This window comes from Mobula hypostoma, chromosome 11, assembly GCF_963921235.1.
Source record: "Mobula hypostoma chromosome 11, sMobHyp1.1, whole genome shotgun sequence".
Lineage (NCBI taxonomy): Eukaryota > Metazoa > Chordata > Chondrichthyes > Myliobatiformes > Myliobatidae > Mobula > Mobula hypostoma.
In genome coordinates, this window is record NC_086107.1 from 94,461,299 (window position 1) to 94,581,676 (window position 120,378).

A 120,378-nucleotide genomic window follows, 5' to 3' on the forward strand; every position below is an offset into this window, starting at 1 on the left:
GATGTTGGTCAGGCCGCACTGGAGTGAGTAGTTTTGGACCACCTTATCTAACACAATTTCTCCGTGGATTGTCACCTTGTCGTGGTGGAGAAGCTTGTGTGGTCCTGTGATCCCGAGAGCAATGTTGTCTGGAGCGATACTCCTGGTAGGGTCACCCATGGCGGTAAGGTTGAGGGTGAGGTCCCTGACAAAGAACAATCCAACCAAGACCTCAACGGTGGAACAGGTGGACAAAGTTACTTCGAACTCAGCGGCTGTGAAGGCGGATGAAGGCTGCAACAAATCCATCAGCTCCAATCGTCGTGGTTTCCATGCCATTAGAATCAGTTGGTTGATTTGTGAAGTATCGTGTGCTTCTTGGAGTGCAACATCAAGTACACGTTAAACAAATACACGCACAGGCGTCTTCACTCTGTGGGCCACTTCTCCAGAATGAAGACCATCATCCTCGACCTCGAGGGATAGCCACGATGACGATCTAATACAAAATGCTGGAGGAGTTCAGCAGATCAAGCAGCATCCCTGGAGGAGAACAAACCCATTCCCAAACTGGAACATAATGTCTGGGGCTGATGTACCAGGAGAACAGCGAACGATGTTGCCGGGACTTGAGGACCTGAGTTGTAGGGAAGGGTTGAAGAAGTTCAGACTTCATTCCCTGGAGTGTAGGAGAATGAGGGGAGATTTGATCGAGGTATGCAAAATCATGAGGGGTATAGATAGAGTAAATGCAAGCAGGCTTTTTCCACTGAGGTTGGGTGAGACTAGAACTGGAGGTCAGGGGTTAGGGGTAAAGGGTGAAATCTGGGAACACGAGGGGGAACTTCTTCACTCAGAGGGTGGTGAGAGTGTGGAACTTAGGGTGAGTGGTGGATGCAGGTTTGATTTCAACATTTAAGACAAATCTGGATAGGTGCCTGCATGGGAGGGGTATGGAGGCCTTTGGTGTGGGTTGATGGGACTAGGCAGAATAACTAGTACAGATTAGGTGGGCTGAAGGGCTAGTTTCTTTACTATAGTTCTTTCTGATTCTATGACTCTATGATCGCTGGGATCTTTGGCAAAACAGATCTTTGACAAAACGGATTTGACAATACCGATACAAGACCCGAGACTCTACACCCAGCTTCAAGCAGCACTAATTGACTCCATTGCACTTTTTTGAAAGAGGATCATTTGAGTTTTCTGGGCAATATTTCTGCTGCAAGCATTATTAAAATAAAATGGTAATTTAGGTATTACACTGCGACTGCTTTCCTTTCGATAATGGTAGTCCAACATCAAAATCAAAGTAAATTTATTAACAAAGTACATATATGTCACCCTGAGATTCATTTTCTTGCAGGCATTTACAGGAAAATAATGAAATAGAATAGAGTTTGTGAAAACTACGTAAACGATGACCATAAGACACAGGAGCAGAATTGGGTCACTGAGTCCATTGAGTTTGCTCTGCCATTCCAACTTGTTTGGTTTATTATCCCTTTGAACCCATGAACACTACATCACTACGTGTTTTTTATTTCTGTTTTTGCACTACTGTACTTATTTTAAGCTATCTTGGTAGCTTTATATCACAAGATGCTAGAAGTAAAGTAGAAATAAAAAGAAGAATTGCCATTGCCAAAACCAACTTCCAAAAAATGAAACCCATTTTTACCAACAGACACATCTCTATGACGATAAGGCTTAGGCTACTCAAATGTTACATCCGGTCAATCTCGCTGTGTGCTTCCGAAACATGGACTATAACACCAGAACTCCAAAGAAACTTAGAAGCAACAGAAATGTGGTTTCTTAGAAGAATGCCGAAATTATCAAATAGAGATAGGGTAACTAATGAGACAGTACTCCAACCTGCCCACGCAGAAAGATCTTTGATGAGAACATTAAATGGGAGAAAACTTAAATTCCTGGGCCATGTCATCAGAAAGGGAGAAATAGAATGCCTTTCATTACGAGGCCGTATGCCTGGGAAACGCGGAAGAGGAAGGCAAAGAAGAAAATATATGGACACTGTGAAAGAACTAACAGATCTAAGTGTGCGAGATATCATTGACGTTGCGAGGGATCGTTCGATGTGGACAGCCATGATCGCCCAAGCGTGTAACACGCAAGGCACATGAAGATTTTAATTTAACTATTTTATATATATATATATACTTTACTTGGGGTTTTTTTCTATATTTATCATGTATTACATTGTACTGCTGCCGTAAAGTTAACAAATTTCATGACATATGCCAGTGATATTAAACCTTATTCTGATTCTATGTATATAAGTTAACCTTCTGTATGTATATTGTGTATTTTTAGATTATTGTGCTTTTTATCTTATTGTATGTTTTTTTTTGGTGCTGCATGGGACCCAGCATAACAATGATCGCATTCTCCTTTACACTCTTGTTCTGGAAATGACATTAAACAATTTAAGATCTTGATCTTGAATCTTGGATCGTGTGGAGAGATTAAATACATATTCTGTTTGGGTGCTGTATTTAGGAGTAAAACATAGGAACCGTTGCTCAGGAAAACAGACGTATATGTGACTCATAAGGAAGACTGAGGCAGACGGGGGCATTTTCCCCTTAGCGAGTCCATCAGGAACCTGGACACACTCCACAGACCCAGGGGCAGGGCCAAAGTAACTGCCACTGACAAGATTGGCAACGGCTGAGCAGTTTATTGGCTGCAAGTCACCACTTTCACAACTGTACCCAGAACTGCGGTGAATAAATCTGGGAATGGGAATTATAGGCTCCAATTTCAGGAAAGTCCCTGACTCCCTAGGCCAACTGTCGGAAAGTTCTGACTTCTGGTAAATGGACTGCCCCAGACATCGCTGCTGGAATGGAGAGCTGTGAGGCAGCTCCCCCTGGTGGCAAAGTCCTGCCACTGCTGCCACAGAGAGTGAGAGCAATCAATACTCCAGTCAGCATCTATGGAGAGGCTGTCTCAGGCCTCGACCTTCCATGAGGGGTCCATCCTCTTTACAACTTTGCTCTCTGACTAAGCGTTTGATGTCTCTGGGCCTGTACAGGGGGATGAATGGGAGTGTTCTCATTGAAACCTACTGGATACCGAATGTGATTCTGCAGCCGCTGGAAATCTGGAGCAACGCACACAAAACGCTGGAGGAACTCAATGACTCAGGCAGCATCCATGGAGGGAAAACAACAGGACTGGATAGCGTGGACGTGGAGAGGATGTTTCCTATAGTGGACTAGAGGGCACAGCCTCAGAATGAAGGGATGCAACAGGGATGAGGAGGAATTTCTTTAGCCAGAGGGTGGTGAACTGGCAGGGAGGACTGTGGAGACCAAATCATCGGGTGTGTACTGAGGGCAGACATTGTAAGGTTCCTGATTGGGAAGGGGGTTAAAATTTATGGGAAGAATACAGGTTTTTTTTAAATCATCAACACCAGATGCTGGAAATCCAAAGCAACATGCACAAGATGCTGGCGAAATTCAATAGGAAAGGCAGCATCCAATGAAATAAACAAACAGTCAATGTTTCGGCCAGAGACCCTTCTTCAGGTCTGGAGGGGAAGGGGGAAGATGACAGAATACAAGGGTGGGGGAGAGGAGGGAGGAGAGCTGGAAGGTGACAGGTGAAGCCAGGTGGGTAGGAAAGGTAAAGGACAAGGGGGGAAGGAATCTGACAGGAGAGGAGAGTGGACCACAGGAGAGAAGGGAGGAGGAGGGGACCCAGGGGGAGGTGGTACGCAGGTGAGAAGAGGCAAGAGGCCAGAGGCCAGAGTGAGGAATAGAAGAAGAGGGAAGGGGGGGAGGGAATTTTTTTTACTGGAGGGAGAAATCATTATTCCTGCCACCAGGTTGGAAGCTACCCAATCGGAATATGAGGTGTTGCTCCTCCACCCTGAGGATGGCCTCAACATGGCACAAGAGGAGGCCGTGGTCCAACCTTTCGGAACAGGAATGGGGAATGGGAATTAAAACGTTTGGCCACCGGGACATTCCGCTTTTGGCGGATGGAGCGGAGGTGCTCGACGAAGCGGTCCCCCAATTTAGGTTGGGTCTCGGCGATGTAGAGGAGGCCGCGTTGGGAGCACTGGACATAGTAGACAGCCCCAGCGGATCCAGCAAAAGGTCAGCCATGATAGAATGGCAGGAAAGACTTGATGAGCCAACTGGCCTAATCCTGGTCCTGGATTTTGTGTTCTGGGCTTTTGCTCACTTCAGCCTGAGTTTATCGTGACAGGTACAAGTGCAGTGAAGCCACAGGTAACAACAAGAAACACGCAGGCAACACACCGAACATAAATCACACGAGACTGTGCAAAGCAAGACACTGATGCCAAACACACAATCAGAAACATGCCTACGATAGATCGATACTTTATTGATCCCAAAGGAAAGAGATTGTCCACAGTGCTCTGTAGTAAGGATTATGTTTCCACAGGTTGGTCCAAGATGACCGTGGGAAACATGTTCTTTAAGTGTGTAAGCAGAAGTGAGTGTGGGTCAGTCAATCTCTCCAGTCTGTGTCACTGCTGATTGAGAATCACAGCTAACGCTTTGTCCTGCACTGAACCTAAACCAGTGATTCGCCAAGTATTAATGAAACCTCTCCTTGTTGCTCGAACCCAGTTTTCCCCACCTTCTTCCGCCGCACTCAATCGGCCTCTACACTTCCTCTGTAACTCTGACGCTATGTTCTGCAGACGGACCAGAGGCTGGACGCTGGAGGCACAACCTGCTGCAGGAGCTCAGCGGGTCAGGCAGTGTCTGTGGAGGGAGATGAGCAGTCAACGTTTCGGGTCGAGACCCTTCACTGAGTCATAGAGCACGACAGCACAGAAACAGGCCCTTCGGCCCATCTAGTCCATGCTGAAATGTTACACTGCCTCATCCCAGCGACCACAGCCCTCCGTACCCTTCCCATCCACGTGCTTATCCAGACTTCTCTTAAATGTCAAAATCAAACCTGCATCCACCATTTCTGCTGGCAGATCGTTCCACACCCGCACAACTGAGTGAAGAAGTTGCCCCTCGTGTTCCCTTTAAATATTTCACCTTTCACCCTTAACCTGTGACCTCTAGTTCTAGTTCCACCCAACCTCAGTGGGAAAAGCCTGTTGTTTTTCACCCTTCGCCTTTCACCTACATTCTGCATTCTGTTTTTATTTTCCCTCATACCATCTCAACATACTGACGCGACCAAGTGATCAGTCAGCTTGGCGTGCAAAACAGCGGTTTTCACCACAGCTTGGTACGCGTAACAGTACGTGGGCAGCACGGTCACGTAGCAGTCAGCGTAACATTAACGCACGTCGGCGTCCGGGGTTCGATTCCCGCCACCGTCTGCGAGCAGTTTGTGTGCTCGCCCCCGTGGCCACGTGGGTTTCCTCCGGGTGCTCTGGTTTCCTCCCACAGTCCAAAGACATGCAGGTTAGGGTTGGCGAGTTATAGACACGTTACGTTGGCGTCAGAAGCTTGGCGACACTTGCAGGCTGCCCCCAGCGCATTCTTGGGCTCGTTCTCACTAACAACATATTTCTCTGTAGGTTTAGATGTACGTGTACGGGGTCTTTCTTTTGTTACATTTAAAATGGCAATTTTGTTATGTTAATCTGGGGAATGCGGCTTTGTTGTGTTTTAACGCTGCAGAGAGTTTGCGCTAACAGTTTGTTTTATTTTAAAATGAGATAACAGGGTTCTATTAGCCAATGCGTGGTTATGTATCATTTTGTTTTCGGATGCCATGCTGTATGATATGACTGTGGACTGAGTTTTGGCGGGGAGTCGGAGGAGAGACGAGGAGGACGGCGGACGTGCGGAGAGGCTCCGGTCGATCACTTCGGGTGGACCCGAGCTGTGAGTCGACGGAATTCGGGTGGTCGTCTGACGTCGAATTGAGCTCCAACGGTAGCACGCGAAGAACTTGGACTTTGATAAGTGTTGGCGCCTTTTTTTTTCCATTACTTTCCTCTCTGTATCAAATGCATATTAATGTCATAGAATTAGTAATATCTATAAAGTGTATTTGTTAAAATTTACTGGGTGTGCTGGCTGATGATTGATGTTTGTGATTGATTCGGGCGGCGACTGACCCTGAGGGGAGTGTTGAAGCGGGTGCTGGGCGGGATTTCCCCTAGACATACACGAGCCAATATAATGGATCGTTACATACGCGTGACAAATAAGACCATCTTTAGAAACAGAAAACCTACAGCACAATACAGGCCCTTCGGCCCACAAAGCTGTGCCGAACATGTCCTTACCTGAGAAATTACCTAGAGTTGCCCATAACCCTCTTTTCAAATCTTTTTATTGTTATTATTATCCAAAATTAACATGAGTACATCGAAGTAAGCAACACTTACAATGTCTCAAGAAAAAGAATATTATTTAAAGATTGAAAAATTTTGGTGATAGTTAAAAAACCCTACTAAGCAAGAAAAAGTAGGGGGAAAAAAACCCATTAGGTGTTCAACCCCAGAGCCATGCATCATACAACATAACCCCCTATTTTTCTGAGCTCCATGTACCTGTCCAAGAGTCTCTTAAAAGACCCTGTCGTATCCACCTCCACCACCATTGCCGGCAGCCCATTCCACGCGCTCACCACTCTCAGCGTAAAAAACTTACCCCTGACATCTCCTCTGTACCTGCTTCCATGCACCTTAAAACTGTGCCCTCTCGTGCTAGCCAGTTCAGCCCTGGGAAAAAGCCTCTGACTATCCACATGATCAATGCCTCCCATAATAAATGGAATTTGCCAATTATCAATTCTTTTGTAGACTGTGAAGAGAGGAGAGACTGGACATCCATAATATGTAAGAAGTTCTGGTGTGAATTTACTGGAGATTGACGGCCCGGGCCGAGGGAAGAGAGGTTCCCCTTGGCAGAGCTGCTGACGACAAAGACCCTGGAAACCTATCAGCAAACTGGTGCTGCAGTACGAGGACCCACTGCTTCCCACCTCCAGGTTGTCCTGACCTCGGGCGCTCTCTGTGTGGAGTTTGCACGCTCCCCCGTGACCGTGTGGGCTTCCCCAGGTCCTTCGATCTCCTTCCACATCCCAAAAACATGCAGATCCAGAGGGTATTTGTCCACCATGAAACTCCCCTGTGCGGTGATGTGTGTTAGAATCTGAGGGGCCATCATGGTTAGGGTGAAAGGGGGCCGATGCAGAATTCAGAATCAGAATCAGGTTTATTATCACCAGCATGTGACGTGAAATTTGTTCACTTAGCAGCGGCAGCTCAATGCGATACATAATATAGAAGAAGAAAAAAAAGTAATAATAAGTAAATAAATCAATTACAGTATACATGTAATGAATAGATTAAAAATCATGCAAAAACAGAAATAATATATATTTTAAAAGTGAGGTAGTGTTCACGGGTTCAATGTCCATTTAGGAATGGGATGGCAGAGGGGAAGAAGCTGTTCCCGAATCGCTGAGTGTGTGCCTTCATGCTTCTGACGGTAACAGTGAGAAAAGGGTATGCCCTGGGTGCTGGGGATCCTGAATAATGGACGCTGCCTTTCTGAGACACCGTTCATTGAAGATGTCCTGGCTTCCGCAGATGGCTGTGGAAGTCAGGACGTTGTGTGTGTTCATGGCTGAGATTGACAAGTTACAAGGAGAATGGGGCTGAGAGGGAATAGAAATCAGCCATGATCCACGGCAGAGCAGACATGATGGGCCGAATGGCCTAATTCTGCCCTTATGTCTTATGGTCTTAAGTGCAGCTTTGAGCCCCTTCTCTATGAAAGGATGTGCTGGCATTGGAGAGCTGGTTTGCGAGAACAATCTCGGGGATGAAAGGGTTAATGTATGAATAGTGCTTGATGGCTTTGGGCCTGTACTCACTGAGGTTTGGAAGGTTGAGTGGAGGGGTGGGGTGGGGGTGTAATCTACTGAAACCAGGTGGTGAGGATGTTTCCAATAGTGGGAGATAGTCTTGGACCAGACAGCACAGCCTCAGATGAGAAGGATGTTTCTTCAGAGGTGAGGAGGAATTTCCGTGGCCAGAGGATGGTGAATCTGTGGAATTTGTTGCTACAGACGGTTGTGAAGGTCAAGTTATTGCCTCTATTCAAAGCAGAGGTTGATAAGGTTCTTGATGAAAGGTTTTGGGGAGAAGGAGGTGCTGGAGCATCAGGACTAGGACTGTCAGACTGGGTAACAGCTTCTTCCCTCAGGCTGTGAGACTAATGAATGCCCTGCCACCACCGAGTTCTCGTTACTAGGACAACCAGCTGTTGACTGTTTACCTGTGCTGCACACTGCACATGCATTTTGAATTACATTTTTTTCCCAGCTGACTTGTGACAATATTTTGCTCCGTTTTGTTTGGCTGTATTCACGTGTGGTTGAACTTGCGCCCATGTGCGCTACACGTTGCGTGGGTGCACCGTGGTCCGGTGGGGGGAGGGGGGGGCGGAACGTTGTTTCGTTTGGTTGTATGCATGTGCAGTCAAATGGCCTTAAACTTGAACTTCAGTGGGGTTGAGAGGGAAAGCAAATGAGACATGGTCGAATGCCAGAGCAAACTCGATGGGCTGAGTGACCTAATTCGGCTTCTCTCTCTGATGGTCAGTGCATGCGTGGGTCAACGGGCCTCTTTCCATCCCTGAGAGCTGTGACCTGCAGGTGGGGTCAGGCTGGGCCGCACTTTACTGCCTGGCACTGACTTGCTGGGCTGAACAGCCTCTTCCTGCACTGTAAAATTTCTGCTATGCAGCGGGAGGTTATTTCCAAAGCCACAGGCCTGATATTTCACCGTCTTGGATTTTCCATTATTGCACAGACCCAAACCGTAGGACCGAGCATTTTAGCTCTGAAAATGGTCCCGGGGCCCTGCCAAAAGAGGTGATAATCGCCCGGGCTTGTCCACACTCTCTGACTTCCCAGAACAGGTAAACAAACAAAAAAACGACAGCCTGTATACTTAACCCAACCAGGTTGCATCATAATAATAATAATGGAACGAATCAGAGGACGCGAGTTAGAATCTATGAAACATGGCAGATCAAGATTACAGCAACACACATAAAAGTTGCTGGTGAACGCAGCAGGCCAGGCAGCATCTCTAGGAAGAGGTGCAGTCGACGTTTCAGGCCGAGACCCTTCATCAGAGGTGGGGGAGGAGGGGAGAGAGAAGCAGAAGGTGATGGGTTAAACCGGGAGGGGGGTGAAGGGTGAAGTAAAGAGCTGAGAAGTTGATTGGTGAAAGAGATACAGGGCTGGAGAAGGGGGGAGTCTGATAGAAGAGGTCAGAAGGCCACGGAAGGATGAAAAGGGGAGGAGCACCAGAGGGAGGCGATGGGCAGGTAAGGAGTAGGGTGAGGGAGGAAAAGGGGATGAAGAATGGTGGGGGGGGGCATTACCGGATGTTTGAGAAATCGATGTTCATGCCATCAGGTTGGAAGCTACCCAGATGATGTTCCTCCAACCTGAGTGTGGCCCTATCCCAACATTGGAGGAGGCCATGGATGGACATATCGGAATGGGAATGGGAAGTGGAATTAAAATGGGCGGCCACAGGGAGATCCCACTTGTTCTGGCGGATGGAGTGTAGACGCTCGGGGAGGCGGTCTCTCAATCTACAGCAGGTCTCACTGAGGTACAGGAGGCCACACTGGATACAGTAAATGACCCCAACGGACTCACAGGTGAAGTGTGGCCTCACCTGGAAGGAATATTTGGGGCCCTGAATGGTAGTGAGGGAGGAGGTGTAGGGGCAGGTGTAGCACTTGTTCCACATACAAGGATGAGTGCCGGGAGGGAGATCAGTGGGGAGGGACAAATGGACAAGGGAGTCGCGGAGGGAGTGATCCCTGCGGAAAGCAGGAAGTTGGGGGGGGGGAGAGAAAGGTGTGTTTGGTGGTGGGATCCCATTGGAGGTGGCAGAAGTTACGAAGAGTTACGTGCTGCACACACAGGCTGGTGGGGTGGTAGGTAAGGGGAAGAGGAACCCTATCCCTGGTAGGGTGGCAGGAGGATGGGGTGAGGGCAGACGTGCGTGAAATAGAAATACAGAAAATCTACAGCACATTACAGGCCTTTCGGCCCACAATGTTGTGCCAACCATGTAACCTACTCAAATTTTTTGTACTGTATGACTCTATGAGTACCTGCCCTTCAGAAATACTTTCACAGAATTACATAGCACACAAGGCCCAGAGGCCATCCAGCCCATCCACTGCATGCTGTACTGTCCTGGAGGTTCCTCTCAGGTTCCTCATTGACCATCTTTGGTTCCTACTCCCTCACTTGCTTGTCCAGCCTCATCTTAAACACGCACTTTCAATTTTATTTGTCACATGTGCGTCAAGGCGCTAAGTGAAAGGTGTCATTTGTGTCAACGCCGATCTTCAGTATCGCCCTCCCCCCGCCCCCGGACCAGCCTTTGATGGAACCCCAAACTCCAGGTTCAAACTCTGGGCTCGCAGACTCACCAGCCCTCGTGTCTTCCAGGACCCACCCACCTGGGACAGTCCCACATCCAAGTATGTCCTCCGTCACCCGTCCACGTCACTGGCCTCCGAGCACAGAGCAGATGGCTAAGTTGCGGATGTCCTTTATTCCACGTCTACGTTGCTGGTCTTCGAGCCCAGATGGAGTCCTGGACTTTCTGTTGCCCTTCGTCACCCATCTGCGTCGTTGGCCTTCAAGCTTGAAGCATAGATGCTCCCATTTTACTCTCTCTAGACTCTACTGCAAAGAGAGTCTCACCTTTCTCCCCACCACTTGGGCAACACAAGTCCCCCTGAGCTCTTGGGCGACCTCCTTATGGGGGCAGCCTCCTGGTTACAGCCGTTCCCCGGATGTGGAAACATCCTCCCTTGCACAGGATCGCAAGAGGCTGCAGAGGCTCAGTCTGCTCAACCTTCCCCACCATCAAGGACGCCTTCAATAGGCAGTGCCTCAGGAAGGCGGCATCCATCTTGAATGGACATGTCCTCCTCTATCATCAGAGAGGAGGTACAGAATCCTGAAGATCCACACGCAGAGTATTCAAAGTTCAAAGTGAATTTATCAACCAAGTATGTATCCTTTATACAACCTTCTGATCCATCTCCTTAACGGCAGCCATGATACAAAGTACCCCAATAGAACCCATTAGAAACAAAATACCGTCGAAAGCCCAATGTGCAGAAAGAGAGAGAGAGAGAGAAAAACAATTGTGCAAACACTCCGGCGAGCGAACAGCATTCAGAACTGAAGCTCACAACACCAGGCATCACTGCAGCTGATTCCAAAGACCTCAATCCAACACGGAGTCAAGCAAACCCTGTGGGATAGTGAACCGAACCAGCCTGTCCCCTGCCTCTGAGATGACACCCTGACCTTCTAAACCTGGCCCGGCGCTTAAATCATCCAAACCTCAGTTCGTTCCTCACTCTCGGCTCGGAGTGTCATCTTCCAATTCCTGGACCGTCCATGAACCCATGAATGCCACTCGTTATTCCTTTGGTTTTTGCATTATTTATTTTCGTAACGTATACTAACTTTATGCCTGCTCCATAAAACAAGAAGTTTCAGGTCTAAGTCAGTGAAAATAAACCCAATTCTAGTTCACCGGCACCATTGATTTCCGTCATTTGGTGATGACACGACCAGAGGTCAAAGAAGAAAGTCAGCAAGGCTGGAGGGTCGAGTCTGCGAGTCCTCACAGACAACCACACACGCAAAAAGCTGGAGCAAATCAGCAGGCCTGGCACCAAAGGGGTAAACAGTTGGCGTTTCGGGCCGAGACCCTTCATCAGGACTGGAAAGAGAGGTGGGACGTTAGGGAAAGAGAGGTGGGACATTAGGGAAAGAAGATGGGGGGAGGGGAGGAAGAAGCACAAGATGGTAGGTGATAGGTGAAACCGGGAGAGAGGGGAGGGAGTGAAGTAAAGTGCTGGGAAGTTGATTTGTGTGTGCGTGTGTGTGTGTGTGTGTGCGGTGCTTTGGATTTCCAGCATCTGCAGACTTTCTGGTGTTTGTGGTCCTTACAGACAGCACCGGGGCTGAATTCTGAACTCCGATGCCCCGAGACTAACCACTACGCAACCCAGTGTGGACATGGTGGGCATGCTACGTTGGCATCAGAAAGCGTGGTGGCAATTGTGGGCAGCCCCCAGCACGCCCTTGGTTGTTAATGTAAATGATCCACTTCACTGTGTGTTTCAACGGACACGTGATGACTAAGTTATTTTAGATCTTTTCCCCTCAGGAAAAGATTAAAAACCTATTACGAAACTATTGAAAATGAAAAATGCAATTAAACATTAAAAAAATCACTTAGCAACTCTTCAATATAATTAAAACCATTTCAACCAACACAACTGATTGGAATATGAAGCAACAAACCTGATTACTTCCTCACAGTAGGGAAATTCCCTTCCTAATGATTCAACTCAGCTGAACGTGGGAATGAGTGTAAAAATTCTGGGGATTCCTGCTGCTGCCTGCTTCTGGATGCTGTGCAGCGACCCAGGAGCAGGACCCAGGACACCCAGCACGTCATCTGCAGAGCTTGGCTGGCAAGCACACGCCATCTGTTCCCCTACAGAGATCCCTCTGCTCTGCCCAAGGACAATTTCCACCCAGATTGCATCAGTCCTGTGGGTGGATCAGAGAAACCGGAGCAGGAACTGGGAGGCCTGGGAGAGTGGCAGATTGTGCAAACACTCCACAGTGCAAACTGTGATATCATGGTTCAATTCTGGCTGGAGTTTGGAGTAAGGAGTTGGTACGTTCTCCCTGTGTGCATTTCCTCCCACATTCCAAAAACATACAGTACTGTGCAGAAGTCTTTGGCACAGGTACAAAAAATCCTATAAAGCAAACATACTTCCAAAAGTAATGAAATTGAAAGCTTCTAAATAACAAAAAAATTCTATAAAGAGCAATAAACAGTAAAAAAAACTGAAGCAAATCTACATTTGATGTGTGATCACCCTTTGCCTTTCGATCTGCATCAGTTTTAAAGAACAGACAAGTTTAAAAAGTGTTTAATTTGGAGTAAGGGGAATTATGAGGCTGTGAGGCAGGAACTTGGAAGCTTAAATTGGGAACAGATGTTCTCAGGGAAAGGTACGGAAGAAATGTGGCAAACATTCAGGTAATATTTGTGTGGAGTTCTGCATAGGTATGTTCCAATGACACAGGGAAGTTATGGTAGGCTACAGGAACCGTGGTGTACAAAGGCTGTAGTAAATCTAGTCAAGAAGAAAAGAAAAGCTTACGAAAGGTTCAGAGAGCTAGGTAATGTTACAGATCTAGAAGATTATAAGGCTAGCAGGAAGGAGCTTAAGAAGGAAATTAGGAGAGCCAGAAGGGGCCATGAGAAGGACTTGGCAGGCAGGATTAAGGAAAACCCCAAGGCATTCTACAAGTATGTGAAGAGCAAGAGAATAAGACATTAAAAAATAGGACCTATCAAGTGTGACAGTGGGGAAGTGTGTATGGAACCGGAGGAAATAGCAGAGGTACTTAATGAATACTTTACTTCAGTATTCACTACGGAAAAGGATCTTGGTGATTGTAGTGCTGACTTGCAGCAGACCAAAAAGCTTGAGCATGTAGATGTTAAGAAAGAGGATGTGCTGGAGCTTTTGGAAAGCATCAAGTTGGATAAGTCACCGGGACCATACGAGATGTACCCCAGGCTGCTGTGGGAAGCAGGAAGGAGATTGCTGAGCCTCTGGTGATGATCTTTGCATCATCAATGGGGACGGGAGAGGTTCCGGAGGATTGGAGGGTTGCAGATGTTGTTCCATTATTCAAGAAAGGGAGTAGAGATAGTCCAGTAAATTATAGACCCGTGAGTCTTACTTCAGTTGTTGGTAAGTTGATGGAGGAGATCCTGAGAGGCAGGATTTATAACATTTGGGGAGGTATAATATGATTAGGAATAGTCAGCATGGCTTTGTCAAGGGCAGGTTGTGCCTTACGAGCCTGATTGAATTTTTTGAGGATGTGACTAAACACATTGATGAAGGAAGAGCAGTAGATGTAGTGTATATGGATTTCAGCAAGGCATTTGATAAGGTACCCCATGCAAGGCTTATTGAGAAAGTAAGGAGGCATGGGATCCAAGGGGACATTGCTTTGTGGATCGAGAACTGGCTTGCCCACAGAAAGCAAAGAGTGGTTGTTGATGGGTCATATTCTGCATGGAGGTCAGTGACCAGTGGTCTGCCTCAGAGATCTGTTCTGGGACCCCTACTCTTTGTTATTTTTATAAGTGACCTGGATGAGGAAGTGGAGGGATGGGTTAATAAATTTGCTGATGACACAAGGGTTGGGGGTGTTGTGGATAGTGTGGAGGGCTGTCAGAGGTTACAGCGGGACATTGATAGGGTGCAAAACTGGGCTGAGAAGTGGCAGATGGAGTTCAACCCAGATAAGTGTGAGGTGGTTCACTTTGGTAGGTCAAATATGTTGACAGATTACAGCATTAATGGTAAAACTTTTGGCAGTGTGGAGGATCAGAGGGATCTTGGGGTCCGAGTCCAGAGGACACTCAAAGCAGCTTTGCAGGTTGACTGTGTGGTTAAGAAGGCATACGGTGTATTGGCCTTCATCAATCATGGAATTGAATTTAGGAGCTGAGAGGTAATGTTGCAGCTATATAGGACGCTGGTCAGATCCCACTTGGAGTACTGTGCTCAGTTCTGGTCACCTCACTACAGGAACGACATGGAAACCATAGAAAGGGTGCAGAGGAAACTTACAAGGATGTTGCTTGGATTGGGGAGCATGCCTTGTGAAAACAGGTTGAGCGAACTCAGCCTTTTCTCCTTGGAGCGATGGAGGATGACAGGTGACCTAATAGAGGTGTATAAGATGATGAGAGGCATTGATCGTGTGAATAGTCAGAGGATTTTTCCCAGGGCTGAAATGGTTGTCACAAGAGGACACAGGTTTGCGGTGCTGGGGAATAGGTATAGAGGAGATGTCAGGGGTAAGTTTTTTTTTTTACGCAGAGAGTGGTGAGTGCATGGAATGGGCTACCGGTAATGGTAGTGGAGGCGGATATGATAGGGTCTTTTAAGAGACTTTTGGATAGGTCCATGGAGCTTAGAAAAATAGAGGGCTATGGGTAACCCTAGTAATTTCTAAGGTAAGGACATGTTCGGCACAACTTTGTGGGCCGAAAGGCCTGTATTGTGCTGTAGGTTTTCTATAAACTCTGTAGTTCTCTTAGGTACATTGTCACGCAGTTTTATAAGAAAATCAGCTAGTAGGTTGTTCCAGGTATCTTGGAGAAATTTCGCAGTTCTTCTGCAGACTTTGGCTGTCTCGCTTGCCTCTGTCTCTCCAGCCTCGAAGATGTTGAGATCAGGGCCTGGTGGAAGCCATGCCACCTGAAACCAGATCTTAAAAAGTGGCCTGAGAGTTTTGCACTGTCCTGTACGGGTTAGGGTTAGCAAGTTGCGGGGACGCTGTGTTGGCGCTGGAAGCATGGTGACACTTGCGGGCTGCCCCCAGCACATCCTCCGATTGTGGTGGTCATTTAACTCAATTGACCAATTTCACCGTATGTGAGAAATAAAGTTTATCTTTTTCTTGAACTGGAGTGTGGAGTTGCAAGATAAATTGTCAGGGTGTGCACACATCTTTGGCCAGGCTTTCACCTCATCTCACAGAACACAACCACCTGACAAGACACCTTACTCTGCGTTCTGCTATTGTTTTACGTCAAGTATGGAAGAAATTGTAAGTTCTGGGGCAATCACTGCGGACACTATCCTCCCAGTAAACTGCCTTCTCCCTCTGGAGAGCACTACAAGGCTATTAAAACAAAAAATTCATTTTACTCCCACATGCAGTTAATCTGATCACCCATTCCAGTTAACACCCCACTCTTCCCCCCATCTATTACCTCAGTCACTGAAACCACTCTTTATAAAGGCCTTTACATTGTAAATACTTGCTGGTACTTATGTGTGTTTACGCACATTTTATTCGATATCTGGACTTTAACTTAAATTTTTATACAATTCCTTGCTGAATGTTGTTGTTTTCTGTTGTACGCCCTGTCAACACACCACAGCAAATTCCTAAAGCATGTCAATCAGAGGAAAGCCCCTGCCCACCACTGAGCACTCCTACAGGGAGCACTGCCACAGGAAAGCAGCATCCATCATCAGGGACCCCCACCACCCAGGCCATGCCCTCTCCTCGCTGCAGCCATCGTCCCACAATACCAGGAACCAGTTACCCCCTGCAACCATCAGGCTCCTAAATCAGCGTGGGTAACTTCACTCACCTCAACTCCGAACCTACAGACCCGCTTTCGAGGACCCTACAGCTCACCTTCTCAGTGTTAGTTATATTTTTATTTATTTTTTAATTTGCTCTGTTGGTCTCCTTTTGCACACTGGATGCTTGTCAACCTTCGTGTGGAGTTTTCTCGTCAGTGCTACGGTATTTGTTCTACTGTGAAGGCTTGCAAGAAAATTAACCTCAGGGTAGCATATGGTGATATACAGGAATGTGCTTTGACAATAAATTTACTTTGACATTGAAATGCACAGTACTGTAGTAATTTTATGTATTGCGCTGTACTGCTGCCGCAAAAAAAAATTCATGATATGTGAGTGATGATAAACCTGATTCTGATGTGGGTCTCTATTGTGGACTGAGAGTGGGAAGGGGGCAGGGAGAGGGGAATCATGGTTGGGAAGAGGGGAAGGGAGCGGGAAGCACCAGGGAGGGTAATGATCAAAAAAAACGATTGTTTGCGATCAAATGACCTTACTCGGTGTCTCAGGACCGGGTGTGTCTACCCCTGTCCCGCCACCCTGGCACTCCTCCTCTGCCACCTGTCCTACACCCCTCCTGCGGTGCTCCACCCTCGCCATTCCCAACGTCTTTTGCTCCCGCCTAATTTACAACCTCACTTTACGCTCCACATTGACAGCTACAGTACTGTGCAATCGTTTTAGGCACCCTGGGTATATAGGTGCACCTAAGACTTTTGCACAGTACTGTACGTGAATAAACGTGATGGTTGATCCTGATGCCGTACCTGTGACACTGCTGCAGGGTGAGGGGTTCACCGCACATAATGGGTACGCGTACCTGTGACACTGCTGCAGGGTGAGGGGTTCACCGCACATAATGGGTACGCGTACCTGTGACACTGCTGCAGGGTAGGGGGTTCACTGCACATAATGGGTACGTGTACCTGTGACACTGCTGCAGGGTGAGGGGTTCACCGCACATAATGGGCACGCGTACCTGTGACACTGCTGCAGGGTGAGGGGTTCACCGCACATAATGGGCACGCGTACCTGTGACACTGCTGCAGGGTGAGGGGTTCACCGCACATAATGGGCACGCGTACCTGTGACACTGCTGCAGGGTAGGGGGTTCACTGCACATAATGGGTATGCGTACCTGTGACACTGCTGCAGGGTGGGGGGTTCACCGCACATAATGGGTACGCGTACCTGTGACACTGCTGCAGGGTGAGGGGTTCACCGCACATAATGGGTATGCGTACCTGTGACACTGCTGCAGGGTGAGGGGTTCACCGCACATAATGGGCACGCGTACCTGTGACACTGCTGCAGGGTGAGGGGTTCACCGCACATAATGGGTATGCGTACCTGTGACACTGCTGCAGGGTAGGGGGTTCACTGCACATAATGGGTACGTGTACCTGTGCAGAGATAATAAGCTCAACTTTATCCCAGTTTGGGGGGGGGGGGTGAGGTAGAGATACATTTGGTGGTAGGGTCCAATTGAAGCGGGTGGAAGTCGTGGAGGATAATCTGCTGAAAGCGGAGCCTCATGCAGTGGTAGGTGAAGACAAGAGGAACTCTATCCCTGATAGGGCAGTGGGAAGATGGAGAGTGTGCAGATGTTCAGAAAATGGAGGAGATGCAGCATCAATGGTGGAGGAAGGGAACCCTCATTCCTTGAAGGAGGAGAACATCTCTGATGCCCCGGAAGGGAAAGTCATATCCTGGGAGCATGCGGTGGAGACAAAGGAACTGAGGAAATGAATAGCATTTTTACAGGAGACAAGGAGGAAAGAGATATGGTCAAGAGTTGGTAGGTTCATAAAAGATATTGGTAGACAGCTTGTCTCCAGAGATGGAGACAGAGAGATCAAGAAAGGGAAGAGAGGGGTCAGAAATGGACCAGGTTAATTACAGGAAATTATTGGCAAAGTTGATGAAATTGACAAGCTCTGTATGGGGGCATGAAGCAGCACCAATGCAGTCTCCATTCAGGGTCCAAACAGTCCTTCCAGATAAGGCAGCACGTTACCTGTGAATCTGTTGGGTTATCCACTGTATCCAGTGATCCCAATGTGGCCTCCTCTACATCGGTGAGACCCAACGTAGATTGGAGGACCACTTTGTTTTTTTTAATAATTTTTTAATTGAATTTTCAAACTTGGTAACATGGAATAATAATATCTACCCTCCCCCCTCCCCTTAACCCTTCCCCCGATACATACCCCTACCTAAAAAGAAAGAAAAAGAATAAAAGGAAAAAAAAAGAAAGACTGCCTGGATATTGGAAGGTCTCCACATGCTCCATGGGATTCCAAATAAATTTAATATATTTATTTGTTTCTTTCCCCAAAGGACCAACATCTTTATCATCGGAGGGGACCACTTTGTCGAGCACCTTTGCTCCATCTGCAAAAAGCAGGATTTCCTGGAGCTCAGCCATTTTAATTCCAATCCCCATTCCTATTCTGACATGTCAGTATATGACCTCCTCTACTGCCATAACGAGGCCAGACTCAGGTTGGAGGAGCAACACCTCATATTCCATCTTGGTATCCAGCCTGATGGCACGGACAACGATTTCTCCAACTTCCAGTAATTTCATCCCCTTCCCCCTTCCTTATTCAAATCCTCACTCTTATCTCTTCTCCTCACCTGCCTATCACCTCCCCGTCGTGCTCCTCCTCTACAGTCCACTCTCCTCTCCTCTCAGATTCCTTCTTCTTCAGCCTATCACCTGGTTTCACCCATCACCTTCCAGCTTGTACCCCTTCCCCTTCTTCTTATTCTGGCTTCTTTCCCATTCCTTTCCAGTCCTGAAGAAGGGTCTCGGCCAGAAACATCGACTGTTTATTTATTTCCATAGACGCTGCCTGGCCTGCTGAGTTCCTCTAGCATTTTGCCTGTTACCGCACAACCTATGGACTCATTTTCAAAGACTCCACAACTCATGTTCTCAGTATTATTTATTTTGCATTGGCAAGTTTGTCTTCTTTTGCACATTGATTATCAGTCTCTGTGTGTAGTTTTTCATTGATTCTATTAAATTTCTTGATTTTATTGTAATGGGAATGAATCTCAAGGTAGTATATGGTGACATACTGTATGCAGCCTTCGATAATAATTGTACGTTCACTTTGAACAATATAGGGGGCGGTGGTGTAGTGGCATCAGCACCAGACTTCGAGGCGAGTGGTCCTGGGTTCGAATCCAGCTGGCTCCTTGCACGCTTTCCATCTGTGCTGGGCTGAGTCCCGAGCTAGCAACTCAGTCTCACAAAAAACAGACCAAATGCATAAAGAAATGGCAAGTTTTCTGCCCAGTGGTGCCACAAGACACGGAGAGGAACTAACTAACATGAAATAATATAGGGTGAATAAAATTGATCCGTGACCCTGCTGTGTTTCGTATTGCACCCGTGCACACACAGACTAGTGCAGATGACAATAATCTCCACTTTGGCTTTGACCCAGGCTCGCCCCTGGGTCAGCAAGGCAGCACAGCAAACTCCACCGACCCATTATCTCTTCATAGTACAGGTTAAACACTCAAGACGTTGCTTGGGGTTGGAGACGTTACACACTGGCTGTGGTCAGCAAGAGGCTATGTCTTAGGGGAGTAGGTTGAGCGAGCTAGGGCTTTGCTCTTTGGAGCGAAGGAGGATGAAAGGCAACGTGATGGAGGTGTACAAGATGATATGAGGCATAGATCTGAGTGGATAGCCAGAGAGCTTTCCCCGGGGTGGAAATGTCTAACATGAAGGGCATGATTTTAAGGTGATCAGAGGAAAGTATAGGGTGGGGGGATGACAAAGGTAAGTTCTTTACACTGGGAGTGGTTGGTGTGTGGAACACCCTGCCGGGGTGATGGTCGAAGGATATTTAAGAAGCTCTTAGATAGGTATGTGGATGGTAAAATAATGAAGGGCTATGTAGGAGGGAAGGGTTAGCTTGATTGTAAAAGGTCGGCACAATATCGTGGCTGAAGGGTCTACACGGTGCTGTAATGTTCAAAGTTCTATGTTCCTGCCATGCCGTAACACGGAATCTGCTGGAAGCTGGAAAATCTTCCACTAACTTGAAAACTTTTACCAACTCTCGGAGCCAGGTGACAGTCCAGATGGTAACATCGCACTCCAGGCTGCGCGAGAAGAAGAATTACAGTCGAAGCTACGATCAAGAACCTCCAAAGTAACAAGTAAACTTGTGATAATTTTATTTAATTCTAAAGTGCTTTCCCAAACTGGAAGTTGTAAAGGAAAACGATTAGCCTCCAACTAAAGGTTCAGTCTAGGGACAACAATGCAAAAGTACAGTATTGAATGGGGCCTGGGAGCAGGTTTACCAGCCTGCCCTCTCAGGCATATCTATTCCCAATCCCCACTCCCCCTCCCTAACCCCAACGAGAGTTACAATACAAACAGCATCTGAATTGGACCCCCTAATCACTGTTGTGTGACTCTGAAAGCAACTCAACTTCTGGGTCCTTGTGGAAGTGGATGTGGATAAGGAATTGGCGGGGGGGGGTGGTCTGAGCCGATGATAGAAGTTCTGGTGGTCTGGAACCCGATCGCCAGCCCGAGGGGAATTGTCCAAGAAGCTGGGTCTGCTATCATGGCCCCAGCTGGTCCAGGGTCTGTGCTCACTATCGCCACCTGGTGGCTGTGGCAGGAATGTGCGTACACTGAGCGAAGGCCATGTTTCAACCTCCAGGACACTGTTGGTCAGGGCAGATTGGCCGTGATATCAGACAGCTCCCAGGGCCCCCACCCCCACCATGTGACCTCCTGTCCACAAGAAAACCTCCCCGTCTTTAGACGGGGGTGGGGGAGGTGAACTGGGGCAACATCGCAGGTAAGAAAGGTAAAGATCAGCAGATTAGTTTTGTCACTCGTACGTTGAAACACCGTGAAATGCGTTAACAAACACAGTCCGAGTTTGTGCTGGGAGCAGCCCACGATTGTCACTGCACTTTTGGCGCCAACGTAGCATGCCCACGACTCACCAACCCTAATCCACGTGGGAGGAAACTGGAGCACCTGGAGGAAACCCGTGCGGGCACGGGGAGAACATACAAACTCCTTGCAGACAGCAATGGGAATCAAACCCCGATTCCTGGCGCTGTAAAGTGTTGCCTATGCAAAGAGGAAGCACAGCCCTGTGTTCCTTGGGCGATTTTACCACCAGAGATTGGTGGATTAGATCATGGCTGGTCTGAAACCAGTTAACGGGAGACCCCCCCCAAAACCAGTCAAGAAGCAATGGGTGGCGGGTGTGAAAGAACAGTTTCTTGCTGTTCATACACGCAAGGTGATCGCTTAATCATACTTGAAACCAGTGGTGAAAAGGTTGACAAAGAATATTTTTGAAAATATAGATCTAATTTTAAAAAAATGTTAAAGTGTTTTCAGCAGCAAGGCGGCACCCGACATCGAGCTGACGGGGGATATTGCAGCAGTGAGCAGCCTGTACCCCTGCCCCCACTGCACGAAGACGGCGGGGGGAGTGGTGAGGAGACGAAGGTTGCATTCCCACACTCGAAGCAGATTAACATCTGGGGAAAATGTGGCGACTCGGTGCAGTCTGCTTGCAGTCGGGCATCCAAACTAGATCTGGTTTATTGGCCAAGTGCACACAGTTCTAAGTATTATGGATATCTAAGCAACAAAAACCTAACAACATCTACATCCACAGGCCCCTGATTAAGTTGATTCCTTGAGAGAAAATGACTTTTATGCCCCAGTAACACAACAAGCAGTGAATATCCGGATTATTATCAGACTCCTGGGAGTCACAGCACTGATCAACAATTCATTGCTTCAGCTATCAATACCAACAGGGTGTAGTGCTTACGTCTGTTATAAAACTAAATAGGTTTCTTCTCTGTAATACATAGGCTGATGTACATCTATTCCCTTCATAGAGCACAGACCAAACTTGCAGGAGAAAATACTTATGCATGCAAACCTCTCTCACACACACAAATGCACATTCTCTCTCTCACACAGACACACACACACATGCACAGTCTCTCTCTCTCACACACACTCACACAGTCTCTCTCACACGCACACAGTCTCTCTCTCTCACACACACACACACACACACACACACACACACGGTCTCGGTCTCTCTCTCTCTCACCCACACACACACACACACACAGTCTCTCTCTCACACACATGCACTGTCTCTCTCTCTCTCGCTCACTCACATGCATGGTCTCTTGGTCTTTCACACACACATACAGTTTCTCTCACACACACACACACACACACACACACACGGTCTCTCTCTCACACACAGTCTGTCTCCCTCTCATTCACACGCATGGTCTTTCACACACACACACACACACACACACACATATACATACAGTCTCTCTCTCTCTCACACACACATACATACAGTCTCTCTCTCTCACACACACACACACATACAGTCTCTCTCTCACACACACAGGGTCTCTAAGTCTGTCTCTCTCTCTTTTTCACACACACACACACACACACACACACACACACACACACAGTCTCTCACTCACACGCATGGTCTCTCGGTCTTTCACACACACACAGTCTCTCTCTCTCGCACACGCAGTCTCTAAGTCTGTGTCTCTCTCTCACACACACACGGTCTCTCTCTCTCTCTCTCTCTCTCACACACACACACACACACAGAGCAACAACCAATCTCCAATTCCAGATTGAATTTGATCTAAGTCGAAAATTAGCTCATTAAAAAAAACATTGAACTTCACATATATATTATTGGGCAAAACATATCTCCCAAATAATCAGTTAAAATTTTTCTGGGGCGGGACTTGACAAACAATGTACGTTAAACAACGGTAGTTGAGAGGGATAATGAAACCCCTCTCTGGGGAGGATTGGAACTCAGTTCAGTAAGTGCAGTGATGGACACCTCCACATCATCCAGCCATCGTGTCCTGTGTTCACTCAAAGTTCAATAACTCTCAAAAACACAATCCTCCCTTCCCCCATGTTGGTCAGACCTTCTTGTAATTTTTTCCTTTTCGATTTTAGTTTTTTTTAAAAAAAAAGCCAGGCTATTTTTTTTATATAGATATCTTTCTCAGTTCCATTTCTAGTTTTGGAAAGAAACGCCCGCTTCCCTCCTCTCCACCCAGCTCACAGCATTGTCCTCTTTCACTCGTGAACATCCCAGATCTCGGAAAGCAGGGGTGGCAACTTCTTGTCCTGTAGCCTGAGGGCAAAGACTTGCTCGGAGTGGACGCTGCTGAGCGTCCGGAGGCTGACCAGCTTCATCAGCATGCGAGGGAACATCAGGTGGTCCTGCAACGTGAGAAGGGGACAAAGACCAGGTCGAGATTACTGATGGGCAAGAAGTTCAAGGTAGATTGAAAAGAGGCGTTTCATTTAGACCACGAGTACAGTCGCAGAGTGGTTTAAGTTACTGGCCATAAAAGATGCCTTTAAACTGGAAAGAGAACAGAGGAAGTGTACAAGTGTACAACCTTTGATGCCCCTACTAATCAAGAACCTATTAGCCTTTGCTTGAATTGTACCCAACAGCTTGATACCCCCACCCACCCTAGACATTCCTTCTTCTTCTCCACCCCCATCAGGAGTTGAAAGCGCGTACCACCAGGGTCAAGGACAGCCGATATAAGACTACTGAATGATCCTATGTTAAACGGGAGGCCCATGAGCCAGTCCTCGTTGGGGATCAGAGGCAGAGAGGGTCAGCAACTTTAAATTCCTTGGTGCTATCAGTTCAGAGGATCTGCTCTGGGTCCAGCACGCAAGTGCCATTACCAAGAACGCACGGCACCGCTTCTACTTCCTCAGAAGTTGGCGAAGCTTCAGCACGACACCTAAAACTTCGACAAACTTCTATAGATGTGTGGTGGAGGTTACATTGACTGCATCACAGCCTGGTATGGAAATGCCAATGCCCTTCAACGGCACATCCTACAAAAAGCAGTGGATACGGCCCAGTCCATCACGGGTAAAGCCCATCACAACATTGAGCACATCTACATGGAGTCCTGTTGCAGGAAAGCAGCATCCTCACCAGGGACCCCAATCACCCAGGCTATGCTCTCTTTTCACTGCTGCCATCAGGAAGGTGGTACAGAAGCCTCAGGACTCACACCACCAGGTTCAGGAACAGTTATTACCCTTCAAACATCAGGCTCTTGAACCAGTTTGGATAACTTCACTCAATTTCACTTGCCCCATCACTGAAATGTTCCCACAACCTATGAACTCTCTCTCAAGGACTCTTCATATGTTCTTGATATTTATTGCGTATTTATTTATTCATATTATTATTTATTTTTCTTTTATATTTGCACAGTTTGTTGTCTTTTGCACGTTGGTTGTTTGTCCGCTCTGTCAAGAACCGTGGTTCTTGGATTTACTGTGCATGAAGAAAATGAATCTCTGGCTGGTGTATCGTGACGTGTATGACCTTTGATAATAAATTTACTTTGAACTATAGCATGATAAGAAGGATTCTCGACCTCAGAACCTCATTATGCTCTTGCACCTTGTCGTCTGCCTGCATTGTACTTTGTGTTACACTTTAGAATATAGAATCATAGAAACCTATAGCAGGTTACAGGCCCTTTGGCCCACAATATTGTGCTGACCATGTAACCTACTCTAGAAACTGCCTAGAGTTTCCCTACTGCACAGCCCTGTATTTTTCTAAGCTCCACGTACCTACGTAAGAGTCTCTTAAAAGACCCTATTGTATCCGTCTCCACCACCGTCGCTGGCAGTGCATTCCACACACCCACCACTCTCTGTGTGAAACACTTACCCGTGGCAGCCCCCTTGTACCCGCTTCCAAGCACCTTAAAGCCATGCCCCCCTGTGTTAGCCATTTCAGCCCTGGGTGAAGCCCGTGGCTGTCCACACAATCAGCAGTTATTCTGCATTGTTATTGCTTTTCCCTTCTACCATCTCAATGGACTGAAGTAATGAAGTGATCTGCACAGGTGGCGGACAAAACAAGGCTTTTCATTGTACCTCAGCACTGTGGCAATAACAAGCCATCCTCATGGGTCAAGGGGCCTGCACCGTTCTGTGTCTACGTTCAAATTCGCCTAGATACCAACAGACAGGTAACAGTGGCCTGATCACGTCCCCACAGAGCCTGGGGTCAGCCAAGTGCTCACGTTACAGCACTGGAAGCGTGACACTGTTCCAAGGCCAGGAGCGACAACCCCTTGACCTTTGGCACGGGCAGAGCTCACCTTTGGTCGCCTGATCCGCAAGTACGAATGAAGCGCTTCGACATACGGCTGCTGGAGTCTCTCCACCAACTCGTGGTCTTGAACGTTGGGCCGATCTGCAGAGACGGGAACCCCACATTCACTTGGAGAGCAATGAAGCTGCGCTCTGTCCCCGACTTCCTCTCTTATCTCCCAAGTTTGTGCATCTCACTAAAGGGCAGCACGGTGGTGTAGCAGTTAGAGGCCCGGGTTCAATTCCCGCCACTGCCTGTAAGGAGTCGGCACGCACTCCCGTGACTGTGTGGATTTCCTCCGGATGCTCCGGATTCCGCACACGTTCCAAAGATGCTCGGATTCATAGGTTAATTGGTCACATGGGTGTAACTGGGTGGTGTGGACTCGTCGGGCTGGAAGGGCCTGAAACCGTGCTGTATCTCCAAATAATAAATGTGGCGCGTGGCCAAGTGGTTAGAGCGTCGGTCTGGTGATCTGAAAGTCGCTAGTTCGAGCCTCAGCTGAGGCAGCGTGTTGTGTCCTTGAGCAAAGCATTTAACCACACATTGCTCTTCCAAGGCACAAATCCATGATCTCACGAGACTAACGGATGCCTATTACTATTAAATGTTTTTTTAAAAACTGTCTAAACATCTAATGTTCAGCTCCCCAAGGTTATCCTATAAAGTCTGACACCTGCTTCTGGCATGAATTGTAACTCAGAGCTCCAGAGCATCAGGACAGAAGGACATCCCTTTAGAACAGAGGTGAGGAGGGCGGTGAATCTGTGGAATTCACTACCACAGGCAAGCATGGAGGACAAGTTATTGGGTATATTTAAAGCAGAGGTTGATAGGTTCTTGATTAGTAAAGACGTTAAGGGTTACCGGGAGAAGGCTGGAGAATGGGGTTGAGAGGAATGATAAATCAGCCATGATGGAATGGTAGAGCAGACGTGATGGGCTGAATGGCCTAATTCTGCTCCTTTATCTTCTGGTCTTCTGAACACCCCTATCAAGTTTCCTCTGCTCCAAGGCACACTGCAGCTTCTGCTGTGAAGGTGTTTCACTTTGCTGGAGATTGGGATGAGGAATTTAGGATTATGAGCAAATACTAGGAGAAAGAGATATACTGGGATCTTTTCATCCCAGGATTTGGGATTTCCTGATCCCAATCCCAAAACCTTCATCCCCACCTCCGGCAAGGTAAAACATGCTCACAGCAGGACCAGACGCAGGGGTGAGTTATATTGTCTATGCCCACAGCTCCCTGAACAGCACGGACTTGATGGGCCGAAGGGCCGGTTTCTGTGCGGTAGTGCTCTATGACTCCCTAACTCAAGTAGAGAGGGTCATAAATGCGGCACAGAGCAAGCTTGCCTGCATTGGTCAGGGTACGAGAGTCAGGAAATCACACTGAAGCTGTATAAAACGAGTCAGGCCACTCTTGATGCAGTTCTGGGCACCCCATTCCAGAAAGGATGTGGGGGGCTATGGAGAGGGTGTAGAAGAGGTTTGCCAGCATACTGCCTGGGTTAGTGGGACGTGCGATAAGGAGGGGGTTGGACAAACCCGGGCTGTTTTCTGGTCAATGGTCACACGGACGTCATTGGGAGGTCTGGACTTGTTAGGTCTGTGTTATTGTAACCACAGAGGCTGAGAGGTAGACAGGGTATGCAGTCAGAGTCTTTTACCCAGGATGGAGACGTGAAATAACAGCTTCAAGATGAGAAGAAGTAGTTTTGTTTTCACACAGAATGGTAGGTGCCTGGAACATCCTTCCAGGGGTGGGGGGGAGCACTCACACATTCGGGGAGGCACAGAAACGAGCAGGGCTGGCACCGTAGCGCAGTCGCCAGCGCGACGCTTTACAGTACCAACAACCCGGGTTCAGTTCCTGTCGCTGCCTGTCAGGAGTTTGTACGTTGTCCCCGTGACCGTCCCGGTTTCCTCCCACAGTCCAAAGACGTACCAGTTGGTAGGTTAATAGGTCATTGTAAATTGTCCCGTAATTAGGCTAGGGTTAAATCGGGGGCTGGGGGCTGCTGGGTGGCAGATGAAAAGGCCTATTCTGCACTGTATCTCAATTAATAAAAAGATATAGACCACGTGCCAGCAGATAGGATTAGTTCAATTTGGCATTGTGGTCAAGTACAGGCTCCCTGGGCTGAAGGGTATACTGCTCTCTCAGCCCTCTAAACTCCACTTGCCCTGCATCTGTAACAAGGACGAGTTACTTTCTCCCCCCAAAAGAAAGCAAGTGACCTGCAGAGAAGATGTTGATGGCAATGAGCAGTGCGTACTCGGCATCGTCCAGCTGCAGCTTCCTCATGCCCTTCGAGAACTCGAAGATCGGGTTAATGAACCCAAACTGCAGCCCTGAGTGAGAGAGGATCAGAAAGACATCAGACAAGGTCAGCACACCAACCAGGACGCGCAGCACCTCCCCCCAGGGCTCTGGTTCACCGGACGGTGGAGCAGTCAGAAAGCAAGAGCTTCCACCTTGGCCACACTCAATGCAGCCTGCAGCTGCTTCTGTTCAAAGGCCCACTCCTGTAGTGCGCAAGTGGACAGTACTTTCCAGAGTTACGTCCATGCCCGGGTGTCCCTGAACAAGGAGCACACTACGTCCACAAATACAAGAGGGAATTTCCAGGACCAGTGGGCGCCACAGGAGCTCGAGTGTATTGTGCAAAGTGATAACTATAAACAGCGTGTTTAACAAAGTCCGGTACATTGTATAATGATGCACATTATAATCATTTCAATAAACTTCTGTATAAAAGTCATCTAAGGATATTGGAGCTTTAAAGAGGGCGCAGAGATTTACCAGGATGCTGCCTGGATTAGAGAGCAAGTCTAAAGCAAATGACTGACAAACCTCAGCTCATTCAGAACGCTGTTGCTAGACTTTTAACTAGAACCAGGATGAGGGAGCATATCACTCCTGCCCTAACTCTGCTTTGGCTTTCTGTACCTTTCAGAATTGATTTTAAAGATCTTACTTGTTTTTAAACCTCTTAATGGTTTAATCTTACCTAATCTAATGGTCTGGGACCAGAGTACATCACAGAATCACTTTTGTTTTACAATCGTCCTGGGGCGCTCGGGGACCTCTTAAATGTAAACAATCTCCCACAAAAGATAACTGGCAGCTCAGCGTTTTTGAACTACACTCCTAAGCTGTGGAAAACTGAAAGGGATGCAGACACAGTTGACACTTTTAAACGCCAGCTCAAAACCCATTTATTTAACCTTGCTTTTAACTAACATCTTTTCGGTCTTTTAAAGTTTATTTTAATTTTTATCTTTTTATTTTCATGTTTGCACTTTATCCCATTGCAAAGCACTTTGAACTACATTGTCTGTATAAGAAGTGCTCGATAAACCAAGCAATTATTATTATTATTAACATTCTAAAGAGGAAATGTTCAACGTGTTCGTACTTTTCTCTTGGGGTGACGAAGGATGAGAGGTGCACAAGATGGTAAAAGGCAGAGGTAGGGTGGACAGCCTCAGACTTTTCCCTCTGGGCAGAAATGGCTAATACAAGGGGGTATCATTTTAAGGTGATTGGAGGAAAGTGTAGCAGAAGATGTCAGAAGCATTTTTTTTACACACAAGAGAGCGGTGGGTGTGTGGACAAGCTGCCGGGGCAGATACATTACAGACATTTAAGAGACTCTTAGATAGGCATATAGATGATAGAAAAATGGAGTGTAAGGAAGGGTTAGATTAATCTTGGGGTAGGTTAAAAGGTCAGCACAAAATTGTGGGCCGAAGGGTCTGTACTGTGCTGTAATGTTCCATTACTGTATCTCTATTTATGAAGTCCGGTATATTGTATAATAATGCAACCCTGCAATATTGTAATCATTTCAATAAACTTTTGCATAAAAGGAAAATGCTGGGCAGCCCCTTACAAACAAAAAAGATATTTTAAACAGATGCTGGAAATGTAAAATTAGAGAATGCTGGAAATCTTCAGCAGGTCTGGCGGCATCAGCGGGAAGAAAAGCAGAGTCAGCGTTACAGGTCAGAGACCCTTCATCCGAGCTGACAGGGAGACAAAAGAAGTTCATCAGATAGCAGGGGGGGCGGGGGAGGTGTAGGGGACATCTCTGATGTCCGTGGGGACAAAAGTTGCAGGTGAAAGATTGGATCTCTGACATTGATGCAGTCCTGCTGGGTCACAGAGTGTGTGTGTATGTGTGTGAACACTGAGGCTGTCTACGAGAAGGGTCAAAACTGTCTCTATTTCCTGAGGAGACTGAGGTCCTTTAACATCTGCCGGACGATGCTGAGGATGTTCTACGAGTCTGTGGTGGCCAGTGCTATCATGTTTGCTGTTGTGTGCTGGGACAGCAGGCTGAGGGTAGCAGACACCAACAGAATCAACAAACTCATTCGTAAGGCCAGTGATGTTGTGGGGATGGAACTGGACTCTCTTACGGTGGTGTCTGAAAAGAGGATGCTGTCTAAGTTGCATGCCATCTTGGTCAATGTCTCCCATTATGTCTACTACATAATGTACTGGGTGGGCACAGGAGTACATTCAGCCAGAGACTCATTCCACCGGGATGCAACACAGAGCGTCATAGGAAGTCATTCCTGCCTGTGGCCATCAAACTTCACAACTCCTCCCTTGGAGGGTCAGACACCCTGAGCCAATAGGCTGGTCCTGGACTTATTTCCTGGCATAATTTACATATTACTATTTAATTATTTATGGTGCAACTGTAATGAAAACCAATTTCCCCCGGGATCAATAAAGTATGACTATGACTATGAACGTGTGTGTGTGAGACAGAATGTGTGAATGTGTGTGAGGGTGTGTGTGTGTGTGTGAGACAGAGAATGTGTGTGTGTGTGAAAGTGTGTGAGAATGTGTGTGTGTGTGAGAATGTGTGAATGCGTGTGAGAATGTGTAAATGTGTGTGTGTGAGAATGTGTGAATGTGTGTGTGAGAGAATGTGCGTGTGTGTGAATGTGTGTGTGTGTGTGTGTATCTGTGTGTGTGCGCGTGCATGTGTGTGCGTGTGTGTGTGTGTGTGTGAGAATGTGCGTGTATGTGAATGTGTGTGTGTGTGTCTGTGTGTGTGTGTGCATGTGTCTGTCCATCTGGATTTTTTGGATACAGCAATCAAGTTAACATAGAACATTACAGGCTCTTTTGCTCAGGATGTTATGTCAACCTTTAATTCCACTCCGCTCAATCTAACCTTTCCCTCCCACATAGTTTTCCATTTGTTCTTCCATCCATATGTCCATTAATTGTACACCCCCTTCTCTCTTCTTTAATCCTGGCTCCCCTCTTCCCTCTTCTCCTCACCTGCTATCACTTCCATCTGCTGTCCCTCCTTCCCTCTGTTTTCCTGTCAGATTTCTTCTTCTCCAGCTCTTTACCTTTTCCACCTATCACCTCCCAGCTTCTCCCCACCCCCTCCCCCACCCACCTACCTTGCCCCTCACCTGGCTTCACCTATCACCTTCCAGCTTGTACTCCTTTCACTCCTTCTGGAGTCATAGAGTCAGAGTACAGCACAGAAACAGGCCCTTTGGCCCATCTAGTCCATTCTTATTCTGGCTTCTCCCTTTCCTTTGCTGTCTTGGTGAAGGGTCTTGGCCCAAACAGTTGACTCTTCATTCCTTTCCATGGATGCTGCCTGACCTGCTGAGCTCCTCCAGCAATCTGAGTGTGTTGCTTGAGATTTTCAGAATCTCTTGTGCCTATTAGTTTCCCCTAATTGTCTCTTAAATGTCCCAAATGTATCTACCTCCACCACCATCCCTGACAGCACGTTCAATGCCTCTCTCACTCTCTGTGTAAAAAACCTGCTTCTGACATCCCCTATCCTAGACTTTCCTCCAATCACCTTAAAATTAAAACCCCTGATATTTTTTACTATTTCCACCCGGGAAAAAGTCGCTGGCTGTCCCCTTGACCTATGCCTCTTATCATCCTGCACATCTCTGTCAAGTCACCTCTCATCTTCCTGCACTCCAAAGAGAAAAGCCCTGGTTTACTCACCCTCTCCTCATAAGACATGCTCTCTAGTCCTGGTAAATACAGCATCCTGGTAAATCTCCTCTGCACTCCCTCTAAAGTTTCCACATCCTCCCTATAATGAGGTGAACACAATACTCCAAATTTATTCTAACCCAGGTTTTATACAGCTCACAGATCTCAACCTGGTCCCCCAACTAACGAAGGTCAACACACCGTACGCCTTCTGAACCACCCTATCAACTTTGAGGGATCTATGGACATAGACTTCAAGATCCTTCTGTTCCTCCACACTGCCATTAACTTCCTACTCTGCCTTCAAGTCCGACTTTCCAAAGTGAATCACTTCACACTTTTTCAGACTAAACTCCATCTGCCATTCAGTTAATAATGAAAAACAGATGTTTTAAATCATGCTCATCTTTGCAGTCAAAAGATTCAGCATAATTTGTACGGCTTCCTGAAAAGCCCCAAATAAGTTTCAACGGGAGATCCCAAAGCTGATGGGTTTATCCTGAGAAGTGTCCAGTTTTGTGGACAGCAGCACCCTCTAGTGTCGAGAGAAAGCAAGCTGCCGGAGGAACGCAGTAAGTCAAGCAGGTGGGGGGACAATTTGACCCGAATTCCTTCCCACCACCCCTCTCTGCACCACAGATGCTGCCTGACCCGCTGATTCTCTTTCAGCAGATTGTTTGTTGCTGCAGATTCCAGAGTCTGCAACATCTTGCGTCTCCCATCCAGCGTGATGTGTGTTAGACCAGAACTAAAGATAATGATGGTTGGTGTGGACCTGGTGACTGATGGAAGTCCTTCTGCACTGCATGACTCAGTGATACTGGGACATGTTTGAATCCATCACTTCTCAGCAGGGGAATTGAAAATCATTTGATTAATATAATATCATCATTATGTTCCGTGTTGTATGACGTGGGTGATCAGTCTTTGACTATGATTGTTCTTAGCAATTTTTTTCTACCGAGTTGGTTTGCCATTGCCTTCTTCTGGGCACTGTCTTTATAAGACGGGTGACCCCAGCCATTATCAGTACCCTTCAGAGATTGTCTGCCTGGTGTCAGTGGTCGGATACCCAAGATTTGTGATATGCGCCAGTTGTTCATACAACCATCGACCACCTGCTCCCGTGGTTTCATGTGACCCTGATCGGATGGGGAGATAAGCAGATGCTACATCTTGCCCAAGGGTGACCTGCAGGCTAGTGGAGAGAAGGAACTCCCTACACCTCCTTTGGTAGAGATGTATCTCCACCCTAGCACCTTATGTAATCTATAATATAAAAACTAATGTAACATGCTGGGCAAGGTTTCACTGCTAATGTAATGGTTTTTCTGTAGAAGCAGTGTTTGGGTTATGGTTCGAGATACCGGGTGCTTTGGAATGTGAGCTGGGTCCTTTGTTCAGTGAGGGATGAAGACAGAAGACACTGGAGGGAACTGGTCATAGGATACGACCCAGTGGGAAGATGGTGATTCGACGGAGCTGGGTGGCAAGATCGACTGAGGATCGGTGAATTGAGCTGCAACTGGTGCACATTTGGCAGTTTAATATTAATGGGCCCTTTTTGTTTCTTTCTTTCTTTTCTTTATTAACCCTTTAGTTAGGTAGGAGAGCCATCTCAATCTCACGGGTTTGGCGGGACGGGAGAGTGCCTTCCCTAGATTTACGAAGCCAAGGAAACCAGCGGGATTTCACTAATAACAGTACATGTGACCATAAAATAACCAGACTGCAGTAACCCATCAGAAAACCTGATAATGTCTTTCAGGGAAGGAAGAACCTACCAGTACTGGACTGTGTGTGTGGTTCCAAACCTATGGTAATATTAATGACTCACAGTAAAACCAATCACTTTTGAAAGTCAGGGTCTGTAGAAAGTAGAGCCCCTAATTGTAAGAGTTAAAACACAATGCAAATCATAAACATAAGGCGTGATCCAGGATCTCCGGAGGGAAAGGCCCCGAATCCTCGGCTTTGCTTGTTGTTCGGCAGCCGGGGCGGGGTCAAAGCACTCGGCAGAGATGGTGCCCGGCACTCGGTGTCGGAAGGGCTGGTCGGAGGCTCGAAGTTTTCGGACGGACTCAGAGTCGGCTATGGTCGGGTGCTTCCAATGCATCGACAGTTGTCGGTGCCTGGAGGTTTATGGCAGAGAGAGTTTCTCCCTTCTGCCATCTGCTATCGGGGACTAGCGGGAGTCGATCAGAACTTTGAGACTTTTTTTTTACCGTGCCCATGATCTGCTCTTTATCAAATTATGGTATTGCTTTGCACTGCTGTAACTATATGTTATAATTATGTGGTCTTGTCAGTGTTAGTCTTTGGTTTGTCCTGTTTTTTTTGTGATATCACTCCGGAGGAACATCGTATCATTTTTTAATACATGCATTTCTAAATTACAATAAACGAGGACCGAGTGTCCTCATAATCTAATCTAATCCAAAAAAAAATGTCAACTATTTATTCCTCTCCATAGATGCTGCCTGACCTGCTGAGTTCCTCCAGCATTTTGTGTGTATGTTACTCTAAAATATAATGCAGTGCAGCTTGTATAAATATAAATGCCATGAAGAGTGATACAAATATCAGAAAACAAGGGCAAAAAGAAAGGAGAACAAAAGCAACATACAATCTATGGAAAAACTGAGTGGGTTGAGCAGTATCTGTTGGGGGGGTGTAGGGGGAAGGAATTGTCAACACTTTGGGCCAAAACCCTGTGTCAGAACTGAGAATGACGACAAAAAAATTGGAGACATTCCTCACCTGACCTGCTGAGTATCCCTGACATTTTGTGTTCTTATTTCTGATTTCCAGTGCCTACGTTCGATGTGCAATTCACAAGTAAGAGGTGGGTTGTTCCGTAAGCTCTCAAGAAATGGAACTGGGTCCAAGTTAAAGCATGGGTTGAAGTGATTGCTGGTAGGGGGAGTCTCTCTCACTGATGTGAGTGTCCCCGGACTATAAGATAGTCGCTACCAGGCGGAACCCAAGTAAATAAATGACCCTGATGAAGGGTCTTGGCCCGAAATGTCAACTGTTTATTCCCCTCTGTAGATGCTACCTGACCTGCTGTGTTCCTCCAGTATTTTGTGTGTGTTGCTCTGGATTTCCAGCACCTGCAGAATCTCTTGTGATGAAATAAGTGTGTTGGATTGTGGATCTGTTAATGTTAATAGTAAGTGTAAATAATCAGGCTGGATCGGGCAGAGTCAAGTGCTGCTCTGGAGTAAATGCCCCATTGTTGGTAGGGAATGGCTGTGTTGGGGGGTTGGACAGCCACCTGCCCTGAAGCGTGCAGCTCTTTGCTTCTGGACAGTGGCCAAGTTGGTGAGCTTGGTTGGATATGCACGGGCAGGGGAGCATGGACGGGGGGGACGTCTGCACCTGTGACGTACACCCTCCGTGCAACGACCGCTCGGCTGAACGCAAAACCTACTCCCGCAGCCGTGAGGGCTGCTGGAAGCCTGGTCTCACCGGCTCGTGCAAAGTCATCCTTGCTGTACGTGAAATCCTTGAGGAACGTGATGCATTCTGTCTCGTGGTTGTATCGCCGCGCCGTCTCCAACAACATGATCTGGAAGGGAAGAGCCACACAAGCACAAGTTTACAACCCTCTCACTCCTTCTTCCCCCTCCTCCCATCCTGTACCAGGGGCTCGAAGATTGGCTTTATTTGTCATAGATGCGCCAAAACACAGAAACATGGAAATGTGTCATTTGCATCAATGGCCAACATAGCCCAAAGATGTGCTGGGGACAGTCAGCAAGTGCCAACGCAGCATACCCAGAATTTACTAATCTGAACCCATACATCTTTGGCATGCAGGAGGAAACCGGTGCACCCACAGGAAACTTCCTCGGTCACGGGAAGAATGTACAAACTCCTTACCAACAGCGGGGGGTGGGGTGGGGAGTTAAACCGACGGCTGGTGCTGTAAAGCATTGTGCTAACTGGTACGCTATTGTCTGCAATGGTGGTGATCACTCTTCAAAATTACTTCAGACGCAAGTTATCTCTGATTAATCTAGATCTCCACATCAACACAAGTTCTTTGTTCTTATGCCTGACGTCACAGAATGAGTCCAGCTTCAGGATTACTACTGGTCACCACCGGGTCACAGGGGGAAAAAATATGACTGGATTTAACAAATGGCTTTAGGACTAACACACACAAAATGCTGAAGGAACACAGCGGGGCAGGCAGCATCAATGGAGAGAAATAAACAGTCGAAGCTTCGGGCAGAGATCTTTCATCAAAGCTGATTTTGTCTATGTTGCTCTGGATTTCCAGCATCTGCAGAATATCTTTGTGTTTTAAATGGCTTTAGGATCTTTGTAAACAGCTTCAATTCATTAATAAGCAGAAGGCAGACGCAGAGACTCTGACAAGTATAAAGAAGCATCTGGACTCACAAACAAACAAGAGAAGATCTGCAGATGCTGGAAATCCAAGCAACACACACAGAATGCTGGAGCATTTTCTGTACTCAGGAAGGTAGCTGCCTTCACTAGGGAACCTAACCATCCGGGACTTGTCCTTCAGGGAAGAGGTACAGGGGCCTGAAGACAGACAGACAAGACAGACACAGACAGACAGACACAGACAGACAGATAGATAGACAGACACACACACACACACACACAAATTACAGGAAGCTTCTTCCCCTCCACCATCAGATTTCTGAATGGTCCATGAACCCATAAGCACGGCAGCATTATTTTTTTAATCTACGTACTTTGTAATTGATGGTAATTTTTTTTTGTCTTTGCACGGCTTTGCTACCACGACTAATTTCACACGATTCTGATTCTGGACAAGCCCTTGAATTGCCAAGGCACAGAGGCTACGGTTCAGGTGTGTGGGTGGATGGGATCAATGTAGTTGGGCACTTGATTGATGGTCAGCATGGACTTGGTGGGCTGAAGGGCCTGTTTCTGTTCTGTGTGACTCCCCAGTAAACCTGGGTTAAGCTCACCCTTCAGCAGGAGCCGGCTCCATTTTAGGATACGCACAAGGATGTGGAAAGAACACTGGAGCCATTTTAAGCTCGGAGTCCTAAGTTCGAAGTAAATTTACTATCAAACAGTAAACCAAATACAACTCAGGTTCATATTCTTGCGGGCATACTCAGTAAATCCAAGAGACAGGATAGAATCAATGAAAGACCGCACCCAACAGGATGGATAAACAACCAATCTGCGAAGGCAATGAACTACAAATACAAAAGATAGATACAGTAAGTAGATAGATAAATAAATATCGAGAACATGAGATGGTGGAAGTGAGTCCGTAGGCTGTAGGAACAGTTTAGTGATGGGGCGAGTGAAGTTATCCCCTTTGGTTCAAGAGCCTAAAGGGTAATAACTGTTCCTGAACCTGGTGGTGTGAGTCCTGAGGCTCCTGTACCTTCTTCCTGATGATGGTGGGGGTCCCTAATGATGGATACTGCTTTCCAAATTGTACAAAGATGTATTGAGGACAAGGGCTTGAAGTTTGTGATTAATCTTAAGGGGATGATAATATTGAATGTCGAGCTGTAGTCAATAAAGAGCATTCTGATGTATGCATCTTTGCTGCCCAGACGTCCCAGGGTTGAGGGAAGAGCCAGCGAGTTGCCACCAATTGTGGGTCCCTTGTGATGGTTTAGGCAAATTGGAGGGAACGCAAGCTGCTTCTCAGGTAGGACTCGATAGGTCTCATCACCAACCTGCAAAACTCTTCACCACTGTGGACGTCAGTGCTTCTGGACAATAGTCACTGATGCAGATGACCACATTTTTCTTAGGCACTGGCATAATTGAAGTCTGCTTGAAGCAGGCGGGCACCTCAGACTGCTGAAGCGAGAGATTAAGGATATCAGTGAACATTCCAGCCAGTTGACCAGTACAGATCTTTCACACTCAGCCAGGTATCCCATCTGGGGAGGATGCTTTCCGTGAGTTCCCCCTCCTGAAGGATGCTCTCATGTCAACCTCAGAGACTGAAATCACAGGAGTTCGCGATGTTCCTCCACGTTTTGACAGTCAAAGTGAGCAGAGAAGGCTTTGGCCTCATCTGAAAGCGAAGCCCTGTTGTCACCTAGTCACTCGGTTTCACTTTGTAGGAGGTGATGGCATTCAAGCCCTGCCACAGCTGTCCAGCATCCTTCAGTGGTTCCACTTTGGTCTGGAACTGCCACTTTGCATGAGAGATTGCTTTTCAGAGATTGTACCTGGAACTCCTGTATTTTACAGCATTGCCAGAGCCGAATGCCCCTGATCTGATCCGCAGCAGTTTGCAGATCTCATGGTTCATCCGGGGCTTCTGATTAGGGGAGACTCTGAATGATTTTGTGAGGATGTGCTCGGCTATGGCTGTTTTTATATCTGTGACAACAGTGGTGTATTCATTCAGATCCTCTGATCAGTCCTTGATCAGCCCTGTCTAACAACTCAAAGCAATCTTGTAGCCACTCCTCTGCCTCCCATGATTGTTGTCTTTATCTCTGGAGGTTTGCTCTTTAGCCTCTGGCTGTCTGTAGGTAAGAAGCCAGCCAAGTGATCAGATTTCCCCAAATGCAGTCAAGGGACGGAATTCCCAATTGTAATACTGTATAACAGTGAGTTTGGACCCTGGTGCTGCAGGTTACATGCTGATGATAACTGGGCAGAGATATCTTCAGACAAGCCTGATTGGAGTCCCTGATAATGATTTGAAAGGTGTCGGGGTAGGCTGTTTCTTGTTTCCTGATGGCAACATTCAATATCTTGTGTGCCTCCTTAACATCAGCCTTTGGCGGTATGTAATCTGCGGTTAGGTTCAAGAACGAGAACTTTCTTGTTAACTACAACATTACTGAAACAGACAGGTACAGTGAAACCCCACTATAACATGATCGTTTGGGTCCATAAAATGTCATCGCGAAAAAAGAGGGGTCGTGCTAAATCAGGGTTGTTGTTACTGTAGAAATTAAAACACAAATTAATTTTTAGTAAAGCCTTTTAATACACTAAAGAACAAATAAAAAAACTCAAGTATATTAGCAATTATCATTTACAGTTTATTTCTTAAAGAAGTGATTGAGTGTTCCTTGCTTGAACGTAGCATGTCGCTGGTGTGTTTTCAGTTCAGCCGTGTATTTGCACTGTCAGCTGAGTGAATTTCTCCTGACACTAACACTTGAGAAATTCCGTGGCGGCGTTTAAACCGGTCTAGCCATCCATTTCTAGTTTTGAGCTGTGAGGTTTCTCTGTTGATCTGCTTGTCAAACTTCTCGGCTTGAGCTTTGAGAATAGGACCGGAAACTGGAAGGCCTTCTGAGCGAGATTGAATGAACCACTCGTGCAGGGAGTCCTCGAGGCTGACATCTTTGGCTGTCTTCAGGCATTTGGCTTTTAGTCCTGCTTCTTCTTCAACTTTGCAAAAGCGACGTGCGTAACTTTTCTTTGTGAGATTTCCAGCCACGAAGTGTTGATTCCGGTATCCCGAGGTCTCGTGCAACTTGAGTTTGACTTTTAGTCTTGATCGCATCAAGTGCTTGAAGCTTATCTTTCACAGAAAAAGATTTTCTTTTTCTAGCAGTTTGTTCCATTTTGAGCAAAAACAAAAGGTCCAATGACTCACACAGAATGCTGGTGGAATGCAGCAGGCCAGGCAGCATCTGCTCAAGACCCTTTGTCAGAATTAACGGAAAAAAGAGATAGCGAGAGATTTAAAAGTGGGAGAGGGAGGGAGAGACCCGAAATGATAGAAGACAGGAGGGGGAGGGATGAAGCCAAGAGCTGGGAAGTTGATTGGCAAAAGGGATACAAGGCTGGAGAAGGGGGAGTACGGATTGACATGGATATGGAGTCCAATGACTCATCGCGTTATATCCGAATTTGCGTTAAATCGGGGTTTCACTGTATTTGTAGGAATTTCGCGGTTACTGACACTAGCCTAATTACTAATTCCATTTTTACTTAATTACTTGAGTTTAAATTCCTATTTGCCATGCAACATTCTCTCAATTTTTTTTTCCAGCTGTGTGGACCAACCATTGCTCTGATCAGAAATCTTCCACACGGCCTGAACACCGCAGCGCTTAATTTTACTTGAAATATGCACCCTAGGAAAACTGAAAAATCACACACTTTTGATTTTATTTATGAACTGAAGTATATAATGAAATATTGTATAACAAAGAAAATCTTTCACATGTTGCAAACTTCTCATCTGTCTATTACAAATCCATTGTCTATAAACACTGTCCAGATTAATTTCACATCCAGATGAAAGATACGTCTTAATCATCATTAGATCATCCAAACGCTCCACTTTTAGTCATAAGACTGAATCCATGTTCTCAGACAGCACTAGGAGCTTGAAATATTCCAATGATGCCAACAAGAATTGATAGTTCTTCAAATTCTTCGTTTCTAAGCATGGAGTTCAACGTATCAGTTAACGTCTTAATTGAACCAGTCTTACCTTTGTCAGAAATTACAAATTTAAAATCACAGTATTGCTGTGATATTTTTGAGGGTACACTTTTGTTGTAGTCGTAATAATAGCTGAGTATTTTTTTTTTGTCAGTTGTACAATATTCTCTTTTCCAAATTCAAAATGGGTTGGAAATAATTTGGAAAAATGTGTGGCTCGGGTGGTCAATGGTTCGGTTGAGTTGTTCTCTGATCTTGGCAATTTACTTGCAAACTTCTCACCACCATATGAGGAGACACTGTTAATAGTGCACCGATGATGTCTCCTTGTATGGTGACGAAATGTTTGCAAGTAAATTGCCAAAATCGGAGAACAACTCAACCCAATTAAAATTGGTTGTGGTTGCAATAGCAACAGGGTTAAAAGTTTGCCATTCTCTTAACTTATCATCAGGAAGTTTATTATCCAAGTGATTATACACATGTTGAATTAATTGAATATTAGGCACAGTATCAACATCAGAACGCACAGATGCAAGATCTTTCGCTTTGTCACGCCAATAAACAGTATCACCAAGATACTGTGAATGTAACTTGTGAAATTTTGCTATGGCATACTGCAGTGCTTCAAATGCATTCAAACAGCTTTTCTGAAGGAATTTACAAAGACATGCCAGATCTTTTAAAACATCATTAAGGACAGTTAATGCTACTCGATATTCCAGATTGGTCAAAACCTTCAGGCATTAGTTAGTGATCGGATCGTTACATTCATTAGCTTGTTCTTCGCAATACTGGATCAAAACATATATAACAGTACATGAAAGAAAATTCCTGCTGTGTAGCAACATTTCTGTTACTACGCAGCTGCACACCCTCGAGGGAGCAGTGTAGGAATTGAACTTGATTCTCCACATCGATGGTCCAGAACTCTGGCTGCAATCCCGTAACTTGACCAATACACAATCATGCCCCTTATTTTATGGGCCGTCAAAGTGGTTATATTACTGGAAGAGAAGGCGATGGGTGTGACAGTAGACTCTGTTCCCTTCATATTCCTGTGTCTATCTGAAAGACTCAAACTCCACCACATAGCCTGCTTCCACTCCCACCCCTGGTAAACCATTCCATGCACCCACCACCCTGCATTAAACCTTCTCCCCCCGTCCCTTTCCCCGATTTTAAAAGCGCGCCCTCTGGGGTTTGACATTTCTACCTTGTAAAAAAGGTTCTGTCTGTTTACCATATCTACACCTCTCATAGATGGAGTTAATTTTATAAACTTCTCTCAGGTCTCCCATCAGCCTTCAGAGCTCTAGGGAGAACAATCCAGGCTTGTCTAACCTTTCCTTATACTATACATCATACTCTCTATCCTGGTGAACCCCTCCACAAAGTCTCCAACCTCCCCATATCAGGAATGGTTGAATAATTAAAGTAGAAGAAGGGGAGATCTTTTTTTATTTACTGAGATACAGCGTAGAAAAGATTAAAGCCTCACCACGTATCTACGAATCGTATGCTATGCACCTAGTTAGAAGAGATATGATGAACTTGGGTGCTGCACCATGTGCCTGGACCTGCCCAAGGCCTCCACCTAAGGAGGCCGAGCTCGAAGAAGTGGCCACGGCTGGAGGCTGACATGGCCTCGGGCTCGAGTTTGGTGGGGGCAGCGGCGGGTGGTGCCAAGGCGGCCAGCGAGAACAAACTGGAGGACAGACTGTACTCGGTGCTGTCGCAAGATCGAAGAAGATGGAGATGCATAGCCAACCCCATATTCGGGATGGCACCCACTGACTGACTGACTGACAGCACCAAACAGACCCTTACGGCCCTTCGAGCCGTATCGCCTAGTAACCCCTTATTTAATCCTAACCTAATCACAGGACAAATTATCATGACCAATTAACCAAATAACCGTTATGTCTTTGGACTGTGGGAGAAAACCCACGCAGTCACAGAGAGAAATTATAAACTCCTTATAGGCAGAAGCGGGAATTGAACCTGGGTCTCCTGTACTATAAGATGCTGTGCTGACCAATATGACATCATGTCGCCATCTTGTAGAGTTAGTCTCAGGGTGAAAGGTGAAAAGTTTAAGGGGAACATGAGGGAGGACTTCTTCACAGAGGATGGTGTGAGTGTGGAATGAGATGGCAGTGGGTTCGATTTCAACCTCTAAGAGGTGGGAGGGTATGGAGGGCCATGGTCTGGGTGCAGGTTGATGGGTCTAGGCAGTGGCGAGAAGGGCCTGTTTCTGTGCTGTAGTGATCCATGACTCTATCCTTCCTATAATGGAGTAACCAGAACTGCTGACAGTATTTCAAGTGTGGTCTGTCTAAAGTTATACCCAACTCTTATACCCAACGGCTCTACCAAGCATGCCATAGGATCTTCTTTACCACCCTATCCACTTGCAGAGCCACTTTCAGAGAACTACGGGCTTGGAGCCCAAGAGCCCCCTGTACTTCAGGGGCCTCTACCATTAAATGGACTTTTTCCTTTCATTTGACCTCTCAAATTTTTGGAGATCTTTGATGCTTTTCTGCTTCACACAAGTTCACCCGAAGGCCACACAGTGTCCAGTTAAACAAGTTGAAGGGGTGGGGGGGTGTGCTGTAGTGTTGCGTGCTTTATGTGAGAACGCAACAGGTACAGAGAAATAAGAGTGTTTCTCCCTCATTAGCCGAAATAACCTACACTTTTTGGCCTTCATGAAGGAGGTGAAGTCCCACATTACCAGGTTCACAACAGGTATTTACTCCATTCAACCAATCACTACAATCCTAGTGATTAGTTTAGCAACACTGCGACATGGTAGTGTAGAGGTTAGCGTAACACTTGACAGTGCCAGTGTTTGGGGTTCAATTCCCACTGGTGCCTGTAGGGGCGTTTAGCATTCTGCCCAAGGCCACGTCGGCCTCCTCCCACATACACACCCAAGGCATACAGATTAGGGTTAGTAAATTGTAGGCATGTTCTGTTGGCGCCAGGAACGCGGTAACACTTGCGGGCTGCCCCCCCCCGGCGCATCCTTGGACTGTCTTGGCTTTTGACGCAAATGACACATTTCACCGAATGCTTTGATGTAACATATGACAAGTAAAACCAATCTTTAAAGATTTTTATCACTTTGCAATAATACTGACTTTTTAGTTGTAATTGTGTTTTTTGTAAAAAAAAGTGTATGACTTGTTTTCCTACGAATGGTGCTTATATGTGCCTGTGAAGATGCTGCAAGTTAAGTTTTTAAGCCATAATATATGAGAAGAAAGGCCATTCAGCCCATCAAATCTACTCCACCATTCCATCATGGCTGATTTATTATCCCTCTCAAACCCACAGAATTAGGCCATTTGGCCCATCAAGTCTACTCTGCCATTCCATCATAGCTGATTTATTATCCCTCTCAACCTCAGTCTCCTGTCTTCTCCCTGTAACCTTTGATGCACCTACTAATCAAAAACTTATCAGCCTCCACTTTAAATATCCCCAAAGACTTGGCCTCCACAGTCATCTGTGGCAATGAATTCCACAGATTCTCCACCCTCTGGCTAAAGAGATTCCTCCTCATCTCTGTTCTAAAGGGACGTCCTTCTGTTCTGAGGCTGTTTTCATTGCACACCTGTACAGACCTGGACTCATGCAGGTGACAGGAAATTCCACTTGGACTTTGACATTAGTCATCAGCAAAAATAAAACTACTTAAACCATAATTGTCCATTTTAACAAAAGAAGCTAAATTATAACAGAACTTAATATCAAAACAAAACTTTTCACACTATCATTTTACTTCTGGTTTCTACATGATAAACAGTGTGGCTACAAGTAGGTTAAAGTGTACTAATTTGCAGGAGAGAGGTAAATTATTGATCCCTGTTAATAACCAGCAGGTCTGTCACCTAGACACTACAAGTTACAATGGAAAAACAAATTCCTTGTTTGCTGGGTGACTTCACAGTTCCTAGAAATCTGGTGCAGTACATTAACCCTTAATGTGTGGGAAGCTGTGCATGGGGATCACAGAGGCACAGCACTCTCGCCAGGTCAAAGAGGATGCCAAGGACTGGCGTTACTCTGCAATGTAGACCATTTCATTTACCATTAGATCATAGAACACTACAGCACAGTACAGGCCCTTCGGCCCACAATGTTGTGATAACCTATTTTAAGATCAATCCAACCCTTCCCTCCTACATAATCCTCCATTTTTCTCTCCTTAAATGCCCCCAATGCATCTGCCTCTACCACCACCCTAGCAGCACATCCCACATACCCAACACTCTCTGACATCCCCCTATACTTTTCTCCAATCACCTCAGAATTATGCCCCTTGCATTATCCATTTCCACCCTAGGAAAAACTCTCTGGCTATCCACTCAGTCTATCTCCCCTATAATTTTGTGCATCTCTACCAAATCACCTCTCATTCTCGTTCACTCCAAAGAGAAAAGCCCTAGCTCACTCAACCTATCCTCGTAAGACATTTACCAGATTTACATCCTGGTAAATCTCCTCTGCACCCTCTCTAAAGTTTCTATGCTCTTCCTATAGTGAAGCAACCAGAACTGGCCCCATTAATGAGGGAAGCCTTGGCACAATTATGAGTTGCCAATATACTGACATAACCAAATGAAAGGGAAAGACCGATGAACAAGCCAACGTATTTTGATCAGGTTACCCTTGTGACTGATTTCAAAGTTCAAAGTATAAACATGAGAAAGTCTGCAGGTGCTGGAAATCCAGAGCAACACACACAAGATGTTGGAGGAACTCAGCAGGTCAGGCAGCATCTATGGAGAGGAGTAAACAACTGATGTTTCGGGCCGAGACCGTTCTTCAGGACTGGAAAGGAAGGCATAAAGAGCCAGAATGAAAAGGTGGGGAAAGGGGAAGGAAGCTAGCTGGAAGACGGCATGAATATTGATTTCTCCTTCCAGTAAAAAAAATTCCTTCACCTCTTCTCTTCCCCATTCTGGCCTCTTACCTCTTCTCACCTGCCTATTACCTCTCCCTGGGTCCCCTCCTCCTCCTCTTTCTCCTATGGTCCACTCTCCTCTCCTATCAGATTCCTTCTTCTCCAGTCTTTTATTTTTCCAACCCACCTGGCTTCACCCATCACCCACTAGCAAGCCTCCTTCTTCTCCCCCAACCTTTTTATTCTGACATCTTCCACCTTCCTTCTCAGCCCTGAAGAAGGGTCTCCGCCTGAAATGTCGACTATTTATTGATTTCCATAGATACTGCCTAACCTGCTGAGTTCCTCCAGCATTTTGTGTGTGTTGTCTTGATGATGGATGTGGCAGTGTTCCTTGTAGATGTGCTCAATGGTGGAGTGGTCTTTGGCTGTGCAATATACTGGTACATAGCAACCTTGAAGTCTCCATGTAACTGTAACCTCTCCTCTCGTGAAACACTTTGCTAAATTGCTCAAGGTTTCTTTGGGAAACGGGAGGCCCAGAATTGGAGCAGCATACACAAAATGCTGGTGGAACACAGCGGGTCAGGCAGCATCTACGGATGGGAAATGGACAGCTGAAGTTTTTGGCCTCGATTCTTCATCAGGCCAGCTGCCTAATCTGTTGTGCTCTCTAGCATTTTGTGTGTGCTGCTCCAGATCTCCAGCCCCGTCTATCTTGCGGCCCAGAATTGGAAACAATATTCTAGTAACGTTGAACCAGAGCCTTATTCAAATTTAACGTGTTTCAGAGGTTGTGTCCTCTGCTAATACAAAGCCAAGGATCCTATAGCTCTTTATACAATCTGCCTTCTCGATTTGTTCTGCCTTCTCCAAACCTCCCTTTAAAATTGAGTCCCACAGTTTATATGCTACTCAGCCATTCTACTTAGTCTCCCATCCCATCTATCTATTACTTTAAGCTACTTTTCATAATGCTGTTTCGATTGTAAATACACTCTGGTATTTACTTACAACACTGTGCAAAAGTCTTGGACACATTATTATTGCGAGGCTGACTAAGACTTTTGCACAGTTCGGTTGTAATTTTATGTATTGCGCTGTCCTGCTGCCACAAAAGAAAACAAATTTCATGACATATATGAATGATGATAAACCTGATTCCGATATGGGTCTCTATTGTGGACTGAGAGTGGGAAGGGGGCAGGGATAGGGGAATTATGGTTGGGAAAAGGGGAAGGGAGAGGGGAGGGAGCAGGAAGCACCACAGAGACATTCCGTAATGATCAATAAACCAATTGTTCGGAAACATATGACCTTGTCTCACATGGTGTCTCAGGGCTGGGTGTGTCCGCTCCTGCACCACCCCCTGCCCCTCGCACTCATTCTCTGCCACCTGTCCCACACCCCTCCCACGGCGCTCCACCCTCACCACCCCCAGCATCTTTTACTCCTGTCACATTTACAAACTCGCTCTCTGCTCCACGGTGACAAATACAGTAATGTGCAAAAGTTTTATGCACCCCAGGTATCTATGTGCATTTTATTCCATATACTTTAACCTCCAACTTTATTTTTTATCTAATTGTTTATTCTTTACGATTCTTGAATGTTGTTTTTGTTGCATGTCGTGCCCTGACCAACACACCACAGCAAGTTCTTAATACATATAAATGTACACGGCGAATAAAATTAATCCTTGAGATGGTCTCTTCTTGGTCTTCCTAATTAATGTTATCACTCCAGCTTTATAGAATCACAGACAGTTATAGTATAGATTGAAACAACTGGGCCCATCATACATATGCCAACTCCAAATATAGCAATCCTGTCAGTTAATAACTTGGACTCTTGACCTCACAATCTACCTTGTTATGAATTGCACTTCATGGCTTACCTGCACTGCACTTTCTCTACAGCCGTTACACTTCATTCTGTATTCAGTCACTGTTTTAATTTGTTCTACCTCAATGCACTGTGTAATGATTTGTTCTGTATGAACGGTATGCAAGACAGGCTTCTCACGGTATCTTGGTACATGTGCCAATATAAACCAATTTCAATATCAATCCCCTTTGCCAATCCCATGTAAATTATGCTCTCTTTTGTGCCAATCCAATTGCTTTTCTGAAGGCCCCAAATGGCTATTTCCACCCTGCAGAATAAATAAAGAATTCAGCACATTTCCCTTACACAAGGAATCCTGCAGATGCTGGAAATCCAAAGCAACACACACAAAATGCTGGAGGAACTCAGCAGGTCAGGCAGCATCTACGGAAATGAAGAAGGGTCTCGGCCCAAAACGTCAACTGTTTAGTCAGCATTTTGTGCATGCTGCTGGACATTTCCTTTGTAACTTTTGCCCGAGTTTTTAAGCCTGTGTCTTTACTTCTTCAACCACCCACTATTAGGAACAGCTTCTGTCTGTTTTGCCCCATTGCTCCCCTCTCAGTCGCCTTTACTGTAAGAATAGCCACAGCCTCTCCAATCTAACCCTGGAGCCAACATTGTTCTTCCCTGGAAACACTTTATTACGTCTTTACTGCACCCTCTTTGCACTAAACCTCACTGCTGAAGAGTTTGACCATTGCTCCAGTCAAACTCCACCCTCCTGGACCTTGCTATTATCCTATTTATTCATTTGTAGAATGTGGGTGTTACCAGCAGGCTCAGTTTTAATTGCCTGTTTGAACTGTAGTGTTGATCCTGGGCAAATTACAAGGTAACTTATTTTTTTATTCTTTCTTACTTCTCTTCTAATATTTCCATACTTGCATATTTGTGCACTTGTAATGCTACTGTGACACTAATTTCCTTTGGGATCAATAAAGTATCCACCTATCTATCACATATTCGTGCTGCAATCTTCCCTATCTGCTAACACAAACACATGAAATTCTGTAGATGCTGGAAAACGAGAGCAACACACACAATATAATAGAGGAACACAGCATCCATGGAGAGGAATAAACATTCGACATCTTGCGCCAAGAGCTTTCACGAGGAAGGCCAACATTAGGCTGGCTGCTGGTGCATCTTTGAACTGAAATCAGTTTATTATTGTCATATGTCCCAAGACATAGTGAAGCTTGCATAGTGTTCGTTTAGGTCAGATCATTACACATTGAGGTAGAACAAGGTAAAACAATAACAATGCAAAATAAAGTGCAACAGCACAGAGAAAGTGCAGAGCAGGTAAACAGTACAAGTTCAATGTTCAAAGTAAAACTTATTATCAAGATACATATATATCACCATACACTACCTTGAGATTAATTTTCTTGCAAGCATTTACAGGAAAATAAAGAATACAATTGAATTTATGAAAAACTAAACAGAATCAAATACTGACAACCAACCAAGTAAAAAAAAAGACAACTTGCTCAAATAAATAATACCAAGAACATGGAAGTGAATCTATAGGTCGTGGAGTCAGCTCAGTGCTGAGGTGAGTGAAATCATTCACGTCGATTCAGCAGGCTTATTGTTCTAGGGTAGTAACTGTTCCTGAACCCGATTGCTTGGGACCAAAGGTTGCTGTGCCTTCTGCCTGATGGTAACAGCGAGAAGACAGCATGGCCTGGATGGTGAGGGTCGTTGACAGTGGAGGTTGCTTTTCTTTGCGGCAGTAAGATGCGAGATCATAATGAGGTAGATTGTGGGGTCAAAGGTCCATCTTATCAGCCGTGAAGCAGGGAATACAGCAATCCCTCATTCCCCTGCAATACAGCCATCTTGCCCTCAAGTCCTCAATCTAGTTCTCCAGTGACTGCATTTTTGCTAAAAAAAAATGCAGGGTAGAGGAAGTTTTACACCTCGAGGTTTTAAGTACTCAACCCTCTCAGTGTCAAACTCCCAGATCTAGCCCTCTGCCCTTTTCTCTTGAAATAATATTTCCAGTCCACTACCCTCAAAATCCATGGTCAGTCCATCCTCTTCTCATAACTACAGCTTCTTGAAAGATTGTTTGCACTTTTGCAAAGTAAACTGACTCCAGGCCAGAAGCCAGCATTGTCAGTGGAGTGGAGTGTGAAGCGCAGAATCAAATATCACTGTGATGATTGTACATTCCAGTATCAATTGTTCGGCAACAATAAAGTATTCATCATCTTCTTTGTGGTATGGTGTCATGCTGGGATGGTATGATAGCATAGCGGCTAGCGTAGCGCCAGCGGCCCGGGTTCAATTCCACCGCTGTCTGTAAGGAGTTTGTACATTCTCCCCATGACCGCGTGGGTTTCCTCCAGGTGTTGTGGTTTTAACACATAGAAAACATAGAAAATAGGTGCAGGAGTAGGCCATTCAGCCCTTCGAGACTGCACCACCATTCAGTATGATCATGGCTGATCATCCAACTCAGAACCCTGGACCTGCCTTCTCTCCATACCCCCGATCCCTTTAGCCACAAGGGCCATATCTAACTCCCTCTTAAATATAGCCAATGAACTGGCCTCAACTGATTCCTGTGGCAGAGAATTCCACAGATTCACCACTCTCTGTGTGAAGAAGTTTTTCCTCATCTCAGTCCTAAAAGGCTTCCCCTTTATCCTCAAACTGTGACCCCTCGTTCTGGACTTCTCCAACATCGGGAACAATCTTCCTGCATCTAGCCTGTCCAATCCCTTTAGAATTTTATACGTTTCAATAAGATCCCCCCTCAATCTTCTAAATTCCAGCGAGTATAAGCCTAGTCGATCCAGTCTTTCATCATATGAAAGTCCTGCCATCCCAAGAATCAATCTGGTGAACCTTCTTTGTACTCCCTCTAAGGCAAGAATGTCTTTCCTCAGATTAGGGGACCAAAACTGCACACAATACTCCAGGTGTGGTCCCACCAAGGCCTTGTACAACTGCAGTAGTACCTCCTTGCTCCTGTACTTGAATCCTCTTGCTATGAATGCCAGCATACCATTCACCTTTTTCACCGCCCGCTGTACCTGCATGCCCACTTTCAATGACTGGTGCACAATGACACCCAGGTCTCGTTGCGCCTATCCTTTTCCTAATTGGCCACCGTTTAGATAATAATCTGTTTTCCTGTTCTGCTACCAGAGTGGATAACCTCACATTTATCCACATTAAATTGCATCTGCCATGAATCTGCCCACTCACCTAACCTATCCAAGTCACCCTGCATCCTCTTAGCATCCTCCTCACAGCTAACACTGCCACCCAGCTTCGTGTCATCCGCAAACTTGGAGATGCTGCATTTAATTCCCTCGTCTAAGTCATTAATATATATTGTAAACAACTGGGGTCCCAGCAGTGAGCCTTGCGGTACCCCACTAGTCACTGCCTGCCACTGTTTTCACCCATATTCCAAAGATGTTTGGTTAGTAGGTTACTCGGGTGTAATGGGCAGTGCCAACTCATCGGGCCTGAAGGGCCTGGCACCGTGCTGTGTCTCTAAATAAATAGACATGGATCGTTAAAAGTGACCACATAAATAAAGATCATAAAACCAGAGTAAACAGAAGACATAGCTCCTAGGAACACAAAGTACCAAGGCAAGAGCGGAGTATTAAATGCTTTAGCTGGGAAACTTTGTGCAAAGAACACAAAGGGGCAAAAAAAGAGCACTGATTCACCATGACACAAAAACCAGTGTGCATTCCGTGAGAGATCATACGCCTAAAGCTGACCCGATAAAGGATTATGGAAGGTTATTGACCAGTAAATAGTAGAAGATTGGGTCCGAAGGTTGGCGAGTCTCTAACAAATGTCAACATTTAATACAAATGCAAAATAGAAGTGACAGGGAAGTTCAATCAATCTGTAGACACAAAGAATAATTTTCTTCCTTGCGGGCCAGACTTAGAGCAGAATCCACAGTACAGCAAATTAGACAAGACTTGAAAAAGACGATTAGACCGTGGCATTTCACTTCATTACTTTAAATTTAATGGCAAGTTTCATTTAAAAAGCATCGTCAACATCTTAAAGGTGCAACATAGATCTGCTGTCAAAGAAAGTGACAGAAGGAATAGCTAGGTAAAATCACCAGAAACATGGACAAAAAAGCAGATTTTAAGGAGTTTCTTAAAGTTGAAGTTAAAGAAATGGAGGGCTTGGTCAAAGAGTCACACAGCATGCAGATAGGCCCTTTAGCTCAACCTCTCCATGCTGTGTTGCCAGTGATTAGTCCCATCTGCACACATTTAGCCTTTAAACCAAACCCACCACCCCACCCATGTACTTATCTAGATGGCTTTTTAACACTATTAATGTGTCTGCCTTGACCATCATTCTGGCAGCTCATTCCAAACATGCAACATGCTTTCCCTGACCTCCATTTTAAATCTCTTGCTTCTGAACTTAAATGCCTCCCCCGAGCAACACACACAAAACGATGGAGAAACTCAGCAGCATCTACGGAGAAGAAAAAACTGTCAACGTTTCTTCATCCTGACTGTAAAGGAAGGGGGCAGAAGCCAGAACAAGGCAGTGGGTGGAGGGGAAGGAGTACAAGCTGGCAGGTGATAGGTGGGACCAGGTGAGGGGAAAAAGTTGGGTGGGTGGTGGAGGAGGGTTGAAGTAAGAAGCTGGGATGTGATAGGCAGAAGAGGTAAAGGGCTGAAGAAGGGGGATTCTGATAGGAGAGGAGAGTGGACCCTGGGACAAAGGGAAAAGGAAGAATGAGGAGGGGTGATGGGCAGGTGAGGGGTAAGGGAAAGGAGAGGGCCAGAATGTGGAATGGATGAGAGAGAAGGGGAGGAGGGAGATGTTACCAGAAGTTAGAGAAGTCAGGTTGGAGGTACTAAGTCAGAATACGAGGTGTTGCTCCTCCAACCTGAGAGTGGCCACATGCAGCAGTGGAGGAGCCCCTGGACCAACACGTCAGAATGGGAATCGGAATTAGAATCACCAGGAAATCCTGCACGTTGTGGCGTAATTCCTCCAGCATTTTGTGTGCGTTGCTCTGGATTTCCAGTATCTGCAGAATCACTTGTGCTTTAATCCTGTGCCCTTGTGTTTTAGCAGCCCTTTGCTAGGGAAAAAGATGATGTGTTGTCATCTTGTCTCCGCCCCTCATGATCTTAAACACCTTAGGGAGTAACTTCAGAATTTAAGAACCTTGGCATCTTCAGGTGCAGCCGTCAACAGTAGGGTGGGCAAGTTCAGTGATGCGTAAGAGGAAGGCACAGATATTCAAGGAGGGCTTATTGGGATAGGAAAATAGAATTATACAGTATAAATGTGCCTTTGACCCCCTTTATCTATGCTGAATCATGATGCCTATCTACACTAATCCCACTGCCTACATCCACCCAATCCTTTCCAATCTAGGTACCTGTTCAGGTGCCTTTCAAACTTTACACAGAACAATACAGCACAGAAACAGGACCTTTGGCCCACAATGTTGGACATCCCACCCTGCAAAAACTCATTTCAGGGAGGTAGCACCATCAATTTGCGGGAGACTCCTGGAACTTCCGGGAGAGGTGGGATGTCTGCAGTAGAGTAGCTCCTCAGCAGCTAGCCAGCTAGTTTAAATAATGTTAGCTATGCTAATGAATGAATGACACCTGTTAAACTCACCTCAACATGTCTTTTACAGTCTTAACCCACCATGAGCAATAGAAAAGTCACTGTTGCAAACAGTGCAGTGAGCAACACTGGCATTATTTTTGACCCCTATTAGGCAGCGGTACACTTTAGTGTAGTCTGGGGTGACGTATGTTTTATATTTTCTGTTTTTGGAACACTCTGCCATGGCACGCTCGCTCTCTTGCTCTCTCTTGCTCGTGCTCTCTCTCTCTCTCCTCTCGTGGTCGCTCTCACGCTCACTCTCGCTCTCTCTCTCGTGGTCGCTCTCACGCTCATGGTCACTCTCACACTCGCTCTCTCTTGCTCTCTCTCCCTCACGCTCAAAAAAATTGATTTCTGGGATATTGTATATAATTTGCGGGCACCAGGGAGCCACTATTAATACGCGGGAGACTTCCGGGAGAGGTGGGATGTCTGCAATATTGCGTCAGGCCTATTAAATTAGGAATCAAACGGCCATATCCCATATCCTTCCATTTTCTTCACATTCATGTGCCTATCTACAAACGTTTGTAGATGTCTCTTAAATATCGCTAATTTATCTGCCTCTACCAACCACCCCAGGCAGCAGATTCCAGGCACACACCACCCACTGTATAAAATATTCGCCACTCACATCTCCTTTGAAGTTACCCCCTCTTACTTTAAATGCATATCTTCTGGTATTAGACATTTCATCCCTGAGAAATCGATAGCATCTGTCTACTCTGTCTGTGCCTCTTATAATCTTATAAACCTCTATCGCATCTCCCCCAAGCATCTACGGTTCCAAAACAAAACAAGTTTGTCCAAGTTCTTGTTATAGCATATGCCTTCTAATCCAGGTAAACCTCTTCTACATCCTCTCCAAAGCCTGGAGATCCTCCCTATAATGGGGCAAGTAGAACTATATACAATTCTGCAGATGCGGCCTAACTAGAGTTTTTTAGAAAACTCATTGCTGTAATTGTACCTGCCTCTACCACCTCCTCTTGCAGCTCATTCCTGCTATTCAGCACCCTCTGGGTAGAAAAACTTACCCTTCAGATCTTCTTTAATTTTCTCCCCTCTTACCTTAAACCTGTGCCCTCCAGACCACCCTGCCTTAAGAAAAAAGGCTCTACCCTGCCAATGTCTCTTTTAATTTTATAAACCCTTATAAGATCCTCCCCTGGCTTCCTCGCTTTCCTGATCCAATCTCTCTTTATAAACAGTTGTCCAGTCCAGGCAACATCCTGATGGATCTCATCTGCACTTGTTATTACCGCATCCTTTCTATAGTGTGGTTACCAGAACTGTACACAATACTCCAAGTGTGATACAACTAACATCTTGTATAACTGAAAGATTAATATCCCAGATCTTATACCCAATATCTTCCTCGGCTTTCTTCACTAGCCTGTGTCTTCATTTTCAGGAAACTACGGACTTGCATCCCAAGGTCGCTCTCTGTTTATCAATGCTCCTAAGGCCCTTATTATAGGCTGGTCCTGGACTTACTTCCTGGCACAATTTACATATTGCTATTTAACTATTTATCGTTTTATTACTGTTTAATTATTTATGGTGCAACTGTAACGAAAACCAATTTCCCCTGGGATCAATAAAGTATGACTATGACTATTATTTCCTCGCAATATCCGACCAGAATTTAACTTCCTAAAGTGCATGACCTCACACTTGCCTGGATTAAATTGCATCTGTGACCACTCCACCGAACTTTCCAGCTGATCTCTGTCCCACTTTATCAACCTTCTTTGCTATCTGCAACCAAATTTCATGTCATCTACAAACTTGTGCATCAGACCCCTGCAATTTCATCCATCGTCAATGACCCCCAGCATCCAGACCATGCTCTCTTCTCACTACCACCACCATGCAAGAGGTACAGGAGCCTTAGGTCCCACGTATCAACTAGGTTCAGGAATAGTTATCACCCTACAACCATCAGGCTCCTGAGCCAGTGTGGATAACTTCACTCACCATGAATGTGAACTGATTCTACAACCTACAAACTCACTTCCAAGGACTCTTTACAATTTATTTTTTCAGGGTTTTTGTTTGCACAATCTGACTTCTTTTGCACATTAGTGGTTTGTCAGTCTTTGTTTATCTATAAATTTCTATAAATTCTTTTGTATTTTTTTACTTTCATGTAAATGCCTGCAAGAAAATGATTCTCAAGGTAACAGATACATACTTCGATAATAATTTTTAATTTAACTTTGACAAGTCATGTACAGATATTAGAAACAACAGAAGTCCTAGCACTAATCCTATGGTACGCTACTAGTTAAAGCCCTCCATTCTGTAAAACACCCACCTAACAGTATCCTCTATCTCCTGTCAGTTATCCAACTCGCCTTGGATCCCTTGTGCCTTAACCTTCTGGTCTAGCCCACCATACAGGACCTTGTCGGAACCCTTACAGAAGTCCATCTAAACCATGCGCTGGAGGTAAGAACGGGCCTGAGTGTAGTCCAATCTACGTGGACCACTGGTTGAAGAATGAGAAATTAAAGGAGCCACCTGTGGTCAACCATATTGAAGATGATGATGAGAAAGAATGAAATCCTTTTACTCCAACTCTTTGAATGTCGTGAGTAACTCTTATAGAAAGCAGAGACAGAAACTATACAAGGAAAAAATGGGAAGATCAAAGACTTGATGAGTAGGTGGGAGGAATAAAAGAAAGACTCATCACAAAATCTGATTCCGCATTTCTATAATTCACCAGCCTATTTATAGATTTGAGTCATCCATCACTCTTTCTTGGTTTACTGCCTTTTACTCCATGCTGAACCTCAGTTTAAAAGAAATCCAAGTCATTATAGAAGACTCATTTCTCCTCTGAGAGTCGATACCCAACTCACATTTCAAACCTGCCCCATTTTATTCAGCTATGAGAACAAGTGCTTTCTTTCAAACCAGATTATTGATTAATTCTGGGACTGCACAATCAACAGAGATCCGAGGAGAACCTTAACCGTTTGAAAGTCAATTAACATTAGAAATTAGTAACTGAATGACTGCTATTTTTTTCTTCACTTGTGGTAACTTTCTCTGATCAAATTGCCAATCAAGGAATTTCACAATGTGATTTCTATTCCTGCAACATTGGGAATTTTTTTTGGGGATGTTCTACCTTTGAAATCTGGAACCTTGGACAGACCCCTTGTGCAATAAAGGTGAACTCTTGATCTCTAAACCTGCTTCGTTGTGGCTCTTGCACCTTATTGTCTGCCCGCAATGTACTTTCTCTTTACCTGTAACACAATATTCTGCTTTCTGTTTTTTTTTTGTACGATCTCAGTGGACTTGTGAACAGAATGGTTGGAATAGATAGCAAAGCTTTTTAGTCTATCCTGCTACACATGACAATAATAAATGAATTACTGATCATACTGGTAGATATTCAAAAACCTTTACCTCAGACTGACATAATTGTGAAATTTCTACAGGTGTACGGTGGAGAGCATTCTGACTGGCTGCATCACCACTTCCAAGGAGGCTCCAAAGCAGAGGATCGTAAGAGGCCACAGAGGGTTGTAGATTCAGCCAGATCCATCGCTGGCACACTGTAAGCCTCCCCACCATCAGGGACATCTTCCAAAGGCGGTGACTCCATTATCAAGAACCCTCACCACCCCGGACAGGCCTTCTTCTCACTACTACCATCAGAGAGGAGGGACAGGAGCCTGAAGACCCAAACTCAACATTTCAGGAACAGCTTCTTCCCCTCTGCCATCAGACTTCTGAACGGACAATGAACCCATGAACACTACCTCACTATTTTTGCACTTTAATTATCTTTTAAAAAAAAGACGTAGATATTTTGCATAATTATTTTCTGCATTGCACTGGTTTGCTGCCACAAAACAACAAATGTCATGATATATGCCAGTGACAATAAACCTGATTCAGAGAACTTCAAGAACAAACCGGACAGCCTTATCCCGATGGATCAATTTGAAATATGAGTCTTCATCATTATACAATAGGTAGCCTTATACAGCAGAAAGCCTTTGTTCTGGCTCACCTCGATTGTGGATGCCTTCAGTAGTGCAATCTGGTCCTCCCGTGAGAGGTCAAGGAAGCCTGGGATCTGTTTGGCAAAGTCAACGATCTCCTGGACTGAAATGATGGCCAGCTCTGTGAAGTGTGCGAAGCGTTGCTGCCGGGTTTCCCGGTTATGGGGGTCGTTACTCTGTGGCCAAGGCTGGGGAGGAAGACAAGGCTGAATGAAATGCTGCTTCTATTCAATAATAACCCTCCACATTCACAGAGCATAGAACAGGGCAGCACAGGAACAGGCCCTTCTGCACCAACCAAGATGCCAAATTATACTAAATCTCTTCTGAATGCATGTGATCCATATACCTCCCATTCCCTGCCTATTCATTTGGCTGTCTATCTAGCACCTTCTAAACGCAACTACTCTGTCTGCTTCCACCACCATCCCTGGCAGCCCGTTCCAGGTACCCACCACTCTCTAAGAAACAATCTTGCCCTGCACATTTCCTTTGTACTTTTCCCTCTCTCTCTTTAATCGCATGCCCTCTAGAACTTAAGATTTATACCCTAGGAGTAAGGTTCCTTTCCTTGTGGGCAGGTTTGCGAGAGCTGTTTGGGAGGGTTTAAACTAATTTGGCAGGGGAATGGGAACCAGAGTGTTAGTGCTGAGGATGGGGTAGTTGGTTTACAAACAGAGGCAGTGTCTAGTGAGACTGCTAACAAGGGCAGGCTGATGGATAGGGCATCATTGCAGTCAATGGGATGAGCTTCAATGTAAAAGGGGCCAAAATCGAAAAGGACAGACGGTGCTACACTTGAATGCACACAGTATACAGAATAAGATACGGCAGATGAACTTGAAGTACAGTTACAGGTTGGCATGTATGATGCTGTGGGCATTACTCAATCATGGCTGAAAGAAGATTACAGCTGGGAGTTTAATGTCCAAGGATAAACACTATCAAAACAACAGGCAGGTAAGCAGAAGGATCAGTAAAAAAAAATCTGCTGGTAAAAAATCAAATCCTTAGAAAGACCCTGATGGGAGTATATACAGGCTTCCAAAAGGTAGCAAAGATGTGGTCTACAAATTACAAAGGCATGTCAAAAGGACAATATTACAATAGTCATGGGGATCTCAACATGTAGACAGATTGGGAAAATCAGATTGATGGTGGATCCCAAGAGAGGAATTTTGTAGAGTGCCAATGAGATGGCTTTCTACATTGTAGTTGAACCCATTCGGAGATCACCTATTCTGGATCCGGTGTTGTGCAATGAACCATAATTTATTAGACAGCTTAAGGTAAAGGAACCCTTCAGAAACAGTGATCATAATATGATAGAATTCACTGTGCAATTTCAGAAGGATAAACTAAAGTCAGATATATCAGTATTACAATGGAGTAAAGGGAATTACAGAGGCATGAGAGAGGAGATGGCTAAAACTGATTGGAAGGGACTGCAATGGCTGGAGTTTCTCGGAGCAATTCGGAAGGCGCAGGATAGATATTTTAAAGGCAGGATGACGCACCCATGGCTGATAAAGAGAAGTCAACACCAGTAAAAACCAAAGAGAGTCAACATAATAGAGCAAAACTTAGTGGGAAGCTTTTAAAAAACAACAGAAGGCAACTAAAAAAGGAAAAGATGGAATACAAAAGTAAGCTAACCAATAACAGATATCAGATTGCTGGAAAATTATGCTGAAGAGATAGTAATAGGGGGCAAGGAAATGGCAGATGAACTTAAGCATTTTGCATCAGTCTTCACTGTAGAAGACATCAGCAGTATGCTGGAAGTTCAAGAATGTCAGGAGGCAGAAGTGAGTGAAGTTGCAATTACTGGAGAAGGTGCTTGGGAAACTGAAAAGTCTGAAGGTAGATAAATCATCTGGACCACCAGATGGTCTACACCACAGGGTTCTGAGAGAGGTAGCTGAAGAGATTGTGAAGGCATTAGTAATGACCTTTCAAGGATCAACGGATTCCGGAACAGTTTCAGGGGAATGGAAAATTGCAAATGTCGCTCCACTCTTCAAGAAGGGAGAGAGGCAGAAGAAAGGAAATTACAGGCCAGTCTGGCCTCAGTGGTTGGGAAGATGTTGGAGTCGAATGTTAAGGATGTGGATTTAAGGTACTTGGAGGCACATGATAAAATAGGCCAAAATCAGCATCGCTTCCTTAAGGGAAAATCTTGCCTGACAAATCTTTTGGAAATAATAAGCAGGATAGACAAATGATAATCAGTGGATGTTGAATACTTGTATTTTCAGAAGGACTTCAGCAAGATGCCACACATGAGGCTGCTTAACAAGAACCTGTTTAACAAGAGCCCATGATATTACAGGGAAGATACTCACATGAATAGGGCATTGGCTGATTGGCAGGAGCCAAACAGTGGGAACAAAGGAAGCCTTTTTTGGTTGACTGCCAGTGACTAGTGGTTGGGACTGCTTCTTTCTACGTTATATGCCAATGATTTGGATGACAGAATTGATGGTTTTGTGGCTGTTTGCAGACGATATTGAAGATAGATAAAGGGGCAGGTAAATTTGAGGAAGCAGAGAACCTGCAGAAGGACTTAAGACAGATTAAGTGAAAGGACAAAGAAGTGGCAGATGCAACACAATGTCGAGAAGTGTATGGTCATGCACCTTGTAGAAAAAGTAAAAGCACAGACTATTCCCTAAATGGAGAAAAAAATCAAAAATCTGAGGTGCAAAGGGACTTGGGAGTCCTCATTCAGCAAGCCCCAAAGGTTAATTTGCAAGTTGGTGAGGAAGGCAAATGCAATGTTAGCATTCGATTCGACGGGACTAGAATATAAAAGCAATGATGAATGCTGAGACTTTTATAAAGCACTGGTGACGCCTCACTTGACTGAGCAGTTTTGTGCCCCTTATCTCAGAAAGGATGTGCTGACATTGGAGAGGGTTCAGAGGACGTTCACAAAAATGATTCCGGGATTGAAAGGCTTATCATATGAAGAGCGTTTGATGGCTCTGGAATTAAGAAGAATAAGGAGGGGAATCTCACTGAAATCTATTGAATGTTGAAAGGCCTCAATAGAGTGGGCGTGGAGAGGATGTTTCCTATGGTGGGAGAGTCTAAGACCAGAGGACACAGCCTCAGAATAGAGGGTAGTCCATTTAGAACAGAGATGAGGAGAAATTTCTTGAGCCAGAGTGGTGAATCTGTTGATTTTGTTGCCACAGGCAGCCGTGGAAGAAACAGATCAGCCATGATGAATAGTGGAGCAGACTCAATGGGCCAAATGGCCTAATTCTACACCTATATCTTATGGTCTTCCGATTCTGACTGTCTACCTGAGCCTCTCAATTTTATAAAGCTTATAGATCCAGACCATAATTTTACAGAAACTCAGCCAGCTCCGTCATGGGCACAACCCTTCCTGTCTCAAGAAAGTGGCACTTATCACTAAGGACTCATAACATCCAGGACATGCCCTCTTCTCGTTACTACCTTCAGGGAAGAAGCACAGAAGCCAGAGACCTATACACACAACAATTCAGAAATAGCTGCTTCTATTTTCACATTTCTGAATAATCCAATAATACGTATTCCTTATTTTTGCAATATTTATGTTATAGCAATTTTATATATTTGCACTGTACGGCTGCCACAAATTAATAAATTCCACATCATATGAGTTAGCGCTAATAAATCTGATTCTGAAATTCTTTAAGTCTCCCCTCAACCTCTGAACCTCCAGACAACACTAAGTTTGTCCAGCACCCCTTTGTTCTGTCTGTCACCAAAAAAAACAGGATTTTTCAGTACCCAAACATTTCAACTTGACTTCTCATTCTGACATGTCAGTCTATGGCCTCCTCTACTGCTATAATAAGGACATAAGAACATAAGCAATAGGAGCAGGAGTCGGCCATCTGGTCTGTCGAACCTGCTCCACCATTCGATAAGGTCATGGCTGATCTGACCATGGACTCATCTCCACCTACCTGCATTTTCCCCTTAACCCTTAATTCCCCTACTATGCAAAAATCTATCCAATCTTGTCTTAAATATATTTACTGAGGTAGCCTCCACTGCTTCATACTCTGGTTGGAGGAACAACACCTCATATTCCTTCTGGGTAGCTTTTAACCTGATGGCATAAAATCACAAGACATGGAAGCAGAATTAGGCCATTCAGCCCATCTAGTCTTCTCCACCATTCTGACCATAGCTGATTTATTTTCCCTCTCAATCCCCCAGTCTTACCTTCTCTCTGTAACCTTTGGTGTCCTTACTAATCAAGATCCTATCAACCTCCACTTTAAATATACCCAATGACTGAGCCTCCACAGTTGTCTGTGGCAATGAATTCCACAGATTCACAAATCTCGGCTCAAGAAATTCCTTCTCATCTCCATTCGAAATGGACATCCTTCTATTCTGAAGCTGTGCCCTCTGGTCCTAGACTCTCCTACTATTGGAAACATCCTCTGCACGTCCACCTTATCTCGGCCTGTCAATATTCGACAGGTTTCAATGAGATCCCCCCTCATTCTTCGAAATTCGAGCAAGTACACGCCCAGAGCCATCAAACACGCCACACCCATTAACCCTTTCATTCTCATGAACAACCTCTGCACCCTCTCCAACACCAGCACATCTTTTCTTCAATATGGGGCTGAAAATTCAGAAACAGCAAAAGGTTTAATATCACCGGCATATGTCATGAAATTTGCTGTTTTGCTGCAGCAGTACATTGCAATAATAATACTAAAACTATAAATTATAATAAGAAATATATTTTAAACATTAATAAATAGTGCAAAAAGGAAAGAAAGTGAGGTATTGTTCATGGATTCAATGTCCATTCAGAAATCAGATGGCAGAGGGGAAGAAGCTGCTCCTGAAATGTTGAGCACTTCTTCAGGCTCTTGATCTCCTCTTCACTGGTGGCTCCTGGGTGATGGGAGTCCTTAATGATGGATGCTGCCTTTTTGAGGCATCACCTTTTGAAGATGTCCTCGATGCTGGGGAGGCTAGTGCCCATGAGGGGAGCTGTCTCGAGTTTACAACTCTCTGCAGCTTTTTCCCATCCTGTGCAGTGGCCCCTCCATACCCGGTGGTGATGCAACCCATCAGAATTCTCTCTACAGTACATCTGTAGAAATTTGTGAATATCTTTGGAGACATACCAAGTTGCCTCTAACTCCTAATAAAATATAGCAGGGGTCCCCAACCTTTTTTGCGCCGTGGACCGGTTTAATATTGACAATATTCTTGTGGACCGGCCAACCCGGGGGTTGTTCAAGTAGGGTTAAACTCACCTCAACATGTCCTTTACAGTTGGGGTTGTCAATTTTCTCACTCCCAAATAAGGGACAAAAGTAGCAGTCAAATCCTGACGAAGGGTCCCGGCCCGAAACGTCCACTGTACCTCTTCCTATAGATGCTGCCTGGCCTGCTGCGTTCACCAGCATTTTTTGTATTTACCCTGAGAAAGACTACCATGACGCCTTGCATGGGCACCTGTGTGCGCCTGTGTGGCATTCGCATATGTGACGTGCGCATGCGCATACGTGCCGATTTCTTTTTCCCCACAAATCGGTTTTGGCTTAATCTTCCCGACTATGCTGTACAGACATTATTTCAACTTTATATAGGCCGTGTATTTATCATATCAGTCCTGCTTTTACTATATGTTAGTGTTATTTTAGGTTTTATGTGTTATTTGGTAGCTTATTTTTTGGGTCTGGGAACGCTCAAAAATTTTTCCCATATAAATTAATGGTAATTGCCTCTTCACTTTTTCATAGGAACACTCTACCTTAGCGGGGGAAATACGGGACAAGGGCAGTCCCGTATGGGACAAACCAATTTAGCCCAATATACGGGATATCCCGGCTAATACGGGACAGTTGGCAACCCTATATTCAAGTTCAACAGTGTGTGACAGGGAATGAGGAAAGGTGCAGGTGACTCATATCGTTTCCTCACGGCCCGGTACTGGTCCGCAGCCCGGTGGTTGGGGACCGCTGAAATCGTCCATCGTGCCTTCTCACTAATCACAATACTCCAAATGTGATCTAACCAGCGCCTTATAAGGCCTCAGCATTACATCCTTGAAATTACACCTCTTGAAATAAATACTAACATTGTGTTTGCCTTCCTTACTACAAACTGCTTCTTTCTTGAAGATGCTAAGAATCGTAACAAAGATTTAAAGATTAGCTTTATTTGTCACATTCAGCGAAATGCATCATTTCCATCAAATCAACAAGGATTGTGCTGGGCAGCCTGTAATCACACCAAATGAGGCCATTTGGCCCACTTGGTCTCTGCTAGCTCCCAAGGGAACAATTAAGTTAGTCTAATTCCTTATTTTCTCATTTCCTCTACCCCTCTATTCTCTCACACAAACAGCTATCAACTCCTCTAATTCTTTTACCCATTAACCTAAACCAAATTTTCTTTTGTAGCCGATTATATTAAATCACATCTCTGGAAAGGGGGAGGAAACTGCAGCGTATAGAGGAAGCCCACAGCGTCACAGGGAGAACGTGTGAACTCCATAAAGGCAGCACCAAAGGTCACAACCAGACGAGTCCTCGGATCTGTTGGACAGATGACTGTCTCCTACGGCCCTTTCCTGATAGGAGGGGGACTCAACGACATCGAAAGAGGGGCTGACCTGGGGTGGCACAGACTGTAGCTGTATATGTAATGCCAACACAGAGCCAGTGGTCCAGGTTCAATTCCCAACGCTGTCTGTAAGGAGACTGTACACTCTCCCCGTAGCCGCGTGGGTTTCCTCCGAGTGTTCCGGCTTCCACCCACATTCCAAACACACACAGATTAATTGGTTAATGGGGTAAAATTGGGCTTGTTGGACAGTAGGGCCTGCACCTCTGAACAAAACATCAACAGGATTCATGCCCCTAAAAGGCATCAGGAGACGAGACACTAAAATAATCCGTGCAGCACAGGGAAAAGGGCTGAGTCAAGGACTCTCACTTTTCCATAAGATAAGAGATAAGACATAGGAGCAAAATTAGGCCATTCAGCCCATTAAGTCTGCTCTGCCATTCGATCAGGGTTGATTTCAAATTCCTCTCAACCCCTCCTTTCCGCCTTCTCCCACTAACCTTACTAATCAAGAAACTATCAACCTCCACTTTAAATATACCCAAGTACTTGACGTCCACAGATGTCTGTGGCAATGAGTTCCACAGATTCACCACCACTAGATAAAGAAATTCCTCCTTATCTCTGCTTTAAAGGGACATCCTTATATTCTGAGGCTGTCCCCTCTGGTCGTAGACTCCCCCACTATCGGAAACATCCTCTCCAGATCCACTCTATCTCAGCCTTAAATACATCCACCTCCCTATGTATTTATATGGTGTATATACCCCCAAGGCCTCTCCATATCCTCCTTGCAACCTACAAGGTCACCTGCCTGAATCATCAGCAAACATATGAAACTGTAGTGCAATACCAGGATGCTGCCTGGATTGGAGAACACGTCTTACGAAGACAGGTTGAGCGAGTTAGGGCTTTTCTCTTTGGAATGAGGGTGGGTGAGAGGTGACTAGCTGGAGGTGTATGGATGATAAGAGGCATAGATGGAGTGATACCACCTCCATCTGGAACGGAGGGGTCACCGCACAGAGGGATGTGAACTCAGCCAGCTCCATCATGAGCACTAGCCTCTCCACCATAGAGGAAACCCTGGAAAGGCAATGCCTCAAGCATGCACCTTGAAGGGACATCACCATCTGGGAAATGTCCTCTTCTCATTAGTACAATCAGAGAGGATGCCGTGACCATGGGCGGCGGGACGGACCCTGAGCGGGAGTCTGAGGCCCAAGGTCTTCAGCGAGGAGGGGAGACGAAGACAGACTCGTATGGAGTGTCTGGTCGACCCCTGTGATTGGTCCCAGGCGGCAGGTCGAGGGGGTCGGAGGGGATTGAATGGTGGAAAGAAGACTCTATTAATTGAGTTCCAACTGTTGTGCACGAAGTGGTTGAACTTTGATAAGTTTGGCGCCTTTTATTTTCCTTTTGTATTGTATCTCTATTAATTATAGTTCCAGTAAGATCTATAAAGTGTAATCATTCAATTGCCTCTGGTGTATTGTCTGTTAATTGGCGGGATGGGTACATCACACAGCATCCACACAGACTTGATTACCCAGTTTGGCGGGACAAAGGCTGCTCCGCCTAGACAAAAGCGAGTTGAGCGAGCCTGAGGCTTACCAGGGGCTACAATATTTATTATAATTTATGGTATATTTTACATATTGTACTGTAATGCTGTCACAGAACAACAAATTTCATGACATATGTCTGTGATAATATACCTGACTGTGGTTCTGCAATTTACTGCTGGAAAGGGCAATGGGAAATGGGAAAAAATGTTGAAGAACAGACATCTTGTGATGCAGTTTTCAAAAGGACAAAGCATGACTACACAGGAACAGGCCCTTCAGCCCATCTAGTCCATGCCAAGCTATTATTCTGCCTAGTCCCGTTGACCTAAAGTAGAAACTGTATCACAGTGACAGGAAGCGAGGAAGAGGAATGATCTCACAGAGAGCTGGCTTGGGTTCACTGGCCGTGACACTTTACATACAGCGATTGCCACTGTCTGCAAGGTGCTTGTACATTCTCCCTGAGACGGCATGGGATTTCTCCAAGTACGTTGGTTTCCTTCCACATTCCAAAGACATATGGGGTAAGGTCAATAAGTTGTGGGCATGCCATGTCAGACACTCGCGCACTGCCCCCGGCACATCCTCGCACTGTGTTGGTTGTTGACGCAAACGGGGCATTTCACCGTATGTTTCAAGGTCCATGTGACAAGAAAAGCTGATTTTCACATCTTTCTGCTTCCAGGCTACAATAAGTAGGAAACCTGAACAGATCCTCTCCCGTGTGCTCCCCAGCATCAGGCACAGTCTTAGACCAGCTGCTGCCTTGTATGGAACCAGGCTTCTCAATATATCGTGCACTGCTCCATATTACAAAGGGTGGTGTAGGGGAAAGAACAGTGAGGGCTAATAACTAATAAATAGGAACGTGGATTGTGCTAACGTAGTAACAGGGATCCACAGACGAAAGTAGAGATACAGAATACAGCAGCAACAACATCCAAGTTTCAGAACCTTCTTTGATTACGTTTAGCACCTATAGTTGTAAAAGAAAACTGGATAACAGACCTGTGGATAGCAGTTTTATTCTGTAACCAGGACCCAATCTGCCATTCAAGTAAGCCTTCCTATCGCCACCATTTGCATGGCGGGGTGGAGATACGTCTCTGCCAAAGGAGGTGTACGACGCTCCTTCCCTCCGCTAGCCTGCAGGTCACCCTTGGGCAAGGTGTAGCAGCTGCTTAGCCTCCCTGATCAGAGTCACTTGAAGCCACGGGAACAGGTGGTGGACGGTCGTATGAGCAGCTGGTGCATATCACAAGTCCTGGTTAAGTGACCACTGACGCCAGGTAGACAATCTCGATAAGAGTATTGATATTGGCTGGGGTCACCTGTCTTGTAAAGCTACTTCCCAGAAGAAGGCAATGGTAAACCACTTCTGTAGAAAAATTTGCCAAGAACAACCATGGTCATGGAAAAATCATGATCACCTTTGTCATAGGCCACGGCACATTAATGAACAAATTGCCACCATTCTGTATAACAGTGTAGCTTTACTGGTAATCTCATAACCGAGAACGTCAAATCTGTACCAAATTCATGATCAGGTTTAACTGGTTTCGTGGTGCACACCAGTTTGTAATAAGTCGCCTGGTATTTCGAAAACCAACTCCATGTGAAGTTTCAGTTTGCTCCTACAATGGGCGTCTGTATTAACTGCAGCAACTTTATTTAAACTGAGTGGTGAAAGTGTGTTTAATGCTGACGTTGTGTAAGCAATGACTTTTGGCTGGATAAGTGCATTATCAAAGCTTCAATAACAACTGGTAATTGCATTAACCAATGCATTTTGATGGCATCATAAACTAATCAAGTAACTCGTTCCCATGGGAAGTGCATTGCCCGGTGAGACGCAAACTGACTTCTAATCTGCTTTGGTGTATCTCGGTTGGGATAGGGAACTGAGCCCCAGGAATCCTGGTCTTGGGACGCTCTGTGATTAAAGAGTCATCATCATTATGATGTAGGCGATCACAGTTCCATGACCATGACTGTCCTTGGAAAATATACAGAAGTCGTTTGCTATTAACTTCTTCTGGGCAGTGTCTTTACATAACAGGTGAACCCAGCCATTGTCAATACTCTTCAGAGATTGCCTGCCTATTGTCAGTGGTCACATAACCAGGACTTGTGATATGCACCAGCTTCACATACGACCATCCACCACCTGCTCCCATGGCTTCAGGTGACCCTGATCGGGGGCTAAGCAGACGTAAGGCTCATGGATCAAGTTTTGGAAGATGGAGTTGGGCTGGATGGCTGCTTTTTGCCTAGCAGAGACACGATGGATCAAACAGCCCCCATCTGTGCCATAAATGCTTCATGAAATAATTCAAGTTTTTAAATACACAAGAATCTTCAGATCTTCAAGGAGCAATGCCTCAAAAAGGTGGCATCCATCACCGACTACCCCATCACCCAGGACATACCCTCATCTCATTGCCGACATAGGGAGGAGATACGGGAGCCTGAAGGCACACACTCAGTGGTTCAGGAACAACTTCTTCCCCTCTGTCGTTAGATCTCTGAATGGACAATGAACCCATGAACACTACCTCACTACTTTTTCTTTGTTTCTAACTGTAATTTACCGTTTGTATTATCTATTGCAATGTACGGTTGCCACATAACAACAGATTTCGCGACACATGCCAGTGATATCAAAACTGATTCTAATTAAGCAGCACAAGCATTCTTTACACCAACGTCTCCGTCACCAAGCGTTAGGTCAGGACGGCAGCGTAGCAATTAACATATTGCTTTATAGTAGCAGCAATCACCAGTCGGGGTCTGATTCCTGCCCCTGTCTGTAAGGAGCTTGCAAGCTCCCCCCGTGACCACGTGGGATTCCCCCCTCATCCCAAAGGCCAGTGAGTTTGGGTTAGTAAATTAGGGCATGCTACATTGGTACCAGAAGCATAATGATACTTGTGGGCTTCGCCCAGGACAAACTCAAACGGTGTTTGTCACTGATGCTTCAAAGTACATTGTATGTTTCAAAGTACATGTGATAAATAAAAATAATCATCTCTCTCTCATGCAACCCAACCGGAGGCCAGTAAATGTCCAACAATGCACCAACCAACCAGCCCAGATCCCGCATTCACACTGAAGACCCCTCAAGCGACAACAAGATGATGGAGCAAGTCAGCAGGCCGGGCAGCATTTCACTGCATGTTCCGATGTACGTGTGACTTTAATCGACTCCATACTCACCGTGACTTTGGGCTGGTCACTGAATGACCGCTTGTTACACTGCTGCTGGGCGGCCACCAGCTGCTGAATCATCGCCTCCTGCTCCGGTGTCAGCCGTACCACGTCCACGCTCACGGGCGAGTCCTCTGCTGCCGCCAGCACCGCCTGCGCCAGGTCCTCCTCCCGCTTCTTCTGCTTCTTGCTGCGGATCTGCTCTTCCGACAGGACGCCTGCGGGCAGTGACAAGCACGATCAGAGACTCTGGGGGAGTCGGAACACACGAGGCCACGCTCTGCCTAAGCAGGCACAGACGTGACAGGTGGACCGTTGTGTGGATAAACGCGAAGACACCATTTTGGCACACGATGGGGAGAGATCAGGTCATGTTGGTGTTCAATGGGAGTAACAACGTGGAACAATACAGTGCAGGAGCGGGCCCTTCGGCCCATCTTATCCATGCTAAGCATGATTCGGAATGGATCACAATTCCAATAGGCACATAGATGATAGGAAAAAGGACTGTTATGTAGGAGGGAAGGGTTAGATTGATCATAGAGTAGGTTTAAAGGTCAGCACAACATCATAGGCTGAAGGGCTGTACTGCACTGTAATGTTCTATGTCCTAAATTAAATCTTTTCTGCCTTTACATGGTTCATATCCTTCCACTCCCCAAACACTCAGGTGTCTAACATCAGTATCATATCTGCTTCCATCACTGTTCCAGACACCCACCACCCTGTGTAAAACAAAACTAATGCCACACACATCTCTTAAACCATCACCCCCCACCTCTAATTCATGCCCTCTAGTATTTGACATTTCTACCGTGGGAAAAAGATTCCATCTGTCCACTCTATCACCACCTCTCATAATTTTATAAACTTCTATCAGGTCTCCCCTGAGACTCAAACACTCCAGAGAAAACAATTCAAGCTTGCCCAACCCCTCTGTATCGTTCAGAATCCAGGCAGCACTTTGGTAAAACTCTTCTGAGTTTCTCCAGACTCTCTGCCTGCTTCCTGTACTAGTTTGTACACACCATAAGATCTTGACACAGAATTAGGCCATTTGGCCCCTTGAATCTGTTCTGCCATTCGATCATACGATGTTGCGCTGTTGGCGTTTAAGGCAGCAACGAAGGTCCTCCACCTCTGTCTGTATAGAAGGATTCTTCTTGGCTGTTTCCATAACAATTGCTTTTTGACCAGTCAGGGTCATTAGCCTGAGCTGAACCCTCAAACCTGGAGGACTGGTGGACCACTCTCGTCTGGCCTCTGCCCTTTGACCTGATTGGCATGGGTGACCCTACCAACAGCCAAAGCACAAGGCCCCGACTCCAGCCAACATAACTCTCCGGGTCATTGAGGAACGCAAGCCTCCAAACCCAACAACAAGGTTGTGGTCTCTTAGAGGGCCGTTCAATTAAGGCTGATTTATTATCCCTCTCAACCCCATTCTCCTGCCTTCTCTCCAGAACTTTTGATGACCTGACTAATGAAGAACTTGTCAACCTCCACTTTAAGTACACTCAATGACTTCGCTTCCCTAGCCGTCTGTGAAAATGAATTCCACAGATTCATCGCCGACTGGCAAAAGGAATTCTTCCTCATCTCTGCTCTGAAGAGACATCTTTATTCTGAGGCTGTGTCCTCTGATCCTGGACTCTCCCACTATTGGAAACATACTTTCCATGTCCACTCTATTTAGGTCTTTCAATATTTGACTGGTTTCAATGAAATCCCCTCTCATTCCTGAGATCATTCTCGTGAACCTCCTCTGGACCCTCTCCGATACCAGTGCATCCTTTCTCTGATATGGGGTCCAAAACTGCTCACAATACTCCAAGTGTGGTCTGACCAATGCCTGAGAAAGCATCAACATTACATCCTTGCTTTTATATTCTAGTCCCTGGGAAATGAATGTTAACATTGCATTTGCCTTCCAACGGATTATACCCGCCTCCCCCACCCCGCCCAAAGATCAGAATTAGGCAAATCGCCTGAAGCCTGCTTACAGTGTTCCCTCATTCCGGCCTCCCGGCATTTCCGCAGTCGGCACTCCTGGCATTTCCTGCGCATGTACATGTCCATCTCACACTTGCCGCTGCTTTTGCAGGTGTACTGCGCGTTCTTGATGACGCTGCGGCGGAAGAAGCCCTTGCAGCCCTCGCAGCTCAGCACGTTGTAGTGGAATCCCGACGCCTTGTCCCCACAGACGCTGCAGACCTCGTTGCCTAGCATCTTTGGGGCCGGGCCCTTCTTGCGCTTTACCATGGGCTCATCCCCTGAAAGGCATGAACACTGGCAGTTAAACAGCTGCCAAGCACGTGAGGGCTGCAGGCACACACACAAAAAAAACAATGCGGCACTGTAGCATAGCGGTTAGCATCATGTTTTCCAGTGTTGGCGATATGGGTCCAATTCCCACCAATGTCTGTAAGGAGTTGATACTTTTCCCTTGTGACCACTCTGGTTTCCTCCCACATTCAAATAGATGGTAGGATTAGGGTTATTAACTTGTTGCCATGTTATGTTGGTGCTAGAAATATGGCGACTCTTGTAGGCTGCCCCCAGCCCATCCTCGGACTGTGTTGGTCGCTGACGCAAATGACGCATTACACTGTATGTTTTGATGTACATGTGACAAATAAAGCTAATCTTTAATCCTTAAAGTTCAAGCACAAGCTGATGCAAACAATCCTGCCCTAATGAAATACCAATCAGTGTTTAACCCTTTTCTTGATCAAACCGGACTGAGTCAGAAATGCACCTCCTTATCGTCACTTTGATCTCAATTCTGGAGCTTAGATATGGAGATTGCACACAGTCTCTTTCCCAGGAAAAGAGAAGCAACAGCTAGGGGCCATCGGCTTAATGTGGGGGGGGGGGGAGAGGGGGGGAAGAGTTTTGAAAGGGAGCTGAGGGACAACATTTTCACTCAGAGGGTAGTGAGTATATGGAACAAGCTGCCAGAGGAAGTGGTTGAGGCAGCTGCAGTAGTATCATTTAAGGAGCAGTTGGAACATGGATAGAAAAGGATTGGAGGGATACAAGTAAAATGGGACTAGCTTAGACGGGCATCCTGGTTGGCAGGAACGAGTTTCCTTCTCTGCTTTATGACTCCCTGACTTCAATCCTGTTGTGTAAGCACCTTGAGCAGAAGACCAAGTGGTTCAAGAAGATGGCTCATTGTCTTGAAGCTGCAAGGTTGTACCTGTACCTCACTGTACGTGGCAATAAACTTGACTTGATGGATGGCAAACGATGAGTGTTCCAGCAAATTTCCTGTCCAATTAATGAATAGCTCAGCATTCAATACCATCACCCCCTCAAAACTAATCAATAAGCTCCAAGACCTAGGCCTCAATACATCCTTGTGTAATTGGATCCTCAATTTCCTCACCTGCAGACCCAAGGCAGTTTGGGTTGGCAACAACACCTCCTCCACAATTTCCATCAGCACAGGTGTATCACAAGGTTGTGTGCTCAGCCACCTGCTCTACTCACGATAGATTTATGACTGCGTGCCAAAGCACAGCCCCAATGCCATTTTCAAGTTTGCTGATGACATCACTGTTGTAGACCAAGTCAAAGGTGGTGACAAATCAGACTGAAAATCTGGCTGAGTGGTGTCACAACAACCACCTCTTACACAATGTCAGCAAAACCAAGAGCTGATTATTGACTTCAGGAGGAGGAAACCAGAGGTCCATGAACCAGTCATCACCAGGGGATCTGAGGTGGAGAGGGTCAGCAACTTTAAATTCGTTGGTGTTATTATTTCAGACGACCTGTTCTAGGCCCAGCGTGTAAGAGCAATTATGAAGAAAGTACAGCAGCACTTCCACTTCCTTAGGAGCTTGTGAAGATTCAGCATTACATTGGCAAACTTGTATAGATGTATAGTGGAGCATACATTGACTGGCTGCATCATAGTCTGATATGGAAACACCAATGCCCTTGAATGAAAAATTCTACAAAAAGTAGTGGATACAGCCCGGTCCATCATGAGTAAAGCCCTCCCCACCATTGAGCACATCTACAAGATATGTACCAGGAAAGCAGCATTCATCATCAGGGACCCCCACCACAAAGGACATGCTCTCTTCTTGCTGCTGCCATGAATAAAAAGGCACAGGAGCCTCAGAATTCACACCACCAGGTTCAGGAACAGTTATTACCCCTCAAACACCAGGCCTTTGAACCAAAGGGGATAACTTCACCTGCCCCCCGCCCCCCGCCATTACTGAAATTTTCCCACAACCTTTCAAGGACTCTCCATCTCATGTTCTCGATATTTATTGCTTATTTATTTATTATTATTGTGTGGCACGTGGCCAGGTGGTTAGGGCGTTGGGCTCACCATCTGAAGGTTGTGGGTTCGAGTCTCGGCCAAGGCAGCGTGTTGTGGCTTTGAGCAAAGCACTTAACCACAAACTGCTCTAGACCACCCAGCTGAGAATGGGTACCGGCAAATGCTGGGGGTTAACCTCGCATTAGACCGGCTTCCTATCCGGGGGGGAGTTTCGTACTCTCAGTCGCTTCACGCTACAGAAACCGGCACAAGCACCGGCCTAATAGGCCACAAGACTCCGGACAGACTTTGACTTTGATTTATTATTATTACTATCTCTTTCTTCTTGTGTTTGCACTGTTTGCAGTCTTTTGCACTCTGATTGAACACCCAAGTGGCCTTTCGTTGATTCTGTTATAGTTATTAAATTATTTTGGAATTAATGAGCATGCCCACTCACAGTTTTGTCAAAAATGAAATTTTTCCAAAAAAAAATTTGAAATATCAATTTATTTTAAAATATAGTACGTACCACCGATATAAACTAGGCACTCAGATTCAGAGGAGAATGAACCATTGTAGTCGTTGGTGGCTGGGTCACGAACCTCCTCCGTCTCATACTCCTGCTTCACCTCATACTGTGCGCAGTCTATACTCTCCTCCGGCATAGACTCCGTCGCCTCTTTGTCATCTTCTGAAGAGGACATGAGATGGGATGAATGGAAAATAAAATCAATGTCAATGAAGACTGACAACTGTATGGCCGAGAGTAAAATCTAAAATCAGGTTTATTATCACTGACGTATCTCATGAAATCTATTGTTTTGTGGTAGTGCAGTGCAATATTTTTTAATGTATCGAGGAGAGCTTTTTGTTACAGTACGTAAACGGATCATCGAGGAAGGGAGCATTACTGGACTTTTTATCATGAAGTGTAGCTAATCAAGTGAGGAAGTGCCAATAGGGGAGCATTTTGGAGAAAGTGATCATACCTCATAACATGATGCCTAAGTGGTCGTCGTGAAACAGGACAAGCATGGACAAGTATTTAAGCTCTTAAATTGGGGCAAGGCCAATTTTATTAAGGGAGGAACTGGCAAAGGGAGATTGGCAGCATCTACTTTTTAGTAAGTCTTCTTCTGTGGAGTGTGGTAGAACAGAGGGATCTGGGAATGCAGATCTATAATTCCTTCAGAGTGGCATCATAGGTAGACAGGGTTGTAAGGAGAGGTTTTGGGACATTGGCCTTCATAAATCCAAGCATTGAGTACAGAAGATGGTAATGTTATCTTGGAGTTGTACAAGACATTGGGAAGGCCAAATTTGGAATTTTGTATGTCGTTCTGGTCACCTACCTACATAAGATTGAGAAAATTTACAAAGATGTTACCGGGACTTAAAGACCTGAGTTATAGGGAAAGGTTGACTACGTTAGCACTTTATTCACTGAACGAAGGAGAATAAGGGGATATTTTGTAGAGGTTTACAAAATTATGAGGGGTATAGATTGGATAAAGGAAAGAAGGATTTTTCCACTGAGTTTGGGTGAGACGAAAACTAGAGGTCGTAGGTTAAGAGCGAAAGGGGAGCTTCTTCACTCAGAGGATGGTGAGAATGTGGAATGAGCTGCCAGCAGAACTGATGGATGCAGGTTCGATTGCAACAATTAAGAGAAGTTGGGATAGGTACGTACGTTTGTAGATGGGAGGGCTACGGTTCAAGTGCAGGTTGATGGGACGAGGCATATTGACAGTTCAGCACAGACTAGATAGGTCAAAGGGCCGGCTTCTATGCCGTAATGCTCTATGACTCATGTCTGCACCATGGGAAGCATTGACAGAAGTAACAAGGGTTCAGGGTTGACATGTTCTGGTGAAGATAAAGCCCTGGGGCAACAATTACAGGAAACCATGGATTGGACGTCGAGGTTTGAATAAAGAGGAAAAAGGAAGCACATTACAAGTATAGGGAACTAATGATGCCAGAGGCACGTCAAGAGCATAAAACCCCCTGGGAGGCACTTAAAACGGAAATTCAGGAGGCTAGTGGGTCATTAAAAATGACAAGCAGAGAATTAAGATAATTCTGAAGTGTTTCACAAGTATGAGGGCAAAAGAATAACCAGGGAGTATTAGAACACATAGGGGCAACAGGGGAAAGCTGTACATGAGCCAGAAGGTGTAGTTGACATTCTAACTAAATACTTTTCATACGAAGGATCCCCAATCATCTTGCATGCCCTACCACCGGACCCTGACACCGATCTGTCAAGGACCGTGCGGTGGCAACCCATGCATCAGCCTCCCCAGGCTAAACAAAGTAACACACACAGGGGTTCTCTGTGAAGGGAATGCACCCTAACATCCCGGATTATGTGGATCCTGGACCGGCCTGTGCAACCACCAGAGCTCCCACCAATAGACAACCCTTTGGAGAACGTGATACTTGACTTGAAAGGAAGTAGTGCAGCAATCGCTCATCAGTATTTGCAAAAGAAAGACTCGGTAGTCAAAAAATTCAGTGAAACTTTCAAAAATAAACTGGGGCATAATCAATGTCTTATTGGGCTTAATGGTAGATAAACCTCCAGCAATGGATGAGATTTCTCCCAGGTAACTGCAGGAGACAAGGGAGGAATTTGCTGGGGTTCTAGCTAAGATTTCTAAGCCTTCGCTGGACAGGAATGAGGTCCCAGATGACTGGAGGACAGCTAGCGGAGTCTCCCTTTACAAGAGAGGGGGAGCACAGCAGCATCGCGGTTAGCGGAACGCCACTACAGTGCTGCAACCTGGGTTCAACTCCCGCCGCTGTCTATAAGGAGTTTGCACCTTCTCTGTGGGTTTCCTCCGGGCGTCTCACATTCCAAAGATCTACGGGCAAACAGTTTAATTAGTCACATGGGTGTAACTGGGTGGCACAGCCATCGTTGGGCTGTAAGGGCCTGTTACTGCACTGTGTCTCTAAATAAACATGTGAGGTATTTAAAATTACCAGCAGTGATAAATAGGCAGCTTACAAGAAATTCTCCCCCCTCTCAGAGGTAGATAAAATTGGACAACATAGGTCATGGCAAAAGGAAAGAGGTTCAGAGGGGATCTGAAGGTCACCTTCTTCAGCCAGCGGGTGGGGAGTACCTGAAATGCACTGCCTGGGAGAGTGGTCAGGGCTGGGTCACTGACGGTACTGAAGTATCTGAATGAACCCTTGAACCTCTTACGCATGGGTTGCTATGGATCAAATGCTGGCCGATGCAGTTAGCATGGAAGGGTTCCCAATGGCTGGTAAGAACAAATTGGGCTGAATGGCTGGCATGAACAAGTTGGGCCGAATGGCCTGCTTCCATACTGTATGGCTCTATGAGAGCATAGAGAGGCATCATGATTAGCACAAACGGCCTGTTCTGTGCTGTGCAATTCTAGAATTTAACCTTCTGAAAAGCAGATGCAAATCATTCCCCTGTAACTTTAATAATCTCTCATATAACCCTCCATTTTTCTTTCATCCAAGTGCCCAAGAGTCCCTTAAACGTCCCTGATGTATCTGCAACTACCACCATCCCTGGCAGCATGTTCAACGCACTCACCACTCTCTGTAAAAAAAAACACAACTTCACCTTCTGAAATGCAGATGTAAAAAATTCCACTTGAATCCTAGGGGGACCAATATCCTGGCAGGGAGATTAGCGGGGGCCACTGAGGTGACTTTAAACTAGAATGGTTGGGGGGTGGGAATCAAATTAAAGAGGCTAGGCGTGAGGAGGTTAGTTCACAACAGGGGGATGGGAACCAGTGCAGAGAGACAGAGGGGTGTAAAGTGAGGGTAGAAGCAGAAAGTACAAAGGAGAAAAGTAAAAGTGGCAGGCCGACAAATCCAGGGCAAGCATTAGAAAGGGCCACTTTTCAACATAATTGTATAAGGGCTAAGAGAGTTGTAAAAGAGCGCCTGAAGGCTTTGTGTGTCAATGCAAGGAGCATTCGTAATAAGGTGGATGAATTGAAAGTGCAGATTGTTATTAATGATTATGATATAGTTGGGATCACAGAGACATGGCTCCAGGGTGACCAGGGATGGGAGCTCAACGCTCAGGGATATTCAATATTCAGGAGGGATAGACATGAAGGAAGGGGAGGTGGAGTGGCGTTGCTGGTTAAAGAAGAGATTAACGCAATAGAAAGGAAGGACATAAGCCGGGAAGATGTAGAATCGATATGGGTAGAGCTGCGTAACACTAAGGGGCAGAAGACGCTGGTGGGAGTTGTGTACAGGCCACCTAACAGTAGTAGTGAGGTCGGAGATGGTATTAAACAGGAAATTAGAAATGTGCGCAATAAAGGAACAGCAGTTATAATGCGTGACTTCAATCTACATGTAGATTGGGTGAGCCAAATTGGTAAAGGTGCTGAGGAAGAGGATTTCTTGGAATGTATGCGGGATGGTTTTTTGAACCAACATGTCGAGGAACCAACTAGAGAGCAGGCTATTCTGGACTGGGTTTTGAGCAATGAGGAAGGGTTAATTAGCGATCTTGTCGTGAGAGGCCCCTTGGGTAAGAGTGACCATAATATGGTGGAATTCTTCATTAAGATGGAGAGTGACATAGTTAATTCAGAAACAAAGGTTCTGAACTTAAAGAGGGGTAACTTTGAAGGTATGAGACGTGAATTAGCTAAGATAGACTGGCAAATGACACTTAAAGGATTGACGGTGGATATGCAATGGCAAGCATTTAAAGGTTGCATGGATGAACTACAACAATTGTTCATCCCAGTTTGGCAAAAGAATAAATCAAGGAAGGTAGTGCACCCGTGGCTGACAAGAGAAATTAGGGATAGTATCAATTCCAAAGAAGCAGCATACAAATTAGCCAGAGAAAGTGGCTCACCTGAGGACTGGGAGAAATTCAGAGTTCAGCAGAGGAGGACAAAGGGCTTAATTAGGAAGGGGAGAAAAGATTATGAGAGAAAACTGGCAGGGAACATAAAAACGGACTGTAAAAGCTTTTATAGATATGTAAAAAGGAAAAGACTGGTAAAGACAAATGTAGGTCCCCTGCAGACAGAAACAGGTGAATTGATTATGGGGAGCAAGGACATGGCAGACCAATTGAATAATTACTTTGGTTCTGTCTTCACTAAGGAGGACATAAATAATCTTCCAGAAATAGTAGGGGACAGAGGGTCCAGTGAGATGGAGGAACTGAGCGAAATACATGTTAGTAGGGAAGTGGTGTTAGGTAAATTGAAGGGATTGAAGGCAGATAAATCCCCAGGGCCAGATGGTCTGCATCCTAGAGTGCTTAAGGAAGTAGCCCAAGAAATAGTGGATGCATTAGTGATAATTTTACAAAACTCGTTAGATTCTGGACTAGTTCCTGAGGATTGGAGGGTGGCTAATGTAATTCCACTTTTTAAAAAAGGAGGGAGAGAGAAACCGGGGAATTATAGACCGGTTAGCCTAACGTCGGTGGTGGGGAAACTGCTGGAGTCAGTTATCAAGGATGTGATAACAGCACATTTGGAAAGAGGTGAAATGATTGGACAAAGTCAGCATGGATTTGTGAAAGGAAAATCATGTCTGACGAATCTCATAGAATTTTTTGAGGATGTAACTAGTAGAGTGGATAGGGGAGAACCAGTGGATGTGGTATATTTGGATTTTCAAAAGGCTTTTGACAAGGTCCCACACAGGAGATTAGTGTGCAAACTTAAAGCACACGGTATTGGGGGTAAGGTATTGGTGTGGGTGGAGAATTGGTTAGCAGACAGGAAGCAAAGAGTGGGAATAAACGGGTCCTTTTCAGAATGGCAGGCGGTGACTAGTGGGGTACCGCAAGGCTCAGTGCTGGGACCCCAGTTGTTTACAATATATATTAATGACTTGGACGAGGGAATTAAATGCAGCATCTCCAAGTTTGCGGATGACACGAAGCTGGGTAGCAGTGTTAGCTGTGAGGAGGATGCTAAGAGGATGCAGGGTGACTTGGATAGGTTGGGTGAGTGGGCAAATTCATGGCAGATGCAATTTAATGTGGATAAATGTGAAGTTATCCACTTTGGTGGCAGAAATAGGAAAACAGATTATTATCTGAATGGTGGCCGATTAGGAAAAGGGGAGGTGCAACGAGACCTGGGTGTCATTATACACCAGTCATTGAAAGTGGGCATGCAGGTACAGCAGGCGGTGAAAAAGGCAATGGTATGCTGGCATTTATAGCGAGAGGATTCGAGTACAGGAGCAGGGAGGTACTACTGCAGTTGTACAAGGCCTTGGTGAGACCACACCCGGAGTATTGTGTGCAGTTTTGGTCCCCTAATCTGAGGAAAGACATCCTTGCCATAGAGGGAGTACAAAGAAGGTTCACCAGATTGATTCCTGGGATGGCAGGACTTTCATATGAAGAAAGACTGGATGAACTGGGCTTGTACTCATTGGAATTTAGAAGATTGAGGGGGGATCTGATTGAAACGTATAAGATCCTAAAGGGATTGGACAGGCTAGATGCAGGAAGATTGTTCCCGATGTTGGGGAAGTCCAGAACGAGGGGTCACAGTTTGAGGATAGAGGGGAAGCCTTTTAGGACCGAGATTAGGAAAGACTTCTTCACACAGAGAGTGGTGAATCTGTGGAATTCTCTGCCACAAGAAACAGTTGTGGCCAGTTCATTGGCTATATTTAAGAGGGAGTTAGATATGGCCCTTGTGGCTACGGGGGTCAGGGGGTATGGAGGGAAGGCTGGGGCGGGGTTCTGAGTTGGAGGATCAGCCATGATCATAATAAATGGCGGTGCAGGCTCGAAGGGCCGAATGGCCTACTCCTGCACCTATTTTCTATGTTTCTATGTTTCAAAGAGGAAGGGAAAATAATGAGAGGAATTAATGGAAGAGTTCTCTCAAAGAGCTGCCACAGACCCAGTGGGCTGAATACCCTCTTTCTATGCTCTCAGAACTTATAGATGAGCCTACCGTGGCCAGCGTCCAAGCCATTCACAGCCGAGAAGGACATCTTCCATCACGTGTGGCACTGCATTGTGTAAATACAGACCAAGGTGAAAACTGGGAAAGAAAAGAAACTCATCAATAGTTAGTCTGACCGTAAATTCTACACTTAATCCCTTTTCTGGACATGACCAGCTTCTAATTTTATTTTGCTCTATTTATTTAATATAAATTTTATATACTATACATCACCATTTGGGTGGCGGGGTGCTCCTTCCCTCTGGTAGCCTGCAGGTCACCCTTGGGGAAGGTGGGGCATCTACTTAGCCCCCCACAGGCCAGGGTCCCATGAAGCCACAGGAGCAGGTGGTGGATGGTTGTTTGAGCGGTTGGTGCACATCACAGTCCTGGTTATCCGACCACTAACACCAGGCAAACAGTCTCTGAAGGGTATTGATAATAGCTGGGGTCACCCGTCTTGTAAAGGCACTGCCAGAAGGCAGCAATGGCAAACCACTTTTGTAGAAAAGTTTTGCCAAGAATAATCATGGTCATAGAAAGACTGTGATCACCTACATCATGCAACATTGTACATAATGAACAAATGATACTGTATACATATATATTTCTTCTGGTAATTTACTATTTTTTAATGCATTGCAGTGTACGGCTGCCACGAAACAAATTTCGCCACATTATACCAGTGATGATATACCTGATTCTGATTCTAATGGACGCAGATATTGGAAAACCAGTTTACTTTTGTCAAATGTGCTGAGGAACAGCGAAAAGCTTTGTTTTGTATGCCATCCAGAGAGATTATGTCATTACAACAGTGTTTTGAGGGAGCACAAGACAAAACAACAACAGAATGCAGAATTAAGTGTTACAGTTACATTGAAAGTGCAGTGCAGGTAAACATTAAGGTGCAAAATGAAGGGCAAGTAGACAATAAGGTGCTGTCTAGCTGTGACACTTTAATCTGCATTCTTTGTTGATCCTCTCTGCACCTTGTGGCACATCGAATGGCAACATTTCTTTAGCATTTGTCTGTCTTTTACGAGGCCAAGTTGCTAGCTCGACACTCAATCCAGCACAGATGGAAAGCGTGCAAGGAGCCAGCCGGATTCGAACCCAGAACCTTGAAGTCCAGAGCAAATGCTACTACACCACCAGCCGGCATTCCGCACTCTGTTATTGTCTTATTGGTATTGGTGTACAAAGCTTGTCTTGCATATTGCTCACACAGGTCAAATCAGTGTATATGGAGCCAGAATAAGGTAAAACAATAACAATGCAGAATAAAGTGTCACACGTAAAAGTTGCTGGTGAACGCAGTAGACCAGGCAGCATCTATAGGAAGAGGTACAGTTGACATTTTGGGCTGAGACCCTTCGTCCTGAAACGTCAACTGTACCTCTTGCTATAGATGCTGCCTGGCCTGCTGGGTTCACCAGCAATTTTTATGTTTGTTGCTTGAAATTCCAGCATCTGCAGACTTCCTCATGTTCGCAGAATAAAGTGTAAAAGCTACCGAAAAAGTGCAGTGCAGGTAAACGATATGAAGTGCAAGATCATAATGAGATAGACTGAAAAGCCAAGAGTCCACCCTATTGTATGAGAGTAGAGACAGGTCTCTGGTACGTGCTGAGCTGTGTCCACAATTCTCCACAGTTTCTTGCAGTTTTGGGCAGGGCAGTTGCCGGACTAAGCCCTGATGCATGTGGATAGAATGCTTTCTATGGTGCTTCGATAAAAATTGGTGAGATATGGGAAACATTCCTAGATTCAGGCCCTTGACACCATAAGACATAGGACAGATTTGGGCCATTCGACCTATTGAGTTTTGTCCACCATTCAATCATGGTTGATTTATTATCCCTCGCAACGCCATTCTCCTACCTTCGATCGATAACCTTTGATGCTCTTACTAACCGAGAACCTATCAACCTCTGCTTTAACTATAGTCATTGACTTGGTCAATGAATCTATAAAAACCCAAAATGAGAGCCCTTCCCCTCTGGGTTGGGGTTTGAACTCCAGTTAAACTTCACATAGCCAGCACCTGAAGTCAGGTTTGAACCCAAGACCCTGAATTTGGAGGCAGCAGCTTGTGTGTAGTGACACTGTGCTGCCCAGGAATGTTGACCGATTTTTTTTCCGCCATCTTCTTGAACTGCTGTTGTCTGCGAAGGTTCTCCTAGTACAGTTGGGTTGGGTATTCCAGGATTCAGACCCAGCACTGATAAAAGGAATGAACATGTAACATCCAGACAGGACAGAGTGGAAAGGTGGTACCTGCTGCAGCTCTTGTGATGGGATTGAGAGGGGCTGTTCAGTCACGTGTTGGCCTTGTGTGGATGATCTGCACTGCAGCCAGAGTGTTCTGGTCATGGCAGAATTGGGTGTCGGCAGTGGAAAAAATTGGTCAACATTCCTGGGCAGCACAGTGTCACTACACACAAGCTGCTGCCTCACAACTCCAGGCTCTTGGGTTCAAACTTGACTTCAGGTGCTGGCTGTGTGAAGTTTAACCGGAGTTCAAACCCCAACCCAGAGGGGAAGGGCTCTCATTTTGGGTTTTTACAGATTTATTCATGGAGTTATACAGTATGGAAAAAGGCCCTTCAGCCCAACTGGTCCATGCTGACCAAGACTCCTATCTGAGCCAGTCCCAATTGCTTGTATGTGGCTTATATCCCTTTAAAGTGCCAAGTGCCTTTTAAATGTAGTTAACGTACCTGCCTCAACCACATCCTTTGGCAGCTCGTTCTACATTCCCATTAAATCTCTTAAAAAGGTGCTTCTCGTTCTTGAGTCAATTCAATAGACAATAGGTGCAGTAGGCCATTCAACCCTTTGAGCCAGCACCACCATTCACTGTGATCATGGCTGATCATCCTGGGGAAAAGACTGTGTGCATTGACCCAGTCTATTTTCCCTGTGCTTTTATACACCTCAATAAGGACATTGAACAGTACAGCATGGGTCCTTCTACCCATGATGGTGTTCTGACTTTTTAAACCTACTCCACGATCAATCTAAAACCCTTCCCTACTACATAGACCATAACCCTCCATTTTTCTTCCATCCATGCGCCTCTCCAAGAGTCTCTTATTTTGGCTTCCAAAGAGAAATTAGAATCAGAATCATGTTTAATATCACCGACAAACGTGTCAGTGAGCTGTTGTTGTTCAGTCGTTAACTCAAGTCCGGACCATAAGGTCCATATTTTCACGGCAAGATATGGAAGTAGGTTGCCAGGCCATTCTTCCACGCTGATACTGCTGCTGCCCAGGTTGGGACCCGGCTGGGTTTAAACTCAGGACCATTTGCCTTGGAGTCCAGTGCTGATGCCATGACACCACCTGCCGGCCCAGTAAATGAGCTAGCTGATGTTAATTACCTATAGGTGTCAGTAGATGACAAAGAATCGAGGAGAGGGAGAGAATACGTTGCAGGGCAATAGGACATGGAATTGCTTGTCGCAAAGCTGGTATTGCTGACGCACTGAATGGCATCTTCACCCCCTCCCACCTCGAGGTGAGAGAACAGCTTTGCTCTGGGTGACACCGGGCTTCTTATGATCTTGCAGAGTACAGATCCACAGAAAGCGGAGGGGATCCCATCACAGTCTGGATCTAGCAGTTTCAACCTGATAAACACAGGAGATTCTGCAGATGCTGGAAGTCCAGGGCAACAGACTCAAAATGCTGGAGGAACACAGCAGGTCACACAGCATCCATGGAAATGAACAAACAGTTGACATTTCAGGCCGAGACCCTTGAAATGCTGATTATTTCTTCCTCTTCACACCCCCTGCCACGAACAGATGCTGAGTTCCTTCAGAATTTTGTTTGATACTCCACAATCCTAATTTATGATTCCCACTGTGTTTCAGCACCATCAGTCCCCCTCAAAAAACACCCACACACAAAAAAATCCCTCAAACACAACACTTCAGGTTGAGGTTGCAGAGTGGTCAAAGAATTAGGTAAGCCATTTGGCCATCAAGTCTGCTCCACTAATTGATCATGGCTGATTTACTTTCCCTCTCAATCCCATTCTCCTGCCTACAACCCATAACCTTCAATGCTCTTTAACACTGAGTATCTATCTACCTCCACTTTAAATATACCCAGTGACTTGGCCTCCACAGCCATCTGTGGGCAACAAATTCCAGAGATTCATCACCCTCTGGCTAAAGAAATTCCTCCTCATCTCTGTTCCAAAGGGACATCCTTCTGTTCTGAAGTGTGTTTTCTGGTCCTAGGCTCTCAGGCTATTGGAAACATCCTCTCCATGTCCATTCTATCTAGGCCCATCAATATCAAGTAGGTTTCAATTTGATCCCCCCTCCCCTCATTCTTAACTCCAGCAGGTAAAAGTCCAGAGTCATCAAAGCAGGAAGCTTGGGCTGATTTTAATTCCTTCCTGAACCAGTGTATTAATTCCTGTTATAGAGCAGCGACAGGTGGAACAGCTAGAAGTCTCTTACACACTTGGAGTATTGTCTTATGTAGTTCCTTAAGGTTGTTATAGCCAGGGGTGGGAGTGGGGAATAAGCTCCTACCTATTAAATGCTTCCAATGTTGTGCACTTCAAATAGCCTCTGACAACCAAGTCCAGCTCCTGACCTTCACATGTGGCTTAGCTACTAAGCCCAGCGAAACCGTTTCTACTGACAGGAGAAGGGGCAGAGGCAGGTTACTGGCACCTTAAAACCAGTCGCTTTGGGCAGATGGGGCTCATCAGTCGTGGTTGGCAGCTCATGCAGGAGCAGGAAAACTCTGATCTCAAACCTCCACTATCTTGCGGCTACACCCACTCATGGGGAAGGCTTTGGGAGAAAACCCCGAGGAAATATCTGGAGCTGGAGTCCCTAAGGCAGTCCTTAAGAAACGCGTTTCATAACCCACTAATCTATGTAAAAAATATATTATTTTATATCCTTCCCTCCAATACTTTCCTTCAATACCTTAAAGTTATGGCTCCCTGAACTAGCCATTTCCACCCTGGCTGTCTACCCTATCAAAGTGCTACACCTGCCCCTTCACCTCCATTTAGGGCCCCAAACAGACCTTCCAGGTGAGGCAATACTTCACTTGTGAACTTGCTGGGATTGTCTATTGTATCTGGTGCTCACGATGTGGCCTCCTCTATATTGCTGAGACCCATCATAAGATGGAGGACCGCTTCATCAAACACCTCCGCTCCATCCACCACAAGCAGAACTTCCCGCTAGCCAAACCTTATATTCCTTCTGGGTACCCTCCAACCTGATGGCATGAATATCAATTTCTCCTTCTCTTTACAAAAAAATTCCCTCATCCTCCCCTCTTATTCTCTTCTCTGGCTTCTTATCACTGCTCGCCTGCCTATCACCTCTCCCAGGTGCCTCTCCTCCTTCCCTTTTTCCCCATGGTCTACTCTCCTCTCCTATCAGATTCCTTCCTCTCCAGCACTTTACCTTTCCTACCTGCCTGGCTTCACCTTATCACCTTCCAGCTATCCTCCTCTCCCTCGCCTCACCCTCACATCCTGACATCTTACTCCTTCCTTTCCAGTCCTGACGGAGGGTCCCAGCCCAAAACATCGACTACTTGTTTGTTCCCACAGATGCTGCCTGACCTGCTGAGTTTCTCTAGCATTTTGTATGTGTTGCTTTGGAGTTCCCAGCATCTGCAGAATTTCTTGTGTCCACTCTATCCATGCCTCTCATCACCTTCTACACTTCTATCAAGCCACATCTCATCTAGTAGAGAAATACTTCACCTCTAATAGATGCTGCCTGACATGCTCAGTTCATTCAGCATTTTGTGTGTGTCTTGCTCAAGATTTCCAGCATCTGCAGAATCTCTTGTGTTTAAACAAAGGTATACTAACCTCTGAATCCTCACTTCTGTCCCACCACAGAGAGGCAAAACTCCAACACATAGCATCAAGCGCTGGCTACAATCAATGGGATTAGCAAAGCAGATATAACCAAACAGTGGCGACATTCTAAACGCAAAAGGGCCTTCTTTCTACTCAGAATCTCAAACCCAAGTCAGAGCACAGGCCCCTCTGAAGTGGTTTGCATTCAGAAGTCAACAGTTCAACTGACTGAACCAAGCAAAGAAAAAGCTGCTGGGAAAACACCGGGTGGGGGGGGGGTGCATGTCAGGCGGCATCTGTGGAGGGAAATATGGGGTTGACACTCTTCATCTGGATTGCTGGAGGAATTCTTTTTCAAAGTAGGCAAACCTCAAAGCACTGGAGAGGTAAAATGGAGACTGCAGAAGGAATTGAACCAAGAACACCGTGGGGCAGCACAGTAGAACAGAGCAATGGCATGGTAACATAGCAGCTAGTGCGACACTGTACAGCACCAGTGGTCAGGATTAAGGCATTGGTAGACTGTACTTGGGAGTACTGTGAGCAGTTTTGGGCCGCTTATTTAAGAATTAGATAGGCTGGCTCTGGAAAGGATCCAGAGGAGGTTCTCAAGAATGATCCCAGGAGTGAAAGGGTTAATGCATGAGGAATGTTTGATGGCTCTGAGACTATACTTGCTGGAGTTTGGAAGAATGAGGGGGTGGGAATTTCACTGAAACCGATTGAGTATTGAAAGGCCTAGAAAGAGTGGACGTGGAGAGGATGTTTCCTATGGTGGGGGAGTCTAGCACAAGAGGGTACAACCTCAGAATAGAAGCACAACCCTTTAGAACAGAAATGAGGAGGAATTTCTTTAGCCAGAGGGTGATGGATCTGTGAAATTCATTGCCACAGACGGCTGTGGGGGCCAAGTCATTGGGTGTGTTTAAAGCAGAAGTTGATAGGTTCTTGATCAGTAAAGGTGTCAAAGTTTAAGGAGAGAAAGCAGGAGAATGGGGTTGGGAGGGATAATAAATCAGCCATGATGGAATGACAGAGCAGACTCGATGGGCCAAATTGGCTAATTCTGCTCGATCTCTTATGGTCTTTAATTCCCACTGCTCTCTGTAGAGAGTTTGCACATTCACCCTATGGGTTCCCTCTCACACTCCAAAGACATTCAGGTTACAGTTAGTAAGTTGTGGGCACACTATGTTGGCACTGAAAGCATGGCACCATTTGCAGGCTGTCCCTAGGACATCCTCAGATTGCTGATTGATACTGCAAATGACACATTTCACCATATGTGTGTTTTTAAAATCCTAGCCTTACCTACAGTGAGCTTTCCAGAACCAGTCATACATGGGCTACCATGTAGCTTACCTGCATTAACTCTTGTGGCCTCAGGACCTCATTGTTCCTGCTCCGCTCAGTCCAGCTGGGAAAAGACCTCTGTGTTCTTACTCCCAACTTATTCTTCTTCTCACCAAAGAATCGAAGAGCGCAAAGCTAGGTGTGTCCGTATCACAGAGAAGGGTCGCGGTTTGCTATCCACTCTGAAACCAAACATTCGTGAAAATGTAAGAAAATAGGACCAAGAGTTGGCCACTTGGCCCTTCTAGTCGATCTTTCCTATCTCCTTTATAACACACTCAGCGATCCAGGCCTCACAGCTCTCTGGGACTGAGAATTCCAGAGGTTTGCCACCCTTTGCAAGAAGTTCCCATACACCTCCTTACCTTAATAGCATTTAAATAGCCACATCCTTAACTTGTAAATACATCCCCTCGTTTGAAAGTCTCCCACCAGGGGAAACTTAAACATCTGTCCAATGACTCTCCCAGGGAATTTATACTCCTCTCCCAATTCAACTCCTCGTGTGTAGAGTTCCTCATTGTCCTCAATTCCTCAATCTTCCAGAAGTTTATCAATTCCTTCTTTAAGGACCCACAAAGATCTGGCTTCTTTTTTTTAAAATTTATTTTTATTGAAATTCAGCATCATACAAACATTTCCATAAGATGTATTGATATAAGATACTGTATGTATATATCATATATTCATGTTTGCCACTAATCTCCACATAGTATTTATCTGAGGTATACACTTATAGAAAAGAAAGAACTAACAAAAGGAAAACTATGTACAAGTAGGGAGCGATCTTTTAATTTTACAACATAATCATTGATTTGTGAGAATAAAATCCAACCTATGGGGTGTTATGTAGTCAAACCATTTTTCCCAGTATGAATCAAATTGTTCCAATTTATGATTAACAGATGCTGTTATCTTCTCCATTTTGTAAATATCCATTGTAATTTCCATCCATGCATTTAAAGTTGGGCTCTCCTATGATAAACATTTCTTGGTAAGGGTCTTTTTACCAGCCACCAGTAGTATATTCATTAAATATTTATCTCTTTTCAGCCATTCTTGAGGTATATACCCAAAATATATGGTCTTATTTTCTAAGGGTATTTCACATTTTAAAATATCTTGTAGGGCATTGTGTATCCCACTCCAACAGTCTTTGATAACGGGGCAATCCCAGAAAATATGGTAATGGTTTGCATTTTGATTTCCACAATTTCTCCAGCAAACAGGGAGGTTACTATCATAATGGGATTTCTGAGAGGATGTAATAAAATACCTTATCAGGTTTTTCCACCCAAACTCCCTCCATTTCTGTGAACTGGTACACTTCCATTGATACCTCCATATTATTGTCCATTCTTCCTCACATATAGTTATCCCTCCTTCCTCCTCCCATTTTGTTTTAATGTATGAAGTCGAATGTGTTTTAAGATTTGACAGACCCTTATACACGCTTGAAATTATTCTACTACCATTATCTCAATCATATGCTTTTCTAAACCGTTCTATCAAACATGTACTTGCCTCGGTTAGATTTTTCACCCTGCCATTAACATACTGTCGCTTCTGTAGATACTGATAAAAGTCTTGTTTTTCTAATAAGTGTTTCTCTTTAAGCATTTCAAAACTAAACAGTGTTCCTTCTTTCATTATATTGCATAGAAGTGTTATTCCTTTAGCTGTCCAGTCCTTAAATCTAGCATCTAGTTTATTCGGCGTAAAATCCGAGTCATATGCACACCATTTAAGAATTACAAAATCTCCCTCTAGTTTATATTCTTTTATAATAGTTTTCCATATTTTAGGAGTCCATTTCACCCATGGATTATCAATAGTATTTATATAACTTTGTAGCTTGTTATCAGCCAAAATTGCCTGTATGGGGATGGAAGGTATCTTCTCTTCAATGTTTTTCCATTGAGCGTCATATGACGGGTTGCACCAGCATATCACAGCTCTCATCTGTGCTGCAACATAATAATCTCTAGGAGAAGGGAGGACCCATCCCCCCTTTTCCTCGGCTAATTGCAAAGTTTTGAGACAAACTCTAGGTCTTTTACCTTGCCATATGTACCCTGATTTTGTGCCATTCATTGAATTGATGTTGGTTAATCTCTATTAGTAGGGTCTGAAAGAGATATAATAGTCTGGGAAATATATTCATTTTAATGGATTCAATCCTTGAACTGAGACTAAAGAAAGGAATTAGATTCCATCTTGTTATGCCTTCAAAGATCTGGCTTCTATGACCCTCCCTCTGTGAGTGGATCTGTGAGCACCTCAGTTTTAAGTGACTGACCCCAATCTTGTACTTGCATCCCCTCTTTAGAGACTATAATACAAAAGCCTGAAATCATGAACCATCAGGCTCAAGGACAGCTTCTAGCCCACTGTTGAACAGTCTCCTAAAATGATAAGAGGACGGTTGATTTCCTAATCCACCTCGTCATGGCCTTTACGCCTTATTGTCTGCCTTCACTTCACTTTCTGTGTAACGCTTTATTCTACATAATGTTATTTTTTTGTATTAACTCAATGCAGTGTTGTAATGATCAGTATGTGTGAGATGTTAAACAAAGTTTTTCACTGTATCTTGTACAAGTGACAGTCGTAAAACAAGTAATCAGGTTTTTTTTCCCTCTGTAGATGGAAGCTCAGGGAATAGCCCAATTGTGTAGGAAAGAGAAGAGGACAAAGGTTGCCCAAGGTGATGTCTGGTCAGAAATCATTTCCAAGATTCAAAGTACATCTTTTATCAAAGTATGCATGCAACATATAACCCTGAGATTCATCTTCCCAGACAGCCACAAAACAAGGAAAACTATGGAACCTCAAACACGAGGAAATCTGCAGATGCTGGAAATTCAAGCAACACACACAAAGTGTGGTGGAACGCAGCAGGCCAGGCAGCATCTATACAAAGAGGTACAGTCAGCGTTTCGGGCCGAGACCCTTCGTCAGGACTAACTGAAAGAAGAGATCGTAAGAGATTTGAAAGTGGGAGGGGGAGGAGGAGATCAGAAATGATAGGAGACGATAGGAGGGGGAGGGATGGAGCTAAGGGCTGGAAAGTTGATTGGCAAAAGGGATACAAGGCTGGAGGAGGGAAAGGATCATGGGACGGGAGGCCTAGGGAGAAAGAAGGAGGAGGGAGCCCAGAGGATGGGAAAAGAATTATAGTGAGAGGGACAGAGGGAGAAAAATGAGAGAAAAAAGGGAAAAGAAAAAAAAATAATAATAATAAATAAATAAGGGATGGGGTACGAAGGGGAGGTGGGGCATTAACAGAAATTAGAGAAGTCAATGTTCATGCCATCAGGTTGGCAAACTATGGAACCTGTTCAAAGAAATGCATTAACCCTCCATCCAACATGCATATTAAAAAAAATCATGCAAATGGCAAAAAAAAGAGCAAACAACGCAGAATATAAAACACCAACCCACAAAAGTCATCGAACGAGTCCAGGCATAGTCAGTTCGGTTCAAACCAGCGCTGGGACACTCGTTATCTACAGGCTACCCTGATCAAAATCACACCAAATAGCAACAAAAAAGGACCAGAAACCAGACATCACACATCAAAGTTGCTGGTGAACGCAGTAGGCCAGGCAGCATCTCTAGGAAGAGGTACAGTCGATGTTTCAGCCCTTGGAAGGGTCTCGGCCCAAAACGTCGACTGTACCTGTTCCTAGAGACGCTGCCTGGCTTGCTGCGTTCACCAACAACTTTGATGTGTGTTGCTTGAATTTCCAGCATCTGCAGATTTCATTGTGTTTGCGACCAGAAACCAGAATCATGTTATAACGTGAACTACAGAGTCCAATCCACAAACCATGTCAATTAAACCTGATGGCTGAAAACAAACACTCAGGCAAGAACTACAGTGAGAATCACTTACGTACTCTTTGATCATACTTTTGCATTCTAGGTGGTGGACATGGATTGGAAAAGTTTCAGAAGGATAGGGCCTAACACTGACAAATGGGACTGGCTTAGATGGGGCATTGTGGTCAGCTGAAGGGACTGTTTCTCCACTCTATTTTGCTCAGTAACTGAGAAAGAGCTTCTTCTCTCTTCAGAGAAAACCATTTATTGTAAACCTCAAAACAAAACTGCAGGCAACACCAGACTGGAGCATTTTCAGAATTCAGAACAGATAAAATCTAAAATTCTCCGATATCAGCTCTCAGAAACTCCTCTAACATACCACTTGCACAAGACCCCACGAAGGCACACCAGGCAATTGAACATTGATTTCTCTAATTTCTGGTCTCACCTTCCCTCCTTCTCTCTTTGCCATTCCCTTTTCTGGCTTCCCTCTCACTCCTTCTCCTCATCAGCCCATCACCTCCCTCTGCAGCCCCTCCTCCTTCCCTTTCTCCCGCAGTCCACTGTCCTCTGTTGGGTTGGGGTATAGAATTACTACTTTTCTTGTAGTCTCACTTTCCTATTTGAGCTTGTATTTTATATAAACCACCCACCACACAGATGTAATGGTCCAGTAATAATTTTTTCAGTAATTAAGGTACAGTTCCTTCTATATTCTACTAGAAACTTCTTAGTTCTAGTAGCTGGAGTCACGCGACTTGAATCTAGCTATTTTATAGATTAATTGTTATCACTGGAAGTCTTAGCCTCAATCTTGACTCTCAAAGAAGCCTTGGATCGCAAGAACATCCGGAACCAACATCTCCTATCAAATTCATTCTTCTTCAGCTCTTTCCCTCTTCCACCTATCCCCTCCCAGCTTCTCACTTTATCCATACTCCCCCACCCATCTACTCTCCCCCTCGCCTGGTCTCACCCGTCTCCTGCCAGCTTGTACTCCTTCCCCTCCACCCACCTTCATATTCTGACTTCTTCCCCCTTCTTTTCCAGTGCTGATGGAGGGTCTCAGCTGAGTTCCTCCAGCATTTTGTGTGCGTTGTGCAAATCTAAATGAGCTTTCCTCTAATCATTCCAAACAACATTTCTTCCCCACCCCACCCCCACAAATGGGACTAGACTGTGAAGACCAGTGAACTATTCAACCATGCAAGACATCACGACCACGACCACCAAGGGACTGAATCCTGAGCTCCAGGGGCGAAGTACGTGGAGTGCTCCAATTTCCTCAAACGTCCCAAGGAAATTCAGGTTGGGTGGATGAATTGGCCACTGTAAGTTACCCCCGCTCTTGTGTGTAGGTGAGTGGTGGCACCTTGGAAGAGTTATTGAGAATGTGAGGAGAATGATACATGGGATTATTGTAGGATTGGTCTAAGCGTGTGGTTGACAGTAGAACAAAGAAACACAATAGAAGCAATGCAGTGTTTTTCATTGATTCTATTGAATTTCTTTGTTCTACTGTGAATGCCTGCAAGAAAATGAATCTCAGGATAGAATATAGTGGCAAATATGAAAATAAATTTACCTTGTACTCTCTGCCACAATCCAGGCCTCATTGTTTATGAAGCACCAGTAGTGTCATACTGCTGGCTTTTTAAACTTGTCATAAATGCACCTTATGCTAAATGTCAATCTTCTGGAATATATTTTATTATTTGTGGTAATATTACTTCATGTGTTGTATGTAAGATGCTTGTATTGTATTGTGCACCTTGGCCCGGAGGAATGTTGTTTCATTCGGTCGCTTACATGTATATGGTTGAATGACAGTAAACACACACAGAATGCTGGAGGAACTCAACAGGTCAGGCACCATGTATAGAAATTAATAGATAGTCCATGTTTCAGGCAGAGACCCTTCTTCAGGACTGAGAAGGAAGGGGAAAGACACCAGAAATAAAAGGTGGGGGTGGGGGGAGGGGAAGGAGGCTAGCTGGAAGGTGATAGGCAAAGCCAGGTGGATGGGAAAGGTCAAGGGCCGGAGAAGAAGGAATCCATTATGAAGAGAGTGGACCTTAGGAGGAAGGGACCCAGGAGGAAGTGACAGGCAGGTGAGAAGAAGTAAAAGGTCAGAGTGGGGAATAGATGGGGGGGTGAGGGAAGAATTTGTTTACCAGAAGGAAAAATCGATATTCATGCCATCAGGTACCCAGATGGAACATACTGTTACTCCCCCACTCTGAGGGTGGCCTCATCATAGCACAAGAGGAGACTGTGGACCAACATGTCAGAACAGGAATGGGAATTAAAACGCTTGGCCACCAGGAAGTCCCACTTGTGGCGGATGGTGCAGAGGTGCTCAACAAAGCAGCCCCCCCCCCCAATTTAGGACGGGTCTCACCAACGTAGAGCAGGCCACACCGGACTCAATAGATGACCCGAGCAGAGTCACAGGTGAAGTGTCACCTCACCCGGAAACTTGAACTTGACCCTGACTTACATCGATGGCCAGCATGGACAATGCGACGAAGGGCCGGTCTCTGTGCTGCCTCTTCCTCGCTCTCGCCCTGTGTAACTGCTTCCCTCTTCACCCTTAGCACACTCAGCTCCCCGCCTGGACTTATCGCTCCCTTGATTATCATTCCATTTTACAGTGACCACGTGAAGTAAGCTGCCTCAGAGAGCAAGGAGACAGACTGAGAAAGTAGGGTGGGGGGGGGTCCCTCTTCTGTTAAGCTTCATAATAACAACTTGCTTTCATTACAGAATTGGTATTCGATCATTATAGTCACGTGTACCAGAGTGCAAAGCTTGTCTTGCCTACTGTTTATTCAGATCCATTCACCGCACAATGAACTGAATTAGTAATAGAAAACATTCCATCAACTCCTCTCCCATGACCACAAGAAACTCCTCTCCCATGACCTCAGAGCGATCAGAAGTGGAGAGAGTGAGCAGTTTCAAGTTCCCAGGTGTCAACATCTCTGAGGATCTAACCTGGGCCCAACACACCGATGCAGCTACAAAGAAGGCACAACAGCGGATATACTTCATCAGGAGTTTGAGGAGCTTTGGTACGTCACCAAAAGCACTCGAAAACTTCTACAGATGTACTGTGGAGAGCATTCTAACTAGCTACATCACCATCTCTGGTATCGGGGGGGGGGGTACTGTACAGAATCAAAATAAGCTGCAACGAGTTGTAAACTTAGTCAGCTCTATCATGGGCACTAGTAAACAGGACATCTTCAAGGAGCCATGCCTCAAAAAGGTCGGTGTCCATCATGAAGGACACCCCGTCACCCAGGTCATGTGTTCTTCCATTGCTACCATCAGGAAGGAGGTACAGAAGCCTGAAGGCACACACTCAACGATTCAGAAACAGCTTCTTCCCCTCTGCCATCCGATTCTGAATGGTCTTTGAACCCATGAACACTACCTCACTACTTTTATTTCTATTTTTGTACTACTCATTTAACTATATATATTATTTACTGTAATTCAGTATTTTTTCTATTATTATGTATTGCAATGAACTGCTGCCTCAAAAACAACAAATTTCACGACCTATGCCGGTGATATTAAACCTGACTCTGAGAGTTGTGGACACAACACAGCACATCACGTGAACCAGCCTTGCCTCCGTGGACTCTGTCTGTGCTTTACACTGTCTCAGTAAAGCAGCCAGCATAATTTTAACCCTACCCACCCCAGACATTCTCTCTTCTCCCCTCTCCCACTGGGCAGAAGATACAAAAGCCTGAAAGCACGTCCTACCATCTTCTATCCCACTGTTATCAGACTCTTGATCTTTTACATGATAAGACAAACTCTCATCCTCACAGTCTACCTCATTTTGATCGTGCACCTGAACTGTACATTTTCAGTTCTCTTTACACTTTGTTCTGCATTGTTATTGTTTTACCTCATTCTACCTCCATGCACTGCATAATGACTTGATCTGTATGAACAGAATGCACAACAAGCTTTTCATACTAATACCAATAAAACAGTAACAGAATGCAGAATAAAGTGTAACAGCTAATCAGCACCTTACAATCTAACTGCTAGTGCAGGTAGACAATAAGGTCATAAATGAGATAGAGAGTAAAGTCAAGAGGCTGCTCTAGGAGACCTTTCCAACAACGGGATAGAAGCTGTCGTTGAGCCTTGTGCTACAAGATTTCACACTTTTGGAGGACAGGAGGGGAGCAAAGAAAGAATGTCTGGGGTGGGTGGGGTCTTTGATTATGCTGGCTGCTTTATTGAAAAAGTGTAGACTGAGTCCACAGAAGGGAGGCTGGCTTCTGGGATGTGCAAAGTTGTGTCCACAGGCAGAACAGTTGCCATACTGTGGTGCATTTGGATAGGATGCTTTCCAGATGGGGCACATTGATGAAAATTGGTATGGGTTGATGGGGATATGCCAGATTTCTTTAGCCTCATGAGGAGTACAGGCATTGCAGAGTTTTCTTCATCTTGGCATCCACATAGTTAAACGAGGACAAGCTATTGGTGACATGTAACTCTCAACCTGCAAACCCGTTGATGTGGACGAGATCATGTGCACCAACCCCCCCCCCCCCACCACCACCACCACCACTTCCTGAAGTCAATGACCTGCTCTTTTATTGACTGACATTGAGGCAAAGGTTATTGTCATGACAATATGACACTGGGCTTTTATATCCTTCCTGTACTGATTGTTACTTGCGGTGTGGCCCAATACGGTGGTGTCATCTGCAAACTTGTAGATGGACTGAGAGCAGAATCTGGCCACGCAGTTGTGAGTGTTCAGGGATTGGGGAAGGCAGCAGAGGACGTGCCCTTGTGGGGCACCTGTGCTTAGAATATAGCAGCTTTAACATAGTAAAACTCCGTTAAAATGCTTGGAATGGACTGCCGGCAGCGGTGGTGGAGGCGGAAACAATAGGGTCCTTTAAGAGACTCCTGGATGGGTACATGGAGCTTAGAAAAATAAAGGGCTATGGGTAAGCCTAACTAGTTCTAAGGTAAGGACATGTTCGGCACAGTTTTGTGGGCCGAAGGGCCTGTATTGTGCTGTAGGTTTTCTATGTTTTTATAAAACTCCCCAAAATGCTTCTCAGTCAAGTAAAATAAGCTGTTAATATTGACATTTGCTTAACGGAGAATGCCTGTTTAATGTGAGGAAGCTGACGCACAGGCAGCCTCCACACAGTCCATAATAAATTGGGGTCAGGGAGCAGTGGCATGGAGTGCGAGATGACTGGGGGGGCCCTTCCTCTGTCTTCACTGTGATGCATCATCAGCTTTCGCCAGCTCCATTGCTGAGGTCTCGGTTGGAGCACTCTTTTTCCGGACATCCCCTTGACCTTACCACCATGGGTGACCCTACCAAGAGCTAACTACCAGACAGCATCACTTTCAGGATCTCAAAAACTCATAGGCCTCTCAAACACAAAATGGTGATGATCCTCAAAGAAGATTGCCAACATCAGTTTTAAGGAACGCCTTAAGTAGAGGAATGAAAAGGCATAGAAGTGTTTCAGAACAGAAGTCCTAATGAAGGGTCTCGGCCTGAAACGACGACTGTTTATTCTTCTCCATTGATGCTACCTCGCCTGCCGAGTTCCTCCAGCTTTTTGTGTGTGTTGTTTTGGATTTCCAGCATTTGCAGATTTTCTCATGTTTCAGGACAGAGTTTCAGAGCCTGAAGCACCGCTATTGACAGCTAATAGTGGGGCATTTAAATCTGGGGACAAGGAAGAGGCCAGACTTAGAGAAACACAGATATTGTAGAAAGTCTAAGAGTTCAAAATTCAAAGTTTTCTAAAAAATTTATTGAGATACAGCGCGGAATAGGTCCTTCCGGCCCTTCCAGTTGCGCTGCCTAGCAACCCCCGATAGAACCCTAGCCTAATCACAGGACAGTTTACAATGACCAATTAACCTACCAACCCCACGTCTTTGGACTGTGGGAGGAAACCGAGGCATCCGGAGGAAACTCACACAGTCACGGGGAGAATGTATAAACTCCTTACAGGCAGCAGTGGGAATTGAACCTGGGTCACTTGTACTGTAAAGCGTCGTGCTAACCACTACGCTACCGTACCCTTGCAGATTTTATTATCAAAGTACATACATGTCACCGTACAACACCGACAAAATGCTGGAGCAACTCAGCAGGTCAGGCAGCACCCATGGAAGTGAATACACAGTCGATGTTCTGAGCCAGGACCCTTCATCAGGACCGTAACCATATACTTCCCTGAGATTCATTTTGCAGGCATTCGCAGTAGAACAAATAAATGAAAAACCAATCAATGAAAAACTATACACAAAAATCAATGAAAAACCATACACAAAGAAGGGTAACCAACCAACATGGAAATACAAAAAAAAATAATAATATACTGTGAATATGAGTTGCATTGAATTGAATTGAATTGACTTTATTGCTTACATCCTTCATATTCATGAGGAGTAAAAACCTTTACATCTCCATCTAGATGTGCAATTTATAATAAATAGTATGTACAACAGGACAGTCAATATAACATAGAAACACAGTTGTGTCTGCATGAGTTAAGCAGTCTGACGGCCTGCTGGAAAAAGCTGTACCCGGAGCCTGTTGATTCTGGCTTTTATGCTGTGGTACTGTTTCCCAGATGGTAGCAGCTGGAACAGTTTGTGGTTAGGGAGTCCATAGGTCAGTTACTCATACAGGTTCAGGAGTGAGGAGAACGCAGAGATAGGGACGAGGGCGAGTATGCAGAGAAATTTGTAAAGGAGGAATTTAAAAGGCTAGCAAGTCTCAAGAGTTATGTCCAGCCAAGGAACTCAGTGTCGCTCATACCCACCCAAGGAGTCATTTCAAACTTCAAATACCCAGTTCTGTTCTGACAGAAAGCAGTACTGTATGTTCCTAATTTCAGAATTAGGGGCATGAGGCGGTGTGGTAGCGTAATGGTTAGCACAACGCTTTACAGTACAGGCGATCGGGGTTCATTCTCTGTCGCTGCCTATAAGAAGTTAGTACGTTCTCCCCGTGATAGCGTGCATTTCCTCCAGGTGCTCCAGTTTCCCACAGTCCAAAGACTTACCGGTTGGTAAGTTAATTGGTAATTGTAAATCGTCCCGTGATTAGGCCAGGGTGAAATCGAGGGCTGTCGGGCAGCATGGCTTGAAGGGCCTATTCTGCACTATAGTTCAACACATTTTTTTTAAAACACATTTCCAATGCAAGAAACTCTTTACCTCTAAGCCAGCTCAGGAATATACAATTGTAACGAGACCATAAGACATAGAAGCTAAATTAGGCCTGTAAAATCACCATACTGCTTTTGTGCTGAAAATCACTCTTACTTGCAACCTCAGTGAAATTACTTCTGCAGGATTTCTATGTTCCTGTGGCTTCAAAGTGATTTTTGAATAGGTGGAATGGAATAGTTTTGGTTCATCATTGTCACATGAACCACGATACAGTGAGAAGATTCTCTTGCATACCGTTCATACAGATCAGATCACTACACAGTTCACCAAGCTAGAGAAAGGTAAAACAATTACCAGAATGCAGAATAAAGTATAACAGCAGTGCAGGGCAACAATAAAGAAAGATTTGCTTTATAGAAACACAAAGTGAAATGCATTAACAAGAGAAAACCCTCAGACGCTGGAAATCTGAGCAACACACACAAACTGCTGGAGGAACTCAGCAGGCCAGGCAGCATCTATGGAAAAGAGTACAGGGTCTCGGCCTGAAACATCAACTGTACTTTTTTTTTACATAGATGCCGCCTGGGCTGCTGAGTTCCTCCAGCATTTTGCGTGCATTGAAGTGAAACGCATTGTTTTGCATCAATGGCCAACGCACAACACAGTCCGAGGATGTCCTAGGGGCAGCCGGCAAGTGTCACCATGCTTCCGGTGCCAACCACAGCACGCCAACAATTTACCATCCCGTACGTCATTGGGTGGCATGACGGCGTAGTGCTTACCACAAAGCTTGACGGCACCGGCTGTAAGATCAGGGTTCGATTCCCGCCACTGTCTGTAAGGAGTTTGCACACTCTCCCCGCGAGCGCGTGGGTCTCCTCCCACGTTCCAGAGATGTACGGGTAGGGTTAGCGAGTTGCTGGCGCCAGAAGTGTGGTGACGTTTGTGGGCCGCCCAGCAAAACCCTCACTGATTTGACTTGATGCAAGTGACAAACGTCACTACCTATATCACGTAACAAATAAAGCTCCTCTTTGCTCTTTAAAATCTTTGGAAATATGGGAGGAAACTCGAGCACCCGAGCGGTCACAGGGAGAACGTGCAAACTCCCTAAAGGCAGCGGTGGGAACTGAACCCCCATTTGCCGGTACTGTAAGGGATTATACTGACTGCTACGCATAAGGTGCAAGGTCATAACGATGTAGATTGTGAGGTAAGGAGTCCACCTTATTGTGCTCGGGAACTGTTCAACAGTGAGGTGGAAGCTGGTCTTCAATGTCTGCTTCCAAGATCTCTCCTGAGCCGACGAAGTGATGCTGGCAGAGGTAGCCACTCACTCTGTGATTCCAGTTCCATCCAATAGATTTTTAACCCATCTCCCCAAATCTGTGGAGCTTATTCCATAGTCTGCTATTAATAAAATGGTCAACCAGTTAGTGACGTCAGCAGCCCCAATTAGGGGCAAGTCCCTGTGTGCACTTCCAGCCATTCCGTCCCACCCCAGAAGGCGAGCTTCTGTGGGCAGTGTGAGCTCAGTACTGTATCACCACTAGGTAAGCAGGTACCGGTCTTCACAGAATCACAGAAAGGTGACAATACAAAGCCAGTCATTCAGTTTGCAGAATCAGTGTCAGCATACCAACTGATACAAGAGCAATCCAGCAAGTCCTGAAATTCATTCTCCTCTCAAAGGAAATTTATTATCAAAGTACCTATACTTCATTTTCTTGCAGGCATTCACAGGACACGCACAGAGAAACAAAAGAGTCAATGAGAAACCACACACTAACAAAGACCGGCAAACAACCAATGTGGAAAAGGCAAACTTTGCAAATGCAAATAGAAGTATATGAATAACAAACACAAAATAGTCTGCAGGTGCTGGAAATCCAGAGTAGCACACACAGAATGCTGGAGGAACTCAGCAGCCTCAGGCAGCATCCATGAAAATGCATCCACAGTCAACGTTTCGGGCTGAGACCCTTCTCCAGGACTGGAAAGGAAGGGGGAAGATGCCAGAATGAAAGGGTGGGGGGGAGAGGCAGGAAGGTGCTAGAAGGTAATAGGTGAAGCCGGGAGGGAGGTAAAGGCAAAGAGCTGGAGAGGAAGGAATCTGGTAGGAGAGTAGAATGGACCATAAGAGAAAGGGAAGAAGGAGGATCACCGGGGGACGCGATAGGTAGGTGAGGAGAGGCAAGAGGCCAGAATGGGGATCGGAAGAAGGGGGAAGGGGTAGAACTTTTTTTAATCCGGAAGAAGAAATCGATATTCATGCCATCAAGCTGAAGGCTACCCAGACAGTGTTGCTCCTCCAGCCTGAGGGTGGCCTCATCATGGCACAAGGAGGTCACGGTCCGACATGCCGGAATGGGATCGGAATTAAAATGTTTGGCCACTAGGAAGTTCCGCTTTAGGCGGATGGAGCACAGGTGCTTGACCTCCGCTCCGTAACAAATAAATAACACAGAGTCCTTTGAAGTGAGTTTACAGGTTGTGGAATCAGTACAGTGTTGAGGTGAGTGATGTTCTCCACACTGGTTCAGGAGCCTGTCGGTTAAAAGGCAATAACTACTGCTGAACCTAGTAGTGTGGGATCCTGCACCTTCTTTCTGAAGGCAACAGCGAGGAGAGACGATGGCCTAGATGGTGGAGGTCCTTTAAGATGGACGCTGCTTTCTTGTGGCAGTGCTCCTTGCGGGAGTGCTCAATGGTGGGGAGGGCTTTGCCTGTGATGGACTGGGCTGTATCCACCATTTATGCAGCTCCCCTCTGAGAACTTTGATTGATCCTGCCTTCACTATTCCCCACTGCAGATTCTATCCACCAGGCATGTCAAGAAGTTTTCTTTTCAAACTATCACCTCAGGTTCAGATTCATTTATTTATCACACGTACCTCAAAGCTGGAGGTTGGAGGCCTGATGTCTGAGAGCCTTGGGCCAAGGACTGGGTGATGGGAGGCCTGGAGACACCCTGTCCTAAGGACGTACCCCAAGGACGTGCTGAGGGCAACCCATGGAGTCACCAAACAGCATCAATTTAGTAAGCCCACCATGTTCTGCAGAACAACACAAACAGCAACAACAACAACAGGTAAACAAGCTTCTTCCCCACCCTCCCCACTCACAGTCAGGCCTCTAACCCTGGTACAGGGTGCCTCTGGGCCTCCAGCTTCCAGTCCCTGGCCCGGACCTGTTGAGCTCCACTTCAACCTTTGTGCCTTGACCTCCGGACTTGCTGACATGATGGGTGGGGAGGAACCAGCCCTTCTACATTTGGTAAATGTCATTATAAGACGTATTAGTGGAGGTAAATCTGGCTAGGGACTTATCAGTGCACGGAAAATGCTGGAAGAACTCAAGCATCACCTATGGAGAGAAATAAACACTCGACGTTTCGAGCCAAGACCCTGTATCAGGACTGGAAAGGAGGGGAACGGAAGCCAATTGCCTTCATTCTCGCTGGTTCTTGATAAATCCATCAATGGGAACATCTTTCTTCTATCAGCTCCGTCTCTGTCCCTGCATGGCTTCAACTACCTTTAATCAAGCCACCTAAATTATGACTGGAGGAGAGAATTGCCTGTGACCATCAGAAGAAACACCTGTCAGTCCATGGCCTCCTTTACTGCTATGAAGAGGCCACCCTCAGGCTGGAAGAGTAACACCTCATATTCCTCCAACCTGATGACATGAGGGTAAATTTCTCGAACTTCCGGTTATTCCTTCTCTTTCCCACTTCTCTCTTTTTTCCAGTCAAAGGACTGGTTTCCCTCTCAGTCCTTCTCTCCTCCTCACCTGCCCATCACCTCCCACTGGTTTCCCTGCCCCTTCCTTTTCTATGCTCCACTATCCACTCCTGTCAGATTCCTTCTTCTTCTGCCCTTTACCTCTTCCACCTGTCTCCTCCCAGCTTCTTACTTCACCCTTCCTCCCCCCACCCACCCAGCTTCCCCCTCACCTGCCACCTTGTACTCTTCCCCTCCTCCTACCATCTTACTCTGGCTCCTTCCCCCAGTCCTGATGAAGCGTCTCGGCTGAAACTTCAGCTGTTCATTCCCCCTCCACGGATGCTGTCTGACCTGCCGAGTTCCTTCAGCATCTTGTGGGGGTTGCATGACGATTCTTCGCCTTCCTTGACTCGGAGCTGCTGAGAATCAGTGCTAAGATGCCCAGGTCAGGCAGAGTTCACAAGCATTACACAATGAATGGTTTCTGTTCACAATGTTTGTCAGGCGCTTTGTGCACAGGACTCTCAGGACCAGCAAGAACAGGGGATTTTTTTTTTTCTTCTCACCTCATAGACCACATAGAACCAGTTCAGAGAAGGAGGTGAGTTTCATCCCAGTAGGCGGCTTGCCTTCCATATTTGAAGCTTTATTTGAATGGATCTTCTTGTGCCCAAGTCATACCCTGATTATACACAATGCATCTCTGGACAATGCCCCATCAGCAAACAGCTGGGAAAACTGATTGAAAGCATAGACACAAGTTAACCATCATTTAACCTGTGCGTAAACCATCACCCCAACATTAACCAGAAAGCAAAATTAATTGAAATGAAAGAACAACTGATATTGGTTAAACAGCATGGGACAACGTGAGAACAACAGGATTGAGTTGATGAAGATCAAAGTGACATTTCACTTTGTTGCAGCCAGTTGCAGAACGGAGAACCCTCCACATTCATAAGCCATAGGAGCTGAATTAGGCCTTTCAGCCCATCATGTCTGCTCTATCATTCGATCATGGCTGACTTATGGTGCCTCTCAACCCCATTCACCTGCCTTCTCCCCCGCAACCTTTTTCACCCTTGTTATTCAAGAACCTGTCAACATCCACTTTAAATACCCAATGACTTGGCCTCCACAGTCGTCTGTGGTAATGAATTCCACAGACTCACCACCTTCTGGCTAAAGAAATTCCCCTTCATCTCCATTCTAAGTCAATGTCCCTCTATTCTGAGGCAGTGCACTTTGATCCTAGACTCTCCCACCATAGGAAACATCCTCTCCACATCCACTCTATCTAGGCCTTTCAATATGCGATAGATTTCAGTAAGATTCTCTCTCTCATTCTTCTAAACTCCAATGAGTACAGGCCCAGAGTCATTAAACACACTTATACATTAACCCTTTCGTTCCTGGGATTATTCTTGTAAACCCTCCACCTGGACACTAATGCCAACATATTCTTTCTTAAATATGCGGTCCTAAACGTCTCACAATACTCCAAATACAGTCTGACTAATGCCTTATAAAGTCGTAGCATTACATAAGACCATAGGACTAGTTACCCTTGAATGGTCAAACAAAATACACAGGGCAAGAGAATTTTTTTAAAAACCCTTTTTGTTGCGTCCACTGTTTTTTTTAATTCAACGGTTGACAAAATCTGCAGGCTACTGATGATGCAGGGGAGGGAGGAGAGAAGATCTGCTCCTGGCCTCATGTAAACAGGAAATAAACACAGCACTCCCCTCACTCACCTACATTTACAATGCATCATCTAAACAGGATCACTCCCACACAGCACTCCCCTGCCCATGTTCAATGCCATTGAACTTCAGACCCCATTAAATCACTAACCACGCGTCCTTACCAGCCTGTGTATGAATTACGTGAAGTTTATTCGTTGGATTTCCATCCCTTTATAACTTTTTTTCCTCCTCTCTCTCTCTTCCCCTCTCCAGCAGCTTTGACAACTTCAGGGGCACTCCCACGCAACCTAACGCAGCGCTGGCCGGAGCCCCGCCTTTCCGCAGATGCTTCCGGATTCCCATTGGCTTAGTTTCCCCCAAATCTCTCCTTTTACTGGTTGATCATCGCGTCTATCAGCGCTGCGCCAGCAAGCTAGGTTGAGGGCAGCCAGAAACCACTTCCGGCGGAAGGCGGCGGTGTTATGTAATTTGTTTCAAACAGTTGTATTTATTTAACGTGTATTTACGGAACAAGAGGTAAGAAAAAATTGAATTCGATATTTATAAGTACTTTATGCCAATTAATACGCGCTGACTGATCTTTGCCCCTCTGTGGGTTGCGGCATTTGGCGCCATCTTTGTGAGGGGCATAATCCAGGCTATCAAGGGCTCAGATGGTTTAAATTTAATGCCATAAACATGCATGCACTCGATATAAATACCATCAGATCATTTTTATAGCAGCACAGTACATTACAGACATAAATTAGTATAAACTTAACACAGATTATACATAGCTGAAAACCAGAAACATCACTAAACTCCCTCACCATCAGAATCAAGTGAAATATGTCATTAAATTTTGCAGCAGCAGTACATTGCAATGCAATACAATAAAAAGTGTGTCTTCAGGCTCCTGCATCTCCTCCTTGTTGGTAGCAATGAGAAGAGTCCTGAGTCCTGGCATGTCCTGGGTGGTGGAGGTCCTTAATGACGGATACCCCATTTTGAAGGTATCCTCTTTTGAAGATGTCTTCGATGCTGGGGAGGCTAGTGGCCGTGATGGAACTGGCTTGAGTTTGCAACTTTCTGCAGCTTTGTCCTTTCCTCTATACCAAATGGTGATGCAACAAGATAGAATACACCCTTGGAGATTTTGGTGACTCCTCTAAGTCCTAATGAAACAGAGCCACTGGCATGTCTTCTTCATGATTCCATCAATGTGGTGGGCCCAGGATAGATCTTCAGAGGTGCTGACACCCAGGAACTTAAAACTGCTCACTGTTTCCAGGTGTTCCCTTGACTTTCCCTTTCTGACATCTACGATCACACTCCTTGGTCGTACTGACGTTGAGTGCAAGGTTGTTCTACCACTCAACCAGCTGACCTATCCCACTCCTGTACGCCTCCTCATCACCACCTGAAATTCTGCCAATAACGGTTGTGTCATCAGCAAGTTTATAGATTTCAGCTGTTGGAGGCTACCCAGACAGAATATATGGTGTTGTTCCTCCAACCTGAGTGTGGCCTCATCATGACAGTGGAGGAGGCCATGGATGGACATATCAGAATGGGAATGGGAAGTGGAATTAAAATGGGTGGCCATTGGACGATCCCGCTTTTTCTAGTGGGTGCTCTGTGAAGCGGTCTCCCAATCTTCATCGAGTCTCACCAATATACAGGAGGCCACACCAGGAGCACTGGACACATTATATGACCTCAACAGACTCTCAGGTGAAGTGTCACCTCACCTGGAAGGACTGTTTGAGGCCCCAAATGGTAGTGAGGGAGGAGGTGTAGGGGCAGGTGTAGCACTTGAAAGGATAAGTGCCAGGAGGGAGATCAGTGGGGAAGGACGAATGGACGAGGGAGCCATGTAGGGAGCGATCCCTGCGGAAAGCAGAAAGTTGGGGGGTGGGGAGGAAAAGATGTTCTTGGTGGTGGGATCCTGTTGGAGGTGATGGAAGTTGCAGAGAATTATGTGCTGGATGTGGAGGCTGGTGAGGTGGTAGGTGAGGACAAGAGGAACCCTATCCCTGGTAGGGTGACAGGAGGATGGGGTGAGGGCAGACATGCACAAAATGGAAGAGATGACATTGAGGGAAGCGTTGATGGTGGAAGAAGGATCTCTTTTTGCACTATTTATCTTTCATATATTCTTATCATATTTTATAGTAACTTTTATGTTTTCACAAATTTGTGTTTTCCCATCATAAATTTCACAACACCTGCCAGTAATAATAAACCTGATTCAATTTCAAGTTCCTGGGTGTCAAGATCTCTGAGGACCTCACCTGGACATAACATATCGATGCAGTTATAAAGAAGGCAAGACATCAGCTATATTTCATTAAGGGTTTGAGGAGATTTTGTTTGTCACCTAAAACACTTGAAAACGTGTATCATAGAGAGCATTCTGACAGGCTGCATAACTGTCTGGTACTGGGGGGGGGAGGGGCTACTGCACAGGACTGAAAGCTGCAGAAAGTTGTAAAATTAGTCTGATCCATCATGGGTACTAGCCTCTGTAGCACCCAAGACATCTTCAAGGTGCAGTGCTTCAGAAGGGCGGTGTCCATCAGCCAGGACATGCCCTCTTCTCATTATTACTGTCAGGAAGGAGGTACAGAAGCCTGAAGGCACACACTCAGCGATTCGGGAACAGCTTCTTCCCCTCTGCCATCCGATTCCTAAATGGACATTGAACCCATAAACACTACCTCTTTTTTTTTAATTATTTCTGTTTTTGCATTGCTTTTAATGTAACTATTTAATATACACTGACTATAATTGATTTATTTATTTTTTTTATAGTTATCACATATTGCATTGTACTGATGCCACTAAGTTAACAAATTTCACAACATATGCCGGTGATATTAAACCACTTCAGAGATTTATTACCTTGACTTGGATGAACTGAAGTTTGTCATTTTGCAGTGGCGGTACAGACCAAAGACATCAAGTAAGAATAAATTACAACAATATATAAAATAGTGAAGATAATAATAAGGAGGAATTGTTATGACAGAGGAGATATCAGATACTGGAACAACATACAAAGGGCTGAAGGACTCAGTGGGTCAGGCAGCATCTGTGGAGGGAAATGCTCTTCACTCACATGCTGAATCTCCTTAAACCATTGAGAAAGTAGAAAATTATAAGCGCAAAAGATTATGCAGATGCTGGAGATCTTGAGCTACACACACATAAAATGCTGGAGGAATTCAACATCGGGAAGCATCTGTGCAGCTTTCTCCAACTTCTACTAATTCCTCACTCTCCCTCCTCCTCTCGTTTTCTATTCCTCATTCTGGTTACCCTCTCACTCCTTCTCTTCTCCTCACCTGTGGTTCCCCCTCCTCCCTCCCTTTCTTCCATGGTTCACTGCCTTCTTCAGCTCTTTCCGTCTTCACCTCCCCCTCCCCTCACCTGGTCCTATCTCTCACCTCCTCCACCTTCTTATTCCAGCTTCTTTCTCCTTCCTTCTCAGTCCTCATGAAGGGTCACACATCCCAAAACAGCATCGTACTAACTGCTGCACTACTGTGGCTCTGCTGATAGTTTTGTTAATCTGCCACATTCAAGGGTTTTGTGCACCGAGCACTTTGTATTAGGATTCCTTTTAAAATTACGTGATCTTTCCTGTTGTCTTATCTCACTAATGACTGTTGTTTCCCCATAACCATTCCCAATTCTTTTCATACCTATTCCCTTCTACAAAGTTTCCCTGTTCGTCCCACTTCGGAATGTATTTCAAACTTGTTATATGGGTGGCACCTTCTGGTTCCATGACAGATCGTTGACCTAAAACACGAACTCTTAATCTCTTTCCACAGATTGCTTGACACAGAACACCACAGCAAAGGACCTTTTAACCTACTTTAAGATATACCTAACCCTTCCCTTCCACCTAGCCCTCCATTTTTCCTTCAGCCATACGCTGATCTAAGAGTCTCTTAAAATGTTCATCTTGTATCCACATCTACCACCACTCCTGCCAGCGTGTTCCACACTTGGCCTTTAAAAAACCTCTTACAACTCACCCACCCCCTACTTTCCTCCAATCACCTTAAAATTAGCCATTTCAACCCTGGGAGAAAGACACTGGCTGTCCATTCTAGTTACATCTCTTAACATCTTGTACACCTCTATCAAGTCACCTCTCATCCTCCTTCGCTCCAAAGAAAAGCCCTAGTTCACTCAACCTTTCCTCATAAGACATGCTCTCTAATCCAGGCAGCATCCTGATAAATCTCCTCTGCACCCTCTCTAAAGTTTCCATGTTTTCCTATAATGAGGTGACCAGAACCGAACTCCAAGTGTGGTCTAATCAGTGTTTTATAGAGCGGCAACATTATCTTGAGGCACTGGAACTCAATCCCCCAACTAATGAAGGCCAACACACTATATTCTTAACCAAGCTATCAACTTGCGTGGCAACTTTGAGGGATTTATGGCTGTGGATCCCAAAAACCCTGTTTCCCTCAACACTGCTAAGAATCCTGCCATCAACCCTGTCAGTCAGTTCAGAGGGTGCCGTCCCGAATCCAGGGTTGGTGGCTATGCACCTCCATCTTCTTCGATCTTGCGACAGCACCGAGTACAGCCTCTCCTCCAGTTTGTTCTCACTGGCCGTCTTGGCACCGACTACCGCCGCCCCCGCCGAACTCGAGCCCGAGGCTGTGTTGGCCTCCAGCCGCGGCCACTTCTTCGAGCTCGGCCCTTCCTTAGGTACACGGTGCAGCACCCAAGTTCATCACGTCTCTTCTAACTCGGTGCATAGCATACAATTCGTAGATACGTGGTGAGGCTTTAATCTCTTCTACGGAAGATGGCCGTTGGCTCACAAGGTGCTCATCCGCCCTTTATCAGGTCTTGTTTTTTTATTTCAGTCCTGCTGGGTGTCCTCACACCCTCCTCAACAGACTAAGTCCAGTGGGGGAACCGGCCCAAGTCGCCGACCACTCGACCACAGCCCTCAGCCGAGCACCCGCCCCCCGCCGAATCCATCAACCCTGTATTCTACCTTCAAATTTGACCTTCCAAGGGAATCACTTCATTTTTATAAACTGTACTCCGTCTGCCACTTCTTGGCCCAGCTCTGCATCCTGTCAATGCCCCATATTAACCTACAACAACCTTCAACACAACCCTCAACAGAAGCAACTTTTGTATCATCTGCAAACATACAAGCTCTAATTTTGAACACTTTGTAGTTTTCTGTCCATCTAGTCGAATAATACATTGTACTAGAGATGTAAGAGACTGCAGATGCTGAAATCTGGAGCAACACACAAAATGCTGGAGGAACTCAGCAGGTCAGGCAGCATCTGTAGAAGGAAATGGACAGTCAATGTTTCAGGTCGAGACCTTTCATCCAGATTCCAAGATAAAGGGGGGATAAGGAATATAAAGAGGTGGAGGAGAGGAATTACAAACAAGGGAAAATCTGCAGATGCTGGAAATCTGAGCAACACACACAAAATGCTGGAGGAACACAACAGGCCAGGCAGCATCTATGGAAAAGAAGTATAATCGATGTTTCGGGCTGAAACCCTTCGGCAGGACTGGAGAAAAATAGCTAAGCAGTAGACTTAAAAGGTAGGGGGAGGGGAGAGAGAAACACAAGGTGATAGGTGAAGCTTGGAAGGGAGGGACCATGAAGAGCTGGGAGGGTGATTGGTGAAAGAGATACAGGGCTGGAGAAGGGGGAGTCTGATAGAAGAGGACAGAAGGCCATGGAAGAAAGGATGGGGGAGAAGCACCAGAGGGAGGCAATGGGTGGGAAAGGAGATAAAGTGAGAGAGGGAAAAGGGGATGGGGAATGGTGAGGGGGAGGGGGGCATTACCAGAAATTTAAGTAATCAGTGTTCATGCCATCAGGTTGGAGGCAACCCAGACGGAATATAAGGTGATGTTCCTCCAACCTGAGTGTGGCCTCATCGCAACAGGAGTAAATCTACTCCTCAGCTCTTTTTCTCCAGCTGAAGGGTTTCGGCCTGAAACATTGACTATTTTTTTTTCCATAGACGTTGCCTGGCCTGCTGAGTTCCTCCAGCATTTTGTGTGTGTTTGGGAGGAAAGGAGCTGGCAGGTGATGGGTAGATCCAGGTGGGGAGGGATGATAGGCAGATAGAGGGGGAGAGTGGGATTTGCAATAGGTGGGCTGACAAATGGTGGAGTTGAATGGACAGGAAGTTGGAGCTGTGGGCAGATGAGACCCAGTGCACCATGAGGATAGAGCTGCTGTAACAATTGTCAAGAATGTCTGTGGGGCCTCAAAGAGGATGGAGATTATTTTAGATACGGAAGTGACTCATAAACATCTTATTCACATGACATGTGCTCTTATAGCAAGGTCAGCAGTTTGTTTTCTGTGCAGTAATTCACCAGATGTAAAGGTCACTGGCAAGATGCCAGTTTATTGTGAGTTCCTAATAGCTGGTCAAGAGACAAACACATTGAAGGACCACTCACTGTGATTTGAAACTGGCTACTTCTGCCTCTCACTCATGTGATGTTGGCTCCGTTTTCCCCTCTCTGCTGGCGAATGTGCATCAGAGGGAAACTCCAGGAATCATAAGAAAATTGGGTTACGTTCGTAAAGTGGTCAAACACAGCGTCATACAAACTGCAAAGGCCAATGGGGGAAATGAACCAATGGAGATGGCTTAGAGCCTTCTCAAGAAATAGGGCAGACATTAGATCAGGGAAGTGTTAAAAGTGCAAGGCCTAGCTTGCTGGAACAGAGATGAGATTCAAAATTGCTCATTTGTCATTCCTGAGTACAGGAGCATAAAGAACAAAATGATTGTTACTCTAGATTTGGAGCAGAAAAAAATACAATAAGCATAAAGAATACACAATATAAAAGCAATCCTATAAAACAATGTACAAGTAACCTATATACATGGAGTGTATGTACATGAAGTGAAGCTGGGTGATATGTTTGCAGTGGTACTGGAGTGGGTTGGATTGATGGGTGGAGGTGTTGATCACCATGATGGCTTGAGGAAAGCAATTGGCTTTTGAGTCTAGTCATCTTGGCATGGATGCTGCGTAGCTTCCTCCCTGATGGGAGTGAGACCGACAGTCTATGAGCAGGGTGGGTGAGATCCTTCATGATATTGCAGGCCTTTTTTTCCAGCACCTTTCTGTATATGTCCTTGATGGCAGGTTGGCTGGGGTCAGTGAGGCATTGGGCAATTTTAATTCCCTCAGACATATGAGAAAATCTGCAGATGCTGGAAGTCCAAAGGAACACACACACACACACACACACAATGCTGGGGGAACTCAGCAGGCCAGGCAATCTATGGAAAAAAGTACAGTCCACATTTCAGGTCAACGCCCTTCATCAGGACTGGTAAGAAAGAGAAGTCTGAGTAAGAAGGTAGGGGAGGGAAGGAAGTAGTACGAGGTGGTAGGTGATAGGTGAAACTGGGAGACAGGAAGGGGGTGAAGTAAAGACCTGAGAAGTTGATTAGTGAGAGAGATAAAGGGCTGGAGAAGGGTGGGGGGGGGGAGGAGGAGGAGGAGAATCTGATGGGAGAGGACAGAAAACCATGTAAGAAAGGGAAGTGGAGGAGCACAAGAGGGAGGTGATGAGCAGGTGAGGAGATAGGGAGAGAAGGGGGAATGGGAATGGTGAAGGTGGGGGAGGGGATGTGTTACCGCAAGTTTGAGAAATTGATATTCATGCCTTCAGGTCGGAGGATACCCAGATGGAATAATAATAATGTTGCTCCTCCAACCTGTGGCCTCATGATGGTGGTAGAGGATATGGACTAACATGTCAGAATGGGTAGCCACAGGAGATCCCACTTTTTGTTGCAGAGTGAAGGGGTCTCCCAGTCTACATAGGGCCTCACTGATATACAAGCCACACCGGATACAGTAGGTGACCCCAACAGACTCATAGATGAAGAGTCACCTCACCAGGAAGGATTGTTTGGGGCCCTGAATGGTAGCAAGGGAGATGTTGGGGCAGGTGTGGCACTTGTTCCACTTGCAAGAATAAAGGGCTGGGTAGGTCAGTGGGGATGGATCTGTCTGGTTGGGCAGGGGGAAGAGGAGGAGGAGAGAAAGGAGGGAAAGATGTGTTTGTGGTGGGAATCCATTGTTGGCAGAAGTTACAGAGAATTATGTGCTGGGCATAAAGACTGGTGGGATGGTAGAGAGGACAAGAGGAACACTATCCCTGGTGTGGTGGTGGAGGGAGGATGGGGTGATGCAGACATGTGCAAGATGGAAATGGTAGGTAAGGACAGTGTTATGGTGGAGGAAGGGAGGACCCTTTCTTTGAAGGACATCTCAGTTGTTCTGGAATTAAAAGCCTCATCCCTGAGAGCAGATGCAGCAGAGGTAGAGAAACTGAGAGGGGGGCTGTATTTTTACAAGAGACAAGGTGGAAAGAAATATAGTCCAAATAGCTGTGAGAATCAGTGTTTTTATAAAAGATATCAGGAGACTCGACTCCAGAAATGGCCAGATTGAGAAAGGGGAGAGGGTGTCAGAAATGGACCAGGTAAATTTGAGGGCAGCGTGGAAGTTGGAGGCAAAGTTAAGTCAAAAGCTCAGTGGGTGCAGAAAGCAGCACCGATGCAGTTGTTGGTGTAGAGTCAGAAGAGTTGGGGAGTGATTGCAGATTAGGCTTGAAACATCAGCTATTCCACGTAGCTGACAAAAGGGCAGGCATAGATGGCACCAATGCAAGTGCCCATGACACCTTGGGTTTGAAGGAAGTGGGAGGAGCCAAAGGAAAATTGTTGAGGGTGAGGGCCAATTCCACCAAAGGAAAGTGGAGGGCAACTGGTTAGGTCTGTTGTCCAGAAAGAAGCAGAGAGCTTTAAGGCCCTCCTGATGGGGGATGGAGGTGTACGGAGATTGAATATCCATAGTGAAAATGAGACAACTGGGGACTAAGGAACTTGGTCATTGAAAAGGCCAAGAGCATTCAGGATCAAGATTAGCAGTTTTATCCGTTTAGAGGCCTCCTTTTGTAGGAAAAGTAGGCAGCTACTTTTCAACTTGCACTTAGGCTTGTTGGCTGGAAGGACCTGTAACCGTAATAAATATAAAATTAAATTTGCTTCAACTGCAGGGGAGATGAACAGCAGTCACCAGAGAGCACCCACTTGCAGGGAGAATGGGAAATTCAATTCCCATTTATGAGGAAACTAGACCACTCCTGCAGAAATAATCACTCTCCAGTTACTGAAATTCCACAAGTGTTCCTAAAGCAACATAGGTAACTTCACTTACCTTAATGCTGATGTGACTCCACAACCTATGCACTCAGTTTCTTGGTATTAATGTTTGTACAATCTGAATATTGGTTGTCAGTCTTGGTTTATGTGTGTATTCCACCCCCCCCCCCCACAAATTCTGTATTTTTTATTTCTCGTAGATACCTACAAGATGAATCTCCAGGTACGATGTGGTGACATACACAGTAAGTCAACTTCGAAATTTGAAGAAATTGTGAAATCTGCATGTAACTAGGAAAATGAATATATGGTGACATGTTCAAAGTATATTATTGAAGTACATGACTGGAAGTTGCAATTTTTTTGTGGGGGGGGAAAGTCACTCAAAGTGCTCCCCAGTGCACTCTAGCAGGGAGGGACTGAGTAAACAAGAGAAAAATCTGCAAATGCTGGAAATCCAAGTAACACAAGATGCTAAAGGAATGAAAGAGCAGTCGATGTTTCAGGCAGGGATCCTTCATCAGGACTGATTAAACATGTTCACTAGTTGATTCTGGAGACGAGGGGATTAGACTGAGGAGAGATCAAGTCACCAAGGTCTGTACTCACTGGAATTCATAAAAATGACATCTTATAAAATTATAAATGGATAGGTAAGATAGAGGCAGCAAAGTTGTTTCCACTGGTAGGTGAGACTAGAACGTGGCCTCAAAATTTGGGGGAGATTTAGTATGGAGATGAGGAGGAACTACTTTTCCCCGAGTGGTGAAACTCTGGAATTCTGCCCAATGAAGCAGTGGAGGCTACCTCAGTAAATATATCTAGGACAAGGTTGGATAGATTTTTGCATAGTAGGGGGAATTAATGGTTATGGGGAAAAGGCAGGTAGAGAGAGATGGGTACATAGCCAAATGGCCTTCTACTGCTCCCATTTCTATGTTCACAAGGTACACCCACTGTATGAGATTGCATGTGTTAACCCAAACTGAGCTGTGATTTAAGAGGATGACTGCACCTCATGAGTCATCCAGATTCAAGGTTCAGTGTATTCCTCCAAGACACTATTTAACACAATCCTGTACAAACAGCAGATTCCTATAGAAGTCAGTATGAGGTAGAAGTAACCAAGATGGATGTCTAGTCCTGGAATCTTCCATCCAGTTGGAGCACTTGAGGATGCCTTCCAACATGGCACCAGTTTACCATATTGATCTCTGCAACATGGAGTGTTGCACAAAATCAAAGGCATACAAGCAGATAGTGGACTGTATTTACCCCCAGAGCAGGAATGACTAACACCGAGGGATACTTTTAAAGGTGTCTGGAGGAAAGCAGAGGTCAGAGGTAGCAGTGACCCCCCCCCCCCCCAGTGTTAAGTGCATGGAAATGTACAGGTGTCGATTTTAACTGACTTAGGAGAAAAGTTAGAATGATCTTGGGGGACCCCTGAGAGCACAGGGGACAATTTTAATTCTCCCCCACACAAAGGGTGAATTAGCTGCCAGAGGTGGTAAACTATTACAACACTAAGTAACAATTGGACAGGAACTTGGATAGGAAGTGAGGAATCTGAGCTGAACATGGATAAATGGATCAGTCAGCATGAAATAAGGGGTTTGTAACAGCCCAGTTGTGTTTCCAACCCATTAGTGCACTGCCAAACCTACCACTACACCTTCTGATGGACCCAGTTCACTGATGGTTACAGTGCAAGAAAAACAAAGACCAAATATATTTTTAAATAGTTTATTGAAATACAGTAAGATACTCAAAAGGCACTTGATCTGAGAATAGCTCTTCAATGTAAAACCATCCTTTAGGGTCACTCAAGAGGAAACTGCCAGAGGCAATTCCATGCATAAAATCCTGTAACAGCCCATTGCACAGCAGCAAGGACCCTCCACTTGGAGAAACAGTAACCCCAATAGAGATCTGTACTGCTACACATTCTGACCCAGAACCAGCACATCGCAATCCAAACTCTAACCCGAGATTCCAGGACAGCAGTCAATGACTGACTGCTTCCCTTGCTGGAGAGCAGGGGAAGGGGCAGGGTCACTCTCAGGGACAGATCACCTACACCAATCCCCTCGATTCTAAGCTATCATCCAGATCACCCCCCCAACCCCGTTACCAATCACACTTTGGAAGATTGGTGTAAAAAGCTCAATGTCAGGTCAGCCATCAATTTCCTGGCAAAATGGTGTAGTAGTTAACGTTAATATTACAGCTCGACACCTGGGTTCAACTCAACTGTTGCCAGTGTAAGGAGTTTGTACATTCTACCCATGACTGTACATTTGCTCCTGCATTCCAATTCCAAAGGCTACAGGCTCATAGGCCACATGGGTAGCATGGCTCATTGGGTCACAAGAGCTTACAACCATGCTGAATCTCCAATACTGGACAAGTACCCCTGATAGACTGAGGCAACCTATTTTTATTCTTTTCTTACTTCTCTAACAGTAAGTGTACCTGTGCACTTGTAATGCTACTGTGACACTGCAATTTCCTTTGGGATCTATCTATCTACACTTGCAAAATTACAATTTATAATCTGCCCGCCAGATAAATGTGCAACATTAAAAGCCACACATTCAAATGGTCATCAGTAATAATAAAAATGAGACTTGTTGTCCATAACCAATAATCTGAAGATGTGCTGGGGGGCAGTACATGCTCATTAACTCACTAATCCTACCTTGTGGGCCTTTTGGAATGGGGGGGGAGAAGACTGGAGAACCCAAAGGAAGCCTGTGCAGCCACAGAAAACACACTCCTTGCAGATAGTGGCAGGAATCGAAGTCCAGTGATTGCTGGTGCTGTAAAGCCATTGCACAAATTGCTAACACTACTGCCAATTGCGGCCTAGAACCTGTCCTGTCTTCACTGCTGTCAGTATTAAGCACAACTTCTCACTCATTAGCTCCAGTACCCAATGCAACTAAAACTCAGATTGATGCAGCCCCAGCCGCTGTGACATGGCAGAGCAGAGACAAAAGAGTAAATCATCTTCCAGACCACTCTGCAGGATGGTAGCCATTTGATTGTGTCATCTCAGGTCCAGCTGAGAACTTTTCCCAAGAGTAGTAGTGGTGGTGGGGGGTGGGAAGAAAGGGAGTGTAGTGGTGAAATCGGTAGCAAGTGAACTCACAGCCAGATCACAGCCGCCCAGTTCCCAATTCAGGATTTCCTCCTTTCAATCTACAAGAAATGAAAAATAAATCAGGTTAGTTATTGTGCAGTAATCTCTTAACTACATTAACCTCCCAGTTAACAGACCAAATACTGTGCAGCTTATTCCAAGCCACTCCAACAATGCATTATGAAATGGAAAAAACCAATGGAGAACAAGAGCGAAGTGCTGGAGGAACCCTGGTCAGACAGCCTCCATGGAGAATAAACAGTCAACTCTTTGGGCACAACCCTTTCAGGTCCTGTTTATTCCCAAACCCACCCTCCCCCCCCAAATCCATACAGGCTGCCTGATCCAAATTCCTCCAACACTTTGCTCATGATCTCCTTAGTCTGTGAGTGCTTCCTCATTTCATAATGAATTATTGGGATGGCTTGGACTGTGTTGGGGTCAGCCCTCACAAGTCTGAGGCCAACATAGAATGCCCAACACTTAACCTAACCCATAGGGTGACTGGTACGTGGGAGGAAACTGGAGCACCCACTCAATCATAGCAAGAATATACGAACTCCTTACAGGGCTCACTGGAGCTGTAAACAACATTACCCTAACCAGTACACTGTGCTACCACACTTCCACTTCACCCTTTAGTTCATGCTTAAACCACAACCTAAGTAAAAGTGAGTAAAAACAAATTAAACGTGCATTTAATTAATTGTATTTGCTGTTTGTTATCTCTGCACTCTGGTTTATCACCCTAATTAGGCAATCTTATTATATATTAAACAATTATTAGACAGTTGTGCAGACACATTTATACACATAAATAATTGTCTACAAGTGATCTCAGGGTTCCATATGCACTTAATAAAACTTACTTTGAACTTCATCGGGTGCAGAGTGCACCAATCAACGTTAGAAAGCAAGAAGAAAGCAGAGCTCCTGCCAGTCCTCACTCAGGCACCCAGCATGTCAAAGTCACTGAGTGGCACGTGTGTCGCTCATATACACTCGGAGCCCAGTGCTAGCATCACGGTGAAGACCGGCCTTGGAGCCGAGACACCCCCCTCCCCACCCCGGTCACTGTACCGATCCCCATGTTCGCACTTACCGGGTATGCAGGCCGCTCTTACCACGGTTCCCACACGTGGTCCGGCCCGCAGGCCGAGCGGCGTCTCCAGCCCGCCGCGGGGTCAGGAAACCGCCGGTCCCGCAACGTCGTGTCTGCAGCCATTTCGGCCCATCCCGTCCGCGCCCAGCTCACTCAGCTAACCCGTCCCCCAGCAAAATGACTCGGCCGACCTACCCCCTCGCTCACACACATACTGGGGCAGGAATAAGAGGAGCTTACAACAACCACCCACCCCGGAGCTTGCACCCTACACCCACCACTCTATACACCCAAGGACTCATGGACAGCCTCCATTCACCTCCTCAGGCCTGGACTATGGCTCAGTATTCTCCCCCCCCCCCCCCGGCTCTCCTTCACACCCCTCCCCTCCTCTCCGCCCGAGAATGTAGCCTTTCCCTTACTATCTTCCTCCACCACCACACATTCCGCCGCCCCCCCCAGTTCAACCTATCCCATCCTATTCTCCGGACCTGTAGATCGCCCCTAAGCTCTGAATCCTACCTTCGCTCCCCCTACCCCCAGTTATGGACTCCCTCTTCCCTGCCTCCTCCTTCAACTCCCCAACCCTTTACTTTCTACCATATCGTCCCATTCTCCTGGTTTTCCACTCCCTCCACCCCGCCCTAACAACCCCCCCTCCCCCAGCACCTCCCCGCTTCAGCGCGCCAGACAATGAGGGCGACGCCGCTCACCGCGCACGCTTTTATAGACCGGTTCCCCAGGCCCCCATCCAGGCACAAGGAATCACGCCTGCGTTTACCATCGCCGCACTTTCATATTTTAAAAACCTTGTAACGCTAAATGTGATTTATTCAGCCAATTTATTAGAAATAGATTTTTTAAAAAAATAACAGGCATTGCTAAGATTTTAAGGCAGGTTGTTGGTCAGACACGTCATTCATGAAGATGTCAATCAACGCCGGTCTTAAAGTGACAGTCTCTCCGGCCGCCCTGTTCCTCTCCCCGTCCTAAACTTCCTTCACAGGACAGTCACCCAAAATAAATCCTTCTTCGCACATGAGGTCACGAGAGAGAGAAAAAGCAAGGTCTGTGTTTTCATATTTTCTCCTGGTACAGAAGTAGGCCATTTGGCCCATCTATGCAGCCTATTCTCTCCCACATGCTGTCAAGCCCCCCCCCCCACACTTACTTTCTACCTTTCAGACACCTTCGGGGTGGCATAATGCTATCACAGCAGTGTCAGCTCAGGCTCAATCCCCACCACTCTCTGTAAGGAGTTTGTACGTTCTCCTCATGACCACGCGACATTCCTCTGGGTGTTCCAACTTCCTCCTACTCTCCAAAGACACACAGGTCAGTAAGTTGTGGGCATGCGACGTTGACACCAGAAGTGTGGTGACACCTGCGGGCTTCCCCCAGGACATCCTCGGACCGTGTAGGTCACTGACGCAAATGACGCATTTCACTGTGTCCATATGATAAATAAAGCTAATCTTTAATTTACAGAAGGCAGCTAACCATTCTCTTTCCTCCCCCTCTCGTCGGGCAGAAGATAAAAAAACCTTAGATTGAGTACCACCAGGCTCAAGGACAGCTCCTATCCCACTGCTCTCAGACTCCAGAACGGACATCTCATATTGCTATAGATGAACTCTTCATCTCCCAATCTACCTCATTGTGGTCCTTGCACTCTTCCTGTGTATCTGCACTGCACTTTCTCTGTAAGTGCTGTTATCCTTTCGAACATATAAGTTAGATACTTTTTTGATCCCAAAGGAAATTACGGTGTCACAGTAGCATTCCAAGTGCACAGGTACATAAATATTAGAAGAGAAGTAAGAAAGAATTAAAAATGTTACCTCAAACAGTCTAACAGGAAGGAGTCATCACTTCTCCGGCTGTAGGTTGACTCATTACAGAGCCCAATGGCCGAGGGTAAGAATGACCTCATATAACACTCTTTGGAGCAGAGCAGATGTCTTAGTCTATTACTAAAATGCTCCTCTTTTCAGCCAAGGTGGCATGCAGAAGGTGAGAAACGTTGTCCAGAATTGCCAGGATTTTCCGTAGGGTCCTTTATTCTACCTCAGCCTCCAGTGTGTCCAGTTTGACTCCTATAACAGAGCCAGCCTTTCTAATCAGTTTATTGAGCCTGTTGGCATCACCTGTGTTGATGCCATTGCCCCAGCACACCACCGCCTAGAAGATTGTACTGGCGACAACAGACTGGTAAAACATGCGATGAACATAATTCCATAAGAGATAGGAGCAGAATTTGGCCCATCAAATTTGCTCCGCCATTCCATCATTGTTGATTCATTATTCCTCTCAACCCCATTCTCCTGCCTTCTCCCCTTATTAATCAAGAACCTATCAAACTCTGCTTTAAATATAGAATGACTTGACCTCCCTCCTTGGAGGGAGGAGAAGATGACAACAGTGCGCGCAGCTCTCCGGCGAAATGATATCGTATTTGTAAGTAGGATGCCGTGCACAATTCTGATTTGATGGAGACAGACGTGAGACGGCACAGAGGAACATCTGGAGAAATTTCTGAAATGCCTGGTTCGCTGCTGCTGCTACTGTGTGATCAAGAATCTCCACAGGGAAGTCCCCAAAATCCCCAGCTTTGCCTACTGCTGGCAACCGAGGCTGGGGTCGAAGCATTTGGCAGAGATGGTGCTCGGTACTCGGTGTCGGAGGACTGATCGGAGCTTGAAGCTTTCGGATGACTCAGGATTGGACTGTGGTCGGGCACGACCAGGAGAGTTTTCTTCCTTCTCCTGTCTGCATGAGATGTGGGACTTTCGGGAGACTTTGAACTTTTTTACTGTGCCCATGGCCTGTCCTTCATCAAGTTATGGTATTGTTGCACTGTTGTAACTATATGTTATAATTATGTGGTTTTTGTTAGTTTTTCAGTCTTGGTCTGTCCTGTGTTTCTGTGAGATCACACCGGAGGAATATTGTATCATTTCTTAATGGATGCATTACTAAATGACAATAAAAGAGGACTGTGTGTCCTCATAATCTAATCTAATCTGTGGCAACTAATTCCACAGATTCACCACTCTCTGGTTAAATAAATTCATCCTCATCTCTGTTCTAAAGAGACATCTTTCTATTCTGAGGCTGTGCCCTTGGGTCCTAGACTCTCCCACTATTGGAAACATCCTCTCCACGTCCACTCTGTCTAGGCCTTTCAATATTTGGTAGGTTTCAATTAGATATTCCCTCATTCTTGTAAACAGTCCCAGTGGCTGGTCTTCACTGCCCCAGAGAGTTGTGGAAGCTGCTTCACTGGGGATAATAAATAGGAAATAGATCTGTTTTGGAAAGTTCAGAGAACTGAGGGTGATAGGGAAGTGACTCAGAGGAGGAGAGGAGATTCAATTCCTAGGCCCAAGCTGTTGATGCTATTGTGAAGAAGGGATGGGAGCAGCTGTACTTCATGAGGAGTTTGAGTTTTGGTATGTTCCCAAAAACCTGGGCAAATTTCCACGGATGTACAGTGGAGAGCATTCTGACTGATTACAATACCGTCTGGTATGGAGGGGCCACTGCACAGGATCAGAACTATCAGCAGAAGGTAGTAAGCTCAGCAAACTCCATCAAGGGCTCTAGCCTCCTCACTGTCAAGCACTTTTTCAAATGATGATGTCTCAAGAAGGTTGTAACACACTTTATTAAAGCATCAGTCTTCCCCAATCAGAAGCCTAGAAGAACCATGAGATCTGAGTGAATAAACTCTTCTCCAACTTCTTTTTGGGTACAGGTATCATTTTTTACCGATGTTTTGATGACAGACTCTGCCATCTTCATCAAAACGTCGGTTAAAATCGATACCTGTACCCAGCTGGAAGCCCGAGAAGAGATTATTCGTCATACACAGTGGGAAAGCACTAGATCCTTTTTCATGAGGTCTGAAAACTGCTGAGAGTCCGATCAGCGGCACCCAAGTCTGGTGACCAAGAAAATCACAAGAGGTCCAGGTACGATCTCCAGAAAGCCATCTCATAGACAAAGTCACAATTCTGGACCAAACTTTAATCAACCAAGGAGTCTCGACAGTTGTGACAGGGCTTGAATAATGTCAGCTCTTATAAAGTTAAGTCTGCGGCGTAGGTGACAACAAGGCTTCACTCCCAGATGAGCTCAATGCCTTCTACACTCACTTTGAACATCAAAACATGGAGGAACCATCACAGGCTCCAACATCCCCCCACCCCGCATGATTCTGTGACTTCAGTCTCTGAAGCCGATGTGTGAGCCACCTTCAAGGGGGTGAACCCACGAGAAGCATCCTGCCCAGGTGGGGTACCTGGCCAGATACTA

General features: G+C 45.6%; 1 protein-coding gene and 1 non-coding gene across 4 annotated transcripts; both read right to left on the minus strand.

The window, feature by feature from the left end:
• Positions 1-22,577: 22,577 nt before the first annotated feature.
• LOC134353954 (oxysterols receptor LXR-beta-like) lies at positions 22,578-102,929 on the minus strand. 3 transcript variants are annotated; one of them, XM_063062542.1, is made up of 11 exons: positions 102,785-102,929; positions 86,171-86,343; positions 78,959-79,048; positions 72,529-72,690; positions 69,718-69,987; positions 67,724-67,932; positions 56,345-56,524; positions 34,935-35,034; positions 27,707-27,820; positions 25,470-25,564; positions 22,578-23,538 (listed from the first exon to the last, which is right to left on the minus strand). In XM_063062542.1, exons 3-11 carry the CDS (start codon positions 78,996-78,998, stop codon positions 23,392-23,394), a joined length of 1,317 nt encoding a protein of 438 aa, XP_062918612.1. In that variant the 5' UTR covers positions 78,999-79,048; positions 86,171-86,343; positions 102,785-102,929; the 3' UTR covers positions 22,578-23,391. The 3 variants fall into 3 exon arrangements, with proteins under 3 accessions (XP_062918612.1, XP_062918613.1, XP_062918614.1); XM_063062543.1 differs by lacking the exon at positions 102,785-102,929 and adding an exon at positions 100,081-100,231; XM_063062544.1 differs by lacking the exon at positions 56,345-56,524.
• A 12,970-nt stretch (positions 102,930-115,899) lies between these two features.
• On the minus strand, positions 115,900-115,992 carry LOC134354441 (small nucleolar RNA SNORD88). Its single transcript, XR_010019804.1, has one exon. It is a non-coding gene; the product is annotated as a small nucleolar RNA SNORD88 (small nucleolar RNA).
• Positions 115,993-120,378: the final 4,386 nt, after the last annotated feature.

Excerpts from the sequence above, each read along its gene's own strand:
- LOC134353954 (XM_063062542.1), bottom strand. The coding sequence starts at position 78,998 with ATGTCCTTCTCGGCTGTGAATGGCTTGGACGCTGGCCACG. Across the intron at positions 35,035-56,344 it reads TGAAGGCATCCACAATCGAG|ATCATGTTGTTGGAGACGGC; the intron begins GTGAGCCAGAAC and ends CTTCCCTTCCAG. Across the intron at positions 25,565-27,706 it reads CATCAACATCTTCTCTGCAG|ATCGGCCCAACGTTCAAGAC; the intron begins GTCACTTGCTTT and ends CCGTCTCTGCAG.